This window comes from Pleurodeles waltl, chromosome 12, assembly GCF_031143425.1.
Source record: "Pleurodeles waltl isolate 20211129_DDA chromosome 12, aPleWal1.hap1.20221129, whole genome shotgun sequence".
NCBI classification, from domain to species: Eukaryota; Metazoa; Chordata; class Amphibia; order Caudata; family Salamandridae; genus Pleurodeles; species Pleurodeles waltl.
Genome location: NC_090451.1, coordinates 126050279 through 126171557, shown reverse-complemented (window position 1 = coordinate 126171557; position 121279 = coordinate 126050279). Strand labels below are relative to the sequence as shown.

General features: G+C 42.5%; 43 non-coding genes across 43 annotated transcripts; 14 read left to right on the top strand and 29 right to left on the bottom strand.

Moving 5' to 3' along the window:
* Positions 1 to 3119: 3119 nt before the first annotated feature.
* On the top strand, positions 3120 to 3201 carry TRNAS-UGA (transfer RNA serine (anticodon UGA)). The gene has a single exon. It is a non-coding gene; the product is annotated as a tRNA-Ser (tRNA).
* Positions 3202 to 3581: 380 nt separating this feature from the next.
* TRNAL-AAG (transfer RNA leucine (anticodon AAG)) lies at positions 3582 to 3663 on the bottom strand. The gene has a single exon. It is a non-coding gene; the product is annotated as a tRNA-Leu (tRNA).
* A 4121-nt stretch (positions 3664 to 7784) lies between these two features.
* TRNAL-AAG (transfer RNA leucine (anticodon AAG)) lies at positions 7785 to 7866 on the bottom strand. The gene has a single exon. It is a non-coding gene; the product is annotated as a tRNA-Leu (tRNA).
* Positions 7867 to 11960: 4094 nt separating this feature from the next.
* TRNAL-AAG (transfer RNA leucine (anticodon AAG)) lies at positions 11961 to 12042 on the bottom strand. The gene has a single exon. It is a non-coding gene; the product is annotated as a tRNA-Leu (tRNA).
* A 3659-nt stretch (positions 12043 to 15701) lies between these two features.
* Positions 15702 to 15783, top strand: TRNAS-UGA (transfer RNA serine (anticodon UGA)). The gene has a single exon. It is a non-coding gene; the product is annotated as a tRNA-Ser (tRNA).
* Positions 15784 to 16163: 380 nt separating this feature from the next.
* On the bottom strand, positions 16164 to 16245 carry TRNAL-AAG (transfer RNA leucine (anticodon AAG)). Its single transcript has one exon. It is a non-coding gene; the product is annotated as a tRNA-Leu (tRNA).
* Positions 16246 to 20366: 4121 nt separating this feature from the next.
* Positions 20367 to 20448, bottom strand: TRNAL-AAG (transfer RNA leucine (anticodon AAG)). The gene has a single exon. It is a non-coding gene; the product is annotated as a tRNA-Leu (tRNA).
* Positions 20449 to 24542: 4094 nt separating this feature from the next.
* On the bottom strand, positions 24543 to 24624 carry TRNAL-AAG (transfer RNA leucine (anticodon AAG)). Its single transcript has one exon. It is a non-coding gene; the product is annotated as a tRNA-Leu (tRNA).
* A 3661-nt stretch (positions 24625 to 28285) lies between these two features.
* TRNAS-UGA (transfer RNA serine (anticodon UGA)) lies at positions 28286 to 28367 on the top strand. The gene has a single exon. It is a non-coding gene; the product is annotated as a tRNA-Ser (tRNA).
* Positions 28368 to 28747: 380 nt separating this feature from the next.
* Positions 28748 to 28830, bottom strand: TRNAL-AAG (transfer RNA leucine (anticodon AAG)). The gene has a single exon. It is a non-coding gene; the product is annotated as a tRNA-Leu (tRNA).
* Positions 28831 to 32481: 3651 nt separating this feature from the next.
* Positions 32482 to 32563, top strand: TRNAS-UGA (transfer RNA serine (anticodon UGA)). The gene has a single exon. It is a non-coding gene; the product is annotated as a tRNA-Ser (tRNA).
* Positions 32564 to 32943: 380 nt separating this feature from the next.
* TRNAL-AAG (transfer RNA leucine (anticodon AAG)) lies at positions 32944 to 33025 on the bottom strand. The gene has a single exon. It is a non-coding gene; the product is annotated as a tRNA-Leu (tRNA).
* Positions 33026 to 37146: 4121 nt separating this feature from the next.
* On the bottom strand, positions 37147 to 37228 carry TRNAL-AAG (transfer RNA leucine (anticodon AAG)). Its single transcript has one exon. It is a non-coding gene; the product is annotated as a tRNA-Leu (tRNA).
* A 3658-nt stretch (positions 37229 to 40886) lies between these two features.
* TRNAS-UGA (transfer RNA serine (anticodon UGA)) lies at positions 40887 to 40968 on the top strand. The gene has a single exon. It is a non-coding gene; the product is annotated as a tRNA-Ser (tRNA).
* Positions 40969 to 41348: 380 nt separating this feature from the next.
* TRNAL-AAG (transfer RNA leucine (anticodon AAG)) lies at positions 41349 to 41430 on the bottom strand. Its single transcript has one exon. It is a non-coding gene; the product is annotated as a tRNA-Leu (tRNA).
* A 4121-nt stretch (positions 41431 to 45551) lies between these two features.
* Positions 45552 to 45633, bottom strand: TRNAL-AAG (transfer RNA leucine (anticodon AAG)). Its single transcript has one exon. It is a non-coding gene; the product is annotated as a tRNA-Leu (tRNA).
* Positions 45634 to 49292: 3659 nt separating this feature from the next.
* TRNAS-UGA (transfer RNA serine (anticodon UGA)) lies at positions 49293 to 49374 on the top strand. Its single transcript has one exon. It is a non-coding gene; the product is annotated as a tRNA-Ser (tRNA).
* Positions 49375 to 49754: 380 nt separating this feature from the next.
* Positions 49755 to 49837, bottom strand: TRNAL-AAG (transfer RNA leucine (anticodon AAG)). Its single transcript has one exon. It is a non-coding gene; the product is annotated as a tRNA-Leu (tRNA).
* Positions 49838 to 53473: 3636 nt separating this feature from the next.
* On the top strand, positions 53474 to 53555 carry TRNAS-UGA (transfer RNA serine (anticodon UGA)). Its single transcript has one exon. It is a non-coding gene; the product is annotated as a tRNA-Ser (tRNA).
* A 380-nt stretch (positions 53556 to 53935) lies between these two features.
* On the bottom strand, positions 53936 to 54017 carry TRNAL-AAG (transfer RNA leucine (anticodon AAG)). Its single transcript has one exon. It is a non-coding gene; the product is annotated as a tRNA-Leu (tRNA).
* Positions 54018 to 58138: 4121 nt separating this feature from the next.
* On the bottom strand, positions 58139 to 58220 carry TRNAL-AAG (transfer RNA leucine (anticodon AAG)). Its single transcript has one exon. It is a non-coding gene; the product is annotated as a tRNA-Leu (tRNA).
* A 3659-nt stretch (positions 58221 to 61879) lies between these two features.
* On the top strand, positions 61880 to 61961 carry TRNAS-UGA (transfer RNA serine (anticodon UGA)). The gene has a single exon. It is a non-coding gene; the product is annotated as a tRNA-Ser (tRNA).
* Positions 61962 to 62341: 380 nt separating this feature from the next.
* TRNAL-AAG (transfer RNA leucine (anticodon AAG)) lies at positions 62342 to 62424 on the bottom strand. Its single transcript has one exon. It is a non-coding gene; the product is annotated as a tRNA-Leu (tRNA).
* Positions 62425 to 66060: 3636 nt separating this feature from the next.
* On the top strand, positions 66061 to 66142 carry TRNAS-UGA (transfer RNA serine (anticodon UGA)). Its single transcript has one exon. It is a non-coding gene; the product is annotated as a tRNA-Ser (tRNA).
* A 380-nt stretch (positions 66143 to 66522) lies between these two features.
* TRNAL-AAG (transfer RNA leucine (anticodon AAG)) lies at positions 66523 to 66604 on the bottom strand. Its single transcript has one exon. It is a non-coding gene; the product is annotated as a tRNA-Leu (tRNA).
* Positions 66605 to 70262: 3658 nt separating this feature from the next.
* On the top strand, positions 70263 to 70344 carry TRNAS-UGA (transfer RNA serine (anticodon UGA)). Its single transcript has one exon. It is a non-coding gene; the product is annotated as a tRNA-Ser (tRNA).
* A 380-nt stretch (positions 70345 to 70724) lies between these two features.
* TRNAL-AAG (transfer RNA leucine (anticodon AAG)) lies at positions 70725 to 70806 on the bottom strand. Its single transcript has one exon. It is a non-coding gene; the product is annotated as a tRNA-Leu (tRNA).
* A 4121-nt stretch (positions 70807 to 74927) lies between these two features.
* Positions 74928 to 75009, bottom strand: TRNAL-AAG (transfer RNA leucine (anticodon AAG)). The gene has a single exon. It is a non-coding gene; the product is annotated as a tRNA-Leu (tRNA).
* Positions 75010 to 79130: 4121 nt separating this feature from the next.
* TRNAL-AAG (transfer RNA leucine (anticodon AAG)) lies at positions 79131 to 79212 on the bottom strand. Its single transcript has one exon. It is a non-coding gene; the product is annotated as a tRNA-Leu (tRNA).
* A 3642-nt stretch (positions 79213 to 82854) lies between these two features.
* On the top strand, positions 82855 to 82936 carry TRNAS-UGA (transfer RNA serine (anticodon UGA)). The gene has a single exon. It is a non-coding gene; the product is annotated as a tRNA-Ser (tRNA).
* A 380-nt stretch (positions 82937 to 83316) lies between these two features.
* Positions 83317 to 83398, bottom strand: TRNAL-AAG (transfer RNA leucine (anticodon AAG)). Its single transcript has one exon. It is a non-coding gene; the product is annotated as a tRNA-Leu (tRNA).
* Positions 83399 to 87056: 3658 nt separating this feature from the next.
* On the top strand, positions 87057 to 87138 carry TRNAS-UGA (transfer RNA serine (anticodon UGA)). The gene has a single exon. It is a non-coding gene; the product is annotated as a tRNA-Ser (tRNA).
* Positions 87139 to 87518: 380 nt separating this feature from the next.
* Positions 87519 to 87600, bottom strand: TRNAL-AAG (transfer RNA leucine (anticodon AAG)). The gene has a single exon. It is a non-coding gene; the product is annotated as a tRNA-Leu (tRNA).
* A 4121-nt stretch (positions 87601 to 91721) lies between these two features.
* On the bottom strand, positions 91722 to 91803 carry TRNAL-AAG (transfer RNA leucine (anticodon AAG)). The gene has a single exon. It is a non-coding gene; the product is annotated as a tRNA-Leu (tRNA).
* Positions 91804 to 95897: 4094 nt separating this feature from the next.
* Positions 95898 to 95979, bottom strand: TRNAL-AAG (transfer RNA leucine (anticodon AAG)). The gene has a single exon. It is a non-coding gene; the product is annotated as a tRNA-Leu (tRNA).
* Positions 95980 to 100074: 4095 nt separating this feature from the next.
* Positions 100075 to 100156, bottom strand: TRNAL-AAG (transfer RNA leucine (anticodon AAG)). Its single transcript has one exon. It is a non-coding gene; the product is annotated as a tRNA-Leu (tRNA).
* A 4123-nt stretch (positions 100157 to 104279) lies between these two features.
* Positions 104280 to 104361, bottom strand: TRNAL-AAG (transfer RNA leucine (anticodon AAG)). The gene has a single exon. It is a non-coding gene; the product is annotated as a tRNA-Leu (tRNA).
* A 3661-nt stretch (positions 104362 to 108022) lies between these two features.
* Positions 108023 to 108104, top strand: TRNAS-UGA (transfer RNA serine (anticodon UGA)). The gene has a single exon. It is a non-coding gene; the product is annotated as a tRNA-Ser (tRNA).
* Positions 108105 to 108484: 380 nt separating this feature from the next.
* Positions 108485 to 108567, bottom strand: TRNAL-AAG (transfer RNA leucine (anticodon AAG)). The gene has a single exon. It is a non-coding gene; the product is annotated as a tRNA-Leu (tRNA).
* A 4098-nt stretch (positions 108568 to 112665) lies between these two features.
* TRNAL-AAG (transfer RNA leucine (anticodon AAG)) lies at positions 112666 to 112747 on the bottom strand. The gene has a single exon. It is a non-coding gene; the product is annotated as a tRNA-Leu (tRNA).
* Positions 112748 to 116868: 4121 nt separating this feature from the next.
* Positions 116869 to 116950, bottom strand: TRNAL-AAG (transfer RNA leucine (anticodon AAG)). The gene has a single exon. It is a non-coding gene; the product is annotated as a tRNA-Leu (tRNA).
* Positions 116951 to 120594: 3644 nt separating this feature from the next.
* Positions 120595 to 120676, top strand: TRNAS-UGA (transfer RNA serine (anticodon UGA)). Its single transcript has one exon. It is a non-coding gene; the product is annotated as a tRNA-Ser (tRNA).
* A 380-nt stretch (positions 120677 to 121056) lies between these two features.
* On the bottom strand, positions 121057 to 121138 carry TRNAL-AAG (transfer RNA leucine (anticodon AAG)). The gene has a single exon. It is a non-coding gene; the product is annotated as a tRNA-Leu (tRNA).
* Positions 121139 to 121279: the final 141 nt, after the last annotated feature.

Below are 121279 nucleotides of genomic sequence, written 5' to 3'. Positions count from 1 at the left end.
ACAAGTCCCAAAATGCAACCGGGTGCTGTTTAAAACTCCAGCACTGGTGGGCGGTGCTCCAGGTGACATGGGGTCCACCTGGATGCCCTGACTGTCTTTCACGTGACAGTCACAGACACACACAGGACAGAGGTTCAAAAGCTATTCTGAAAGAAGTAAGGACAACAGGCCCACGTGAAACTAAACTTTTTAAATAGATGATTTTTGTTTCTATTGACCTGGTTCTCACTCGTTCTGCGCGCCAAGTCAAATGTAAATGAGCCTCGCAATAAAAATGCACAGAGGATGGTAAAATTCACTTCACTCTGCGCTCGTTGATGCTGAGAGCATGGTTGTCAGCCCGCACGCTTGTTATTTTGATGTGGAATTACTTGATTGCTTTGTGATAATTTTCATTACTCCGAATTGCAAGTTCCCCTACCCCAGTAATAATGTTTGAGGTATTGCTTCCCTACCACACCAACAAGGCCACCCTCTGACCAAGTCCTTTGCCTCTCTTCAGAACTACCATAAGCCCCTCCATGCACTAGGAACTTTTTGCTTGACGACCATCTAGGCGTCCTTGTAATATTGATTTTTAGAAGTAACAATGTTTGTTTATTTTAACTAACTGACCTTTTTAGGGTCTCGCTTGATAGACTCTGTAGTATTCAGTAAAGGGCTTGGAGCCCGCATGTCTCTCACCATTTTTTTATTTATGTGGCACTCTTCTTTACAGTTTCCTAATTCATCAAGGCATGTCTTGCATCATTTCCGTTCCTCTCTGTAGAGCAGCGACCAAGCGTTGATTGATTCAGCTTAATCAGTGCCTGACCGCTGCTCCCCACCTGATCAAGGTACTATTTTTTCCTTTTACCTTCTAGTGCCCTGCAAACAGAAGGCTTGTGACTGGCAAAAACATGCCCAGCAGGACAACCAAAACTGTTAAGTTTTAAATTTAAATCGAACTTTCTTTTATTTTGCCAAATCGTCTTTTCCCACGTTCCACGCATGTTTTCTTTTGCTTTTGTTCGTGGGCACTCTTCTCAAAAGATGACGATTAGCTCGTTTAAAATATTGCAAATCAACAGTGTTTCTTTATTATGTGTAAATTCTGAAATTAATCTTTAACACATAATCCTGCGGTACACTTCAATCCACCCCACTCCAATCTTCCCCACTACAATCCACCCCATCCAGACCACTTCACCCACACTAATCCACCTCACTCCAGTCCAAATCACTCACCCGAATCCAATCCACTCTAACTCATCCTACTCCAATCCTCTCCACCCACCCCAAGCAAATCTGTCTCACTCCAATGTGCCCCACTATAATAAAAAACAATCTGCACCACTCCAAAACAATCTGTCCCACTTCGATCCAAAACAATCTGCCCCACTCCAATCTGCCCGACTCCACTTCAAAACAATCTCCCCTACTCCAATTCAAAACAATCTACCCCACTGCAATCTGCTGCACTCCAATCAAAAACAAACTACCACACTGCAATCCAAAACAATCTGCCATACTGCAATCGAAAACAATCTGTCCCACCCAAGGCAGTGGTGGCTGGTGCACTTTGAAAGGAGTTGGTGGGAGGGAAAAATAGTTCATCTGAAGCTAAGTGAAGAAATTGGAATAAAATAGTGCATTTTAACCCCTTCGCTGCCAGCCTTTTCCCCCTCAGGTGCCAGGCATTTTTTTGGCTATTTGGGGCAGGGCGCGCTTAGGCCCTCATAGATTTTTGTCCACATAAGCTATCCACGCCAAATTTGCGTCCTTTTTTTCCAACATCCTAGGGATTCTAGAGGTACCCAGACTTTGTGGGTTCCCCTGAAGGAGACCAAGAAATTAGCCAAAATACGGAAACATTTTGTTTTAAAAAAGAAAAAAATGGAAAAAAGGGCTGGAGAAGAAGGCTTGTGGTTTTTGTCCCTGAAATTGGCATCAACAAAGGGTTTGCACTGCTAAAATCACCAGCTTCCCAGCTTTCAGGGACAGGCAGACTTGAATCAGAAAACCCAATTTTTCAACACAATTTTGGCATTTTACTGGGACATACCCCATTTTTACGATTTTGTGTGCTTTTAGCCTCCTTCCAGTCAGTGACAGAAATGGGTGTGAAACCAATGCTGGGTCCCAGTAACCTAAACATTTTTGAAAAGAAGACAACATTCTGAATTCAGCAATGGGTAACTTGTGTAGATCTTACAAGTGTTTCCTACAGAAAATAACAACTGAAATAAAAAAAAAATATTGAAATTGAGAAGAAAAAAACAGCCATTTTCCTCTACGTTTTACTCTGTAACTTTTTTCTGCAATGTCAGATTTTTGAAAGCAATATACCATTACGCCTGCTGGACTCTTCTGGTTGCGGGGATATATAGGGCTTGTAGGTTCATCAAGAACCCTAGGTATCCAGAGAAAATAAATGAGCTGCACCTTGCAGTGGGTTTTCATTCTATACCGGGTATACTGCAATTAATTTGCCGAAGTATATAGAGTGAAAAAAAGGTATCAAGAAAACCTTTCTATTTCCAAAATGGGCACAAGATAAGGAGTGAAGGAGCAGTGGTTATTTGCACATCTCTGAATTCTGGGGTGCCCACACTAGCATGCGAATTAAAGGGCATTTCTCAAATAGACGTCTTTTTTACACACTGTCTTATATTTGGAAGGAAAAAATGTAGATAAAGACAAGGGGCAGTAACTCTTGTTTTGCTATTCTATGTTTCCCCAAGTCTCCCGATAACATTTTTTACCTCACTTGTGTGGGTAGGCCTAGCGCCCGAGACAGGAAGTGCCCCAAAACACAACGTGGACACATCAAATTTTGCCAAAGAAAACCAAAACCTAGGTAAAAGACATTGTCATTTGCAACGCCAATAGCTCTAACTCTCACAAATGTGAGACCTTTCGCATTGCAAATGCTTGTTTTTTTGTGCAGGCAAGTGTGCGTGGAGCCTGCTTTGGTTCTTAAGACCTCAGACCTAAAGCAAAGCTTAGACAGAAACATAGCAATGTGCCCTTTGCACACAGTTAGAGATCCTACTAAATGGAGTCATATATAGGTCTGCACGGCCATTTTGCACAATTTTGTTGTGATATAAAGTTTCGGTAGAGCTCAATGAGAGCTGGTAGTTATGGCCGAGTGGTTAAGGTGATGGACTTGAAATCCTTTGGGGGTTCCCTGCACGGGTTTGAATCCTGCTGACTACCTCTGTTGTTTATTTTAAACCTGATTTTTAAAATAACTGTGAAGAACACATTTACCAACTTTATTTGGGAAGATAGATAATTTACTTTAAATCTTTATTTAACAGAGGTTCGATTTTATTTTGCAGAGAGAAGAGCGGGTGACCGCGTGGGGAGAACAAATGATTTGTTAAACCTTCCATTTGAAGATGATCTAAGCAGAATGAAGCAAAACAACAGCAGCGCCAATCAGCCGATTTCTTGGAGTCCACGGTTTAGGAGTTTACTTAGAAGGAGACTGTAAAAGAGTTTTACAATTAGGGACCTATTGGTAGAGTCACTGCTTATGCAAATTGAAGGGTCAGAAGGGAGATGCGTCATTAAGATCTGTAAAAATCCATCTCTGGCAGCGGTGGGATTTGAACCCACGCCTCCAAAGAGACTGGAGCCTTAATCCAGCGCCTTAGACCGCTCGGCCACGCTACCTGTTGCTCTCAGTGTGTCTGTGCACTTCATGAGCACCGTAACCCTGAGTCTCCTCACTTAGTGTGGAAAGTCGAGTTGATAAACCATTTCATGGACATGATTACAATGTCGGGAGGGTGATGTGGTAATTGAAGGTTATCTCTCTTACTCAGTCACTGCACAAGTCTTCTCCCACCTGCTCGGACCTAGTGCAATCACCTTAAAAGACAACACTCTCCGAGCAATGACTTCCAACCAAGGTATAAGCACCTGCTCTACATAGGCAATGTGACTCCATCATTTTCTAATGAAACAAGTGTTCATACCGGTGGGCTCATTTCTTTGGGTGGGATCTAATGAATGAGCAGTTCATTCAAAAATAACTGAGGAGTTGCACGTATTCATGACATCAGCCCTATTGCCGCACCCAGTCTCCCCAACATACTGTTTAGCTTTCCAGTGACGTCATGTCTTGTGTGGCCTATTCACATTCCGCTGTTAATATTTTTTAGCCAATAGAATTTCACAGGCTCCCGTCTTTGAGCTCACATTGAAAAGGCACAAGTCCCAAAATGCAACCGGGTGCTGTTTAAAACTCCAGCACTGGTGGGCGGTGCTCCAGGTGACATGGGGTCCACCTGGATGCCCTGACTGCCTTTCACGTGACAGTCACAGACACACACAGGACAGAGGTTCAAAAGCTATTCTGAAAGAAGTAAGGACAACAGGCCCACGTGAAACTAAACTTTTTAAATAGATGATTTTTGTTTCTATTGACCTGGTTCTCACTCGTTCTGCGCGCCAAGTCAAATGTAAATGAGCCTCGCAATAAAAATGCACAGAGGATGGTAAAATTCACTTCACTCTGCGCTCGTTGATGCTGAGAGCATGGTTGTCAGCCCGCACGCTTGTTATTTTGATGTGGAATTACTTGATTGCTTTGTGATAATTTTCATTACTCCGAATTGCAAGTTCCCCTACCCCAGTAATAATGTTTGAGGTATTGCTTCCCTACCACACCAAGAAGGCCACCCTCTGACCAAGTCCTTTGCCTCTCTTCAGAACTACCATAAGCCCCTCCATGCACTAGGAACTTTTTGCTTGACGACCATCTAGGCGTCCTTGGAATATTGATTTTTAGAAGTAACAATGTTTGTTTATTTTAACTAACTGACCTTTTTAGGGTCTCGCTTGATAGACTCTGTAGTATTCAGTAAAGGGCTTGGAGCCCGCATGTCTCTCACCATTTTTTTATTTATGTGGCACTCTTCTTTACAGTTTCCTAATTCATCAAGGCATGTCTTGCATCATTTCCGTTCCTCTCTGTAGAGCAGCGACCAAGCGTTGATTGATTCAGCTTAATCAGTGCCTGACCGCTGCTCCCCACCTGATCAAGGTACTATTTTTTCCTTTTACCTTCTAGTGCCCTGCAAACAGAAGGCTTGTGACTGGCAAAAACATGCCCAGCAGGACAACCAAAACTGTTAAGTTTTAAATTTAAATCGAACTTTCTTTTATTTTGCCAAATCGTCTTTTCCCACGTTCCACGCATGTTTTCTTTTGCTTTTGTTCGTGGGCACTCTTCTCAAAAGATGACGATTAGCTCGTTTAAAATATTGCAAATCAACAGTGTTTCTTTATTATGTGTAAATTCTGAAATTAATCTTTAACACATAATCCTGCGGTACACTTCAATCCACCCCACTCCAATCTTCCCCACTACAATCCACCCCATCCAGACCACTTCACCCACACTAATCCACCTCACTCCAGTCCAAATCACTCACCTGAATCCAATCCACTCTAACTCATCCTACTCCAATCCTCTCCACCCACCCCAAGCAAATCTGTCTCACTCCAATGTGCCCCACTATAATAAAAAACAATCTGCACCACTCCAAAACAATCTGTCCCACTTCGATCCAAAACAATCTGCCCCACTCCAATCTGCCCGACTCCACTTCAAAACAATCTCCCCTACTCCAATTCAAAACAATCTACCCCACTGCAATCTGCTGCACTCCAATCAAAAACAAACTACCACACTGCAATCCAAAACAATCTGCCATACTGCAATCGAAAACAATCTGTCCCACCCAAGGCAGTGGTGGCTGGTGCACTTTGAAAGGAGTTGGTGGGAGGGAAAAATAGTTCATCTGAAGCTAAGTGAAGAAATTGGAATAAAATAGTGCATTTTAACCCCTTCGCTGCCAGCCTTTTCCCCCTCAGGTGCCAGGCATTTTTTTGGCTATTTGGGGCAGGGCGCGCTTAGGCCCTCATAGATTTTTGTCCACATAAGCTATCCACGCCAAATTTGCGTCCTTTTTTTCCAACATCCTAGGGATTCTAGAGGTACCCAGACTTTGTGGGTTCCCCTGAAGGAGACCAAGAAATTAGCCAAAATACAGTAAAAATTTTGTTTTAAAAAAGAAAAAAATGGAAAAAAGGGCTGGAGAAGAAGGCTTGTGGTTTTTGTCCCTGAAATTGGCATCAACAAAGGGTTTGCACTGCTAAAATCACCAGCTTCCCAGCTTTCAGGGACAGGCAGACTTGAATCAGAAAACCCAATTTTTCAACACAATTTTGGCATTTTACTGGGACATACCCCATTTTTACGATTTTGTGTGCTTTTAGCCTCCTTCCAGTCAGTGACAGAAATGGGTGTGAAACCAATGCTGGGTCCCAGTAACCTAAACATTTTTGAAAAGAAGACAACATTCTGAATTCAGCAATGGGTAACTTGTGTAGATCTTACAAGTGTTTCCTACAGAAAATAACAACTGAAATAAAAAAAAAAATTTGAAATCGAGAAGAAAAAAACAGCCATTTTCCTCTACGTTTTACTCTGTAACTTTTTTCTGCAATGTCAGATTTTTGAAAGCAATATACCATTACGCCTGCTGGACTCTTCTGGTTGCGGGGATATATAGGGCTTGTAGGTTCATCAAGAACCCTAGGTATCCAGAGAAAATAAATGAGCTGCACCTTGCAGTGGGTTTTCATTCTATACCGGGTATACTGCAATTAATTTGCCGAAGTATATAGAGTGAAAAAAAGGTATCAAGAAAACCTTTCTATTTCCAAAATGGGCACAAGATAAGGAGTGAAGGAGCAGTGGTTATTTGCACATCTCTGAATTCTGGGGTGCCCACACTAGCATGCGAATTAAAGGGCATTTCTCAAATAGACGTCTTTTTTACACACTGTCTTATATTTGGAAGGAAAAAATGTAGATAAAGACAAGGGGCAGTAACTCTTGTTTTGCTATTCTATGTTTCCCCAAGTCTCCCGATAACATTTTTTACCTCACTTGTGTGGGTAGGCCTAGCGCCCGCGACAGGAAGTGCCCCAAAACACAACGTGGACACATCAAATGTTCCCAAAGAAAACCAAAACCTAGGTAAAAGACATTGTCATTTGCAACGCCAATAGCTCTAACTCTCACAAATGTGAGACCTTTCGCATTGCAAATGCTTGTTTTTTTGTGCAGGCAAGTGTGCGTGGAGCCTGCTTTGGTTCTTAAGACCTCAGACCTAAAGCAAAGCTTAGACAGAAACATAGCAATGTGCCCTTTGCACACAGTTAGAGATCCTACTAAATGGAGTCATATATAGGTCAGCACGGCCATTTTGCACAATTTTGTTGTGATATAAAGTTTCGGTAGAGCTCAATGAGAGCTGGTAGTTATGGCCGAGTGGTTAAGGTGATGGGCTTGAAATCCTTTGGGGGTTCCCTGCACGGGTTTGAATCCTGCTGACTACCTCTGTTGTTTATTTTAAACCTGATTTTTAAAATAACTGTGAAGAACACATTTACCAACTTTATTTGGGAAGATAGATAATTTACTTTAAATCTTTATTTAACAGAGGTTCGATTTTATTTTGCAGAGAGAAGAGCGGGTGACCGCGTGGGGAGAACAAATGATTTGTTAAACCTTCCATTTGAAGGTGATCTAAGCAGAATGAAGCAAAACAACAGCAGCGCCAATCAGCCGATTTCTTGGAGTCCACGGTTTAGGAGTTTACTTAGAAGGAGACTGTAAAAGAGTTTTAAAATTAGGGACCTATTGGTAGAGTCACTGCTTATGCAAATTGAAGGGTCAGAAGGGAGATGCGTCATTAAGATCTGTAAAAATCCATCTCTGGCAGCGGTGGGATTTGAACCCACGCCTCCAAAGAGACTGGAGCCTTAATCCAGCGCCTTAGACCGCTCGGCCACGCTACCTGTTGCTCTCAGTGTGTCTGTGCACTTCATGAGCACCGTAACCCTGAGTCTCCTCACTTAGTGTGGAAAGTCGAGTTGATAAACCATTTCATGGACATGATTACAATGTCGGGAGGGTGATGTGGTAATTGAAGGTTATCTCTCTTACTCAGTCACTGCACAAGTCTTCTCCCACCTGCTCGGACCTAGTGCAATCACCTTAAAAGACAACACTCTCCGAGCAATGACTTCCAACCAAGGTATAAGCACCTGCTCTACATAGGCAATGTGACTCCATCATTTTCTAATGAAACAAGTGTTCATACTGGTGGGCTCATTTCTTTGGGTGGGATCTAATGAATGAGCAGTTCATTCAAAAATAACCGAGGAGTTGCACGTATTCATGACATCAGCCCTATTGCCGCACCCAGTCTCCCCAACATACTGTTTAGCTTTCCAGTGACGTCATGTCTTGTGTGGCCTATTCACATTCCGCTGTTAATATTTTTTAGCCAATAGAATTTCACAGGCTCCCGTCTTTGAGCTCACATTGAAAAGGCACAAGTCCCAAAATGCAACCGGGTGCTGTTTAAAACTCCAGCACTGGTGGGCGGTGCCCCAGGTGACATGGGGCCCACCTGGATGCTCTGACTGCCTTTCACGTGACAGTCACAGACACACACAGGACAGAGGTTCAAAAGCTATTCTGAAAGAAGTAAGGACAACAGGCCCACGTGAAACTAAACTTTTTAAATAGATGATTTTTGTTTCTATTGACCGGGTTCTCACTCGTTCTGCGCGCCAAGTCAAATGTAAATGAGCCTCGCAATAAAAATGCACAGAGGATGGTAAAATTCACTTCACTCTGCGCTCGTTGATGCTGAGAGCATGGTTGTCAGCCCGCACGCTTGTTATTTTGATGTGGAATTACTTGATTGCTTTGTGATAATTTTCATTACTCCGAATTGCAAGTTCCCCTACCCCAGTAATAATGTTTGAGGTATTGCTTCCCTACCACACCAACAAGGCCACCCTCTGACCAAGTCCTTTGCCTCTCTTCAGAACTACCATAAGCCCCTCCATGCACTAGGAACTTTTTGCTTGACGACCATCTAGGCGTCCTTGGAATATTGATATTTAGAAGTAACAATGTTTGTTTATTTTAACTAACTGACCTTTTTAGGGTCTCGCTTGATAGACTCTGTAGTATTCAGTAAAGGGCTTGGAGCCCGCATGTCTCTCACCATTTTTTTATTTATGTGGCACTCTTCTTTACAGTTTCCTAATTCATCAAGGCATGTCTTGCATCATTTCCGTTCCTCTCTGTAGAGCAGCGACCAAGCGTTGATTGATTCAGCTTAATCAGTGCCTGACCGCTGCTCCCCACCTGATCAAGGTACTATTTTTTCCTTTTACCTTCTAGTGCCCTGCAAACAGAAGGCTTGTGACTGGCAAAAACATGCCCAGCAGGACAACCAAAACTGTTAAGTTTTAAATTTAAATCGAACTTTCTTTTATTTTGCCAAATCGTCTTTTCCCACGTTCCACGCATGTTTTCTTTTGCTTTTGTTCGTGGGCACTCTTCTCAAAAGATGACGATTAGCTCGTTTAAAATATTGCAAATCAACAGTGTTTCTTTATTATGTGTAAATTCTGAAATTAATCTTTAACACATAATCCTGCGGTACACTTCAATCCACCCCACTCCAATCTTCCCCACTACAATCCACCCCATCCAGACCACTTCACCCACACTAATCCACCTCACTCCAGTCCAAATCACTCACCCGAATCCAATCCACTCTAACTCATCCTACTCCAATCCTCTCCACCCACCCCAAGCAAATCTGTCTCACTCCAATGTGCCCCACTATAATAAAAAACAATCTGCACCACTCCAAAACAATCTGTCCCACTTCGATCCAAAACAATCTGCCCCACTCCAATCTGCCCGACTCCACTTCAAAACAATCTCCCCTACTCCAATTCAAAACAATCTACCCCACTGCAATCTGCTGCACTCCAATCAAAAACAAACTACCACACTGCAATCGAAAACAATCTGTCCCACCCAAGGCAGTGGTGGCTGGTGCACTTTGAAAGGAGTTGGTGGGAGGGAAAAATAGTTCATCTGAAGCTAAGTGAAGAAATTGGAATAAAATAGTGCATTTTAACCCCTTCGCTGCCAGCCTTTTCCCTCAGGTGCCAGGCATTTTTTTGGCTATTTGGGGCAGGGCGCGCTTAGGCCCTCATAGATTTTTGTCCACATAAGCTATCCACGCCAAATTTGCGTCCTTTTTTTCCAACATCCTAGGGATTCTAGAGGTACCCAGACTTTGTGGGTTCCCCTGAAGGAGACCAAGAAATTAGCCAAAATACAGTAAACATTTTGTTTTAAAAAAGAAAAAAATGGAAAAAAGGGCTGGAGAAGAAGGCTTGTGGTTTTTGTCCCTGAAATTGGCATCAACAAAGGGTTTGCACTGCTAAAATCACCAGCTTCCCAGCTTTCAGGGACAGGCAGACTTGAATCAGAAAACCCAATTTTTCAACACAATTTTGGCATTTTACTGGGACATACCCCATTTTTACGATTTTGTGTGCTTTTAGCCTCCTTCCAGTCAGTGACAGAAATGGGTGTGAAACCAATGCTGGGTCCCAGTAACCTAAACATTTTTGAAAAGAAGACAACATTCTGAATTCAGCAATGGGTAACTTGTGTAGATCTTACAAGTGTTTCCTACAGAAAATAACAACTGAAATAAAAAAAAAATATTGAAATTGAGAAGAAAAAAACAGCCATTTTCCTCTACGTTTTACTCTGTAACTTTTTTCTGCAATGTCAGATTTTTGAAAGCAATATACCATTACGCCTGCTGGACTCTTCTGGTTGCGGGGATATATAGGGCTTGTAGGTTCATCAAGAACCCTAGGTATCCAGAGAAAATAAATGAGCTGCACCTTTCAGTGGGTTTTCATTCTATACCGGGTATACTGCAATTAATTTGCCGAAGTATATAGAGTGAAAAATAGGTATCAAGAAAACCTTTCTATTTCCAAAATGGGCACAAGATAAGGAGTGAAGGAGCAGTGGTTATTTGCACATCTCTGAATTCTGGGGTGCCCACACTAGCATGCGAATTAAAGGGCATTTTTCAAATAGACGTCTTTTTTACACACTGTCTTATATTTGGAAGGAAAAAATGTAGATAAAGACAAGGGGCAGTAACTCTTGTTTTGCTATTCTATGTTTCCCCAAGTCTCCCGATAACATTTTTTACCTCACTTGTGTGGGTAGGCCTAGCGCCCGCGACAGGAAGTGCCCCAAAACACAACGTGGACACATCAAATTTTCCCAAAGAAAACCAAAACCTAGGTAAAAGACATTGTCATTTGCAACGCCAATAGCTCTAACTCTCACAAATGTGAGACCTTTCGCATTGCAAATGCTTGTTTTTTTGTGCAGGCAAGTGTGCGTGGAGCCTGCTTTGGTTCTTAAGACCTCAGACCTAAAGCAAAGCTTAGACAGAAACATAGCAATGTGCCCTTTGCACACAGTTAGAGATCCTACTAAATGGAGTCATATATAGGTCTGCTCGGCCATTTTGCACAATTTTGTTGTGATATAAAGTTTCGGTAGAGCTCAATGAGAGCTGGTAGTTATGGCCGAGTGGTTAAGGTGATGGGCTTGAAATCCTTTGGGGGTTCCCTGCACGGGTTTGAATCCTGCTGACTACCTCTGTTGTTTATTTTAAACCTGATTTTTAAAATAACTGTGAAGAACACATTTACCAACTTTATTTGGGAAGATAGATAATTTACTTTAAATCTTTATTTAACAGAGGTTCGATTTTATTTTGCAGAGAGAAGAGCGGGTGACCGCGTGGGGAGAACAAATGATTTGTTAAACCTTCCATTTGAAGGTGATCTAAGCAGAATGAAGCAAAACAACAGCAGCGCCAATCAGCCGATTTCTTGGAGTCCACGGTTTAGGAGTTTACTTAGAAGGAGACTGTAAAAGAGTTTTAAAATTAGGGACCTATTGGTAGAGTCACTGTTTATGCAAATTGAAGGGTCAGAAGGGAGATGCGTCATTAAGATCTGTAAAAATCCATCTCTGGCAGCGGTGGGATTTGAACCCACGCCTCCAAAGAGACTGGAGCCTTAATCCAGCGCCTTAGACCGCTCGGCCACGCTACCTGTTGCTCTCAGTGTGTCTGTGCACTTCATGAGCACCGTAACCCTGAGTCTCCTCACTTAGTGTGGAAAGTCGAGTTGATAAACCATTTCATGGACATGATTACAATGTCGGGAGGGTGATGTGGTAATTGAAGGTTATCTCTCTTACTCAGTCACTGCACAAGTCTTCTCCCACCTGCTCGGACCTAGTGCAATCACCTTAAAAGACAACACTCTCCCGAGCAATGACTTCCAACCAAGGTATAAGCACCTGCTCTACATAGGCAATGTGACTCCATCATTTTCTAATGAAACAAGTGTTCATACTGGTGGGCTCATTTCTTTGGGTGGGATCTAATGAATGAGCAGTTCATTCAAAAATAACTGAGGAGTTGCACGTATTCATGACATCAGCCCTATTGCCGCACCCAGTCTCCCCAACATACTGTTTAGCTTTCCAGTGACGTCATGTCTTGTGTGGCCTATTCACATTCCGCTGTTAATATTTTTTAGCCAATAGAATTTCACAGGCTCCCGTCTTTGAGCTCACATTGAAAAGGCACAAGTCCCAAAATGCAACCGGGTGCTGTTTAAAACTCCAGCACTGGTGGGCGGTGCTCCAGGTGACATGGGGTCCACCTGGATGCCCTGACTGTCTTTCACGTGACAGTCACAGACACACACAGGACAGAGGTTCAAAAGCTATTCTGAAAGAAGTAAGGACAACAGGCCCACGTGAAACTAAACTTTTTAAATAGATGATTTTTGTTTCTATTGACCTGGTTCTCACTCGTTCTGCGCGCCAAGTCAAATGTAAATGAGCCTCGCAATAAAAATGCACAGAGGATGGTAAAATTCACTTCACTCTGCGCTCGTTGATGCTGAGAGCATGGTTGTCAGCCCGCACGCTTGTTATTTTGATGTGGAATTACTTGATTGCTTTGTGATAATTTTCATTACTCCGAATTGCAAGTTCCCCTACCCCAGTAATAATGTTTGAGGTATTGCTTCCCTACCACACCAACAAGGCCACCCTCTGACCAAGTCCTTTGCCTCTCTTCAGAACTACCATAAGCCCCTCCATGCACTAGGAACTTTTTGCTTGACGACCATCTAGGCGTCCTTGGAATATTGATTTTTAGAAGTAACAATGTTTGTTTATTTTAACTAACTGACCTTTTTAGGGTCTCGCTTGATAGACTCTGTAGTATTCAGTAAAGGGCTTGGAGCCCGCATGTCTCTCACCATTTTTTTATTTATGTGGCACTCTTCTTTACAGTTTCCTAATTCATCAAGGCATGTCTTGCATCATTTCCGTTCCTCTCTGTAGAGCAGCGACCAAGCGTTGATTGATTCAGCTTAATCAGTGCCTGACCGCTGCTCCCCACCTGATCAAGGTACTATTTTTTCCTTTTACCTTCTAGTGCCCTGCAAACAGAAGGCTTGTGACTGGCAAAAACATGCCCAGCAGGACAACCAAAACTGTTAAGTTTTAAATTTAAATCGAACTTTCTTTTATTTTGCCAAATCGTCTTTTCCCACGTTCCACGCATGTTTTCTTTTGCTTTTGTTCGTGGGCACTCTTCTCAAAAGATGACGATTAGCTCGTTTAAAATATTGCAAATCAACAGTGTTTCTTTATTATGTGTAAATTCTGAAATTAATCTTTAACACATAATCCTGCGGTACACTTCAATCCACCCCACTCCAATCTTCCCCACTACAATCCACCCCATCCAGACCACTTCACCCACACTAATCCACCTCACTCCAGTCCAAATCACTCACCCGAATCCAATCCACTCTAACTCATCCTACTCCAATCCTCTCCACCCACCCCAAGCAAATCTGTCTCACTCCAATGTGCCCCACTATAATAAAAAACAATCTGCACCACTCCAAAACAATCTGTCCCACTTCGATCCAAAACAATCTGCCCCACTCCAATCTGCCCGACTCCACTTCAAAACAATCTCCCCTACTCCAATTCAAAACAATCTACCCCACTGCAATCTGCTGCACTCCAATCAAAAACAAACTACCACACTGCAATCCAAAACAATCTGCCATACTGCAATCGAAAACAATCTGTCCCACCCAAGGCAGTGGTGGCTGGTGCACTTTGAAAGGAGTTGGTGGGAGGGAAAAATAGTTCATCTGAAGCTAAGTGAAGAAATTGGAATAAAATAGTGCATTTTAACCCCTTCGCTGCCAGCCTTTTCCCCCTCAGGTGCCAGGCATTTTTTTGGCTATTTGGGGCAGGGCGCGCTTAGGCCCTCATAGATTTTTGTCCACATAAGCTATCCACGCCAAATTTGCGTCCTTTTTTTCCAACATCCTAGGGATTCTAGAGGTACCCAGACTTTGTGGGTTCCCCTGAAGGAGACCAAGAAATTAGCCAAAATACGGAAACATTTTGTTTTAAAAAAGAAAAAAATGGAAAAAAGGGCTGGAGAAGAAGGCTTGTGGTTTTTGTCCCTGAAATTGGCATCAACAAAGGGTTTGCACTGCTAAAATCACCAGCTTCCCAGCTTTCAGGGACAGGCAGACTTGAATCAGAAAACCCAATTTTTCAACACAATTTTGGCATTTTACTGGGACATACCCCATTTTTACGATTTTGTGTGCTTTTAGCCTCCTTCCAGTCAGTGACAGAAATGGGTGTGAAACCAATGCTGGGTCCCAGTAACCTAAACATTTTTGAAAAGAAGACAACATTCTGAATTCAGCAATGGGTAACTTGTGTAGATCTTACAAGTGTTTCCTACAGAAAATAACAACTGAAATAAAAAAAAAATATTGAAATTGAGAAGAAAAAAACAGCCATTTTCCTCTACGTTTTACTCTGTAACTTTTTTCTGCAATGTCAGATTTTTGAAAGCAATATACCATTACGCCTGCTGGACTCTTCTGGTTGCGGGGATATATAGGGCTTGTAGGTTCATCAAGAACCCTAGGTATCCAGAGAAAATAAATGAGCTGCACCTTGCAGTGGGTTTTCATTCTATACCGGGTATACTGCAATTAATTTGCCGAAGTATATAGAGTGAAAAAAAGGTATCAAGAAAACCTTTCTATTTCCAAAATGGGCACAAGATAAGGAGTGAAGGAGCAGTGGTTATTTGCACATCTCTGAATTCTGGGGTGCCCACACTAGCATGCGAATTAAAGGGCATTTCTCAAATAGACGTCTTTTTTACACACTGTCTTATATTTGGAAGGAAAAAATGTAGATAAAGACAAGGGGCAGTAACTCTTGTTTTGCTATTCTATGTTTCCCCAAGTCTCCCGATAACATTTTTTACCTCACTTGTGTGGGTAGGCCTAGCGCCCGAGACAGGAAGTGCCCCAAAACACAACGTGGACACATCAAATTTTGCCAAAGAAAACCAAAACCTAGGTAAAAGACATTGTCATTTGCAACGCCAATAGCTCTAACTCTCACAAATGTGAGACCTTTCGCATTGCAAATGCTTGTTTTTTTGTGCAGGCAAGTGTGCGTGGAGCCTGCTTTGGTTCTTAAGACCTCAGACCTAAAGCAAAGCTTAGACAGAAACATAGCAATGTGCCCTTTGCACACAGTTAGAGATCCTACTAAATGGAGTCATATATAGGTCTGCACGGCCATTTTGCACAATTTTGTTGTGATATAAAGTTTCGGTAGAGCTCAATGAGAGCTGGTAGTTATGGCCGAGTGGTTAAGGTGATGGACTTGAAATCCTTTGGGGGTTCCCTGCACGGGTTTGAATCCTGCTGACTACCTCTGTTGTTTATTTTAAACCTGATTTTTAAAATAACTGTGAAGAACACATTTACCAACTTTATTTGGGAAGATAGATAATTTACTTTAAATCTTTATTTAACAGAGGTTCGATTTTATTTTGCAGAGAGAAGAGCGGGTGACCGCGTGGGGAGAACAAATGATTTGTTAAACCTTCCATTTGAAGATGATCTAAGCAGAATGAAGCAAAACAACAGCAGCGCCAATCAGCCGATTTCTTGGAGTCCACGGTTTAGGAGTTTACTTAGAAGGAGACTGTAAAAGAGTTTTACAATTAGGGACCTATTGGTAGAGTCACTGCTTATGCAAATTGAAGGGTCAGAAGGGAGATGCGTCATTAAGATCTGTAAAAATCCATCTCTGGCAGCGGTGGGATTTGAACCCACGCCTCCAAAGAGACTGGAGCCTTAATCCAGCGCCTTAGACCGCTCGGCCACGCTACCTGTTGCTCTCAGTGTGTCTGTGCACTTCATGAGCACCGTAACCCTGAGTCTCCTCACTTAGTGTGGAAAGTCGAGTTGATAAACCATTTCATGGACATGATTACAATGTCGGGAGGGTGATGTGGTAATTGAAGGTTATCTCTCTTACTCAGTCACTGCACAAGTCTTCTCCCACCTGCTCGGACCTAGTGCAATCACCTTAAAAGACAACACTCTCCGAGCAATGACTTCCAACCAAGGTATAAGCACCTGCTCTACATAGGCAATGTGACTCCATCATTTTCTAATGAAACAAGTGTTCATACCGGTGGGCTCATTTCTTTGGGTGGGATCTAATGAATGAGCAGTTCATTCAAAAATAACTGAGGAGTTGCACGTATTCATGACATCAGCCCTATTGCCGCACCCAGTCTCCCCAACATACTGTTTAGCTTTCCAGTGACGTCATGTCTTGTGTGGCCTATTCACATTCCGCTGTTAATATTTTTTAGCCAATAGAATTTCACAGGCTCCCGTCTTTGAGCTCACATTGAAAAGGCACAAGTCCCAAAATGCAACCGGGTGCTGTTTAAAACTCCAGCACTGGTGGGCGGTGCTCCAGGTGACATGGGGTCCACCTGGATGCCCTGACTGCCTTTCACGTGACAGTCACAGACACACACAGGACAGAGGTTCAAAAGCTATTCTGAAAGAAGTAAGGACAACAGGCCCACGTGAAACTAAACTTTTTAAATAGATGATTTTTGTTTCTATTGACCTGGTTCTCACTCGTTCTGCGCGCCAAGTCAAATGTAAATGAGCCTCGCAATAAAAATGCACAGAGGATGGTAAAATTCACTTCACTCTGCGCTCGTTGATGCTGAGAGCATGGTTGTCAGCCCGCACGCTTGTTATTTTGATGTGGAATTACTTGATTGCTTTGTGATAATTTTCATTACTCCGAATTGCAAGTTCCCCTACCCCAGTAATAATGTTTGAGGTATTGCTTCCCTACCACACCAAGAAGGCCACCCTCTGACCAAGTCCTTTGCCTCTCTTCAGAACTACCATAAGCCCCTCCATGCACTAGGAACTTTTTGCTTGACGACCATCTAGGCGTCCTTGGAATATTGATTTTTAGAAGTAACAATGTTTGTTTATTTTAACTAACTGACCTTTTTAGGGTCTCGCTTGATAGACTCTGTAGTATTCAGTAAAGGGCTTGGAGCCCGCATGTCTCTCACCATTTTTTTATTTATGTGGCACTCTTCTTTACAGTTTCCTAATTCATCAAGGCATGTCTTGCATCATTTCCGTTCCTCTCTGTAGAGCAGCGACCAAGCGTTGATTGATTCAGCTTAATCAGTGCCTGACCGCTGCTCCCCACCTGATCAAGGTACTATTTTTTCCTTTTACCTTCTAGTGCCCTGCAAACAGAAGGCTTGTGACTGGCAAAAACATGCCCAGCAGGACAACCAAAACTGTTAAGTTTTAAATTTAAATCGAACTTTCTTTTATTTTGCCAAATCGTCTTTTCCCACGTTCCACGCATGTTTTCTTTTGCTTTTGTTCGTGGGCACTCTTCTCAAAAGATGACGATTAGCTCGTTTAAAATATTGCAAATCAACAGTGTTTCTTTATTATGTGTAAATTCTGAAATTAATCTTTAACACATAATCCTGCGGTACACTTCAATCCACCCCACTCCAATCTTCCCCACTACAATCCACCCCATCCAGACCACTTCACCCACACTAATCCACCTCACTCCAGTCCAAATCACTCACCTGAATCCAATCCACTCTAACTCATCCTACTCCAATCCTCTCCACCCACCCCAAGCAAATCTGTCTCACTCCAATGTGCCCCACTATAATAAAAAACAATCTGCACCACTCCAAAACAATCTGTCCCACTTCGATCCAAAACAATCTGCCCCACTCCAATCTGCCCGACTCCACTTCAAAACAATCTCCCCTACTCCAATTCAAAACAATCTACCCCACTGCAATCTGCTGCACTCCAATCAAAAACAAACTACCACACTGCAATCCAAAACAATCTGCCATACTGCAATCGAAAACAATCTGTCCCACCCAAGGCAGTGGTGGCTGGTGCACTTTGAAAGGAGTTGGTGGGAGGGAAAAATAGTTCATCTGAAGCTAAGTGAAGAAATTGGAATAAAATAGTGCATTTTAACCCCTTCGCTGCCAGCCTTTTCCCCCTCAGGTGCCAGGCATTTTTTTGGCTATTTGGGGCAGGGCGCGCTTAGGCCCTCATAGATTTTTGTCCACATAAGCTATCCACGCCAAATTTGCGTCCTTTTTTTCCAACATCCTAGGGATTCTAGAGGTACCCAGACTTTGTGGGTTCCCCTGAAGGAGACCAAGAAATTAGCCAAAATACAGTAAAAATTTTGTTTTAAAAAAGAAAAAAATGGAAAAAAGGGCTGGAGAAGAAGGCTTGTGGTTTTTGTCCCTGAAATTGGCATCAACAAAGGGTTTGCACTGCTAAAATCACCAGCTTCCCAGCTTTCAGGGACAGGCAGACTTGAATCAGAAAACCCAATTTTTCAACACAATTTTGGCATTTTACTGGGACATACCCCATTTTTACGATTTTGTGTGCTTTTAGCCTCCTTCCAGTCAGTGACAGAAATGGGTGTGAAACCAATGCTGGGTCCCAGTAACCTAAACATTTTTGAAAAGAAGACAACATTCTGAATTCAGCAATGGGTAACTTGTGTAGATCTTACAAGTGTTTCCTACAGAAAATAACAACTGAAATAAAAAAAAAAATTTGAAATCGAGAAGAAAAAAACAGCCATTTTCCTCTACGTTTTACTCTGTAACTTTTTTCTGCAATGTCAGATTTTTGAAAGCAATATACCATTACGCCTGCTGGACTCTTCTGGTTGCGGGGATATATAGGGCTTGTAGGTTCATCAAGAACCCTAGGTATCCAGAGAAAATAAATGAGCTGCACCTTGCAGTGGGTTTTCATTCTATACCGGGTATACTGCAATTAATTTGCCGAAGTATATAGAGTGAAAAAAAGGTATCAAGAAAACCTTTCTATTTCCAAAATGGGCACAAGATAAGGAGTGAAGGAGCAGTGGTTATTTGCACATCTCTGAATTCTGGGGTGCCCACACTAGCATGCGAATTAAAGGGCATTTCTCAAATAGACGTCTTTTTTACACACTGTCTTATATTTGGAAGGAAAAAATGTAGATAAAGACAAGGGGCAGTAACTCTTGTTTTGCTATTCTATGTTTCCCCAAGTCTCCCGATAACATTTTTTACCTCACTTGTGTGGGTAGGCCTAGCGCCCGCGACAGGAAGTGCCCCAAAACACAACGTGGACACATCAAATGTTCCCAAAGAAAACCAAAACCTAGGTAAAAGACATTGTCATTTGCAACGCCAATAGCTCTAACTCTCACAAATGTGAGACCTTTCGCATTGCAAATGCTTGTTTTTTTGTGCAGGCAAGTGTGCGTGGAGCCTGCTTTGGTTCTTAAGACCTCAGACCTAAAGCAAAGCTTAGACAGAAACATAGCAATGTGCCCTTTGCACACAGTTAGAGATCCTACTAAATGGAGTCATATATAGGTCAGCACGGCCATTTTGCACAATTTTGTTGTGATATAAAGTTTCGGTAGAGCTCAATGAGAGCTGGTAGTTATGGCCGAGTGGTTAAGGTGATGGGCTTGAAATCCTTTGGGGGTTCCCTGCACGGGTTTGAATCCTGCTGACTACCTCTGTTGTTTATTTTAAACCTGATTTTTAAAATAACTGTGAAGAACACATTTACCAACTTTATTTGGGAAGATAGATAATTTACTTTAAATCTTTATTTAACAGAGGTTCGATTTTATTTTGCAGAGAGAAGAGCGGGTGACCGCGTGGGGAGAACAAATGATTTGTTAAACCTTCCATTTGAAGGTGATCTAAGCAGAATGAAGCAAAACAACAGCAGCGCCAATCAGCCGATTTCTTGGAGTCCACGGTTTAGGAGTTTACTTAGAAGGAGACTGTAAAAGAGTTTTAAAATTAGGGACCTATTGGTAGAGTCACTGCTTATGCAAATTGAAGGGTCAGAAGGGAGATGCGTCATTAAGATCTGTAAAAATCCATCTCTGGCAGCGGTGGGATTTGAACCCACGCCTCCAAAGAGACTGGAGCCTTAATCCAGCGCCTTAGACCGCTCGGCCACGCTACCTGTTGCTCTCAGTGTGTCTGTGCACTTCATGAGCACCGTAACCCTGAGTCTCCTCACTTAGTGTGGAAAGTCGAGTTGATAAACCATTTCATGGACATGATTACAATGTCGGGAGGGTGATGTGGTAATTGAAGGTTATCTCTCTTACTCAGTCACTGCACAAGTCTTCTCCCACCTGCTCGGACCTAGTGCAATCACCTTAAAAGACAACACTCTCCGAGCAATGACTTCCAACCAAGGTATAAGCACCTGCTCTACATAGGCAATGTGACTCCATCATTTTCTAATGAAACAAGTGTTCATACTGGTGGGCTCATTTCTTTGGGTGGGATCTAATGAATGAGCAGTTCATTCAAAAATAACCGAGGAGTTGCACGTATTCATGACATCAGCCCTATTGCCGCACCCAGTCTCCCCAACATACTGTTTAGCTTTCCAGTGACGTCATGTCTTGTGTGGCCTATTCACATTCCGCTGTTAATATTTTTTAGCCAATAGAATTTCACAGGCTCCCGTCTTTGAGCTCACATTGAAAAGGCACAAGTCCCAAAATGCAACCGGGTGCTGTTTAAAACTCCAGCACTGGTGGGCGGTGCCCCAGGTGACATGGGGCCCACCTGGATGCTCTGACTGCCTTTCACGTGACAGTCACAGACACACACAGGACAGAGGTTCAAAAGCTATTCTGAAAGAAGTAAGGACAACAGGCCCACGTGAAACTAAACTTTTTAAATAGATGATTTTTGTTTCTATTGACCGGGTTCTCACTCGTTCTGCGCGCCAAGTCAAATGTAAATGAGCCTCGCAATAAAAATGCACAGAGGATGGTAAAATTCACTTCACTCTGCGCTCGTTGATGCTGAGAGCATGGTTGTCAGCCCGCACGCTTGTTATTTTGATGTGGAATTACTTGATTGCTTTGTGATAATTTTCATTACTCCGAATTGCAAGTTCCCCTACCCCAGTAATAATGTTTGAGGTATTGCTTCCCTACCACACCAACAAGGCCACCCTCTGACCAAGTCCTTTGCCTCTCTTCAGAACTACCATAAGCCCCTCCATGCACTAGGAACTTTTTGCTTGACGACCATCTAGGCGTCCTTGGAATATTGATATTTAGAAGTAACAATGTTTGTTTATTTTAACTAACTGACCTTTTTAGGGTCTCGCTTGATAGACTCTGTAGTATTCAGTAAAGGGCTTGGAGCCCGCATGTCTCTCACCATTTTTTTATTTATGTGGCACTCTTCTTTACAGTTTCCTAATTCATCAAGGCATGTCTTGCATCATTTCCGTTCCTCTCTGTAGAGCAGCGACCAAGCGTTGATTGATTCAGCTTAATCAGTGCCTGACCGCTGCTCCCCACCTGATCAAGGTACTATTTTTTCCTTTTACCTTCTAGTGCCCTGCAAACAGAAGGCTTGTGACTGGCAAAAACATGCCCAGCAGGACAACCAAAACTGTTAAGTTTTAAATTTAAATCGAACTTTCTTTTATTTTGCCAAATCGTCTTTTCCCACGTTCCACGCATGTTTTCTTTTGCTTTTGTTCGTGGGCACTCTTCTCAAAAGATGACGATTAGCTCGTTTAAAATATTGCAAATCAACAGTGTTTCTTTATTATGTGTAAATTCTGAAATTAATCTTTAACACATAATCCTGCGGTACACTTCAATCCACCCCACTCCAATCTTCCCCACTACAATCCACCCCATCCAGACCACTTCACCCACACTAATCCACCTCACTCCAGTCCAAATCACTCACCCGAATCCAATCCACTCTAACTCATCCTACTCCAATCCTCTCCACCCACCCCAAGCAAATCTGTCTCACTCCAATGTGCCCCACTATAATAAAAAACAATCTGCACCACTCCAAAACAATCTGTCCCACTTCGATCCAAAACAATCTGCCCCACTCCAATCTGCCCGACTCCACTTCAAAACAATCTCCCCTACTCCAATTCAAAACAATCTACCCCACTGCAATCTGCTGCACTCCAATCAAAAACAAACTACCACACTGCAATCGAAAACAATCTGTCCCACCCAAGGCAGTGGTGGCTGGTGCACTTTGAAAGGAGTTGGTGGGAGGGAAAAATAGTTCATCTGAAGCTAAGTGAAGAAATTGGAATAAAATAGTGCATTTTAACCCCTTCGCTGCCAGCCTTTTCCCTCAGGTGCCAGGCATTTTTTTGGCTATTTGGGGCAGGGCGCGCTTAGGCCCTCATAGATTTTTGTCCACATAAGCTATCCACGCCAAATTTGCGTCCTTTTTTTCCAACATCCTAGGGATTCTAGAGGTACCCAGACTTTGTGGGTTCCCCTGAAGGAGACCAAGAAATTAGCCAAAATACAGTAAACATTTTGTTTTAAAAAAGAAAAAAATGGAAAAAAGGGCTGGAGAAGAAGGCTTGTGGTTTTTGTCCCTGAAATTGGCATCAACAAAGGGTTTGCACTGCTAAAATCACCAGCTTCCCAGCTTTCAGGGACAGGCAGACTTGAATCAGAAAACCCAATTTTTCAACACAATTTTGGCATTTTACTGGGACATACCCCATTTTTACGATTTTGTGTGCTTTTAGCCTCCTTCCAGTCAGTGACAGAAATGGGTGTGAAACCAATGCTGGGTCCCAGTAACCTAAACATTTTTGAAAAGAAGACAACATTCTGAATTCAGCAATGGGTAACTTGTGTAGATCTTACAAGTGTTTCCTACAGAAAATAACAACTGAAATAAAAAAAAAATATTGAAATTGAGAAGAAAAAAACAGCCATTTTCCTCTACGTTTTACTCTGTAACTTTTTTCTGCAATGTCAGATTTTTGAAAGCAATATACCATTACGCCTGCTGGACTCTTCTGGTTGCGGGGATATATAGGGCTTGTAGGTTCATCAAGAACCCTAGGTATCCAGAGAAAATAAATGAGCTGCACCTTTCAGTGGGTTTTCATTCTATACCGGGTATACTGCAATTAATTTGCCGAAGTATATAGAGTGAAAAATAGGTATCAAGAAAACCTTTCTATTTCCAAAATGGGCACAAGATAAGGAGTGAAGGAGCAGTGGTTATTTGCACATCTCTGAATTCTGGGGTGCCCACACTAGCATGCGAATTAAAGGGCATTTTTCAAATAGACGTCTTTTTTACACACTGTCTTATATTTGGAAGGAAAAAATGTAGATAAAGACAAGGGGCAGTAACTCTTGTTTTGCTATTCTATGTTTCCCCAAGTCTCCCGATAACATTTTTTACCTCACTTGTGTGGGTAGGCCTAGCGCCCGCGACAGGAAGTGCCCCAAAACACAACGTGGACACATCAAATTTTCCCAAAGAAAACCAAAACCTAGGTAAAAGACATTGTCATTTGCAACGCCAATAGCTCTAACTCTCACAAATGTGAGACCTTTCGCATTGCAAATGCTTGTTTTTTTGTGCAGGCAAGTGTGCGTGGAGCCTGCTTTGGTTCTTAAGACCTCAGACCTAAAGCAAAGCTTAGACAGAAACATAGCAATGTGCCCTTTGCACACAGTTAGAGATCCTACTAAATGGAGTCATATATAGGTCTGCTCGGCCATTTTGCACAATTTTGTTGTGATATAAAGTTTCGGTAGAGCTCAATGAGAGCTGGTAGTTATGGCCGAGTGGTTAAGGTGATGGGCTTGAAATCCTTTGGGGGTTCCCTGCACGGGTTTGAATCCTGCTGACTACCTCTGTTGTTTATTTTAAACCTGATTTTTAAAATAACTGTGAAGAACACATTTACCAACTTTATTTGGGAAGATAGATAATTTACTTTAAATCTTTATTTAACAGAGGTTCGATTTTATTTTGCAGAGAGAAGAGCGGGTGACCGCGTGGGGAGAACAAATGATTTGTTAAACCTTCCATTTGAAGGTGATCTAAGCAGAATGAAGCAAAACAACAGCAGCGCCAATCAGCCGATTTCTTGGAGTCCACGGTTTAGGAGTTTACTTAGAAGGAGACTGTAAAAGAGTTTTAAAATTAGGGACCTATTGGTAGAGTCACTGTTTATGCAAATTGAAGGGTCAGAAGGGAGATGCGTCATTAAGATCTGTAAAAATCCATCTCTGGCAGCGGTGGGATTTGAACCCACGCCTCCAAAGAGACTGGAGCCTTAATCCAGCGCCTTAGACCGCTCGGCCACGCTACCTGTTGCTCTCAGTGTGTCTGTGCACTTCATGAGCACCGTAACCCTGAGTCTCCTCACTTAGTGTGGAAAGTCGAGTTGATAAACCATTTCATGGACATGATTACAATGTCGGGAGGGTGATGTGGTAATTGAAGGTTATCTCTCTTACTCAGTCACTGCACAAGTCTTCTCCCACCTGCTCGGACCTAGTGCAATCACCTTAAAAGACAACACTCTCCCGAGCAATGACTTCCAACCAAGGTATAAGCACCTGCTCTACATAGGCAATGTGACTCCATCATTTTCTAATGAAACAAGTGTTCATACTGGTGGGCTCATTTCTTTGGGTGGGATCTAATGAATGAGCAGTTCATTCAAAAATAACTGAGGAGTTGCACGTATTCATGACATCAGCCCTATTGCCGCACCCAGTCTCCCCAACATACTGTTTAGCTTTCCAGTGACGTCATGTCTTGTGTGGCCTATTCACATTCCGCTGTTAATATTTTTTAGCCAATAGAATTTCACAGGCTCCCGTCTTTGAGCTCACATTGAAAAGGCACAAGTCCCAAAATGCAACCGGGTGCTGTTTAAAACTCCAGCACTGGTGGGCGGTGCCCCAGGTGACATGGGGTCCACCTGGATGCCCTGACTGCCTTTTCACGTGACAGTCACAGACACACTCAGGACAGAGGTTCAAAAGCTATTCTGAAAGAAGTAAGGACAACAGGCCCACGTGAAACTAAACTTTTTAAATAGATGATTTTTGTTTCTATTGACCTGGTTCTCACTCGTTCTGCGCGCCAAGTCAAATGTAAATGAGCCCCGCAATAAAAATGCACAGAGGATGGTAAAATTCACTTCACTCTGCGCTCGTTGATGCTGAGAGCATGGTTGTCAGCCCGCACGCTTGTTATTTTGATGTGGAATTACTTGATTGCTTTGTGATAATTTTCATTACTCCGAATTGCAAGCTCCCCTACCCCAGTAATAATGTTTGAGGTATTGCTTCCCTACCACACCAACAAGGCCACCCTCTGACCAAGTCCTTTGCCTCTCTTCAGAACTGCCATAAGCCCCTCCATGCACTAGGAACTTTTTGCTTGACGACCATCTAGGCGTCCTTGGAATATTGATATTTAGAAGTAACAATGTTTGTTTATTTTAACTAACTGACCTTTTTAGGGTCTCGCTTGATAGACTCTGTAGTATTCAGTAAAGGGCTTGGAGCCCGCATGTCTCTCACCATTTTTTTATTTATGTGGCACTCTTCTTTACAGTTTCCTAATTCATCAAGGCATGTCTTGCATCATTTCCGTTCCTCTCTGTAGAGCAGCGACCAAGCGTTGATTGATTCAGCTTAATCAGTGCCTGACCGCTGCTCCCCACCTGATCAAGGTACTATTTTTTCCTTTTACCTTCTAGTGCCCTGCAAACAGAAGGCTTGTGACTGGCAAAAACATGCCCAGCAGGACAACCAAAACTGTTAAGTTTTAAATTTAAATCGAACTTTCTTTTATTTTGCCAAATCGTCTTTTCCCACGTTCCACGCATGTTTTCTTTTGCTTTTGTTCGTGGGCACTCTTCTCAAAAGATGACGATTAGCTCGTTTAAAATATTGCAAATCAACAGTGTTTCTTTATTATGTGTAAATTCTGAAATTAATCTTTAACACATAATCCTGCGGTACACTTCAATCCACCCCACTCCAATCTTCCCCACTACAATCCACCCCATCCAGACCACTTCACCCACACTAATCCACCTCACTCCAGTCCAAATCACTCACCCGAATCCAATCCACTCTAACTCATCCTACTCCAATCCTCTCCACCCACCCCAAGCAAATCTGTCTCACTCCAATGTGCCCCACTATAATAAAAAACAATCTGCACCACTCCAAAACAATCTGTCCCACTTCGATCCAAAACAATCTGCCCCACTCCAATCTGCCCGACTCCACTTCAAAACAATCTCCCCTACTCCAATTCAAAACAATCTACCCCACTGCAATCTGCTGCACTCCAATCAAAAACAAACTACCACACTGCAATCCAAAACAATCTGCCATACTGCAATCGAAAACAATCTGTCCCACCCAAGGCAGTGGTGGCTGGTGCACTTTGAAAGGAGTTGGTGGGAGGGAAAAATAGTTCATCTGAAGCTAAGTGAAGAAATTGGAATAAAATAGTGCATTTTAACCCCTTCGCTGCCAGCCTTTTCCCCCTCAGGTGGCAGGCATTTTTTTGGCTATTTGGGGCAGGGCGCGCTTAGGCCCTCATAGATTTTTGTCCACATAAGCTATCCACGCCAAATTTGCGTCCTTTTTTTCCAACATCCTAGGGATTCTAGAGGTACCCAGACTTTGTGGGTTCCCCTGAAGGAGACCAAGAAATTAGCCAAAATACGGTAAACATTTTGTTTTAAAAAAGAAAAAAATGGAAAAAAGGGCTGGAGAAGAAGGCTTGTGGTTTTTGTCCCTGAAATTGGCATCAACAAAGGGTTTGCACTGCTAAAATCACCAGCTTCCCAGCTTTCAGGGACAGGCAGACTTGAATCAGAAAACCCAATTTTTCAACACAATTTTGGCATTTTACTGGGACATACCCCATTTTTACGATTTTGTGTGCTTTTAGCCTCCTTCCAGTCAGTGACAGAAATGGGTGTGAAACCAATGCTGGGTCCCAGTAACCTAAACATTTTTGAAAAGAAGACAACATTCTGAATTCAGCAATGGGTAACTTGTGTAGATCTTACAAGTGTTTCCTACAGAAAATAACAACTGAAATAAAAAAAAAATATTGAAATTGAGAAGAAAAAAACAGCCATTTTCCTCTACGTTTTACTCTGTAACTTTTTTCTGCAATGTCAGATTTTTGAAAGCAATATACCATTACGCCTGCTGGACTCTTCTGGTTGCGGGGATATATAGGGCTTGTAGGTTCATCAAGAACCCTAGGTATCCAGAGAAAATAAATGAGCTGCACCTTGCAGTGGGTTTTCATTCTATACCGGGTATACTGCAATTAATTTGCCGAAGTATATAGAGTGAAAAAAAGGTATCAAGAAAACCTTTCTATTTCCAAAATGGGCACAAGATAAGGAGTGAAGGAGCAGTGGTTATTTGCACATCTCTGAATTCTGGGGTGCCCACACTAGCATGCGAATTAAAGGGCATTTCTCAAATAGACGTCTTTTTTACACACTGTCTTATATTCGGAAGGAAAAAATGTAGATAAAGACAAGGGGCAGTAACTCTTGTTTTGCTATTCTATGTTTCCCCAAGTCTCCCGATAACATTTTTTACCTCACTTGTGTGGGTAGGCCTAGCGCCCGCGACAGGAAGTGCCCCAAAACACAACGTGGACACATCAAATTTTCCCAAAGAAAACCAAAACCTAGGTAAAAGACATTGTCATTTGCAACGCCAATAGCTCTAACTCTCACAAATGTGAGACCTTTCGCATTGCAAATGCTTGTTTTTTTGTGCAGGCAAGTGTGCGTGGAGCCTGCTTTGGTTCTTAAGACCTCAGACCTAAAGCAAAGCTTAGACAGAAACATAGCAATGTGCCCTTTGCACACAGTTAGAGATCCTACTAAATGGAGTCATATATAGGTCTGCACGGCCATTTTGCACAATTTTGTTGTGATATAAAGTTTCGGTAGAGCTCAATGAGAGCTGGTAGTTATGGCCGAGTGGTTAAGGTGATGGACTTGAAATCCTTTGGGGGTTCCCTGCACGGGTTTGAATCCTGCTGACTACCTCTGTTGTTTATTTTAAACCTGATTTTTAAAATAACTGTGAAGAACACATTTACCAACTTTATTTGGGAAGATAGATAATTTACTTTAAATCTTTATTTAACAGAGGTTCGATTTTATTTTGCAGAGAGAAGAGCGGGTGACCGCGTGGGGAGAACAAATGATTTGTTAAACCTTCCATTTGAAGATGATCTAAGCAGAATGAAGCAAAACAACAGCAGCGCCAATCAGCCGATTTCTTGGAGTCCACGGTTTAGGAGTTTACTTAGAAGGAGACTGTAAAAGAGTTTTACAATTAGGGACCTATTGGTAGAGTCACTGCTTATGCAAATTGAAGGGTCAGAAGGGAGATGCGTCATTAAGATCTGTAAAAATCCATCTCTGGCAGCGGTGGGATTTGAACCCACGCCTCCAAAGAGACTGGAGCCTTAATCCAGCGCCTTAGACCGCTCGGCCACTGTTGCTCTCAGTGTGTCTGTGCACTTCATGAGCACCGTAACCCTGAGTCTCCTCACTTAGTGTGGAAAGTCGAGTTGATAAACCATTTCATGGACATGATTACAATGTCGGGAGGGTGATGTGGTAATTGAAGGTTATCTCTCTTACTCAGTCACTGCACAAGTCTTCTCCCACCTGCTCGGACCTAGTGCAATCACCTTAAAAGACAACACTCTCCGAGCAATGACTTCCAACCAAGGTATAAGCACCTGCTCTACATAGGCAATGTGACTCCATCATTTTCTAATGAAACAAGTGTTCATACCGGTGGGCTCATTTCTTTGGGTGGGATCTAATGAATGAGCAGTTCATTCAAAAATAACTGAGGAGTTGCACGTATTCATGACATCAGCCCTATTGCCGCACCCAGTCTCCCCAACATACTGTTTAGCTTTCCAGTGACGTCATGTCTTGTGTGGCCTATTCACATTCCGCTGTTAATATTTTTTAGCCAATAGAATTTCACAGGCTCCCGTCTTTGAGCTCACATTGAAAAGGCACAAGTCCCAAAATGCAACCGGGTGCTGTTTAAAACTCCAGCACTGGTGGGCGGTGCTCCAGGTGACATGGGGTCCACCTGGATGCCCTGACTGTCTTTCACGTGACAGTCACAGACACACACAGGACAGAGGTTCAAAAGCTATTCTGAAAGAAGTAAGGACAACAGGCCCACGTGAAACTAAACTTTTTAAATAGATGATTTTTGTTTCTATTGACCTGGTTCTCACTCGTTCTGCGCGCCAAGTCAAATGTAAATGAGCCTCGCAATAAAAATGCACAGAGGATGGTAAAATTCACTTCACTCTGCGCTCGTTGATGCTGAGAGCATGGTTGTCAGCCCGCACGCTTGTTATTTTGATGTGGAATTACTTGATTGCTTTGTGATAATTTTCATTACTCCGAATTGCAAGTTCCCCTACCCCAGTAATAATGTTTGAGGTATTGCTTCCCTACCACACCAACAAGGCCACCCTCTGACCAAGTCCTTTGCCTCTCTTCAGAACTACCATAAGCCCCTCCATGCACTAGGAACTTTTTGCTTGACGACCATCTAGGCGTCCTTGGAATATTGATTTTTAGAAGTAACAATGTTTGTTTATTTTAACTAACTGACCTTTTTAGGGTCTCGCTTGATAGACTCTGTAGTATTCAGTAAAGGGCTTGGAGCCCGCATGTCTCTCACCATTTTTTTATTTATGTGGCACTCTTCTTTACAGTTTCCTAATTCATCAAGGCATGTCTTGCATCATTTCCGTTCCTCTCTGTAGAGCAGCGACCAAGCGTTGATTGATTCAGCTTAATCAGTGCCTGACCGCTGCTCCCCACCTGATCAAGGTACTATTTTTTCCTTTTACCTTCTAGTGCCCTGCAAACAGAAGGCTTGTGACTGGCAAAAACATGCCCAGCAGGACAACCAAAACTGTTAAGTTTTAAATTTAAATCGAACTTTCTTTTATTTTGCCAAATCGTCTTTTCCCACGTTCCACGCATGTTTTCTTTTGCTTTTGTTCGTGGGCACTCTTCTCAAAAGATGACGATTAGCTCGTTTAAAATATTGCAAATCAACAGTGTTTCTTTATTATGTGTAAATTCTGAAATTAATCTTTAACACATAATCCTGCGGTACACTTCAATCCACCCCACTCCAATCTTCCCCACTACAATCCACCCCATCCAGACCACTTCACCCACACTAATCCACCTCACTCCAGTCCAAATCACTCACCCGAATCCAATCCACTCTAACTCATCCTACTCCAATCCTCTCCACCCACCCCAAGCAAATCTGTCTCACTCCAATGTGCCCCACTATAATAAAAAACAATCTGCACCACTCCAAAACAATCTGTCCCACTTCGATCCAAAACAATCTGCCCCACTCCAATCTGCCCGACTCCACTTCAAAACAATCTCCCCTACTCCAATTCAAAACAATCTACCCCACTGCAATCTGCTGCACTCCAATCAAAAACAAACTACCACACTGCAATCCAAAACAATCTGCCATACTGCAATCGAAAACAATCTGTCCCACCCAAGGCAGTGGTGGCTGGTGCACTTTGAAAGGAGTTGGTGGGAGGGAAAAATAGTTCATCTGAAGCTAAGTGAAGAAATTGGAATAAAATAGTGCATTTTAACCCCTTCGCTGCCAGCCTTTTCCCCCTCAGGTGCCAGGCATTTTTTTGGCTATTTGGGGCAGGGCGCGCTTAGGCCCTCATAGATTTTTGTCCACATAAGCTATCCACGCCAAATTTGCGTCCTTTTTTTCCAACATCCTAGGGATTCTAGAGGTACCCAGACTTTGTGGGTTCCCCTGAAGGAGACCAAGAAATTAGCCAAAATACGGAAACATTTTGTTTTAAAAAAGAAAAAAATGGAAAAAAGGGCTGGAGAAGAAGGCTTGTGGTTTTTGTCCCTGAAATTGGCATCAACAAAGGGTTTGCACTGCTAAAATCACCAGCTTCCCAGCTTTCAGGGACAGGCAGACTTGAATCAGAAAACCCAATTTTTCAACACAATTTTGGCATTTTACTGGGACATACCCCATTTTTACGATTTTGTGTGCTTTTAGCCTCCTTCCAGTCAGTGACAGAAATGGGTGTGAAACCAATGCTGGGTCCCAGTAACCTAAACATTTTTGAAAAGAAGACAACATTCTGAATTCAGCAATGGGTAACTTGTGTAGATCTTACAAGTGTTTCCTACAGAAAATAACAACTGAAATAAAAAAAAAATATTGAAATTGAGAAGAAAAAAACAGCCATTTTCCTCTACGTTTTACTCTGTAACTTTTTTCTGCAATGTCAGATTTTTGAAAGCAATATACCATTACGCCTGCTGGACTCTTCTGGTTGCGGGGATATATAGGGCTTGTAGGTTCATCAAGAACCCTAGGTATCCAGAGAAAATAAATGAGCTGCACCTTGCAGTGGGTTTTCATTCTATACCGGGTATACTGCAATTAATTTGCCGAAGTATATAGAGTGAAAAAAAGGTATCAAGAAAACCTTTCTATTTCCAAAATGGGCACAAGATAAGGAGTGAAGGAGCAGTGGTTATTTGCACATCTCTGAATTCTGGGGTGCCCACACTAGCATGCGAATTAAAGGGCATTTCTCAAATAGACGTCTTTTTTACACACTGTCTTATATTTGGAAGGAAAAAATGTAGATAAAGACAAGGGGCAGTAACTCTTGTTTTGCTATTCTATGTTTCCCCAAGTCTCCCGATAACATTTTTTACCTCACTTGTGTGGGTAGGCCTAGCGCCCGAGACAGGAAGTGCCCCAAAACACAACGTGGACACATCAAATTTTGCCAAAGAAAACCAAAACCTAGGTAAAAGACATTGTCATTTGCAACGCCAATAGCTCTAACTCTCACAAATGTGAGACCTTTCGCATTGCAAATGCTTGTTTTTTTGTGCAGGCAAGTGTGCGTGGAGCCTGCTTTGGTTCTTAAGACCTCAGACCTAAAGCAAAGCTTAGACAGAAACATAGCAATGTGCCCTTTGCACACAGTTAGAGATCCTACTAAATGGAGTCATATATAGGTCTGCACGGCCATTTTGCACAATTTTGTTGTGATATAAAGTTTCGGTAGAGCTCAATGAGAGCTGGTAGTTATGGCCGAGTGGTTAAGGTGATGGACTTGAAATCCTTTGGGGGTTCCCTGCACGGGTTTGAATCCTGCTGACTACCTCTGTTGTTTATTTTAAACCTGATTTTTAAAATAACTGTGAAGAACACATTTACCAACTTTATTTGGGAAGATAGATAATTTACTTTAAATCTTTATTTAACAGAGGTTCGATTTTATTTTGCAGAGAGAAGAGCGGGTGACCGCGTGGGGAGAACAAATGATTTGTTAAACCTTCCATTTGAAGATGATCTAAGCAGAATGAAGCAAAACAACAGCAGCGCCAATCAGCCGATTTCTTGGAGTCCACGGTTTAGGAGTTTACTTAGAAGGAGACTGTAAAAGAGTTTTACAATTAGGGACCTATTGGTAGAGTCACTGCTTATGCAAATTGAAGGGTCAGAAGGGAGATGCGTCATTAAGATCTGTAAAAATCCATCTCTGGCAGCGGTGGGATTTGAACCCACGCCTCCAAAGAGACTGGAGCCTTAATCCAGCGCCTTAGACCGCTCGGCCACGCTACCTGTTGCTCTCAGTGTGTCTGTGCACTTCATGAGCACCGTAACCCTGAGTCTCCTCACTTAGTGTGGAAAGTCGAGTTGATAAACCATTTCATGGACATGATTACAATGTCGGGAGGGTGATGTGGTAATTGAAGGTTATCTCTCTTACTCAGTCACTGCACAAGTCTTCTCCCACCTGCTCGGACCTAGTGCAATCACCTTAAAAGACAACACTCTCCGAGCAATGACTTCCAACCAAGGTATAAGCACCTGCTCTACATAGGCAATGTGACTCCATCATTTTCTAATGAAACAAGTGTTCATACCGGTGGGCTCATTTCTTTGGGTGGGATCTAATGAATGAGCAGTTCATTCAAAAATAACTGAGGAGTTGCACGTATTCATGACATCAGCCCTATTGCCGCACCCAGTCTCCCCAACATACTGTTTAGCTTTCCAGTGACGTCATGTCTTGTGTGGCCTATTCACATTCCGCTGTTAATATTTTTTAGCCAATAGAATTTCACAGGCTCCCGTCTTTGAGCTCACATTGAAAAGGCACAAGTCCCAAAATGCAACCGGGTGCTGTTTAAAACTCCAGCACTGGTGGGCGGTGCTCCAGGTGACATGGGGTCCACCTGGATGCCCTGACTGCCTTTCACGTGACAGTCACAGACACACACAGGACAGAGGTTCAAAAGCTATTCTGAAAGAAGTAAGGACAACAGGCCCACGTGAAACTAAACTTTTTAAATAGATGATTTTTGTTTCTATTGACCTGGTTCTCACTCGTTCTGCGCGCCAAGTCAAATGTAAATGAGCCTCGCAATAAAAATGCACAGAGGATGGTAAAATTCACTTCACTCTGCGCTCGTTGATGCTGAGAGCATGGTTGTCAGCCCGCACGCTTGTTATTTTGATGTGGAATTACTTGATTGCTTTGTGATAATTTTCATTACTCCGAATTGCAAGTTCCCCTACCCCAGTAATAATGTTTGAGGTATTGCTTCCCTACCACACCAAGAAGGCCACCCTCTGACCAAGTCCTTTGCCTCTCTTCAGAACTACCATAAGCCCCTCCATGCACTAGGAACTTTTTGCTTGACGACCATCTAGGCGTCCTTGGAATATTGATTTTTAGAAGTAACAATGTTTGTTTATTTTAACTAACTGACCTTTTTAGGGTCTCGCTTGATAGACTCTGTAGTATTCAGTAAAGGGCTTGGAGCCCGCATGTCTCTCACCATTTTTTTATTTATGTGGCACTCTTCTTTACAGTTTCCTAATTCATCAAGGCATGTCTTGCATCATTTCCGTTCCTCTCTGTAGAGCAGCGACCAAGCGTTGATTGATTCAGCTTAATCAGTGCCTGACCGCTGCTCCCCACCTGATCAAGGTACTATTTTTTCCTTTTACCTTCTAGTGCCCTGCAAACAGAAGGCTTGTGACTGGCAAAAACATGCCCAGCAGGACAACCAAAACTGTTAAGTTTTAAATTTAAATCGAACTTTCTTTTATTTTGCCAAATCGTCTTTTCCCACGTTCCACGCATGTTTTCTTTTGCTTTTGTTCGTGGGCACTCTTCTCAAAAGATGACGATTAGCTCGTTTAAAATATTGCAAATCAACAGTGTTTCTTTATTATGTGTAAATTCTGAAATTAATCTTTAACACATAATCCTGCGGTACACTTCAATCCACCCCACTCCAATCTTCCCCACTACAATCCACCCCATCCAGACCACTTCACCCACACTAATCCACCTCACTCCAGTCCAAATCACTCACCTGAATCCAATCCACTCTAACTCATCCTACTCCAATCCTCTCCACCCACCCCAAGCAAATCTGTCTCACTCCAATGTGCCCCACTATAATAAAAAACAATCTGCACCACTCCAAAACAATCTGTCCCACTTCGATCCAAAACAATCTGCCCCACTCCAATCTGCCCGACTCCACTTCAAAACAATCTCCCCTACTCCAATTCAAAACAATCTACCCCACTGCAATCTGCTGCACTCCAATCAAAAACAAACTACCACACTGCAATCCAAAACAATCTGCCATACTGCAATCGAAAACAATCTGTCCCACCCAAGGCAGTGGTGGCTGGTGCACTTTGAAAGGAGTTGGTGGGAGGGAAAAATAGTTCATCTGAAGCTAAGTGAAGAAATTGGAATAAAATAGTGCATTTTAACCCCTTCGCTGCCAGCCTTTTCCCCCTCAGGTGCCAGGCATTTTTTTGGCTATTTGGGGCAGGGCGCGCTTAGGCCCTCATAGATTTTTGTCCACATAAGCTATCCACGCCAAATTTGCGTCCTTTTTTTCCAACATCCTAGGGATTCTAGAGGTACCCAGACTTTGTGGGTTCCCCTGAAGGAGACCAAGAAATTAGCCAAAATACAGTAAAAATTTTGTTTTAAAAAAGAAAAAAATGGAAAAAAGGGCTGGAGAAGAAGGCTTGTGGTTTTTGTCCCTGAAATTGGCATCAACAAAGGGTTTGCACTGCTAAAATCACCAGCTTCCCAGCTTTCAGGGACAGGCAGACTTGAATCAGAAAACCCAATTTTTCAACACAATTTTGGCATTTTACTGGGACATACCCCATTTTTACGATTTTGTGTGCTTTTAGCCTCCTTCCAGTCAGTGACAGAAATGGGTGTGAAACCAATGCTGGGTCCCAGTAACCTAAACATTTTTGAAAAGAAGACAACATTCTGAATTCAGCAATGGGTAACTTGTGTAGATCTTACAAGTGTTTCCTACAGAAAATAACAACTGAAATAAAAAAAAAAATTTGAAATCGAGAAGAAAAAAACAGCCATTTTCCTCTACGTTTTACTCTGTAACTTTTTTCTGCAATGTCAGATTTTTGAAAGCAATATACCATTACGCCTGCTGGACTCTTCTGGTTGCGGGGATATATAGGGCTTGTAGGTTCATCAAGAACCCTAGGTATCCAGAGAAAATAAATGAGCTGCACCTTGCAGTGGGTTTTCATTCTATACCGGGTATACTGCAATTAATTTGCCGAAGTATATAGAGTGAAAAAAAGGTATCAAGAAAACCTTTCTATTTCCAAAATGGGCACAAGATAAGGAGTGAAGGAGCAGTGGTTATTTGCACATCTCTGAATTCTGGGGTGCCCACACTAGCATGCGAATTAAAGGGCATTTCTCAAATAGACGTCTTTTTTACACACTGTCTTATATTTGGAAGGAAAAAATGTAGATAAAGACAAGGGGCAGTAACTCTTGTTTTGCTATTCTATGTTTCCCCAAGTCTCCCGATAACATTTTTTACCTCACTTGTGTGGGTAGGCCTAGCGCCCGCGACAGGAAGTGCCCCAAAACACAACGTGGACACATCAAATGTTCCCAAAGAAAACCAAAACCTAGGTAAAAGACATTGTCATTTGCAACGCCAATAGCTCTAACTCTCACAAATGTGAGACCTTTCGCATTGCAAATGCTTGTTTTTTTGTGCAGGCAAGTGTGCGTGGAGCCTGCTTTGGTTCTTAAGACCTCAGACCTAAAGCAAAGCTTAGACAGAAACATAGCAATGTGCCCTTTGCACACAGTTAGAGATCCTACTAAATGGAGTCATATATAGGTCAGCACGGCCATTTTGCACAATTTTGTTGTGATATAAAGTTTCGGTAGAGCTCAATGAGAGCTGGTAGTTATGGCCGAGTGGTTAAGGTGATGGGCTTGAAATCCTTTGGGGGTTCCCTGCACGGGTTTGAATCCTGCTGACTACCTCTGTTGTTTATTTTAAACCTGATTTTTAAAATAACTGTGAAGAACACATTTACCAACTTTATTTGGGAAGATAGATAATTTACTTTAAATCTTTATTTAACAGAGGTTCGATTTTATTTTGCAGAGAGAAGAGCGGGTGACCGCGTGGGGAGAACAAATGATTTGTTAAACCTTCCATTTGAAGGTGATCTAAGCAGAATGAAGCAAAACAACAGCAGCGCCAATCAGCCGATTTCTTGGAGTCCACGGTTTAGGAGTTTACTTAGAAGGAGACTGTAAAAGAGTTTTAAAATTAGGGACCTATTGGTAGAGTCACTGCTTATGCAAATTGAAGGGTCAGAAGGGAGATGCGTCATTAAGATCTGTAAAAATCCATCTCTGGCAGCGGTGGGATTTGAACCCACGCCTCCAAAGAGACTGGAGCCTTAATCCAGGGCCTTAGACCGCTCGGCCACGCTACCTGTTGCTCTCAGTGTGTCTGTGCACTTCATGAGCACCGTAACCCTGAGTCTCCTCACTTAGTGTGGAAAGTCGAGTTGATAAACCATTTCATGGACATGATTACAATGTCGGGAGGGTGATGTGGTAATTGAAGGTTATCTCTCTTACTCAGTCACTGCACAAGTCTTCTCCCACCTGCTCGGACCTAGTGCAATCACCTTAAAAGACAACACTCTCCGAGCAATGACTTCCAACCAAGGTATAAGCACCTGCTCTACATAGGCAATGTGACTCCATCATTTTCTAATGAAACAAGTGTTCATACCGGTGGGCTCATTTCTTTGGGTGGGATCTAATGAATGAGCAGTTCATTCAAAAATAACTGAGGAGTTGCACGTATTCATGACATCAGCCCTATTGCCGCACCCAGTCTCCCCAACATACTGTTTAGCTTTCCAGTGACGTCATGTCTTGTGTGGCCTATTCACATTCCGCTGTTAATATTTTTTAGCCAATAGAATTTCACAGGCTCCCGTCTTTGAGCTCACATTGAAAAGGCACAAGTCCCAAAATGCAACCGGGTGCTGTTTAAAACTCCAGCACTGGTGGGCGGTGCTCCAGGTGACATGGGGTCCACCTGGATGCCCTGACTGCCTTTCACGTGACAGTCACAGACACACACAGGACAGAGGTTCAAAAGCTATTCTGAAAGAAGTAAGGACAACAGGCCCACGTGAAACTAAACTTTTTAAATAGATGATTTTTGTTTCTATTGACCTGGTTCTCACTCGTTCTGCGCGCCAAGTCAAATGTAAATGAGCCTCGCAATAAAAATGCACAGAGGATGGTAAAATTCACTTCACTCTGCGCTCGTTGATGCTGAGAGCATGGTTGTCAGCCCGCACGCTTGTTATTTTGATGTGGAATTACTTGATTGCTTTGTGATAATTTTCATTACTCCGAATTGCAAGTTCCCCTACCCCAGTAATAATGTTTGAGGTATTGCTTCCCTACCACACCAACAAGGCCACCCTCTGACCAAGTCCTTTGCCTCTCTTCAGAACTACCATAAGCCCCTCCATGCACTAGGAACTTTTTGCTTGACGACCATCTAGGCGTCCTTGGAATATTGATTTTTAGAAGTAACAATGTTTGTTTATTTTAACTAACTGACCTTTTTAGGGTCTCGCTTGATAGACTCTGTAGTATTCAGTAAAGGGCTTGGAGCCCGCATGTCTCTCACCATTTTTTTATTTATGTGGCACTCTTCTTTACAGTTTCCTAATTCATCAAGGCATGTCTTGCATCATTTCCGTTCCTCTCTGTAGAGCAGCGACCAAGCGTTGATTGATTCAGCTTAATCAGTGCCTGACCGCTGCTCCCCACCTGATCAAGGTACTATTTTTTCCTTTTACCTTCTAGTGCCCTGCAAACAGAAGGCTTGTGACTGGCAAAAACATGCCCAGCAGGACAACCAAAACTGTTAAGTTTTAAATTTAAATCGAACTTTCTTTTATTTTGCCAAATCGTCTTTTCCCACGTTCCACGCATGTTTTCTTTTGCTTTTGTTCGTGGGCACTCTTCTCAAAAGATGACGATTAGCTCGTTTAAAATATTGCAAATCAACAGTGTTTCTTTATTATGTGTAAATTCTGAAATTAATCTTTAACACATAATCCTGCGGTACACTTCAATCCACCCCACTCCAATCTTCCCCACTACAATCCACCCCATCCAGACCACTTCACCCACACTAATCCACCTCACTCCAGTCCAAATCACTCACCCGAATCCAATCCACTCTAACTCATCCTACTCCAATCCTCTCCACCCACCCCAAGCAAATCTGTCTCACTCCAATGTGCCCCACTATAATAAAAAACAATCTGCACCACTCCAAAACAATCTGTCCCACTTCGATCCAAAACAATCTGCCCCACTCCAATCTGCCCGACTCCACTTCAAAACAATCTCCCCTACTCCAATTCAAAACAATCTACCCCACTGCAATCTGCTGCACTCCAATCAAAAACAAACTACCACACTGCAATCCAAAACAATCTGCCATACTGCAATCGAAAACAATCTGTCCCACCCAAGGCAGTGGTGGCTGGTGCACTTTGAAAGGAGTTGGTGGGAGGGAAAAATAGTTCATCTGAAGCTAAGTGAAGAAATTGGAATAAAATAGTGCATTTTAACCCCTTCGCTGCCAGCCTTTTCCCCCTCAGGTGCCAGGCATTTTTTTGGCTATTTGGGGCAGGGCGCGCTTAGGCCCTCATAGATTTTTGTCCACATAAGCTATCCACGCCAAATTTGCGTCCTTTTTTTCCAACATCCTAGGGATTCTAGAGGTACCCAGACTTTGTGGGTTCCCCTGAAGGAGACCAAGAAATTAGCCAAAATACGGAAACATTTTGTTTTAAAAAAGAAAAAAATGGAAAAAAGGGCTGGAGAAGAAGGCTTGTGGTTTTTGTCCCTGAAATTGGCATCAACAAAGGGTTTGCACTGCTAAAATCACCAGCTTCCCAGCTTTCAGGGACAGGCAGACTTGAATCAGAAAACCCAATTTTTCAACACAATTTTGGCATTTTACTGGGACATACCCCATTTTTACGATTTTGTGTGCTTTTAGCCTCCTTCCAGTCAGTGACAGAAATGGGTGTGAAACCAATGCTGGGTCCCAGTAACCTAAACATTTTTGAAAAGAAGACAACATTCTGAATTCAGCAATGGGTAACTTGTGTAGATCTTACAAGTGTTTCCTACAGAAAATAACAACTGAAATAAAAAAAAAATATTGAAATTGAGAAGAAAAAAACAGCCATTTTCCTCTACGTTTTACTCTGTAACTTTTTTCTGCAATGTCAGATTTTTGAAAGCAATATACCATTACGCCTGCTGGACTCTTCTGGTTGCGGGGATATATAGGGCTTGTAGGTTCATCAAGAACCCTAGGTATCCAGAGAAAATAAATGAGCTGCACCTTGCAGTGGGTTTTCATTCTATACCGGGTATACTGCAATTAATTTGCCGAAGTATATAGAGTGAAAAAAAGGTATCAAGAAAACCTTTCTATTTCCAAAATGGGCACAAGATAAGGAGTGAAGGAGCAGTGGTTATTTGCACATCTCTGAATTCTGGGGTGCCCACACTAGCATGCGAATTAAAGGGCATTTCTCAAATAGACGTCTTTTTTACACACTGTCTTATATTTGGAAGGAAAAAATGTAGATAAAGACAAGGGGCAGTAACTCTTGTTTTGCTATTCTATGTTTCCCCAAGTCTCCCGATAACATTTTTTACCTCACTTGTGTGGGTAGGCCTAGCGCCCGAGACAGGAAGTGCCCCAAAACACAACGTGGACACATCAAATTTTGCCAAAGAAAACCAAAACCTAGGTAAAAGACATTGTCATTTGCAACGCCAATAGCTCTAACTCTCACAAATGTGAGACCTTTCGCATTGCAAATGCTTGTTTTTTTGTGCAGGCAAGTGTGCGTGGAGCCTGCTTTGGTTCTTAAGACCTCAGACCTAAAGCAAAGCTTAGACAGAAACATAGCAATGTGCCCTTTGCACACAGTTAGAGATCCTACTAAATGGAGTCATATATAGGTCTGCACGGCCATTTTGCACAATTTTGTTGTGATATAAAGTTTCGGTAGAGCTCAATGAGAGCTGGTAGTTATGGCCGAGTGGTTAAGGTGATGGACTTGAAATCCTTTGGGGGTTCCCTGCACGGGTTTGAATCCTGCTGACTACCTCTGTTGTTTATTTTAAACCTGATTTTTAAAATAACTGTGAAGAACACATTTACCAACTTTATTTGGGAAGATAGATAATTTACTTTAAATCTTTATTTAACAGAGGTTCGATTTTATTTTGCAGAGAGAAGAGCGGGTGACCGCGTGGGGAGAACAAATGATTTGTTAAACCTTCCATTTGAAGATGATCTAAGCAGAATGAAGCAAAACAACAGCAGCGCCAATCAGCCGATTTCTTGGAGTCCACGGTTTAGGAGTTTACTTAGAAGGAGACTGTAAAAGAGTTTTACAATTAGGGACCTATTGGTAGAGTCACTGCTTATGCAAATTGAAGGGTCAGAAGGGAGATGCGTCATTAAGATCTGTAAAAATCCATCTCTGGCAGCGGTGGGATTTGAACCCACGCCTCCAAAGAGACTGGAGCCTTAATCCAGCGCCTTAGACCGCTCGGCCACGCTACCTGTTGCTCTCAGTGTGTCTGTGCACTTCATGAGCACCGTAACCCTGAGTCTCCTCACTTAGTGTGGAAAGTCGAGTTGATAAACCATTTCATGGACATGATTACAATGTCGGGAGGGTGATGTGGTAATTGAAGGTTATCTCTCTTACTCAGTCACTGCACAAGTCTTCTCCCACCTGCTCGGACCTAGTGCAATCACCTTAAAAGACAACACTCTCCGAGCAATGACTTCCAACCAAGGTATAAGCACCTGCTCTACATAGGCAATGTGACTCCATCATTTTCTAATGAAACAAGTGTTCATACCGGTGGGCTCATTTCTTTGGGTGGGATCTAATGAATGAGCAGTTCATTCAAAAATAACTGAGGAGTTGCACGTATTCATGACATCAGCCCTATTGCCGCACCCAGTCTCCCCAACATACTGTTTAGCTTTCCAGTGACGTCATGTCTTGTGTGGCCTATTCACATTCCGCTGTTAATATTTTTTAGCCAATAGAATTTCACAGGCTCCCGTCTTTGAGCTCACATTGAAAAGGCACAAGTCCCAAAATGCAACCGGGTGCTGTTTAAAACTCCAGCACTGGTGGGCGGTGCTCCAGGTGACATGGGGTCCACCTGGATGCCCTGACTGCCTTTCACGTGACAGTCACAGACACACACAGGACAGAGGTTCAAAAGCTATTCTGAAAGAAGTAAGGACAACAGGCCCACGTGAAACTAAACTTTTTAAATAGATGATTTTTGTTTCTATTGACCTGGTTCTCACTCGTTCTGCGCGCCAAGTCAAATGTAAATGAGCCTCGCAATAAAAATGCACAGAGGATGGTAAAATTCACTTCACTCTGCGCTCGTTGATGCTGAGAGCATGGTTGTCAGCCCGCACGCTTGTTATTTTGATGTGGAATTACTTGATTGCTTTGTGATAATTTTCATTACTCCGAATTGCAAGTTCCCCTACCCCAGTAATAATGTTTGAGGTATTGCTTCCCTACCACACCAAGAAGGCCACCCTCTGACCAAGTCCTTTGCCTCTCTTCAGAACTACCATAAGCCCCTCCATGCACTAGGAACTTTTTGCTTGACGACCATCTAGGCGTCCTTGGAATATTGATTTTTAGAAGTAACAATGTTTGTTTATTTTAACTAACTGACCTTTTTAGGGTCTCGCTTGATAGACTCTGTAGTATTCAGTAAAGGGCTTGGAGCCCGCATGTCTCTCACCATTTTTTTATTTATGTGGCACTCTTCTTTACAGTTTCCTAATTCATCAAGGCATGTCTTGCATCATTTCCGTTCCTCTCTGTAGAGCAGCGACCAAGCGTTGATTGATTCAGCTTAATCAGTGCCTGACCGCTGCTCCCCACCTGATCAAGGTACTATTTTTTCCTTTTACCTTCTAGTGCCCTGCAAACAGAAGGCTTGTGACTGGCAAAAACATGCCCAGCAGGACAACCAAAACTGTTAAGTTTTAAATTTAAATCGAACTTTCTTTTATTTTGCCAAATCGTCTTTTCCCACGTTCCACGCATGTTTTCTTTTGCTTTTGTTCGTGGGCACTCTTCTCAAAAGATGACGATTAGCTCGTTTAAAATATTGCAAATCAACAGTGTTTCTTTATTATGTGTAAATTCTGAAATTAATCTTTAACACATAATCCTGCGGTACACTTCAATCCACCCCACTCCAATCTTCCCCACTACAATCCACCCCATCCAGACCACTTCACCCACACTAATCCACCTCACTCCAGTCCAAATCACTCACCCGAATCCAATCCACTCTAACTCATCCTACTCCAATCCTCTCCACCCACCCCAAGCAAATCTGTCTCACTCCAATGTGCCCCACTATAATAAAAAACAATCTGCACCACTCCAAAACAATCTGTCCCACTTCGATCCAAAACAATCTGCCCCACTCCAATCTGCCCGACTCCACTTCAAAACAATCTCCCCTACTCCAATTCAAAACAATCTACCCCACTGCAATCTGCTGCACTCCAATCAAAAACAAACTACCACACTGCAATCCAAAACAATCTGCCATACTGCAATCGAAAACAATCTGTCCCACCCAAGGCAGTGGTGGCTGGTGCACTTTGAAAGGAGTTGGTGGGAGGGAAAAATAGTTCATCTGAAGCTAAGTGAAGAAATTGGAATAAAATAGTGCATTTTAACCCCTTCGCTGCCAGCCTTTTCCCCCTCAGGTGCCAGGCATTTTTTTGGCTATTTGGGGCAGGGCGCGCTTAGGCCCTCATAGATTTTTGTCCACATAAGCTATCCACGCCAAATTTGCGTCCTTTTTTTCCAACATCCTAGGGATTCTAGAGGTACCCAGACTTTGTGGGTTCCCCTGAAGGAGACCAAGAAATTAGCCAAAATACGGTAAACATTTTGTTTTAAAAAAGAAAAAAATGGAAAAAAGGGCTGGAGAAGAAGGCTTGTGGTTTTTGTCCCTGAAATTGGCATCAACAAAGGGTTTGCACTGCTAAAATCACCAGCTTCCCAGCTTTCAGGGACAGGCAGACTTGAATCAGAAAACCCAATTTTTCAACACAATTTTGGCATTTTACTGGGACATACCCCATTTTTACGATTTTGTGTGCTTTTAGCCTCCTTCCAGTCAGTGACAGAAATGGGTGTGAAACCAATGCTGGGTCCCAGTAACCTAAACATTTTTGAAAAGAAGACAACATTCTGAATTCAGCAATGGGTAACTTGTGTAGATCTTACAAGTGTTTCCTACAGAAAATAACAACTGAAATAAAAAAAAAATATTGAAATTGAGAAGAAAAAAACAGCCATTTTCCTCTACGTTTTACTCTGTAACTTTTTTCTGCAATGTCAGATTTTTGAAAGCAATATACCATTACGCCTGCTGGACTCTTCTGGTTGCGGGGATATATAGGGCTTGTAGGTTCATCAAGAACCCTAGGTATCCAGAGAAAATAAATGAGCTGCACCTTGCAGTGGGTTTTCATTCTATACCGGGTATACTGCAATTAATTTGCCGAAGTATATAGAGTGAAAAAAAGGTATCAAGAAAACCTTTCAATTTCCAAAATGGGCACAAGATAAGGAGTGAAGGAGCAGTGGTTATTTGCACATCTCTGAATTCTGGGGTGCCCACACTAGCATGCAAATTAAAGGGCATTTCTCAAATAGACGTCTTTTTTACACACTGTCTTATATTTGGAAGGAAAAAATGTAGATAAAGACAAGGGGCAGTAACTCTTGTTTTGCTATTCTATGTTTCCCCAAGTCTCCCGATAACATTTTTTACCTCACTTGTGTGGGTAGGCCTAGCGCCCGCGACAGGAAGTGCCCCAAAACACAACGTGGACACATCAAATTTTCCCAAAGAAAACCAAAACCTAGGTAAAAGACATTGTCATTTGCAACGCCAATAGCTCTAACTCTCACAAATGTGAGACCTTTCGCATTGCAAATGCTTGTTTTTTTGTGCAGGCAAGTGTGCGTGGAGCCTGCTTTGGTTCTTAAGACCTCAGACCTAAAGCAAAGCTTAGACAGAAACATAGCAATGTGCCCTTTGCACACAGTTAGAGATCCTACTAAATGGAGTCATATATAGGTCTGCACGGCCATTTTGCACAATTTTGTTGTGATATAAAGTTTCGGTAGAGCTCAATGAGAGCTGGTAGTTATGGCCGAGTGGTTAAGGTGATGGGCTTGAAATCCTTTGGGGGTTCCCTGCACGGGTTTGAATCCTGCTGACTACCTCTGTTGTTTATTTTAAACCTGATTTTTAAAATAACTGTGAAGAACACATTTACCAACTTTATTTGGGAAGATAGATAATTTACTTTAAATCTTTATTTAACAGAGGTTCGATTTTATTTTGCAGAGAGAAGAGCGGGTGACCGCGTGGGGAGAACAAATGATTTGTTAAACCTTCCATTTGAAGGTGATCTAAGCAGAATGAAGCAAAACAACAGCAGCGCCAATCAGCCGATTTCTTGGAGTCCACGGTTTAGGAGTTTACTTAGAAGGAGACTGTAAAAGAGTTTTAAAATTAGGGACCTATTGGTAGAGTCACTGCTTATGCAAATTGAAGGGTCAGAAGGGAGATGCGTCATTAAGATCTGTAAAAATCCATCTCTGGCAGCGGTGGGATTTGAACCCACGCCTCCAAAGAGACTGGAGCCTTAATCCAGCGCCTTAGACCGCTCGGCCACGCTACCTGTTGCTCTCAGTGTGTCTGTGCACTTCATGAGCACCGTAACCCTGAGTCTCCTCACTTAGTGTGGAAAGTCGAGTTGATAAACCATTTCATGGACATGATTACAATGTCGGGAGGGTGATGTGGTAATTGAAGGTTATCTCTCTTACTCAGTCACTGCACAAGTCTTCTCCCACCTGCTCGGACCTAGTGCAATCACCTTAAAAGACAACACTCTCCGAGCAATGACTTCCAACCAAGGTATAAGCACCTGCTCTACATAGGCAATGTGACTCCATCATTTTCTAATGAAACAAGTGTTCATACTGGTGGGCTCATTTCTTTGGGTGGGATCTAATGAATGAGCAGTTCATTCAAAAATAACCGAGGAGTTGCACGTATTCATGACATCAGCCCTATTGCCGCACCCAGTCTCCCCAACATACTGTTTAGCTTTCCAGTGACGTCATGTCTTGTGTGGCCTATTCACATTCCGCTGTTAATATTTTTTAGCCAATAGAATTTCACAGGCTCCCGTCTTTGAGCTCACATTGAAAAGGCACAAGTCCCAAAATGCAACCGGGTGCTGTTTAAAACTCCAGCACTGGTGGGCGGTGCCCCAGGTGACATGGGGCCCACCTGGATGCTCTGACTGCCTTTCACGTGACAGTCACAGACACACACAGGACAGAGGTTCAAAAGCTATTCTGAAAGAAGTAAGGACAACAGGCCCACGTGAAACTAAACTTTTTAAATAGATGATTTTTGTTTCTATTGACCGGGTTCTCACTCGTTCTGCGCGCCAAGTCAAATGTAAATGAGCCTCGCAATAAAAATGCACAGAGGATGGTAAAATTCACTTCACTCTGCGCTCGTTGATGCTGAGAGCATGGTTGTCAGCCCGCACGCTTGTTATTTTGATGTGGAATTACTTGATTGCTTTGTGATTATTTTCATTACTCCGAATTGCAAGTTCCCCTACCCCAGTAATAATGTTTGAGGTATTGCTTCCCTACCACACCAACAAGGCCACCCTCTGACCAAGTCCTTTGCCTCTCTTCAGAACTACCATAAGCCCCTCCATGCACTAGGAACTTTTTGCTTGACGACCATCTAGGCGTCCTTGGAATATTGATATTTAGAAGTAACAATGTTTGTTTATTTTAACTAACTGACCTTTTTAGGGTCTCGCTTGATAGACTCTGTAGTATTCAGTAAAGGGCTTGGAGCCCGCATGTCTCTCACCATTTTTTTATTTATGTGGCACTCTTCTTTACAGTTTCCTAATTCATCAAGGCATGTCTTGCATCATTTCCGTTCCTCTCTGTAGAGCAGCGACCAAGCGTTGATTGATTCAGCTTAATCAGTGCCTGACCGCTGCTCCCCACCTGATCAAGGTACTATTTTTTCCTTTTACCTTCTAGTGCCCTGCAAACAGAAGGCTTGTGACTGGCAAAAACATGCCCAGCAGGACAACCAAAACTGTTAAGTTTTAAATTTAAATCGAACTTTCTTTTATTTTGCCAAATCGTCTTTTCCCACGTTCCACGCATGTTTTCTTTTGCTTTTGTTCGTGGGCACTCTTCTCAAAAGATGACGATTAGCTCGTTTAAAATATTGCAAATCAACAGTGTTTCTTTATTATGTGTAAATTCTGAAATTAATCTTTAACACATAATCCTGCGGTACACTTCAATCCACCCCACTCCAATCTTCCCCACTACAATCCACCCCATCCAGACCACTTCACCCACACTAATCCACCTCACTCCAGTCCAAATCACTCACCCGAATCCAATCCACTCTAACTCATCCTACTCCAATCCTCTCCACCCACCCCAAGCAAATCTGTCTCACTCCAATGTGCCCCACTATAATAAAAAACAATCTGCACCACTCCAAAACAATCTGTCCCACTTCGATCCAAAACAATCTGCCCCACTCCAATCTGCCCGACTCCACTTCAAAACAATCTCCCCTACTCCAATTCAAAACAATCTACCCCACTGCAATCTGCTGCACTCCAATCAAAAACAAACTACCACACTGCAATCCAAAACAATCTGCCATACTGCAATCGAAAACAATCTGTCCCACCCAAGGCAGTGGTGGCTGGTGCACTTTGAAAGGAGTTGGTGGGAGGGAAAAATAGTTCATCTGAAGCTAAGTGAAGAAATTGGAATAAAATAGTGCATTTTAACCCCTTCGCTGCCAGCCTTTTCCCCCTCAGGTGGCAGGCATTTTTTTGGCTATTTGGGGCAGGGCGCGCTTAGGCCCTCATAGATTTTTGTCCACATAAGCTATCCACGCCAAATTTGCGTCCTTTTTTTCCAACATCCTAGGGATTCTAGAGGTACCCAGACTTTGTGGGTTCCCCTGAAGGAGACCAAGAAATTAGCCAAAATACGGTAAACATTTTGTTTTAAAAAAGAAAAAAATGGAAAAAAGGGCTGGAGAAGAAGGCTTGTGGTTTTTGTCCCTGAAATTGGCATCAACAAAGGGTTTGCACTGCTAAAATCACCAGCTTCCCAGCTTTCAGGGACAGGCAGACTTGAATCAGAAAACCCAATTTTTCAACACAATTTTGGCATTTTACTGGGACATACCCCATTTTTACGATTTTGTGTGCTTTTAGCCTCCTTCCAGTCAGTGACAGAAATGGGTGTGAAACCAATGCTGGGTCCCAGTAACCTAAACATTTTTGAAAAGAAGACAACATTCTGAATTCAGCAATGGGTAACTTGTGTAGATCTTACAAGTGTTTCCTACAGAAAATAACAACTGAAATAAAAAAAAAATATTGAAATTGAGAAGAAAAAAACAGCCATTTTCCTCTACGTTTTACTCTGTAACTTTTTTCTGCAATGTCAGATTTTTGAAAGCAATATACCATTACGCCTGCTGGACTCTTCTGGTTGCGGGGATATATAGGGCTTGTAGGTTCATCAAGAACCCTAGGTATCCAGAGAAAATAAATGAGCTGCACCTTGCAGTGGGTTTTCATTCTATACCGGGTATACTGCAATTAATTTGCCGAAGTATATAGAGTGAAAAAAAGGTATCAAGAAAACCTTTCTATTTCCAAAATGGGCACAAGATAAGGAGTGAAGGAGCAGTGGTTATTTGCACATCTCTGAATTCTGGGGTGCCCACACTAGCATGCGAATTAAAGGGCATTTCTCAAATAGACGTCTTTTTTACACACTGTCTTATATTTGGAAGGAAAAAATGTAGATAAAGACAAGGGGCAGTAACTCTTGTTTTGCTATTCTATGTTTCCCCAAGTCTCCCGATAACATTTTTTACCTCACTTGTGTGGGTAGGCCTAGCGCCCGCGACAGGAAGTGCCCCAAAACACAACGTGGACACATCAAATTTTCCCAAAGAAAACCAAAACCTAGGTAAAAGACATTGTCATTTGCAACGCCAATAGCTCTAACTCTCACAAATGTGAGACCTTTCGCATTGCAAATGCTTGTTTTTTTGTGCAGGCAAGTGTGCGTGGAGCCTGCTTTGGTTCTTAAGACCTCAGACCTAAAGCAAAGCTTAGACAGAAACATAGCAATGTGCCCTTTGCACACAGTTAGAGATCCTACTAAATGGAGTCATATATAGGTCTGCACGGCCATTTTGCACAATTTTGTTGTGATATAAAGTTTCGGTAGAGCTCAATGAGAGCTGGTAGTTATGGCCGAGTGGTTAAGGTGATGGACTTGAAATCCTTTGGGGGTTCCCTGCACGGGTTTGAATCCTGCTGACTACCTCTGTTGTTTATTTTAAACCTGATTTTTAAAATAACTGTGAAGAACACATTTACCAACTTTATTTGGGAAGATAGATAATTTACTTTAAATCTTTATTTAACAGAGGTTCGATTTTATTTTGCAGAGAGAAGAGCGGGTGACCGCGTGGGGAGAACAAATGATTTGTTAAACCTTCCATTTGAAGATGATCTAAGCAGAATGAAGCAAAACAACAGCAGCGCCAATCAGCCGATTTCTTGGAGTCCACGGTTTAGGAGTTTACTTAGAAGGAGACTGTAAAAGAGTTTTACAATTAGGGACCTATTGGTAGAGTCACTGCTTATGCAAATTGAAGGGTCAGAAGGGAGATGCGTCATTAAGATCTGTAAAAATCCATCTCTGGCAGCGGTGGGATTTGAACCCACGCCTCCAAAGAGACTGGAGCCTTAATCCAGCGCCTTAGACCGCTCGGCCACTGTTGCTCTCAGTGTGTCTGTGCACTTCATGAGCACCGTAACCCTGAGTCTCCTCACTTAGTGTGGAAAGTCGAGTTGATAAACCATTTCATGGACATGATTACAATGTCGGGAGGGTGATGTGGTAATTGAAGGTTATCTCTCTTACTCAGTCACTGCACAAGTCTTCTCCCACCTGCTCGGACCTAGTGCAATCACCTTAAAAGACAACACTCTCCGAGCAATGACTTCCAACCAAGGTATTAGCACCTGCTCTACATAGGCAATGTGACTCCATCATTTTCTAATGAAACAAGTGTTCATACCGGTGGGCTCATTTCTTTGGGTGGGATCTAATGAATGAGCAGTTCATTCAAAAATAACTGAGGAGTTGCACGTATTCATGACATCAGCCCTATTGCCGCACCCAGTCTCCCCAACATACTGTTTAGCTTTCCAGTGACGTCATGTCTTGTGTGGCCTATTCACATTCCGCTGTTAATATTTTTTAGCCAATAGAATTTCACAGGCTCCCGTCTTTGAGCTCACATTGAAAAGGCACAAGTCCCAAAATGCAACCGGGTGCTGTTTAAAACTCCAGCACTGGTGGGCGGTGCTCCAGGTGACATGGGGTCCACCTGGATGCCCTGACTGCCTTTCACGTGACAGTCACAGACACACACAGGACAGAGGTTCAAAAGCTATTCTGAAAGAAGTAAGGACAACAGGCCCACGTGAAACTAAACTTTTTAAATAGATGATTTTTGTTTCTATTGACCTGGTTCTCACTCGTTCTGCGCGCCAAGTCAAATGTAAATGAGCCTCGCAATAAAAATGCACAGAGGATGGTAAAATTCACTTCACTCTGCGCTCGTTGATGCTGAGAGCATGGTTGTCAGCCCGCACGCTTGTTATTTTGATGTGGAATTACTTGATTGCTTTGTGATAATTTTCATTACTCCGAATTGCAAGTTCCCCTACCCCAGTAATAATGTTTGAGGTATTGCTTCCCTACCACACCAAGAAGGCCACCCTCTGACCAAGTCCTTTGCCTCTCTTCAGAACTACCATAAGCCCCTCCATGCACTAGGAACTTTTTGCTTGACGACCATCTAGGCGTCCTTGGAATATTGATTTTTAGAAGTAACAATGTTTGTTTATTTTAACTAACTGACCTTTTTAGGGTCTCGCTTGATAGACTCTGTAGTATTCAGTAAAGGGCTTGGAGCCCGCATGTCTCTCACCATTTTTTTATTTATGTGGCACTCTTCTTTACAGTTTCCTAATTCATCAAGGCATGTCTTGCATCATTTCCGTTCCTCTCTGTAGAGCAGCGACCAAGCGTTGATTGATTCAGCTTAATCAGTGCCTGACCGCTGCTCCCCACCTGATCAAGGTACTATTTTTTCCTTTTACCTTCTAGTGCCCTGCAAACAGAAGGCTTGTGACTGGCAAAAACATGCCCAGCAGGACAACCAAAACTGTTAAGTTTTAAATTTAAATCGAACTTTCTTTTATTTTGCCAAATCGTCTTTTCCCACGTTCCACGCATGTTTTCTTTTGCTTTTGTTCGTGGGCACTCTTCTCAAAAGATGACGATTAGCTCGTTTAAAATATTGCAAATCAACAGTGTTTCTTTATTATGTGTAAATTCTGAAATTAATCTTTAACACATAATCCTGCGGTACACTTCAATCCACCCCACTCCAATCTTCCCCACTACAATCCACCCCATCCAGACCACTTCACCCACACTAATCCACCTCACTCCAGTCCAAATCACTCACCCGAATCCAATCCACTCTAACTCATCCTACTCCAATCCTCTCCACCCACCCCAAGCAAATCTGTCTCACTCCAATGTGCCCCACTATAATAAAAAACAATCTGCACCACTCCAAAACAATCTGTCCCACTTCGATCCAAAACAATCTGCCCCACTCCACTTCAAAACAATCTCCCCTACTCCAATTCAAAACAATCTACCCCACTGCAATCTGCTGCACTCCAATCAAAAACAAACTACCACACTGCAATCCAAAACAATCTGCCTTACTGCAATCGAAAACAATCTGTCCCACCCAAGGCAGTGGTGGCTGGTGCACTTTGAAAGGAGTTGGTGGGAGGGAAAAATAGTTCATCTGAAGCTAAGTGAAGAAATTGGAATAAAATAGTGCATTTTAACCCCTTCGCTGCCAGCCTTTTCCCCCTCAGGTGGCAGGCATTTTTTTGGCTATTTGGGGCAGGGCGCGCTTAGGCCCTCATAGATTTTTGTCCACATAAGCTATCCACGCCAAATTTGCGTCCTTTTTTTCCAACATCCTAGGGATTCTAGAGGTACCCAGACTTTGTGGGTTCCCCTGAAGGAGACCAAGAAATTAGCCAAAATACAGTAAAAATTTTGTTTTAAAAAAGAAAAAATGGAAAAAAGGGCTGGAGAAGAAGGCTTGTGGTTTTTGTCCCTGAAATTGGCATCAACAAAGGGTTTGCACTGCTAAAATCACCAGCTTCCCAGCTTTCAGGGACAGGCAGACTTGAATCAGAAAACCCAATTTTTCAACACAATTTTGGCATTTTACTGGGACATACCCCATTTTTACGATTTTGTGTGCTTTTAGCCTCCTTCCAGTCAGTGACAGAAATGGGTGTGAAACCAATGCTGGGTCCCAGTAACCTAAACATTTTTGAAAAGAAGACAACATTCTGAATTCAGCAATGGGTAACTTGTGTAGATCTTACAAGTGTTTCCTACAGAAAATAACAACTGAAATAAAAAAAAAATATTGAAATTGAGAAGAAAAAAACAGCCATTTTCCTCTACGTTTTACTCTGTAACTTTTTTCTGCAATGTCAGATTTTTGAAAGCAATATACCATTACGCCTGCTGGACTCTTCTGGTTGCGGGGATATATAGGGCTTGTAGGTTCATCAAGAACCCTAGGTATCCAGAGAAAATAAATGAGCTGCACCTTGCAGTGGGTTTTCATTCTATACCGGGTATACTGCAATTAATTTGCCGAAGTATATAGAGTGAAAAATAGGTATCAAGAAAACCTTTCTATTTCCAAAATGGGCACAAGATAAGGAGTGAAGGAGCAGTGGTTATTTGCACATCTCTGAATTCTGGGGTGCCCACACTAGCATGCGAATTAAAGGGCATTTCTCAAATAGACGTCTTTTTTACACACTGTCTTATATTTGGAAGGAAAAAATGTAGATAAAGACAACGGGCAGTAACTCTTGTTTTGCTATTCTATGTTTCCCCAAGTCTCCCGATAACATTTTTTACCTCACTTGTGTGGGTAGGCCTAGCGCCCGCGACAGGAAGTGCCCCAAAACACAACGTGGACACATCAAATTTTCCCAAAGAAAACCAAAACCTAGGTAAAAGACATTGTCATTTGCAACGCCAATAGCTCTAACTCTCACAAATGTGAGACCTTTCGCATTGCAAATGCTTGTTTTTTTGTGCAGGCAAGTGTGCGTGGAGCCTGCTTTGGTTCTTAAGACCTCAGACCTAAAGCAAAGCTTAGACAGAAACATAGCAATGTGCCCTTTGCACACAGTTAGAGATCCTACTAAATGGAGTCATATATAGGTCTGCACGGCCATTTTGCACAATTTTGTTGTGATATAAAGTTTCGGTAGAGCTCAATGAGAGCTGGTAGTTATGGCCGAGTGGTTAAGGTGATGGACTTGAAATCCTTTGGGGGTTCCCTGCACGGGTTTGAATCCTGCTGACTACCTCTGTTGTTTATTTTAAACCTGATTTTTAAAATAACTGTGAAGAACACATTTACCAACTTTATTTGGGAAGATAGATAATTTACTTTAAATCTTTATTTAACAGAGGTTCGATTTTATTTTGCAGAGAGAAGAGCGGGTGACCGCGTGGGGAGAACAAATGATTTGTTAAACCTTCCATTTGAAGATGATCTAAGCAGAATGAAGCAAAACAACAGCAGCGCCAATCAGCCGATTTCTTGGAGTCCACGGTTTAGGAGTTTACTTAGAAGGAGACTGTAAAAGAGTTTTACAATTAGGGACCTATTGGTAGAGTCACTGCTTATGCAAATTGAAGGGTCAGAAGGGAGATGCGTCATTAAGATCTGTAAAAATCCATCTCTGGCAGCGGTGGGATTTGAACCCACGCCTCCAAAGAGACTGGAGCCTTAATCCAGGGCCTTAGACCGCTCGGCCACGCTACCTGTTGCTCTCAGTGTGTCTGTGCACTTCATGAGCACCGTAACCCTGAGTCTCCTCACTTAGTGTGGAAAGTCGAGTTGATAAACCATTTCATGGACATGATTACAATGTCGGGAGGGTGATGTGGTAATTGAAGGTTATCTCTCTTACTCAGTCACTGCACAAGTCTTCTCCCACCTGCTCGGACCTAGTGCAATCACCTTAAAAGACAACACTCTCCGAGCAATGACTTCCAACCAAGGTATAAGCACCTGCTCTACATAGGCAATGTGACTCCATCATTTTCTAATGAAACAAGTGTTCATACCGGTGGGCTCATTTCTTTGGGTGGGATCTAATGAATGAGCAGTTCATTCAAAAATAACTGAGGAGTTGCACGTATTCATGACATCAGCCCTATTGCCGCACCCAGTCTCCCCAACATACTGTTTAGCTTTCCAGTGACGTCATGTCTTGTGTGGCCTATTCACATTCCGCTGTTAATATTTTTTAGCCAATAGAATTTCACAGGCTCCCGTCTTTGAGCTCACATTGAAAAGGCACAAGTCCCAAAATGCAACCGGGTGCTGTTTAAAACTCCAGCACTGGTGGGCGGTGCTCCAGGTGACATGGGGTCCACCTGGATGCCCTGACTGCCTTTCACGTGACAGTCACAGACACACACAGGACAGAGGTTCAAAAGCTATTCTGAAAGAAGTAAGGACAACAGGCCCACGTGAAACTAAACTTTTTAAATAGATGATTTTTGTTTCTATTGACCTGGTTCTCACTCGTTCTGCGCGCCAAGTCAAATGTAAATGAGCCTCGCAATAAAAATGCACAGAGGATGGTAAAATTCACTTCACTCTGCGCTCGTTGATGCTGAGAGCATGGTTGTCAGCCCGCACGCTTGTTATTTTGATGTGGAATTACTTGATTGCTTTGTGATAATTTTCATTACTCCGAATTGCAAGTTCCCCTACCCCAGTAATAATGTTTGAGGTATTGCTTCCCTACCACACCAAGAAGGCCACCCTCTGACCAAGTCCTTTGCCTCTCTTCAGAACTACCATAAGCCCCTCCATGCACTAGGAACTTTTTGCTTGACGACCATCTAGGCGTCCTTGGAATATTGATTTTTAGAAGTAACAATGTTTGTTTATTTTAACTAACTGACCTTTTTAGGGTCTCGCTTGATAGACTCTGTAGTATTCAGTAAAGGGCTTGGAGCCCGCATGTCTCTCACCATTTTTTTATTTATGTGGCACTCTTCTTTACAGTTTCCTAATTCATCAAGGCATGTCTTGCATCATTTCCGTTCCTCTCTGTAGAGCAGCGACCAAGCGTTGATTGATTCAGCTTAATCAGTGCCTGACCGCTGCTCCCCACCTGATCAAGGTACTATTTTTTCCTTTTACCTTCTAGTGCCCTGCAAACAGAAGGCTTGTGACTGGCAAAAACATGCCCAGCAGGACAACCAAAACTGTTAAGTTTTAAATTTAAATCGAACTTTCTTTTATTTTGCCAAATCGTCTTTTCCCACGTTCCACGCATGTTTTCTTTTGCTTTTGTTCGTGGGCACTCTTCTCAAAAGATGACGATTAGCTCGTTTAAAATATTGCAAATCAACAGTGTTTCTTTATTATGTGTAAATTCTGAAATTAATCTTTAACACATAATCCTGCGGTACACTTCAATCCACCCCACTCCAATCTTCCCCACTACAATCCACCCCATCCAGACCACTTCACCCACACTAATCCACCTCACTCCAGTCCAAATCACTCACCCGAATCCAATCCACTCTAACTCATCCTACTCCAATCCTCTCCACCCACCCCAAGCAAATCTGTCTCACTCCAATGTGCCCCACTATAATAAAAAACAATCTGCACCACTCCAAAACAATCTGTCCCACTTCGATCCAAAACAATCTGCCCCACTCCAATCTGCCCGACTCCACTTCAAAACAATCTCCCCTACTCCAATTCAAAACAATCTACCCCACTGCAATCTGCTGCACTCCAATCAAAAACAAACTACCACACTGCAATCCAAAACAATCTGCCATACTGCAATCGAAAACAATCTGTCCCACCCAAGGCAGTGGTGGCTGGTGCACTTTGAAAGGAGTTGGTGGGAGGGAAAAATAGTTCATCTGAAGCTAAGTGAAGAAATTGGAATAAAATAGTGCATTTTAACCCCTTCGCTGCCAGCCTTTTCCCCCTCAGGTGCCAGGCATTTTTTTGGCTATTTGGGGCAGGGCGCGCTTAGGCCCTCATAGATTTTTGTCCACATAAGCTATCCACGCCAAATTTGCGTCCTTTTTTTCCAACATCCTAGGGATTCTAGAGGTACCCAGACTTTGTGGGTTCCCCTGAAGGAGACCAAGAAATTAGCCAAAATACGGTAAACATTTTGTTTTAAAAAAGAAAAAAATGGAAAAAAGGGCTGGAGAAGAAGGCTTGTGGTTTTTGTCCCTGAAATTGGCATCAACAAAGGGTTTGCACTGCTAAAATCACCAGCTTCCCAGCTTTCAGGGACAGGCAGACTTGAATCAGAAAACCCAATTTTTCAACACAATTTTGGCATTTTACTGGGACATACCCCATTTTTACGATTTTGTGTGCTTTTAGCCTCCTTCCAGTCAGTGACAGAAATGGGTGTGAAACCAATGCTGGGTCCCAGTAACCTAAACATTTTTGAAAAGAAGACAACATTCTGAATTCAGCAATGGGTAACTTGTGTAGATCTTACAAGTGTTTCCTACAGAAAATAACAACTGAAATAAAAAAAAAATATTGAAATTGAGAAGAAAAAAACAGCCATTTTCCTCTACGTTTTACTCTGTAACTTTTTTCTGCAATGTCAGATTTTTGAAAGCAATATACCATTACGCCTGCTGGACTCTTCTGGTTGCGGGGATATATAGGGCTTGTAGGTTCATCAAGAACCCTAGGTATCCAGAGAAAATAAATGAGCTGCACCTTGCAGTGGGTTTTCATTCTATACCGGGTATACTGCAATTAATTTGCCGAAGTATATAGAGTGAAAAAAAGGTATCAAGAAAACCTTTCTATTTCCAAAATGGGCACAAGATAAGGAGTGAAGGAGCAGTGGTTATTTGCACATCTCTGAATTCTGGGGTGCCCACACTAGCATGCAAATTAAAGGGCATTTCTCAAATAGACGTCTTTTTTACACACTGTCTTATATTTGGAAGGAAAAAATGTAGATAAAGACAAGGGGCAGTAACTCTTGTTTTGCTATTCTATGTTTCCCCAAGTCTCCCGATAACATTTTTTACCTCACTTGTGTGGGTAGGCCTAGCGCCCGCGACAGGAAGTGCCCCAAAACACAACGTGGACACATCAAATTTTCCCAAAGAAAACCAAAACCTAGGTAAAAGACATTGTCATTTGCAACGCCAATAGCTCTAACTCTCACAAATGTGAGACCTTTCGCATTGCAAATGCTTGTTTTTTTGTGCAGGCAAGTGTGCGTGGAGCCTGCTTTGGTTCTTAAGACCTCAGACCTAAAGCAAAGCTTAGACAGAAACATAGCAATGTGCCCTTTGCACACAGTTAGAGATCCTACTAAATGGAGTCATATATAGGTCTGCACGGCCATTTTGCACAATTTTGTTGTGATATAAAGTTTCGGTAGAGCTCAATGAGAGCTGGTAGTTATGGCCGAGTGGTTAAGGTGATGGGCTTGAAATCCTTTGGGGGTTCCCTGCACGGGTTTGAATCCTGCTGACTACCTCTGTTGTTTATTTTAAACCTGATTTTTAAAATAACTGTGAAGAACACATTTACCAACTTTATTTGGGAAGATAGATAATTTACTTTAAATCTTTATTTAACAGAGGTTCGATTTTATTTTGCAGAGAGAAGAGCGGGTGACCGCGTGGGGAGAACAAATGATTTGTTAAACCTTCCATTTGAAGATGATCTAAGCAGAATGAAGCAAAACAACAGCAGCGCCAATCAGCCGATTTCTTGGAGTCCACGGTTTAGGAGTTTACTTAGAAGGAGACTGTAAAAGAGTTTTACAATTAGGGACCTATTGGTAGAGTCACTGCTTATGCAAATTGAAGGGTCAGAAGGGAGATGCGTCATTAAGATCTGTAAAAATCCATCTCTGGCAGCGGTGGGATTTGAACCCACGCCTCCAAAGAGACTGGAGCCTTAATCCAGCGCCTTAGACCGCTCGGCCACGCTACCTGTTGCTCTCAGTGTGTCTGTGCACTTCATGAGCACCGTAACCCTGAGTCTTCTCACTTAGAGTGGAAAGTCGAGTTGATAAACCATTTCATGGACATGATTACAATGTCGGGAGGGTGATGTGGTAATTGAAGGTTATCTCTCTTACTCAGTCACTGCACAAGTCTTCTCCCACCTGCTCGGACCTAGTGCAATCACCTTAAAAGACAACACTCTCCGAGCAATGACTTCCAACCAAGGTATAAGCACCTGCTCTACATAGGCAATGTGACTCCATCATTTTCTAATGAAACAAGTGTTCATACTGGTGGGCTCATTTCTTTGGGTGGGATCTAATGAATGAGCAGTTCATTCAAAAATAACCGAGGAGTTGCACGTATTCATGACATCAGCCCTATTGCCGCACCCAGTCTCCCCAACATACTGTTTAGCTTTCCAGTGACGTCATGTCTTGTGTGGCCTATTCACATTCCGCTGTTAATATTTTTTAGCCAATAGAATTTCACAGGCTCCCGTCTTTGAGCTCACATTGAAAAGGCACAAGTCCCAAAATGCAACCGGGTGCTGTTTAAAACTCCAGCACTGGTGGGCGGTGCCCCAGGTGACATGGGGCCCACCTGGATGCTCTGACTGCCTTTCACGTGACAGTCACAGACACACACAGGACAGAGGTTCAAAAGCTATTCTGAAAGAAGTAAGGACAACAGGCCCACGTGAAACTAAACTTTTTAAATAGATGATTTTTGTTTCTATTGACCGGGTTCTCACTCGTTCTGCGCGCCAAGTCAAATGTAAATGAGCCTCGCAATAAAAATGCACAGAGGATGGTAAAATTCACTTCACTCTGCGCTCGTTGATGCTGAGAGCATGGTTGTCAGCCCGCACGCTTGTTATTTTGATGTGGAATTACTTGATTGCTTTGTGATTATTTTCATTACTCCGAATTGCAAGTTCCCCTACCCCAGTAATAATGTTTGAGGTATTGCTTCCCTACCACACCAACAAGGCCACCCTCTGACCAAGTCCTTTGCCTCTCTTCAGAACTACCATAAGCCCCTCCATGCACTAGGAACTTTTTGCTTGACGACCATCTAGGCGTCCTTGGAATATTGATATTTAGAAGTAACAATGTTTGTTTATTTTAACTAACTGACCTTTTTAGGGTCTCGCTTGATAGACTCTGTAGTATTCAGTAAAGGGCTTGGAGCCCGCATGTCTCTCACCATTTTTTTATTTATGTGGCACTCTTCTTTACAGTTTCCTAATTCATCAAGGCATGTCTTGCATCATTTCCGTTCCTCTCTGTAGAGCAGCGACCAAGCGTTGATTGATTCAGCTTAATCAGTGCCTGACCGCTGCTCCCCACCTGATCAAGGTACTATTTTTTCCTTTTACCTTCTAGTGCCCTGCAAACAGAAGGCTTGTGACTGGCAAAAACATGCCCAGCAGGACAACCAAAACTGTTAAGTTTTAAATTTAAATCGAACTTTCTTTTATTTTGCCAAATCGTCTTTTCCCACGTTCCACGCATGTTTTCTTTTGCTTTTGTTCGTGGGCACTCTTCTCAAAAGATGACGATTAGCTCGTTTAAAATATTGCAAATCAACAGTGTTTCTTTATTATGTGTAAATTCTGAAATTAATCTTTAACACATAATCCTGCGGTACACTTCAATCCACCCCACTCCAATCTTCCCCACTACAATCCACCCCATCCAGACCACTTCACCCACACTAATCCACCTCACTCCAGTCCAAATCACTCACCCGAATCCAATCCACTCTAACTCATCCTACTCCAATCCTCTCCACCCACCCCAAGCAAATCTGTCTCACTCCAATGTGCCCCACTATAATAAAAAACAATCTGCACCACTCCAAAACAATCTGTCCCACTTCGATCCAAAACAATCTGCCCCACTCCAATCTGCCCGACTCCACTTCAAAACAATCTCCCCTACTCCAATTCAAAACAATCTACCCCACTGCAATCTGCTGCACTCCAATCAAAAACAAACTACCACACTGCAATCCAAAACAATCTGCCATACTGCAATCGAAAACAATCTGTCCCACCCAAGGCAGTGGTGGCTGGTGCACTTTGAAAGGAGTTGGTGGGAGGGAAAAATAGTTCATCTGAAGCTAAGTGAAGAAATTGGAATAAAATAGTGCATTTTAACCCCTTCGCTGCCAGCCTTTTCCCCCTCAGGTGGCAGGCATTTTTTTGGCTATTTGGGGCAGGGCGCGCTTAGGCCCTCATAGATTTTTGTCCACATAAGCTATCCACGCCAAATTTGCGTCCTTTTTTTCCAACATCCTAGGGATTCTAGAGGTACCCAGACTTTGTGGGTTCCCCTGAAGGAGACCAAGAAATTAGCCAAAATACGGTAAACATTTTGTTTTAAAAAAGAAAAAAATGGAAAAAAGGGCTGGAGAAGAAGGCTTGTGGTTTTTGTCCCTGAAATTGGCATCAACAAAGGGTTTGCACTGCTAAAATCACCAGCTTCCCAGCTTTCAGGGACAGGCAGACTTGAATCAGAAAACCCAATTTTTCAACACAATTTTGGCATTTTACTGGGACATACCCCATTTTTACGATTTTGTGTGCTTTTAGCCTCCTTCCAGTCAGTGACAGAAATGGGTGTGAAACCAATGCTGGGTCCCAGTAACCTAAACATTTTTGAAAAGAAGACAACATTCTGAATTCAGCAATGGGTAACTTGTGTAGATCTTACAAGTGTTTCCTACAGAAAATAACAACTGAAATAAAAAAAAAATATTGAAATTGAGAAGAAAAAAACAGCCATTTTCCTCTACGTTTTACTCTGTAACTTTTTTCTGCAATGTCAGATTTTTGAAAGCAATATACCATTACGCCTGCTGGACTCTTCTGGTTGCGGGGATATATAGGGCTTGTAGGTTCATCAAGAACCCTAGGTATCCAGAGAAAATAAATGAGCTGCACCTTGCAGTGGGTTTTCATTCTATACCGGGTATACTGCAATTAATTTGCCGAAGTATATAGAGTGAAAAAAAGGTATCAAGAAAACCTTTCTATTTCCAAAATGGGCACAAGATAAGGAGTGAAGGAGCAGTGGTTATTTGCACATCTCTGAATTCTGGGGTGCCCACACTAGCATGCGAATTAAAGGGCATTTCTCAAATAGACGTCTTTTTTACACACTGTCTTATATTTGGAAGGAAAAAATGTAGATAAAGACAAGGGGCAGTAACTCTTGTTTTGCTATTCTATGTTTCCCCAAGTCTCCCGATAACATTTTTTACCTCACTTGTGTGGGTAGGCCTAGCGCCCGCGACAGGAAGTGCCCCAAAACACAACGTGGACACATCAAATTTTCCCAAAGAAAACCAAAACCTAGGTAAAAGACATTGTCATTTGCAACGCCAATAGCTCTAACTCTCACAAATGTGAGACCTTTCGCATTGCAAATGCTTGTTTTTTTGTGCAGGCAAGTGTGCGTGGAGCCTGCTTTGGTTCTTAAGACCTCAGACCTAAAGCAAAGCTTAGACAGAAACATAGCAATGTGCCCTTTGCACACAGTTAGAGATCCTACTAAATGGAGTCATATATAGGTCTGCACGGCCATTTTGCACAATTTTGTTGTGATATAAAGTTTCGGTAGAGCTCAATGAGAGCTGGTAGTTATGGCCGAGTGGTTAAGGTGATGGACTTGAAATCCTTTGGGGGTTCCCTGCACGGGTTTGAATCCTGCTGACTACCTCTGTTGTTTATTTTAAACCTGATTTTTAAAATAACTGTGAAGAACACATTTACCAACTTTATTTGGGAAGATAGATAATTTACTTTAAATCTTTATTTAACAGAGGTTCGATTTTATTTTGCAGAGAGAAGAGCGGGTGACCGCGTGGGGAGAACAAATGATTTGTTAAACCTTCCATTTGAAGATGATCTAAGCAGAATGAAGCAAAACAACAGCAGCGCCAATCAGCCGATTTCTTGGAGTCCACGGTTTAGGAGTTTACTTAGAAGGAGACTGTAAAAGAGTTTTACAATTAGGGACCTATTGGTAGAGTCACTGCTTATGCAAATTGAAGGGTCAGAAGGGAGATGCGTCATTAAGATCTGTAAAAATCCATCTCTGGCAGCGGTGGGATTTGAACCCACGCCTCCAAAGAGACTGGAGCCTTAATCCAGCGCCTTAGACCGCTCGGCCACTGTTGCTCTCAGTGTGTCTGTGCACTTCATGAGCACCGTAACCCTGAGTCTCCTCACTTAGTGTGGAAAGTCGAGTTGATAAACCATTTCATGGACATGATTACAATGTCGGGAGGGTGATGTGGTAATTGAAGGTTATCTCTCTTACTCAGTCACTGCACAAGTCTTCTCCCACCTGCTCGGACCTAGTGCAATCACCTTAAAAGACAACACTCTCCGAGCAATGACTTCCAACCAAGGTATTAGCACCTGCTCTACATAGGCAATGTGACTCCATCATTTTCTAATGAAACAAGTGTTCATACCGGTGGGCTCATTTCTTTGGGTGGGATCTAATGAATGAGCAGTTCATTCAAAAATAACTGAGGAGTTGCACGTATTCATGACATCAGCCCTATTGCCGCACCCAGTCTCCCCAACATACTGTTTAGCTTTCCAGTGACGTCATGTCTTGTGTGGCCTATTCACATTCCGCTGTTAATATTTTTTAGCCAATAGAATTTCACAGGCTCCCGTCTTTGAGCTCACATTGAAAAGGCACAAGTCCCAAAATGCAACCGGGTGCTGTTTAAAACTCCAGCACTGGTGGGCGGTGCTCCAGGTGACATGGGGTCCACCTGGATGCCCTGACTGCCTTTCACGTGACAGTCACAGACACACACAGGACAGAGGTTCAAAAGCTATTCTGAAAGAAGTAAGGACAACAGGCCCACGTGAAACTAAACTTTTTAAATAGATGATTTTTGTTTCTATTGACCTGGTTCTCACTCGTTCTGCGCGCCAAGTCAAATGTAAATGAGCCTCGCAATAAAAATGCACAGAGGATGGTAAAATTCACTTCACTCTGCGCTCGTTGATGCTGAGAGCATGGTTGTCAGCCCGCACGCTTGTTATTTTGATGTGGAATTACTTGATTGCTTTGTGATAATTTTCATTACTCCGAATTGCAAGTTCCCCTACCCCAGTAATAATGTTTGAGGTATTGCTTCCCTACCACACCAACAAGGCCACCCTCTGACCAAGTCCTTTGCCTCTCTTCAGAACTACCATAAGCCCCTCCATGCACTAGGAACTTTTTGCTTGACGACCATCTAGGCGTCCTTGGAATATTGATTTTTAGAAGTAACAATGTTTGTTTATTTTAACTAACTGACCTTTTTAGGGTCTCGCTTGATAGACTCTGTAGTATTCAGTAAAGGGCTTGGAGCCCGCATGTCTCTCACCATTTTTTTATTTATGTGGCACTCTTCTTTACAGTTTCCTAATTCATCAAGGCATGTCTTGCATCATTTCCGTTCCTCTCTGTAGAGCAGCGACCAAGCGTTGATTGATTCAGCTTAATCAGTGCCTGACCGCTGCTCCCCACCTGATCAAGGTACTATTTTTTCCTTTTACCTTCTAGTGCCCTGCAAACAGAAGGCTTGTGACTGGCAAAAACATGCCCAGCAGGACAACCAAAACTGTTAAGTTTTAAATTTAAATCGAACTTTCTTTTATTTTGCCAAATCGTCTTTTCCCACGTTCCACGCATGTTTTCTTTTGCTTTTGTTCGTGGGCACTCTTCTCAAAAGATGACGATTAGCTCGTTTAAAATATTGCAAATCAACAGTGTTTCTTTATTATGTGTAAATTCTGAAATTAATCTTTAACACATAATCCTGCGGTACACTTCAATCCACCCCAATCCAATCTTCCCCACTACAATCCACCCCATCCAGACCACTTCACCCACACTAATCCACCTCACTCCAGTCCAAATCACTCACCCGAATCCAATCCACTCTAACTCATCCTACTCCAATCCTCTCCACCCACCCCAAGCAAATCTGTCTCACTCCAATGTGCCCCACTATAATAAAAAACAATCTGCACCACTCCAAAACAATCTGTCCCACTTCGATCCAAAACAATCTGCCCCACTCCACTTCAAAACAATCTCCCCTACTCCAATTCAAAACAATCTACCCCACTGCAATCTGCTGCACTCCAATCAAAAACAAACTACCACACTGCAATCCAAAACAATCTGCCTTACTGCAATCGAAAACAATCTGTCCCACCCAAGGCAGTGGTGGCTGGTGCACTTTGAAAGGAGTTGGTGGGAGGGAAAAATAGTTCATCTGAAGCTAAGTGAAGAAATTGGAATAAAATAGTGCATTTTAACCCCTTCGCTGCCAGCCTTTTCCCCCTCAGGTGGCAGGCATTTTTTTGGCTATTTGGGGCAGGGCGCGCTTAGGCCCTCATAGATTTTTGTCCACATAAGCTATCCACGCCAAATTTGCGTCCTTTTTTTCCAACATCCTAGGGATTCTAGAGGTACCCAGACTTTGTGGGTTCCCCTGAAGGAGACCAAGAAATTAGCCAAAATACAGTAAAAATTTTGTTTTAAAAAAGAAAAAATGGAAAAAAGGGCTGGAGAAGAAGGCTTGTGGTTTTTGTCCCTGAAATTGGCATCAACAAAGGGTTTGCACTGCTAAAATCACCAGCTTCCCAGCTTTCAGGGACAGGCAGACTTGAATCAGAAAACCCAATTTTTCAACACAATTTTGGCATTTTACTGGGACATACCCCATTTTTACGATTTTGTGTGCTTTTAGCCTCCTTCCAGTCAGTGACAGAAATGGGTGTGAAACCAATGCTGGGTCCCAGTAACCTAAACATTTTTGAAAAGAAGACAACATTCTGAATTCAGCAATGGGTAACTTGTGTAGATCTTACAAGTGTTTCCTACAGAAAATAACAACTGAAATAAAAAAAAAATATTGAAATTGAGAAGAAAAAAACAGCCATTTTCCTCTACGTTTTACTCTGTAACTTTTTTCTGCAATGTCAGATTTTTGAAAGCAATATACCATTACGCCTGCTGGACTCTTCTGGTTGCGGGGATATATAGGGCTTGTAGGTTCATCAAGAACCCTAGGTATCCAGAGAAAATAAATGAGCTGCACCTTGCAGTGGGTTTTCATTCTATACCGGGTATACTGCAATTAATTTGCCGAAGTATATAGAGTGAAAAATAGGTATCAAGAAAACCTTTCTATTTCCAAAATGGGCACAAGATAAGGAGTGAAGGAGCAGTGGTTATTTGCACATCTCTGAATTCTGGGGTGCCCACACTAGCATGCGAATTAAAGGGCATTTCTCAAATAGACGTCTTTTTTACACACTGTCTTATATTTGGAAGGAAAAAATGTAGATAAAGACAACGGGCAGTAACTCTTGTTTTGCTATTCTATGTTTCCCCAAGTCTCCCGATAACATTTTTTACCTCACTTGTGTGGGTAGGCCTAGCGCCCGCGACAGGAAGTGCCCCAAAACACAACGTGGACACATCAAATTTTCCCAAAGAAAACCAAAACCTAGGTAAAAGACATTGTCATTTGCAACGCCAATAGCTCTAACTCTCACAAATGTGAGACCTTTCGCATTGCAAATGCTTGTTTTTTTGTGCAGGCAAGTGTGCGTGGAGCCTGCTTTGGTTCTTAAGACCTCAGACCTAAAGCAAAGCTTAGACAGAAACATAGCAATGTGCCCTTTGCACACAGTTAGAGATCCTACTAAATGGAGTCATATATAGGTCTGCACGGCCATTTTGCACAATTTTGTTGTGATATAAAGTTTCGGTAGAGCTCAATGAGAGCTGGTAGTTATGGCCGAGTGGTTAAGGTGATGGACTTGAAATCCTTTGGGGGTTCCCTGCACGGGTTTGAATCCTGCTGACTACCTCTGTTGTTTATTTTAAACCTGATTTTTAAAATAACTGTGAAGAACACATTTACCAACTTTATTTGGGAAGATAGATAATTTACTTTAAATCTTTATTTAACAGAGGTTCGATTTTATTTTGCAGAGAGAAGAGCGGGTGACCGCGTGGGGAGAACAAATGATTTGTTAAACCTTCCATTTGAAGATGATCTAAGCAGAATGAAGCAAAACAACAGCAGCGCCAATCAGCCGATTTCTTGGAGTCCACGGTTTAGGAGTTTACTTAGAAGGAGACTGTAAAAGAGTTTTACAATTAGGGACCTATTGGTAGAGTCACTGCTTATGCAAATTGAAGGGTCAGAAGGGAGATGCGTCATTAAGATCTGTAAAAATCCATCTCTGGCAGCGGTGGGATTTGAACCCACGCCTCCAAAGAGACTGGAGCCTTAATCCAGGGCCTTAGACCGCTCGGCCACGCTACCTGTTGCTCTCAGTGTGTCTGTGCACTTCATGAGCACCGTAACCCTGAGTCTCCTCACTTAGTGTGGAAAGTCGAGTTGATAAACCATTTCATGGACATGATTACAATGTCGGGAGGGTGATGTGGTAATTGAAGGTTATCTCTCTTACTCAGTCACTGCACAAGTCTTCTCCCACCTGCTCGGACCTAGTGCAATCACCTTAAAAGACAACACTCTCCGAGCAATGACTTCCAACCAAGGTATAAGCACCTGCTCTACATAGGCAATGTGACTCCATCATTTTCTAATGAAACAAGTGTTCATACCGGTGGGCTCATTTCTTTGGGTGGGATCTAATGAATGAGCAGTTCATTCAAAAATAACTGAGGAGTTGCACGTATTCATGACATCAGCCCTATTGCCGCACCCAGTCTCCCCAACATACTGTTTAGCTTTCCAGTGACGTCATGTCTTGTGTGGCCTATTCACATTCCGCTGTTAATATTTTTTAGCCAATAGAATTTCACAGGCTCCCGTCTTTGAGCTCACATTGAAAAGGCACAAGTCCCAAAATGCAACCGGGTGCTGTTTAAAACTCCAGCACTGGTGGGCGGTGCTCCAGGTGACATGGGGTCCACCTGGATGCCCTGACTGCCTTTCACGTGACAGTCACAGACACACACAGGACAGAGGTTCAAAAGCTATTCTGAAAGAAGTAAGGACAACAGGCCCACGTGAAACTAAACTTTTTAAATAGATGATTTTTGTTTCTATTGACCTGGTTCTCACTCGTTCTGCGCGCCAAGTCAAATGTAAATGAGCCTCGCAATAAAAATGCACAGAGGATGGTAAAATTCACTTCACTCTGCGCTCGTTGATGCTGAGAGCATGGTTGTCAGCCCGCACGCTTGTTATTTTGATGTGGAATTACTTGATTGCTTTGTGATAATTTTCATTACTCCGAATTGCAAGTTCCCCTACCCCAGTAATAATGTTTGAGGTATTGCTTCCCTACCACACCAACAAGGCCACCCTCTGACCAAGTCCTTTGCCTCTCTTCAGAACTACCATAAGCCCCTCCATGCACTAGGAACTTTTTGCTTGACGACCATCTAGGCGTCCTTGGAATATTGATTTTTAGAAGTAACAATGTTTGTTTATTTTAACTAACTGACCTTTTTAGGGTCTCGCTTGATAGACTCTGTAGTATTCAGTAAAGGGCTTGGAGCCCGCATGTCTCTCACCATTTTTTTATTTATGTGGCACTCTTCTTTACAGTTTCCTAATTCATCAAGGCATGTCTTGCATCATTTCCGTTCCTCTCTGTAGAGCAGCGACCAAGCGTTGATTGATTCAGCTTAATCAGTGCCTGACCGCTGCTCCCCACCTGATCAAGGTACTATTTTTTCCTTTTACCTTCTAGTGCCCTGCAAACAGAAGGCTTGTGACTGGCAAAAACATGCCCAGCAGGACAACCAAAACTGTTAAGTTTTAAATTTAAATCGAACTTTCTTTTATTTTGCCAAATCGTCTTTTCCCACGTTCCACGCATGTTTTCTTTTGCTTTTGTTCGTGGGCACTCTTCTCAAAAGATGACGATTAGCTCGTTTAAAATATTGCAAATCAACAGTGTTTCTTTATTATGTGTAAATTCTGAAATTAATCTTTAACACATAATCCTGCGGTACACTTCAATCCACCCCACTCCAATCTTCCCCACTACAATCCACCCCATCCAGACCACTTCACCCACACTAATCCACCTCACTCCAGTCCAAATCACTCACCCGAATCCAATCCACTCTAACTCATCCTACTCCAATCCTCTCCACCCACCCCAAGCAAATCTGTCTCACTCCAATGTGCCCCACTATAATAAAAAACAATCTGCACCACTCCAAAACAATCTGTCCCACTTCGATCCAAAACAATCTGCCCCACTCCAATCTGCCCGACTCCACTTCAAAACAATCTCCCCTACTCCAATTCAAAACAATCTACCCCACTGCAATCTGCTGCACTCCAATCAAAAACAAACTACCACACTGCAATCCAAAACAATCTGCCATACTGCAATCGAAAACAATCTGTCCCACCCAAGGCAGTGGTGGCTGGTGCACTTTGAAAGGAGTTGGTGGGAGGGAAAAATAGTTCATCTGAAGCTAAGTGAAGAAGTTGGAATAAAATAGTGCATTTTAACCCCTTCGCTGCCAGCCTTTTCCCCCTCAGGTGCCAGGCATTTTTTTGGCTATTTGGGGCAGGGCGCGCTTAGGCCCTCATAGATTTTTGTCCACATAAGCTATCCACGCCAAATTTGCGTCCTTTTTTTCCAACATCCTAGGGATTCTAGAGGTACCCAGACTTTGTGGGTTCCCCTGAAGGAGACCAAGAAATTAGCCAAAATACGGAAACATTTTGTTTTAAAAAAGAAAAAAATGGAAAAAAGGGCTGGAGAAGAAGGCTTGTGGTTTTTGTCCCTGAAATTGGCATCAACAAAGGGTTTGCACTGCTAAAATCACCAGCTTCCCAGCTTTCAGGGACAGGCAGACTTGAATCAGAAAACCCAATTTTTCAACACAATTTTGGCATTTTACTGGGACATACCCCATTTTTACGATTTTGTGTGCTTTTAGCCTCCTTCCAGTCAGTGACAGAAATGGGTGTGAAACCAATGCTGGGTCCCAGTAACCTAAACATTTTTGAAAAGAAGACAACATTCTGAATTCAGCAATGGGTAACTTGTGTAGATCTTACAAGTGTTTCCTACAGAAAATAACAACTGAAATAAAAAAAAAATATTGAAATTGAGAAGAAAAAAACAGCCATTTTCCTCTACGTTTTACTCTGTAACTTTTTTCTGCAATGTCAGATTTTTGAAAGCAATATACCATTACGCCTGCTGGACTCTTCTGGTTGCGGGGATATATAGGGCTTGTAGGTTCATCAAGAACCCTAGGTATCCAGAGAAAATAAATGAGCTGCACCTTGCAGTGGGTTTTCATTCTATACCGGGTATACTGCAATTAATTTGCCGAAGTATATAGAGTGAAAAAAAGGTATCAAGAAAACCTTTCTATTTCCAAAATGGGCACAAGATAAGGAGTGAAGGAGCAGTGGTTATTTGCACATCTCTGAATTCTGGGGTGCCCACACTAGCATGCGAATTAAAGGGCATTTCTCAAATAGACGTCTTTTTTACACACTGTCTTATATTTGGAAGGAAAAAATGTAGATAAAGACAAGGGGCAGTAACTCTTGTTTTGCTATTCTATGTTTCCCCAAGTCTCCCGATAACATTTTTTACCTCACTTGTGTGGGTAGGCCTAGCGCCCGAGACAGGAAGTGCCCCAAAACACAACGTGGACACATCAAATTTTGCCAAAGAAAACCAAAACCTAGGTAAAAGACATTGTCATTTGCAACGCCAATAGCTCTAACTCTCACAAATGTGAGACCTTTCGCATTGCAAATGCTTGTTTTTTTGTGCAGGCAAGTGTGCGTGGAGCCTGCTTTGGTTCTTAAGACCTCAGACCTAAAGCAAAGCTTAGACAGAAACATAGCAATGTGCCCTTTGCACACAGTTAGAGATCCTACTAAATGGAGTCATATATAGGTCTGCACGGCCATTTTGCACAATTTTGTTGTGATATAAAGTTTCGGTAGAGCTCAATGAGAGCTGGTAGTTATGGCCGAGTGGTTAAGGTGATGGACTTGAAATCCTTTGGGGGTTCCCTGCACGGGTTTGAATCCTGCTGACTACCTCTGTTGTTTATTTTAAACCTGATTTTTAAAATAACTGTGAAGAACACATTTACCAACTTTATTTGGGAAGATAGATAATTTACTTTAAATCTTTATTTAACAGAGGTTCGATTTTATTTTGCAGAGAGAAGAGCGGGTGACCGCGTGGGGAGAACAAATGATTTGTTAAACCTTCCATTTGAAGATGATCTAAGCAGAATGAAGCAAAACAACAGCAGCGCCAATCAGCCGATTTCTTGGAGTCCACGGTTTAGGAGTTTACTTAGAAGGAGACTGTAAAAGAGTTTTACAATTAGGGACCTATTGGTAGAGTCACTGCTTATGCAAATTGAAGGGTCAGAAGGGAGATGCGTCATTAAGATCTGTAAAAATCCATCTCTGGCAGCGGTGGGATTTGAACCCACGCCTCCAAAGAGACTGGAGCCTTAATCCAGCGCCTTAGACCGCTCGGCCACGCTACCTGTTGCTCTCAGTGTGTCTGTGCACTTCATGAGCACCGTAACCCTGAGTCTCCTCACTTAGTGTGGAAAGTCGAGTTGATAAACCATTTCATGGACATGATTACAATGTCGGGAGGGTGATGTGGTAATTGAAGGTTATCTCTCTTACTCAGTCACTGCACAAGTCTTCTCCCACCTGCTCGGACCTAGTGCAATCACCTTAAAAGACAACACTCTCCGAGCAATGACTTCCAACCAAGGTATAAGCACCTGCTCTACATAGGCAATGTGACTCCATCATTTTCTAATGAAACAAGTGTTCATACCGGTGGGCTCATTTCTTTGGGTGGGATCTAATGAATGAGCAGTTCATTCAAAAATAACTGAGGAGTTGCACGTATTCATGACATCAGCCCTATTGCCGCACCCAGTCTCCCCAACATACTGTTTAGCTTTCCAGTGACGTCATGTCTTGTGTGGCCTATTCACATTCCGCTGTTAATATTTTTTAGCCAATAGAATTTCACAGGCTCCCGTCTTTGAGCTCACATTGAAAAGGCACAAGTCCCAAAATGCAACCGGGTGCTGTTTAAAACTCCAGCACTGGTGGGCGGTGCTCCAGGTGACATGGGGTCCACCTGGATGCCCTGACTGCCTTTCACGTGACAGTCACAGACACACACAGGACAGAGGTTCAAAAGCTATTCTGAAAGAAGTAAGGACAACAGGCCCACGTGAAACTAAACTTTTTAAATAGATGATTTTTGTTTCTATTGACCTGGTTCTCACTCGTTCTGCGCGCCAAGTCAAATGTAAATGAGCCTCGCAATAAAAATGCACAGAGGATGGTAAAATTCACTTCACTCTGCGCTCGTTGATGCTGAGAGCATGGTTGTCAGCCCGCACGCTTGTTATTTTGATGTGGAATTACTTGATTGCTTTGTGATAATTTTCATTACTCCGAATTGCAAGTTCCCCTACCCCAGTAATAATGTTTGAGGTATTGCTTCCCTACCACACCAAGAAGGCCACCCTCTGACCAAGTCCTTTGCCTCTCTTCAGAACTACCATAAGCCCCTCCATGCACTAGGAACTTTTTGCTTGACGACCATCTAGGCGTCCTTGGAATATTGATTTTTAGAAGTAACAATGTTTGTTTATTTTAACTAACTGACCTTTTTAGGGTCTCGCTTGATAGACTCTGTAGTATTCAGTAAAGGGCTTGGAGCCCGCATGTCTCTCACCATTTTTTTATTTATGTGGCACTCTTCTTTACAGTTTCCTAATTCATCAAGGCATGTCTTGCATCATTTCCGTTCCTCTCTGTAGAGCAGCGACCAAGCGTTGATTGATTCAGCTTAATCAGTGCCTGACCGCTGCTCCCCACCTGATCAAGGTACTATTTTTTCCTTTTACCTTCTAGTGCCCTGCAAACAGAAGGCTTGTGACTGGCAAAAACATGCCCAGCAGGACAACCAAAACTGTTAAGTTTTAAATTTAAATCGAACTTTCTTTTATTTTGCCAAATCGTCTTTTCCCACGTTCCACGCATGTTTTCTTTTGCTTTTGTTCGTGGGCACTCTTCTCAAAAGATGACGATTAGCTCGTTTAAAATATTGCAAATCAACAGTGTTTCTTTATTATGTGTAAATTCTGAAATTAATCTTTAACACATAATCCTGCGGTACACTTCAATCCACCCCACTCCAATCTTCCCCACTACAATCCACCCCATCCAGACCACTTCACCCACACTAATCCACCTCACTCCAGTCCAAATCACTCACCCGAATCCAATCCACTCTAACTCATCCTACTCCAATCCTCTCCACCCACCCCAAGCAAATCTGTCTCACTCCAATGTGCCCCACTATAATAAAAAACAATCTGCACCACTCCAAAACAATCTGTCCCACTTCGATCCAAAACAATCTGCCCCACTCCAATCTGCCCGACTCCACTTCAAAACAATCTCCCCTACTCCAATTCAAAACAATCTACCCCACTGCAATCTGCTGCACTCCAATCAAAAACAAACTACCACACTGCAATCCAAAACAATCTGCCATACTGCAATCGAAAACAATCTGTCCCACCCAAGGCAGTGGTGGCTGGTGCACTTTGAAAGGAGTTGGTGGGAGGGAAAAATAGTTCATCTGAAGCTAAGTGAAGAAATTGGAATAAAATAGTGCATTTTAACCCCTTCGCTGCCAGCCTTTTCCCCCTCAGGTGCCAGGCATTTTTTTGGCTATTTGGGGCAGGGCGCGCTTAGGCCCTCATAGATTTTTGTCCACATAAGCTATCCACGCCAAATTTGCGTCCTTTTTTTCCAACATCCTAGGGATTCTAGAGGTACCCAGACTTTGTGGGTTCCCCTGAAGGAGACCAAGAAATTAGCCAAAATACGGTAAACATTTTGTTTTAAAAAAGAAAAAAATGGAAAAAAGGGCTGGAGAAGAAGGCTTGTGGTTTTTGTCCCTGAAATTGGCATCAACAAAGGGTTTGCACTGCTAAAATCACCAGCTTCCCAGCTTTCAGGGACAGGCAGACTTGAATCAGAAAACCCAATTTTTCAACACAATTTTGGCATTTTACTGGGACATACCCCATTTTTACGATTTTGTGTGCTTTTAGCCTCCTTCCAGTCAGTGACAGAAATGGGTGTGAAACCAATGCTGGGTCCCAGTAACCTAAACATTTTTGAAAAGAAGACAACATTCTGAATTCAGCAATGGGTAACTTGTGTAGATCTTACAAGTGTTTCCTACAGAAAATAACAACTGAAATAAAAAAAAAATATTGAAATTGAGAAGAAAAAAACAGCCATTTTCCTCTACGTTTTACTCTGTAACTTTTTTCTGCAATGTCAGATTTTTGAAAGCAATATACCATTACGCCTGCTGGACTCTTCTGGTTGCGGGGATATATAGGGCTTGTAGGTTCATCAAGAACCCTAGGTATCCAGAGAAAATAAATGAGCTGCACCTTGCAGTGGGTTTTCATTCTATACCGGGTATACTGCAATTAATTTGCCGAAGTATATAGAGTGAAAAAAAGGTATCAAGAAAACCTTTCTATTTCCAAAATGGGCACAAGATAAGGAGTGAAGGAGCAGTGGTTATTTGCACATCTCTGAATTCTGGGGTGCCCACACTAGCATGCAAATTAAAGGGCATTTCTCAAATAGACGTCTTTTTTACACACTGTCTTATATTTGGAAGGAAAAAATGTAGATAAAGACAAGGGGCAGTAACTCTTGTTTTGCTATTCTATGTTTCCCCAAGTCTCCCGATAACATTTTTTACCTCACTTGTGTGGGTAGGCCTAGCGCCCGCGACAGGAAGTGCCCCAAAACACAACGTGGACACATCAAATTTTCCCAAAGAAAACCAAAACCTAGGTAAAAGACATTGTCATTTGCAACGCCAATAGCTCTAACTCTCACAAATGTGAGACCTTTCGCATTGCAAATGCTTGTTTTTTTGTGCAGGCAAGTGTGCGTGGAGCCTGCTTTGGTTCTTAAGACCTCAGACCTAAAGCAAAGCTTAGACAGAAACATAGCAATGTGCCCTTTGCACACAGTTAGAGATCCTACTAAATGGAGTCATATATAGGTCTGCACGGCCATTTTGCACAATTTTGTTGTGATATAAAGTTTCGGTAGAGCTCAATGAGAGCTGGTAGTTATGGCCGAGTGGTTAAGGTGATGGGCTTGAAATCCTTTGGGGGTTCCCTGCACGGGTTTGAATCCTGCTGACTACCTCTGTTGTTTATTTTAAACCTGATTTTTAAAATAACTGTGAAGAACACATTTACCAACTTTATTTGGGAAGATAGATAATTTACTTTAAATCTTTATTTAACAGAGGTTCGATTTTATTTTGCAGAGAGAAGAGCGGGTGACCGCGTGGGGAGAACAAATGATTTGTTAAACCTTCCATTTGAAGATGATCTAAGCAGAATGAAGCAAAACAACAGCAGCGCCAATCAGCCGATTTCTTGGAGTCCACGGTTTAGGAGTTTACTTAGAAGGAGACTGTAAAAGAGTTTTACAATTAGGGACCTATTGGTAGAGTCACTGCTTATGCAAATTGAAGGGTCAGAAGGGAGATGCGTCATTAAGATCTGTAAAAATCCATCTCTGGCAGCGGTGGGATTTGAACCCACGCCTCCAAAGAGACTGGAGCCTTAATCCAGCGCCTTAGACCGCTCGGCCACGCTACCTGTTGCTCTCAGTGTGTCTGTGCACTTCATGAGCACCGTAACCCTGAGTCTTCTCACTTAGAGTGGAAAGTCGAGTTGATAAACCATTTCATGGACATGATTACAATGTCGGGAGGGTGATGTGGTAATTGAAGGTTATCTCTCTTACTCAGTCACTGCACAAGTCTTCTCCCACCTGCTCGGACCTAGTGCAATCACCTTAAAAGACAACACTCTCCGAGCAATGACTTCCAACCAAGGTATAAGCACCTGCTCTACATAGGCAATGTGACTCCATCATTTTCTAATGAAACAAGTGTTCATACCGGTGGGCTCATTTCTTTGGGTGGGATCTAATGAATGAGCAGTTCATTCAAAAATAACTGAGGAGTTGCACGTATTCATGACATCAGCCCTATTGCCGCACCCAGTCTCCCCAACATACTGTTTAGCTTTCCAGTGACGTCATGTCTTGTGTGGCCTATTCACATTCCGCTGTTAATATTTTTTAGCCAATAGAATTTCACAGGCTCCCGTCTTTGAGCTCACATTGAAAAGGCACAAGTCCCAAAATGCAACCGGGTGCTGTTTAAAACTCCAGCACTGGTGGGCGGTGCTCCAGGTGACATGGGGTCCACCTGGATGCCCTGACTGCCTTTCACGTGACAGTCACAGACACACACAGGACAGAGGTTCAAAAGCTATTCTGAAAGAAGTAAGGACAACAGGCCCACGTGAAACTAAACTTTTTAAATAGATGATTTTTGTTTCTATTGACCTGGTTCTCACTCGTTCTGCGCGCCAAGTCAAATGTAAATGAGCCTCGCAATAAAAATGCACAGAGGATGGTAAAATTCACTTCACTCTGCGCTCGTTGATGCTGAGAGCATGGTTGTCAGCCCGCACGCTTGTTATTTTGATGTGGAATTACTTGATTGCTTTGTGATAATTTTCATTACTCCGAATTGCAAGTTCCCCTACCCCAGTAATAATGTTTGAGGTATTGCTTCCCTACCACACCAAGAAGGCCACCCTCTGACCAAGTCCTTTGCCTCTCTTCAGAACTACCATAAGCCCCTCCATGCACTAGGAACTTTTTGCTTGACGACCATCTAGGCGTCCTTGGAATATTGATTTTTAGAAGTAACAATGTTTGTTTATTTTAACTAACTGACCTTTTTAGGGTCTCGCTTGATAGACTCTGTAGTATTCAGTAAAGGGCTTGGAGCCCGCATGTCTCTCACCATTTTTTTATTTATGTGGCACTCTTCTTTACAGTTTCCTAATTCATCAAGGCATGTCTTGCATCATTTCCGTTCCTCTCTGTAGAGCAGCGACCAAGCGTTGATTGATTCAGCTTAATCAGTGCCTGACCGCTGCTCCCCACCTGATCAAGGTACTATTTTTTCCTTTTACCTTCTAGTGCCCTGCAAACAGAAGGCTTGTGACTGGCAAAAACATGCCCAGCAGGACAACCAAAACTGTTAAGTTTTAAATTTAAATCGAACTTTCTTTTATTTTGCCAAATCGTCTTTTCCCACGTTCCACGCATGTTTTCTTTTGCTTTTGTTCGTGGGCACTCTTCTCAAAAGATGACGATTAGCTCGTTTAAAATATTGCAAATCAACAGTGTTTCTTTATTATGTGTAAATTCTGAAATTAATCTTTAACACATAATCCTGCGGTACACTTCAATCCACCCCACTCCAATCTTCCCCACTACAATCCACCCCATCCAGACCACTTCACCCACACTAATCCACCTCACTCCAGTCCAAATCACTCACCCGAATCCAATCCACTCTAACTCATCCTACTCCAATCCTCTCCACCCACCCCAAGCAAATCTGTCTCACTCCAATGTGCCCCACTATAATAAAAAACAATCTGCACCACTCCAAAACAATCTGTCCCACTTCGATCCAAAACAATCTGCCCCACTCCAATCTGCCCGACTCCACTTCAAAACAATCTCCCCTACTCCAATTCAAAACAATCTACCCCACTGCAATCTGCTGCACTCCAATCAAAAACAAACTACCACACTGCAATCCAAAACAATCTGCCATACTGCAATCGAAAACAATCTGTCCCACCCAAGGCAGTGGTGGCTGGTGCACTTTGAAAGGAGTTGGTGGGAGGGAAAAATAGTTCATCTGAAGCTAAGTGAAGAAATTGGAATAAAATAGTGCATTTTAACCCCTTCGCTGCCAGCCTTTTCCCCCTCAGGTGCCAGGCATTTTTTTGGCTATTTGGGGCAGGGCGCGCTTAGGCCCTCATAGATTTTTGTCCACATAAGCTATCCACGCCAAATTTGCGTCCTTTTTTTCCAACATCCTAGGGATTCTAGAGGTACCCAGACTTTGTGGGTTCCCCTGAAGGAGACCAAGAAATTAGCCAAAATACAGTAAAAATTTTGTTTTAAAAAAGAAAAAAATGGAAAAAAGGGCTGGAGAAGAAGGCTTGTGGTTTTTGTCCCTGAAATTGGCATCAACAAAGGGTTTGCACTGCTAAAATCACCAGCTTCCCAGCTTTCAGGGACAGGCAGACTTGAATCAGAAAACCCAATTTTTCAACACAATTTTGGCATTTTACTGGGACATACCCCATTTTTACGATTTTGTGTGCTTTTAGCCTCCTTCCAGTCAGTGACAGAAATGGGTGTGAAACCAATGCTGGGTCCCAGTAACCTAAACATTTTTGAAAAGAAGACAACATTCTGAATTCAGCAATGGGTAACTTGTGTAGATCTTACAAGTGTTTCCTACAGAAAATAACAACTGAAATAAAAAAAAAAAATTGAAATCGAGAAGAAAAAAACAGCCATTTTCCTCTACGTTTTACTCTGTAACTTTTTTCTGCAATGTCAGATTTTTGAAAGCAATATACCATTACGCCTGCTGGACTCTTCTGGTTGCGGGGATATATAGGGCTTGTAGGTTCATCAAGAACCCTAGGTATCCAGAGAAAATAAATGAGCTGCACCTTGCAGTGGGTTTTCATTCTATACCGGGTATACTGCAATTAATTTGCCGAAGTATATAGAGTGAAAAAAAGGTATCAAGAAAACCTTTCTATTTCCAAAATGGGCACAAGATAAGGAGTGAAGGAGCAGTGGTTATTTGCACATCTCTGAATTCTGGGGTGCCCACACTAGCATGCGAATTAAAGGGCATTTCTCAAATAGACGTCTTTTTTACACACTGTCTTATATTTGGAAGGAAAAAATGTAGATAAAGACAAGGGGCAGTAACTCTTGTTTTGCTATTCTATGTTTCCCCAAGTCTCCCGATAACATTTTTTACCTCACTTGTGTGGGTAGGCCTAGCGCCCGCGACAGGAAGTGCCCCAAAACACAACGTGGACACATCAAATTTTCCCAAAGAAAACCAAAACCTAGGTAAAAGACATTGTCATTTGCAACGCCAATAGCTCTAACTCTCACAAATGTGAGACCTTTCGCATTGCAAATGCTTGTTTTTTTGTGCAGGCAAGTGTGCGTGGAGCCTGCTTTGGTTCTTAAGACCTCAGACCTAAAGCAAAGCTTAGACAGAAACATAGCAATGTGCCCTTTGCACACAGTTAGAGATCCTACTAAATGGAGTCATATATAGGTCTGCACGGCCATTTTGCACAATTTTGTTGTGATATAAAGTTTCGGTAGAGCTCAATGAGAGCTGGTAGTTATGGCCGAGTGGTTAAGGTGATGGGCTTGAAATCCTTTGGGGGTTCCCTGCACGGGTTTGAATCCTGCTGACTACCTCTGTTGTTTATTTTAAACCTGATTTTTAAAATAACTGTGAAGAACACATTTACCAACTTTATTTGGGAAGATAGATAATTTACTTTAAATCTTTATTTAACAGAGGTTCGATTTTATTTTGCAGAGAGAAGAGCGGGTGACCGCGTGGGGAGAACAAATGATTTGTTAAACCTTCCATTTGAAGGTGATCTAAGCAGAATGAAGCAAAACAACAGCAGCGCCAATCAGCCGATTTCTTGGAGTCCACGGTTTAGGAGTTTACTTAGAAGGAGACTGTAAAAGAGTTTTAAAATTAGGGACCTATTGGTAGAGTCACTGCTTATGCAAATTGAAGGGTCAGAAGGGAGATGCGTCATTAAGATCTGTAAAAATCCATCTCTGGCAGCGGTGGGATTTGAACCCACGCCTCCAAAGAGACTGGAGCCTTAATCCAGCGCCTTAGACCGCTCGGCCACGCTACCTGTTGCTCTCAGTGTCTGTGCACTTCATGAGCACCGTAACCCTGAGTCTCCTCACTTAGTGTGGAAAGTCGAGTTGATAAACCATTTCATGGACATGATTACAATGTCGGGAGGGTGATGTGGTAATTGAAGGTTATCTCTCTTACTCAGTCACTGCACAAGTCTTCTCCCACCTGCTCGGACCTAGTGCAATCACCTTAAAAGACAACACTCTCCGAGCAATGACTTCCAACCAAGGTATAAGCACCTGCTCTACATAGGCAATGTGACTCCATCATTTTCTAATGAAACAAGTGTTCATACTGGTGGGCTCATTTCTTTGGGTGGGATCTAATGAATGAGCAGTTCATTCAAAAATAACCGAGGAGTTGCACGTATTCATGACATCAGCCCTATTGCCGCACCCAGTCTCCCCAACATACTGTTTAGCTTTCCAGTGACGTCATGTCTTGTGTGGCCTATTCACATTCCGCTGTTAATATTTTTTAGCCAATAGAATTTCACAGGCTCCCGTCTTTGAGCTCACATTGAAAAGGCACAAGTCCCAAAATGCAACCGGGTGCTGTTTAAAACTCCAGCACTGGTGGGCGGTGCCCCAGGTGACATGGGGCCCACCTGGATGCTCTGACTGCCTTTCACGTGACAGTCACAGACACACACAGGACAGAGGTTCAAAAGCTATTCTGAAAGAAGTAAGGACAACAGGCCCACGTGAAACTAAACTTTTTAAATAGATGATTTTTGTTTCTATTGACCGGGTTCTCACTCGTTCTGCGCGCCAAGTCAAATGTAAATGAGCCTCGCAATAAAAATGCACAGAGGATGGTAAAATTCACTTCACTCTGCGCTCGTTGATGCTGAGAGCATGGTTGTCAGCCCGCACGCTTGTTATTTTGATGTGGAATTACTTGATTGCTTTGTGATAATTTTCATTACTCCGAATTGCAAGTTCCCCTACCCCAGTAATAATGTTTGAGGTATTGCTTCCCTACCACACCAACAAGGCCACCCTCTGACCAAGTCCTTTGCCTCTCTTCAGAACTACCATAAGCCCCTCCATGCACTAGGAACTTTTTGCTTGACGACCATCTAGGCGTCCTTGGAATATTGATATTTAGAAGTAACAATGTTTGTTTATTTTAACTAACTGACCTTTTTAGGGTCTCGCTTGATAGACTCTGTAGTATTCAGTAAAGGGCTTGGAGCCCGCATGTCTCTCACCATTTTTTTATTTATGTGGCACTCTTCTTTACAGTTTCCTAATTCATCAAGGCATGTCTTGCATCATTTCCGTTCCTCTCTGTAGAGCAGCGACCAAGCGTTGATTGATTCAGCTTAATCAGTGCCTGACCGCTGCTCCCCACCTGATCAAGGTACTATTTTTTCCTTTTACCTTCTAGTGCCCTGCAAACAGAAGGCTTGTGACTGGCAAAAACATGCCCAGCAGGACAACCAAAACTGTTAAGTTTTAAATTTAAATCGAACTTTCTTTTATTTTGCCAAATCGTCTTTTCCCACGTTCCACGCATGTTTTCTTTTGCTTTTGTTCGTGGGCACTCTTCTCAAAAGATGACGATTAGCTCGTTTAAAATATTGCAAATCAACAGTGTTTCTTTATTATGTGTAAATTCTGAAATTAATCTTTAACACATAATCCTGCGGTACACTTCAATCCATCCCACTCCAATCTTCCCCACTACAATCCACCCCATCCAGACCACTTCACCCACACTAATCCACCTCACTCCAGTCCAAATCACTCACCCGAATCCAATCCATTCTAACTCATCCTATTCCAATCCTCTCCACCCACCCCAAGCAAATCTGTCTCACTCCAATGTGCCCCACTATAATAAAAAACAATCTGCACCACTCCAAAACAATCTGTCCCACTTCGATCCAAAACAATCTGCCCCACTCCACTTCAAAACAATCTCCCCTACTCCAATTCAAAACAATCTACCCCACTGCAATCTGCTGCACTCCAATCAAAAACAAACTACCACACTGCAATCCAAAACAATCTGCCATACTGCAATCGAAAACAATCTGTCCCACCCAAGGCAGTGGTGGCTGGTGCACTTTGAAAGGAGTTGGTGGGAGGGAAAAATAGTTCATCTGAAGCTAAGTGAAGAAATTGGAATAAAATAGTGCATTTTAACCCCTTCGCTGCCAGCCTTTTCCCCCTCAGGTGCCAGGCATTTTTTTGGCTATTTGGGGCAGGGCGCGCTTAGGCCCTCATAGATTTTTGTCCACATAAGCTATCCACGCCAAATTTGCGTCCTTTTTTTCCAACATCCTAGGGATTCTAGAGGTACCCAGACTTTGTGGGTTCCCCTGAAGGAGACCAAGAAATTAGCCAAAATACGGTAAACATTTTGTTTTAAAAAAGAAAAAAATGGAAAAAAGGGCTGGAGAAGAAGGCTTGTGGTTTTTGTCCCTGAAATTGGCATCAACAAAGGGTTTGCACTGCTAAAATCACCAGCTTCCCAGCTTTCAGGGACAGGCAGACTTGAATCAGAAAACCCAATTTTTCAACACAATTTTGGCATTTTACTGGGACATACCCCATTTTTACGATTTTGTGTGCTTTTAGCCTCCTTCCAGTCAGTGACAGAAATGGGTGTGAAACCAATGCTGGGTCCCAGTAACCTAAACATTTTTGAAAAGAAGACAACATTCTGAATTCAGCAATGGGTAACTTGTGTAGATCTTACAAGTGTTTCCTACAGAAAATAACAACTGAAATAAAAAAAAAATATTGAAATTGAGAAGAAAAAAACAGCCATTTTCCTCTACGTTTTACTCTGTAACTTTTTTCTGCAATGTCAGATTTTTGAAAGCAATATACCATTACGCCTGCTGGACTCTTCTGGTTGCGGGGATATATAGGGCTTGTAGGTTCATCAAGAACCCTAGGTATCCAGAGAAAATAAATGAGCTGCACCTTGCAGTGGGTTTTCATTCTATACCGGGTATACTGCAATTAATTTGCCGAAGTATATAGAGTGAAAAAAAGGTATCAAGAAAACCTTTCTATTTCCAAAATGGGCACAAGATAAGGAGTGAAGGAGCAGTGGTTATTTGCACATCTCTGAATTCTGGGGTGCCCACACTAGCATGCGAATTAAAGGGCATTTCTCAAATAGACGTCTTTTTTACACACTGTCTTATATTTGGAAGGAAAAAATGTAGATAAAGACAAGGGGCAGTAACTCTTGTTTTGCTATTCTATGTTTCCCCAAGTCTCCCGATAACATTTTTTACCTCACTTGTGTGGGTAGGCCTAGCGCCCGCGACAGGAAGTGCCCCAAAACACAACGTGGACACATCAAATTTTCCCAAAGAAAACCAAAACCTAGGTAAAAGACATTGTCATTTGCAACGCCAATAGCTCTAACTCTCACAAATGTGAGACCTTTCGCATTGCAAATGCTTGTTTTTTTGTGCAGGCAAGTGTGCGTGGAGCCTGCTTTGGTTCTTAAGACCTCAGACCTAAAGCAAAGCTTAGACAGAAACATAGCAATGTGCCCTTTGCACACAGTTAGAGATCCTACTAAATGGAGTCATATATAGGTCTGCACGGCCATTTTGCACAATTTTGTTGTGATATAAAGTTTCGGTAGAGCTCAATGAGAGCTGGTAGTTATGGCCGAGTGGTTAAGGTGATGGACTTGAAATCCTTTGGGGGTTCCCTGCACGGGTTTGAATCCTGCTGACTACCTCTGTTGTTTATTTTAAACCTGATTTTTAAAATAACTGTGAAGAACACATTTACCAACTTTATTTGGGAAGATAGATAATTTACTTTAAATCTTTATTTAACAGAGGTTCGATTTTATTTTGCAGAGAGAAGAGCGGGTGACCGCGTGGGGAGAACAAATGATTTGTTAAACCTTCCATTTGAAGATGATCTAAGCAGAATGAAGCAAAACAACAGCAGCGCCAATCAGCCGATTTCTTGGAGTCCACGGTTTAGGAGTTTACTTAGAAGGAGACTGTAAAAGAGTTTTACAATTAGGGACCTATTGGTAGAGTCACTGCTTATGCAAATTGAAGGGTCAGAAGGGAGATGCGTCATTAAGATCTGTAAAAATCCATCTCTGGCAGCGGTGGGATTTGAACCCACGCCTCCAAAGAGACTGGAGCCTTAATCCAGGGCCTTAGACCGCTCGGCCACGCTACCTGTTGCTCTCAGTGTGTCTGTGCACTTCATGAGCACCGTAACCCTGAGTCTCCTCACTTAGTGTGGAAAGTCGAGTTGATAAACCATTTCATGGACATGATTACAATGTCGGGAGGGTGATGTGGTAATTGAAGGTTATCTCTCTTACTCAGTCACTGCACAAGTCTTCTCCCACCTGCTCGGACCTAGTGCAATCACCTTAAAAGACAACACTCTCCGAGCAATGACTTCCAACCAAGGTATAAGCACCTGCTCTACATAGGCAATGTGACTCCATCATTTTCTAATGAAACAAGTGTTCATACCGGTGGGCTCATTTCTTTGGGTGGGATCTAATGAATGAGCAGTTCATTCAAAAATAACTGAGGAGTTGCACGTATTCATGACATCAGCCCTATTGCCGCACCCAGTCTCCCCAACATACTGTTTAGCTTTCCAGTGACGTCATGTCTTGTGTGGCCTATTCACATTCCGCTGTTAATATTTTTTAGCCAATAGAATTTCACAGGCTCCCGTCTTTGAGCTCACATTGAAAAGGCACAAGTCCCAAAATGCAACCGGGTGCTGTTTAAAACTCCAGCACTGGTGGGCGGTGCTCCAGGTGACATGGGGTCCACCTGGATGCCCTGACTGCCTTTCACGTGACAGTCACAGACACACACAGGACAGAGGTTCAAAAGCTATTCTGAAAGAAGTAAGGACAACAGGCCCACGTGAAACTAAACTTTTTAAATAGATGATTTTTGTTTCTATTGACCTGGTTCTCACTCGTTCTGCGCGCCAAGTCAAATGTAAATGAGCCTCGCAATAAAAATGCACAGAGGATGGTAAAATTCACTTCACTCTGCGCTCGTTGATGCTGAGAGCATGGTTGTCAGCCCGCACGCTTGTTATTTTGATGTGGAATTACTTGATTGCTTTGTGATAATTTTCATTACTCCGAATTGCAAGTTCCCCTACCCCAGTAATAATGTTTGAGGTATTGCTTCCCTACCACACCAACAAGGCCACCCTCTGACCAAGTCCTTTGCCTCTCTTCAGAACTACCATAAGCCCCTCCATGCACTAGGAACTTTTTGCTTGACGACCATCTAGGCGTCCTTGGAATATTGATTTTTAGAAGTAACAATGTTTGTTTATTTTAACTAACTGACCTTTTTAGGGTCTCGCTTGATAGACTCTGTAGTATTCAGTAAAGGGCTTGGAGCCCGCATGTCTCTCACCATTTTTTTATTTATGTGGCACTCTTCTTTACAGTTTCCTAATTCATCAAGGCATGTCTTGCATCATTTCCGTTCCTCTCTGTAGAGCAGCGACCAAGCGTTGATTGATTCAGCTTAATCAGTGCCTGACCGCTGCTCCCCACCTGATCAAGGTACTATTTTTTCCTTTTACCTTCTAGTGCCCTGCAAACAGAAGGCTTGTGACTGGCAAAAACATGCCCAGCAGGACAACCAAAACTGTTAAGTTTTAAATTTAAATCGAACTTTCTTTTATTTTGCCAAATCGTCTTTTCCCACGTTCCACGCATGTTTTCTTTTGCTTTTGTTCGTGGGCACTCTTCTCAAAAGATGACGATTAGCTCGTTTAAAATATTGCAAATCAACAGTGTTTCTTTATTATGTGTAAATTCTGAAATTAATCTTTAACACATAATCCTGCGGTACACTTCAATCCACCCCACTCCAATCTTCCCCACTACAATCCACCCCATCCAGACCACTTCACCCACACTAATCCACCTCACTCCAGTCCAAATCACTCACCCGAATCCAATCCACTCTAACTCATCCTACTCCAATCCTCTCCACCCACCCCAAGCAAATCTGTCTCACTCCAATGTGCCCCACTATAATAAAAAACAATCTGCACCACTCCAAAACAATCTGTCCCACTTCGATCCAAAACAATCTGCCCCACTCCAATCTGCCCGACTCCACTTCAAAACAATCTCCCCTACTCCAATTCAAAACAATCTACCCCACTGCAATCTGCTGCACTCCAATCAAAAACAAACTACCACACTGCAATCCAAAACAATCTGCCATACTGCAATCGAAAACAATCTGTCCCACCCAAGGCAGTGGTGGCTGGTGCACTTTGAAAGGAGTTGGTGGGAGGGAAAAATAGTTCATCTGAAGCTAAGTGAAGAAATTGGAATAAAATAGTGCATTTTAACCCCTTCGCTGCCAGCCTTTTCCCCCTCAGGTGCCAGGCATTTTTTTGGCTATTTGGGGCAGGGCGCGCTTAGGCCCTCATAGATTTTTGTCCACATAAGCTATCCACGCCAAATTTGCGTCCTTTTTTTCCAACATCCTAGGGATTCTAGAGGTACCCAGACTTTGTGGGTTCCCCTGAAGGAGACCAAGAAATTAGCCAAAATACGGAAACATTTTGTTTTAAAAAAGAAAAAAATGGAAAAAAGGGCTGGAGAAGAAGGCTTGTGGTTTTTGTCCCTGAAATTGGCATCAACAAAGGGTTTGCACTGCTAAAATCACCAGCTTCCCAGCTTTCAGGGACAGGCAGACTTGAATCAGAAAACCCAATTTTTCAACACAATTTTGGCATTTTACTGGGACATACCCCATTTTTACGATTTTGTGTGCTTTTAGCCTCCTTCCAGTCAGTGACAGAAATGGGTGTGAAACCAATGCTGGGTCCCAGTAACCTAAACATTTTTGAAAAGAAGACAACATTCTGAATTCAGCAATGGGTAACTTGTGTAGATCTTACAAGTGTTTCCTACAGAAAATAACAACTGAAATAAAAAAAAAATATTGAAATTGAGAAGAAAAAAACAGCCATTTTCCTCTACGTTTTACTCTGTAACTTTTTTCTGCAATGTCAGATTTTTGAAAGCAATATACCATTACGCCTGCTGGACTCTTCTGGTTGCGGGGATATATAGGGCTTGTAGGTTCATCAAGAACCCTAGGTATCCAGAGAAAATAAATGAGCTGCACCTTGCAGTGGGTTTTCATTCTATACCGGGTATACTGCAATTAATTTGCCGAAGTATATAGAGTGAAAAAAAGGTATCAAGAAAACCTTTCTATTTCCAAAATGGGCACAAGATAAGGAGTGAAGGAGCAGTGGTTATTTGCACATCTCTGAATTCTGGGGTGCCCACACTAGCATGCGAATTAAAGGGCATTTCTCAAATAGACGTCTTTTTTACACACTGTCTTATATTTGGAAGGAAAAAATGTAGATAAAGACAAGGGGCAGTAACTCTTGTTTTGCTATTCTATGTTTCCCCAAGTCTCCCGATAACATTTTTTACCTCACTTGTGTGGGTAGGCCTAGCGCCCGAGACAGGAAGTGCCCCAAAACACAACGTGGACACATCAAATTTTGCCAAAGAAAACCAAAACCTAGGTAAAAGACATTGTCATTTGCAACGCCAATAGCTCTAACTCTCACAAATGTGAGACCTTTCGCATTGCAAATGCTTGTTTTTTTGTGCAGGCAAGTGTGCGTGGAGCCTGCTTTGGTTCTTAAGACCTCAGACCTAAAGCAAAGCTTAGACAGAAACATAGCAATGTGCCCTTTGCACACAGTTAGAGATCCTACTAAATGGAGTCATATATAGGTCTGCACGGCCATTTTGCACAATTTTGTTGTGATATAAAGTTTCGGTAGAGCTCAATGAGAGCTGGTAGTTATGGCCGAGTGGTTAAGGTGATGGACTTGAAATCCTTTGGGGGTTCCCTGCACGGGTTTGAATCCTGCTGACTACCTCTGTTGTTTATTTTAAACCTGATTTTTAAAATAACTGTGAAGAACACATTTACCAACTTTATTTGGGAAGATAGATAATTTACTTTAAATCTTTATTTAACAGAGGTTCGATTTTATTTTGCAGAGAGAAGAGCGGGTGACCGCGTGGGGAGAACAAATGATTTGTTAAACCTTCCATTTGAAGATGATCTAAGCAGAATGAAGCAAAACAACAGCAGCGCCAATCAGCCGATTTCTTGGAGTCCACGGTTTAGGAGTTTACTTAGAAGGAGACTGTAAAAGAGTTTTACAATTAGGGACCTATTGGTAGAGTCACTGCTTATGCAAATTGAAGGGTCAGAAGGGAGATGCGTCATTAAGATCTGTAAAAATCCATCTCTGGCAGCGGTGGGATTTGAACCCACGCCTCCAAAGAGACTGGAGCCTTAATCCAGCGCCTTAGACCGCTCGGCCACGCTACCTGTTGCTCTCAGTGTGTCTGTGCACTTCATGAGCACCGTAACCCTGAGTCTCCTCACTTAGTGTGGAAAGTCGAGTTGATAAACCATTTCATGGACATGATTACAATGTCGGGAGGGTGATGTGGTAATTGAAGGTTATCTCTCTTACTCAGTCACTGCACAAGTCTTCTCCCACCTGCTCGGACCTAGTGCAATCACCTTAAAAGACAACACTCTCCGAGCAATGACTTCCAACCAAGGTATAAGCACCTGCTCTACATAGGCAATGTGACTCCATCATTTTCTAATGAAACAAGTGTTCATACCGGTGGGCTCATTTCTTTGGGTGGGATCTAATGAATGAGCAGTTCATTCAAAAATAACTGAGGAGTTGCACGTATTCATGACATCAGCCCTATTGCCGCACCCAGTCTCCCCAACATACTGTTTAGCTTTCCAGTGACGTCATGTCTTGTGTGGCCTATTCACATTCCGCTGTTAATATTTTTTAGCCAATAGAATTTCACAGGCTCCCGTCTTTGAGCTCACATTGAAAAGGCACAAGTCCCAAAATGCAACCGGGTGCTGTTTAAAACTCCAGCACTGGTGGGCGGTGCTCCAGGTGACATGGGGTCCACCTGGATGCCCTGACTGCCTTTCACGTGACAGTCACAGACACACACAGGACAGAGGTTCAAAAGCTATTCTGAAAGAAGTAAGGACAACAGGCCCACGTGAAACTAAACTTTTTAAATAGATGATTTTTGTTTCTATTGACCTGGTTCTCACTCGTTCTGCGCGCCAAGTCAAATGTAAATGAGCCTCGCAATAAAAATGCACAGAGGATGGTAAAATTCACTTCACTCTGCGCTCGTTGATGCTGAGAGCATGGTTGTCAGCCCGCACGCTTGTTATTTTGATGTGGAATTACTTGATTGCTTTGTGATAATTTTCATTACTCCGAATTGCAAGTTCCCCTACCCCAGTAATAATGTTTGAGGTATTGCTTCCCTACCACACCAAGAAGGCCACCCTCTGACCAAGTCCTTTGCCTCTCTTCAGAACTACCATAAGCCCCTCCATGCACTAGGAACTTTTTGCTTGACGACCATCTAGGCGTCCTTGGAATATTGATTTTTAGAAGTAACAATGTTTGTTTATTTTAACTAACTGACCTTTTTAGGGTCTCGCTTGATAGACTCTGTAGTATTCAGTAAAGGGCTTGGAGCCCGCATGTCTCTCACCATTTTTTTATTTATGTGGCACTCTTCTTTACAGTTTCCTAATTCATCAAGGCATGTCTTGCATCATTTCCGTTCCTCTCTGTAGAGCAGCGACCAAGCGTTGATTGATTCAGCTTAATCAGTGCCTGACCGCTGCTCCCCACCTGATCAAGGTACTATTTTTTCCTTTTACCTTCTAGTGCCCTGCAAACAGAAGGCTTGTGACTGGCAAAAACATGCCCAGCAGGACAACCAAAACTGTTAAGTTTTAAATTTAAATCGAACTTTCTTTTATTTTGCCAAATCGTCTTTTCCCACGTTCCACGCATGTTTTCTTTTGCTTTTGTTCGTGGGCACTCTTCTCAAAAGATGACGATTAGCTCGTTTAAAATATTGCAAATCAACAGTGTTTCTTTATTATGTGTAAATTCTGAAATTAATCTTTAACACATAATCCTGCGGTACACTTCAATCCACCCCACTCCAATCTTCCCCACTACAATCCACCCCATCCAGACCACTTCACCCACACTAATCCACCTCACTCCAGTCCAAATCACTCACCCGAATCCAATCCACTCTAACTCATCCTACTCCAATCCTCTCCACCCACCCCAAGCAAATCTGTCTCACTCCAATGTGCCCCACTATAATAAAAAACAATCTGCACCACTCCAAAACAATCTGTCCCACTTCGATCCAAAACAATCTGCCCCACTCCAATCTGCCCGACTCCACTTCAAAACAATCTCCCCTACTCCAATTCAAAACAATCTACCCCACTGCAATCTGCTGCACTCCAATCAAAAACAAACTACCACACTGCAATCCAAAACAATCTGCCATACTGCAATCGAAAACAATCTGTCCCACCCAAGGCAGTGGTGGCTGGTGCACTTTGAAAGGAGTTGGTGGGAGGGAAAAATAGTTCATCTGAAGCTAAGTGAAGAAATTGGAATAAAATAGTGCATTTTAACCCCTTCGCTGCCAGCCTTTTCCCCCTCAGGTGCCAGGCATTTTTTTGGCTATTTGGGGCAGGGCGCGCTTAGGCCCTCATAGATTTTTGTCCACATAAGCTATCCACGCCAAATTTGCGTCCTTTTTTTCCAACATCCTAGGGATTCTAGAGGTACCCAGACTTTGTGGGTTCCCCTGAAGGAGACCAAGAAATTAGCCAAAATACGGTAAACATTTTGTTTTAAAAAAGAAAAAAATGGAAAAAAGGGCTGGAGAAGAAGGCTTGTGGTTTTTGTCCCTGAAATTGGCATCAACAAAGGGTTTGCACTGCTAAAATCACCAGCTTCCCAGCTTTCAGGGACAGGCAGACTTGAATCAGAAAACCCAATTTTTCAACACAATTTTGGCATTTTACTGGGACATACCCCATTTTTACGATTTTGTGTGCTTTTAGCCTCCTTCCAGTCAGTGACAGAAATGGGTGTGAAACCAATGCTGGGTCCCAGTAACCTAAACATTTTTGAAAAGAAGACAACATTCTGAATTCAGCAATGGGTAACTTGTGTAGATCTTACAAGTGTTTCCTACAGAAAATAACAACTGAAATAAAAAAAAAATATTGAAATTGAGAAGAAAAAAACAGCCATTTTCCTCTACGTTTTACTCTGTAACTTTTTTCTGCAATGTCAGATTTTTGAAAGCAATATACCATTACGCCTGCTGGACTCTTCTGGTTGCGGGGATATATAGGGCTTGTAGGTTCATCAAGAACCCTAGGTATCCAGAGAAAATAAATGAGCTGCACCTTGCAGTGGGTTTTCATTCTATACCGGGTATACTGCAATTAATTTGCCGAAGTATATAGAGTGAAAAAAAGGTATCAAGAAAACCTTTCTATTTCCAAAATGGGCACAAGATAAGGAGTGAAGGAGCAGTGGTTATTTGCACATCTCTGAATTCTGGGGTGCCCACACTAGCATGCAAATTAAAGGGCATTTCTCAAATAGACGTCTTTTTTACACACTGTCTTATATTTGGAAGGAAAAAATGTAGATAAAGACAAGGGGCAGTAACTCTTGTTTTGCTATTCTATGTTTCCCCAAGTCTCCCGATAACATTTTTTACCTCACTTGTGTGGGTAGGCCTAGCGCCCGCGACAGGAAGTGCCCCAAAACACAACGTGGACACATCAAATTTTCCCAAAGAAAACCAAAACCTAGGTAAAAGACATTGTCATTTGCAACGCCAATAGCTCTAACTCTCACAAATGTGAGACCTTTCGCATTGCAAATGCTTGTTTTTTTGTGCAGGCAAGTGTGCGTGGAGCCTGCTTTGGTTCTTAAGACCTCAGACCTAAAGCAAAGCTTAGACAGAAACATAGCAATGTGCCCTTTGCACACAGTTAGAGATCCTACTAAATGGAGTCATATATAGGTCTGCACGGCCATTTTGCACAATTTTGTTGTGATATAAAGTTTCGGTAGAGCTCAATGAGAGCTGGTAGTTATGGCCGAGTGGTTAAGGTGATGGGCTTGAAATCCTTTGGGGGTTCCCTGCACGGGTTTGAATCCTGCTGACTACCTCTGTTGTTTATTTTAAACCTGATTTTTAAAATAACTGTGAAGAACACATTTACCAACTTTATTTGGGAAGATAGATAATTTACTTTAAATCTTTATTTAACAGAGGTTCGATTTTATTTTGCAGAGAGAAGAGCGGGTGACCGCGTGGGGAGAACAAATGATTTGTTAAACCTTCCATTTGAAGGTGATCTAAGCAGAATGAAGCAAAACAACAGCAGCGCCAATCAGCCGATTTCTTGGAGTCCACGGTTTAGGAGTTTACTTAGAAGGAGACTGTAAAAGAGTTTTAAAATTAGGGACCTATTGGTAGAGTCACTGCTTATGCAAATTGAAGGGTCAGAAGGGAGATGCGTCATTAAGATCTGTAAAAATCCATCTCTGGCAGCGGTGGGATTTGAACCCACGCCTCCAAAGAGACTGGAGCCTTAATCCAGCGCCTTAGACCGCTCGGCCACGCTACCTGTTGCTCTCAGTGTGTCTGTGCACTTCATGAGCACCGTAACCCTGAGTCTCCTCACTTAGTGTGGAAAGTCGAGTTGATAAACCATTTCATGGACATGATTACAATGTCGGGAGGGTGATGTGGTAATTGAAGGTTATCTCTCTTACTCAGTCACTGCACAAGTCTTCTCCCACCTGCTCGGACCTAGTGCAATCACCTTAAAAGACAACACTCTCCGAGCAATGACTTCCAACCAAGGTATAAGCACCTGCTCTACATAGGCAATGTGACTCCATCATTTTCTAATGAAACAAGTGTTCATACTGGTGGGCTCATTTCTTTGGGTGGGATCTAATGAATGAGCAGTTCATTCAAAAATAACCGAGGAGTTGCACGTATTCATGACATCAGCCCTATTGCCGCACCCAGTCTCCCCAACATACTGTTTAGCTTTCCAGTGACGTCATGTCTTGTGTGGCCTATTCACATTCCGCTGTTAATATTTTTTAGCCAATAGAATTTCACAGGCTCCCGTCTTTGAGCTCACATTGAAAAGGCACAAGTCCCAAAATGCAACCGGGTGCTGTTTAAAACTCCAGCACTGGTGGGCGGTGCCCCAGGTGACATGGGGCCCACCTGGATGCTCTGACTGCCTTTCACGTGACAGTCACAGACACACACAGGACAGAGGTTCAAAAGCTATTCTGAAAGAAGTAAGGACAACAGGCCCACGTGAAACTAAACTTTTTAAATAGATGATTTTTGTTTCTATTGACCGGGTTCTCACTCGTTCTGCGCGCCAAGTCAAATGTAAATGAGCCTCGCAATAAAAATGCACAGAGGATGGTAAAATTCACTTCACTCTGCGCTCGTTGATGCTGAGAGCATGGTTGTCAGCCCGCACGCTTGTTATTTTGATGTGGAATTACTTGATTGCTTTGTGATTATTTTCATTTCTCCGAATTGCAAGTTCCCCTACCCCAGTAATAATGTTTGAGGTATTGCTTCCCTACCACACCAACAAGGCCACCCTCTGACCAAGTCCTTTGCCTCTCTTCAGAACTACCATAAGCCCCTCCATGCACTAGGAACTTTTTGCTTGACGACCATCTAGGCGTCCTTGGAATATTGATATTTAGAAGTAACAATGTTTGTTTATTTTAACTAACTGACCTTTTTAGGGTCTCGCTTGATAGACTCTGTAGTATTCAGTAAAGGGCTTGGAGCCCGCATGTCTCTCACCATTTTTTTATTTATGTGGCACTCTTCTTTACAGTTTCCTAATTCATCAAGGCATGTCTTGCATCATTTCCGTTCCTCTCTGTAGAGCAGCGACCAAGCGTTGATTGATTCAGCTTAATCAGTGCCTGACCGCTGCTCCCCACCTGATCAAGGTACTATTTTTTCCTTTTACCTTCTAGTGCCCTGCAAACAGAAGGCTTGTGACTGGCAAAAACATGCCCAGCAGGACAACCAAAACTGTTAAGTTTTAAATTTAAATCGAACTTTCTTTTATTTTGCCAAATCGTCTTTTCCCACGTTCCACGCATGTTTTCTTTTGCTTTTGTTCGTGGGCACTCTTCTCAAAAGATGACGATTAGCTCGTTTAAAATATTGCAAATCAACAGTGTTTCTTTATTATGTGTAAATTCTGAAATTAATCTTTAACACATAATCCTGCGGTACACTTCAATCCACCCCACTCCAATCTTCCCCACTACAATCCACCCCATCCAGACCACTTCACCCACACTAATCCACCTCACTCCAGTCCAAATCACTCACCCGAATCCAATCCACTCTAACTCATCCTACTCCAATCTTCTCCACCCACCCCAAGCAAATCTGTCTCACTCCAATGTGCCCCACTATAATAAAAAACAATCTGCACCACTCCAAAACAATCTGTCCCACTTCGATCCAAAACAATCTGCCCCACTCCAATCTGCCCGACTCCACTTCAAAACAATCTCCCCTACTCCAATTCAAAACAATCTACCCCACTGCAATCTGCTGCACTCCAATCAAAAACAAACTACCACACTGCAATCGAAAACAATCTGTCCCACCCAAGGCAGTGGTGGCTGGTGCACTTTGAAAGGAGTTGGTGGGAGGGAAAAATAGTTCATCTGAAGCTAAGTGAAGAAATTGGAATAAAATAGTGCATTTTAACCCCTTCGCTGCCAGCCTTTTCCCTCAGGTGCCAGGCATTTTTTTGGCTATTTGGGGCAGGGCGCGCTTAGGCCCTCATAGATTTTTGTCCACATAAGCTATCCACGCCAAATTTGCGTCCTTTTTTTCCAACATCCTAGGGATTCTAGAGGTACCCAGACTTTGTGGGTTCCCCTGAAGGAGACCAAGAAATTAGCCAAAATACAGTAAACATTTTGTTTTAAAAAAGAAAAAAATGGAAAAAAGGGCTGGAGAAGAAGGCTTGTGGTTTTTGTCCCTGAAATTGGCATCAACAAAGGGTTTGCACTGCTAAAATCACCAGCTTCCCAGCTTTCAGGGACAGGCAGACTTGAATCAGAAAACCCAATTTTTCAACACAATTTTGGCATTTTACTGGGACATACCCCATTTTTACGATTTTGTGTGCTTTTAGCCTCCTTCCAGTCAGTGACAGAAATGGGTGTGAAACCAATGCTGGGTCCCAGTAACCTAAACATTTTTGAAAAGAAGACAACATTCTGAATTCAGCAATGGGTAACTTGTGTAGATCTTACAAGTGTTTCCTACAGAAAATAACAACTGAAATAAAAAAAAAATATTGAAATTGAGAAGAAAAAAACAGCCATTTTCCTCTACGTTTTACTCTGTAACTTTTTTCTGCAATGTCAGATTTTTGAAAGCAATATACCATTACGCCTGCTGGACTCTTCTGGTTGCGGGGATATATAGGGCTTGTAGGTTCATCAAGAACCCTAGGTATCCAGAGAAAATAAATGAGCTGCACCTTTCAGTGGGTTTTCATTCTATACCGGGTATACTGCAATTAATTTGCCGAAGTATATAGAGTGAAAAATAGGTATCAAGAAAACCTTTCTATTTCCAAAATGGGCACAAGATAAGGAGTGAAGGAGCAGTGGTTATTTGCACATCTCTGAATTCTGGGGTGCCCACACTAGCATGCGAATTAAAGGGCATTTTTCAAATAGACGTCTTTTTTACACACTGTCTTATATTTGGAAGGAAAAAATGTAGATAAAGACAAGGGGCAGTAACTCTTGTTTTGCTATTCTATGTTTCCCCAAGTCTCCCGATAACATTTTTTACCTCACTTGTGTGGGTAGGCCTAGCGCCCGCGACAGGAAGTGCCCCAAAACACAACGTGGACACATCAAATTTTCCCAAAGAAAACCAAAACCTAGGTAAAAGACATTGTCATTTGCAACGCCAATAGCTCTAACTCTCACAAATGTGAGACCTTTCGCATTGCAAATGCTTGTTTTTTTGTGCAGGCAAGTGTGCGTGGAGCCTGCTTTGGTTCTTAAGACCTCAGACCTAAAGCAAAGCTTAGACAGAAACATAGCAATGTGCCCTTTGCACACAGTTAGAGATCCTACTAAATGGAGTCATATATAGGTCTGCTCGGCCATTTTGCACAATTTTGTTGTGATATAAAGTTTCGGTAGAGCTCAATGAGAGCTGGTAGTTATGGCCGAGTGGTTAAGGTGATGGGCTTGAAATCCTTTGGGGGTTCCCTGCACGGGTTTGAATCCTGCTGACTACCTCTGTTGTTTATTTTAAACCTGATTTTTAAAATAACTGTGAAGAACACATTTACCAACTTTATTTGGGAAGATAGATAATTTACTTTAAATCTTTATTTAACAGAGGTTCGATTTTATTTTGCAGAGAGAAGAGCGGGTGACCGCGTGGGGAGAACAAATGATTTGTTAAACCTTCCATTTGAAGGTGATCTAAGCAGAATGAAGCAAAACAACAGCAGCGCCAATCAGCCGATTTCTTGGAGTCCACGGTTTAGGAGTTTACTTAGAAGGAGACTGTAAAAGAGTTTTAAAATTAGGGACCTATTGGTAGAGTCACTGTTTATGCAAATTGAAGGGTCAGAAGGGAGATGCGTCATTAAGATCTGTAAAAATCCATCTCTGGCAGCGGTGGGATTTGAACCCACGCCTCCAAAGAGACTGGAGCCTTAATCCAGCGCCTTAGACCGCTCGGCCACGCTACCTGTTGCTCTCAGTGTGTCTGTGCACTTCATGAGCACCGTAACCCTGAGTCTCCTCACTTAGTGTGGAAAGTCGAGTTGATAAACCATTTCATGGACATGATTACAATGTCGGGAGGGTGATGTGGTAATTGAAGGTTATCTCTCTTACTCAGTCACTGCACAAGTCTTCTCCCACCTGCTCGGACCTAGTGCAATCACCTTAAAAGACAACACTCTCCCGAGCAATGACTTCCAACCAAGGTATAAGCACCTGCTCTACATAGGCAATGTGACTCCATCATTTTCTAATGAAACAAGTGTTCATACTGGTGGGCTCATTTCTTTGGGTGGGATCTAATGAATGAGCAGTTCATTCAAAAATAACTGAGGAGTTGCACGTATTCATGACATCAGCCCTATTGCCGCACCCAGTCTCCCCAACATACTGTTTAGCTTTCCAGTGACGTCATGTCTTGTGTGGCCTATTCACATTCCGCTGTTAATATTTTTTAGCCAATAGAATTTCACAGGCTCCCGTCTTTGAGCTCACATTGAAAAGGCACAAGTCCCAAAATGCAACCGGGTGCTGTTTAAAACTCCAGCACTGGTGGGCGGTGCCCCAGGTGACATGGGGCCCACCTGGATGCTCTGACTGCCTTTCACGTGACAGTCACAGACACACACAGGACAGAGGTTCAAAAGCTATTCTGAAAGAAGTAAGGACAACAGGCCCACGTGAAACTAAACTTTTTAAATAGATGATTTTTGTTTCTATTGACCGGGTTCTCACTCGTTCTGCGCGCCAAGTCAAATGTAAATGAGCCTCGCAATAAAAATGCACAGAGGATGGTAAAATTCACTTCACTCTGCGCTCGTTGATGCTGAGAGCATGGTTGTCAGCCCGCACGCTTGTTATTTTGATGTGGAATTACTTGATTGCTTTGTGATTATTTTCATTTCTCCGAATTGCAAGTTCCCCTACCCCAGTAATAATGTTTGAGGTATTGCTTCCCTACCACACCAACAAGGCCACCCTCTGACCAAGTCCTTTGCCTCTCTTCAGAACTACCATAAGCCCCTCCATGCACTAGGAACTTTTTGCTTGACGACCATCTAGGCGTCCTTGGAATATTGATATTTAGAAGTAACAATGTTTGTTTATTTTAACTAACTGACCTTTTTAGGGTCTCGCTTGATAGACTCTGTAGTATTCAGTAAAGGGCTTGGAGCCCGCATGTCTCTCACCATTTTTTTATTTATGTGGCACTCTTCTTTACAGTTTCCTAATTCATCAAGGCATGTCTTGCATCATTTCCGTTCCTCTCTGTAGAGCAGCGACCAAGCGTTGATTGATTCAGCTTAATCAGTGCCTGACCGCTGCTCCCCACCTGATCAAGGTACTATTTTTTCCTTTTACCTTCTAGTGCCCTGCAAACAGAAGGCTTGTGACTGGCAAAAACATGCCCAGCAGGACAACCAAAACTGTTAAGTTTTAAATTTAAATCGAACTTTCTTTTATTTTGCCAAATCGTCTTTTCCCACGTTCCACGCATGTTTTCTTTTGCTTTTGTTCGTGGGCACTCTTCTCAAAAGATGACGATTAGCTCGTTTAAAATATTGCAAATCAACAGTGTTTCTTTATTATGTGTAAATTCTGAAATTAATCTTTAACACATAATCCTGCGGTACACTTCAATCCACCCCACTCCAATCTTCCCCACTACAATCCACCCCATCCAGACCACTTCACCCACACTAATCCACCTCACTCCAGTCCAAATCACTCACCCGAATCCAATCCACTCTAACTCATCCTACTCCAATCTTCTCCACCCACCCCAAGCAAATCTGTCTCACTCCAATGTGCCCCACTATAATAAAAAACAATCTGCACCACTCCAAAACAATCTGTCCCACTTCGATCCAAAACAATCTGCCCCACTCCAATCTGCCCGACTCCACTTCAAAACAATCTCCCCTACTCCAATTCAAAACAATCTACCCCACTGCAATCTGCTGCACTCCAATCAAAAACAAACTACCACACTGCAATCGAAAACAATCTGTCCCACCCAAGGCAGTGGTGGCTGGTGCACTTTGAAAGGAGTTGGTGGGAGGGAAAAATAGTTCATCTGAAGCTAAGTGAAGAAATTGGAATAAAATAGTGCATTTTAACCCCTTCGCTGCCAGCCTTTTCCCTCAGGTGCCAGGCATTTTTTTGGCTATTTGGGGCAGGGCGCGCTTAGGCCCTCATAGATTTTTGTCCACATAAGCTATCCACGCCAAATTTGCGTCCTTTTTTTCCAACATCCTAGGGATTCTAGAGGTACCCAGACTTTGTGGGTTCCCCTGAAGGAGACCAAGAAATTAGCCAAAATACAGTAAACATTTTGTTTTAAAAAAGAAAAAAATGGAAAAAAGGGCTGGAGAAGAAGGCTTGTGGTTTTTGTCCCTGAAATTGGCATCAACAAAGGGTTTGCACTGCTAAAATCACCAGCTTCCCAGCTTTCAGGGACAGGCAGACTTGAATCAGAAAACCCAATTTTTCAACACAATTTTGGCATTTTACTGGGACATACCCCATTTTTACGATTTTGTGTGCTTTTAGCCTCCTTCCAGTCAGTGACAGAAATGGGTGTGAAACCAATGCTGGGTCCCAGTAACCTAAACATTTTTGAAAAGAAGACAACATTCTGAATTCAGCAATGGGTAACTTGTGTAGATCTTACAAGTGTTTCCTACAGAAAATAACAACTGAAATAAAAAAAAAATATTGAAATTGAGAAGAAAAAAACAGCCATTTTCCTCTACGTTTTACTCTGTAACTTTTTTCTGCAATGTCAGATTTTTGAAAGCAATATACCATTACGCCTGCTGGACTCTTCTGGTTGCGGGGATATATAGGGCTTGTAGGTTCATCAAGAACCCTAGGTATCCAGAGAAAATAAATGAGCTGCACCTTTCAGTGGGTTTTCATTCTATACCGGGTATACTGCAATTAATTTGCCGAAGTATATAGAGTGAAAAATAGGTATCAAGAAAACCTTTCTATTTCCAAAATGGGCACAAGATAAGGAGTGAAGGAGCAGTGGTTATTTGCACATCTCTGAATTCTGGGGTGCCCACACTAGCATGCGAATTAAAGGGCATTTTTCAAATAGACGTCTTTTTTACACACTGTCTTATATTTGGAAGGAAAAAATGTAGATAAAGACAAGGGGCAGTAACTCTTGTTTTGCTATTCTATGTTTCCCCAAGTCTCCCGATAACATTTTTTACCTCACTTGTGTGGGTAGGCCTAGCGCCCGCGACAGGAAGTGCCCCAAAACACAACGTGGACACATCAAATTTTCCCAAAGAAAACCAAAACCTAGGTAAAAGACATTGTCATTTGCAACGCCAATAGCTCTAACTCTCACAAATGTGAGACCTTTCGCATTGCAAATGCTTGTTTTTTTGTGCAGGCAAGTGTGCGTGGAGCCTGCTTTGGTTCTTAAGACCTCAGACCTAAAGCAAAGCTTAGACAGAAACATAGCAATGTGCCCTTTGCACACAGTTAGAGATCCTACTAAATGGAGTCATATATAGGTCTGCTCGGCCATTTTGCACAATTTTGTTGTGATATAAAGTTTCGGTAGAGCTCAATGAGAGCTGGTAGTTATGGCCGAGTGGTTAAGGTGATGGGCTTGAAATCCTTTGGGGGTTCCCTGCACGGGTTTGAATCCTGCTGACTACCTCTGTTGTTTATTTTAAACCTGATTTTTAAAATAACTGTGAAGAACACATTTACCAACTTTATTTGGGAAGATAGATAATTTACTTTAAATCTTTATTTAACAGAGGTTCGATTTTATTTTGCAGAGAGAAGAGCGGGTGACCGCGTGGGGAGAACAAATGATTTGTTAAACCTTCCATTTGAAGGTGATCTAAGCAGAATGAAGCAAAACAACAGCAGCGCCAATCAGCCGATTTCTTGGAGTCCACGGTTTAGGAGTTTACTTAGAAGGAGACTGTAAAAGAGTTTTAAAATTAGGGACCTATTGGTAGAGTCACTGTTTATGCAAATTGAAGGGTCAGAAGGGAGATGCGTCATTAAGATCTGTAAAAATCCATCTCTGGCAGCGGTGGGATTTGAACCCACGCCTCCAAAGAGACTGGAGCCTTAATCCAGCGCCTTAGACCGCTCGGCCACGCTACCTGTTGCTCTCAGTGTGTCTGTGCACTTCATGAGCACCGTAACCCTGAGTCTCCTCACTTAGTGTGGAAAGTCGAGTTGATAAACCATTTCATGGACATGATTACAATGTCGGGAGGGTGATGTGGTAATTGAAGGTTATCTCTCTTACTCAGTCACTGCACAAGTCTTCTCCCACCTGCTCGGACCTAGTGCAATCACCTTAAAAGACAACACTCTCCCGAGCAATGACTTCCAACCAAGGTATAAGCACCTGCTCTACATAGGCAATGTGACTCCATCATTTTCTAATGAAACAAGTGTTCATACTGGTGGGCTCATTTCTTTGGGTGGGATCTAATGAATGAGCAGTTCATTCAAAAATAACTGAGGAGTTGCACGTATTCATGACATCAGCCCTATTGCCGCACCCAGTCTCCCCAACATACTGTTTAGCTTTCCAGTGACGTCATGTCTTGTGTGGCCTATTCACATTCCGCTGTTAATATTTTTTAGCCAATAGAATTTCACAGGCTCCCGTCTTTGAGCTCACATTGAAAAGGCACAAGTCCCAAAATGCAACCGGGTGCTGTTTAAAACTCCAGCACTGGTGGGCGGTGCCCCAGGTGACATGGGGTCCACCTGGATGCCCTGACTGCCTTTTCACGTGACAGTCACAGACACACTCAGGACAGAGGTTCAAAAGCTATTCTGAAAGAAGTAAGGACAACAGGCCCACGTGAAACTAAACTTTTTAAATAGATGATTTTTGTTTCTATTGACCTGGTTCTCACTCGTTCTGCGCGCCAAGTCAAATGTAAATGAGCCCCGCAATAAAAATGCACAGAGGATGGTAAAATTCACTTCACTCTGCGCTCGTTGATGCTGAGAGCATGGTTGTCAGCCCGCACGCTTGTTATTTTGATGTGGAATTACTTGATTGCTTTGTGATAATTTTCATTACTCCGAATTGCAAGCTCCCCTACCCCAGTAATAATGTTTGAGGTATTGCTTCCCTACCACACCAACAAGGCCACCCTCTGACCAAGTCCTTTGCCTCTCTTCAGAACTGCCATAAGCCCCTCCATGCACTAGGAACTTTTTGCTTGACGACCATCTAGGCGTCCTTGGAATATTGATATTTAGAAGTAACAATGTTTGTTTATTTTAACTAACTGACCTTTTTAGGGTCTCGCTTGATAGACTCTGTAGTATTCAGTAAAGGGCTTGGAGCCCGCATGTCTCTCACCATTTTTTTATTTATGTGGCACTCTTCTTTACAGTTTCCTAATTCATCAAGGCATGTCTTGCATCATTTCCGTTCCTCTCTGTAGAGCAGCGACCAAGCGTTGATTGATTCAGCTTAATCAGTGCCTGACCGCTGCTCCCCACCTGATCAAGGTACTATTTTTTCCTTTTACCTTCTAGTGCCCTGCAAACAGAAGGCTTGTGACTGGCAAAAACATGCCCAGCAGGACAACCAAAACTGTTAAGTTTTAAATTTAAATCGAACTTTCTTTTATTTTGCCAAATCGTCTTTTCCCACGTTCCACGCATGTTTTCTTTTGCTTTTGTTCGTGGGCACTCTTCTCAAAAGATGACGATTAGCTCGTTTAAAATATTGCAAATCAACAGTGTTTCTTTATTATGTGTAAATTCTGAAATTAATCTTTAACACATAATCCTGCGGTACACTTCAATCCACCCCACTCCAATCTTCCCCACTACAATCCACCCCATCCAGACCACTTCACCCACACTAATCCACCTCACTCCAGTCCAAATCACTCACCCGAATCCAATCCACTCTAACTCATCCTACTCCAATCCTCTCCACCCACCCCAAGCAAATCTGTCTCACTCCAATGTGCCCCACTATAATAAAAAACAATCTGCACCACTCCAAAACAATCTGTCCCACTTCGATCCAAAACAATCTGCCCCACTCCAATCTGCCCGACTCCACTTCAAAACAATCTCCCCTACTCCAATTCAAAACAATCTACCCCACTGCAATCTGCTGCACTCCAATCAAAAACAAACTACCACACTGCAATCCAAAACAATCTGCCATACTGCAATCGAAAACAATCTGTCCCACCCAAGGCAGTGGTGGCTGGTGCACTTTGAAAGGAGTTGGTGGGAGGGAAAAATAGTTCATCTGAAGCTAAGTGAAGAAATTGGAATAAAATAGTGCATTTTAACCCCTTCGCTGCCAGCCTTTTCCCCCTCAGGTGGCAGGCATTTTTTTGGCTATTTGGGGCAGGGCGCGCTTAGGCCCTCATAGATTTTTGTCCACATAAGCTATCCACGCCAAATTTGCGTCCTTTTTTTCCAACATCCTAGGGATTCTAGAGGTACCCAGACTTTGTGGGTTCCCCTGAAGGAGACCAAGAAATTAGCCAAAATACGGTAAACATTTTGTTTTAAAAAAGAAAAAAATGGAAAAAAGGGCTGGAGAAGAAGGCTTGTGGTTTTTGTCCCTGAAATTGGCATCAACAAAGGGTTTGCACTGCTAAAATCACCAGCTTCCCAGCTTTCAGGGACAGGCAGACTTGAATCAGAAAACCCAATTTTTCAACACAATTTTGGCATTTTACTGGGACATACCCCATTTTTACGATTTTGTGTGCTTTTAGCCTCCTTCCAGTCAGTGACAGAAATGGGTGTGAAACCAATGCTGGGTCCCAGTAACCTAAACATTTTTGAAAAGAAGACAACATTCTGAATTCAGCAATGGGTAACTTGTGTAGATCTTACAAGTGTTTCCTACAGAAAATAACAACTGAAATAAAAAAAAAATATTGAAATTGAGAAGAAAAAAACAGCCATTTTCCTCTACGTTTTACTCTGTAACTTTTTTCTGCAATGTCAGATTTTTGAAAGCAATATACCATTACGCCTGCTGGACTCTTCTGGTTGCGGGGATATATAGGGCTTGTAGGTTCATCAAGAACCCTAGGTATCCAGAGAAAATAAATGAGCTGCACCTTTCAGTGGGTTTTCATTCTATACCGGGTATACTGCAATTAATTTGCCGAAGTATATAGAGTGAAAAATAGGTATCAAGAAAACCTTTCTATTTCCAAAATGGGCACAAGATAAGGAGTGAAGGAGCAGTGGTTATTTGCACATCTCTGAATTCTGGGGTGCCCACACTAGCATGCGAATTAAAGGGCATTTTTCAAATAGACGTCTTTTTTACACACTGTCTTATATTTGGAAGGAAAAAATGTAGATAAAGACAAGGGGCAGTAACTCTTGTTTTGCTATTCTATGTTTCCCCAAGTCTCCCGATAACATTTTTTACCTCACTTGTGTGGGTAGGCCTAGCGCCCGCGACAGGAAGTGCCCCAAAACACAACGTGGACACATCAAATTTTCCCAAAGAAAACCAAAACCTAGGTAAAAGACATTGTCATTTGCAACGCCAATAGCTCTAACTCTCACAAATGTGAGACCTTTCGCATTGCAAATGCTTGTTTTTTTGTGCAGGCAAGTGTGCGTGGAGCCTGCTTTGGTTCTTAAGACCTCAGACCTAAAGCAAAGCTTAGACAGAAACATAGCAATGTGCCCTTTGCACACAGTTAGAGATCCTACTAAATGGAGTCATATATAGGTCTGCTCGGCCATTTTGCACAATTTTGTTGTGATATAAAGTTTCGGTAGAGCTCAATGAGAGCTGGTAGTTATGGCCGAGTGGTTAAGGTGATGGGCTTGAAATCCTTTGGGGGTTCCCTGCACGGGTTTGAATCCTGCTGACTACCTCTGTTGTTTATTTTAAACCTGATTTTTAAAATAACTGTGAAGAACACATTTACCAACTTTATTTGGGAAGATAGATAATTTACTTTAAATCTTTATTTAACAGAGGTTCGATTTTATTTTGCAGAGAGAAGAGCGGGTGACCGCGTGGGGAGAACAAATGATTTGTTAAACCTTCCATTTGAAGGTGATCTAAGCAGAATGAAGCAAAACAACAGCAGCGCCAATCAGCCGATTTCTTGGAGTCCACGGTTTAGGAGTTTACTTAGAAGGAGACTGTAAAAGAGTTTTAAAATTAGGGACCTATTGGTAGAGTCACTGTTTATGCAAATTGAAGGGTCAGAAGGGAGATGCGTCATTAAGATCTGTAAAAATCCATCTCTGGCAGCGGTGGGATTTGAACCCACGCCTCCAAAGAGACTGGAGCCTTAATCCAGCGCCTTAGACCGCTCGGCCACGCTACCTGTTGCTCTCAGTGTGTCTGTGCACTTCATGAGCACCGTAACCCTGAGTCTCCTCACTTAGTGTGGAAAGTCGAGTTGATAAACCATTTCATGGACATGATTACAATGTCGGGAGGGTGATGTGGTAATTGAAGGTTATCTCTCTTACTCAGTCACTGCACAAGTCTTCTCCCACCTGCTCGGACCTAGTGCAATCACCTTAAAAGACAACACTCTCCCGAGCAATGACTTCCAACCAAGGTATAAGCACCTGCTCTACATAGGCAATGTGACTCCATCATTTTCTAATGAAACAAGTGTTCATACTGGTGGGCTCATTTCTTTGGGTGGGATCTAATGAATGAGCAGTTCATTCAAAAATAACTGAGGAGTTGCACGTATTCATGACATCAGCCCTATTGCCGCACCCAGTCTCCCCAACATACTGTTTAGCTTTCCAGTGACGTCATGTCTTGTGTGGCCTATTCACATTCCGCTGTTAATATTTTTTAGCCAATAGAATTTCACAGGCTCCCGTCTTTGAGCTCACATTGAAAAGGCACAAGTCCCAAAATGCAACCGGGTGCTGTTTAAAACTCCAGCACTGGTGGGCGGTGCCCCAGGTGACATGGGGTCCACCTGGATGCCCTGACTGCCTTTTCACGTGACAGTCACAGACACACTCAGGACAGAGGTTCAAAAGCTATTCTGAAAGAAGTAAGGACAACAGGCCCACGTGAAACTAAACTTTTTAAATAGATGATTTTTGTTTCTATTGACCTGGTTCTCACTCGTTCTGCGCGCCAAGTCAAATGTAAATGAGCCCCGCAATAAAAATGCACAGAGGATGGTAAAATTCACTTCACTCTGCGCTCGTTGATGCTGAGAGCATGGTTGTCAGCCCGCACGCTTGTTATTTTGATGTGGAATTACTTGATTGCTTTGTGATAATTTTCATTACTCCGAATTGCAAGCTCCCCTACCCCAGTAATAATGTTTGAGGTATTGCTTCCCTACCACACCAACAAGGCCACCCTCTGACCAAGTCCTTTGCCTCTCTTCAGAACTGCCATAAGCCCCTCCATGCACTAGGAACTTTTTGCTTGACGACCATCTAGGCGTCCTTGGAATATTGATATTTAGAAGTAACAATGTTTGTTTATTTTAACTAACTGACCTTTTTAGGGTCTCGCTTGATAGACTCTGTAGTATTCAGTAAAGGGCTTGGAGCCCGCATGTCTCTCACCATTTTTTTATTTATGTGGCACTCTTCTTTACAGTTTCCTAATTCATCAAGGCATGTCTTGCATCATTTCCGTTCCTCTCTGTAGAGCAGCGACCAAGCGTTGATTGATTCAGCTTAATCAGTGCCTGACCGCTGCTCCCCACCTGATCAAGGTACTATTTTTTCCTTTTACCTTCTAGTGCCCTGCAAACAGAAGGCTTGTGACTGGCAAAAACATGCCCAGCAGGACAACCAAAACTGTTAAGTTTTAAATTTAAATCGAACTTTCTTTTATTTTGCCAAATCGTCTTTTCCCACGTTCCACGCATGTTTTCTTTTGCTTTTGTTCGTGGGCACTCTTCTCAAAAGATGACGATTAGCTCGTTTAAAATATTGCAAATCAACAGTGTTTCTTTATTATGTGTAAATTCTGAAATTAATCTTTAACACATAATCCTGCGGTACACTTCAATCCACCCCACTCCAATCTTCCCCACTACAATCCACCCCATCCAGACCACTTCACCCACACTAATCCACCTCACTCCAGTCCAAATCACTCACCCGAATCCAATCCACTCTAACTCATCCTACTCCAATCCTCTCCACCCACCCCAAGCAAATCTGTCTCACTCCAATGTGCCCCACTATAATAAAAAACAATCTGCACCACTCCAAAACAATCTGTCCCACTTCGATCCAAAACAATCTGCCCCACTCCAATCTGCCCGACTCCACTTCAAAACAATCTCCCCTACTCCAATTCAAAACAATCTACCCCACTGCAATCTGCTGCACTCCAATCAAAAACAAACTACCACACTGCAATCCAAAACAATCTGCCATACTGCAATCGAAAACAATCTGTCCCACCCAAGGCAGTGGTGGCTGGTGCACTTTGAAAGGAGTTGGTGGGAGGGAAAAATAGTTCATCTGAAGCTAAGTGAAGAAATTGGAATAAAATAGTGCATTTTAACCCCTTCGCTGCCAGCCTTTTCCCCCTCAGGTGGCAGGCATTTTTTTGGCTATTTGGGGCAGGGCGCGCTTAGGCCCTCATAGATTTTTGTCCACATAAGCTATCCACGCCAAATTTGCGTCCTTTTTTTCCAACATCCTAGGGATTCTAGAGGTACCCAGACTTTGTGGGTTCCCCTGAAGGAGACCAAGAAATTAGCCAAAATACGGTAAACATTTTGTTTTAAAAAAGAAAAAAATGGAAAAAAGGGCTGGAGAAGAAGGCTTGTGGTTTTTGTCCCTGAAATTGGCATCAACAAAGGGTTTGCACTGCTAAAATCACCAGCTTCCCAGCTTTCAGGGACAGGCAGACTTGAATCAGAAAACCCAATTTTTCAACACAATTTTGGCATTTTACTGGGACATACCCCATTTTTACGATTTTGTGTGCTTTTAGCCTCCTTCCAGTCAGTGACAGAAATGGGTGTGAAACCAATGCTGGGTCCCAGTAACCTAAACATTTTTGAAAAGAAGACAACATTCTGAATTCAGCAATGGGTAACTTGTGTAGATCTTACAAGTGTTTCCTACAGAAAATAACAACTGAAATAAAAAAAAAATATTGAAATTGAGAAGAAAAAAACAGCCATTTTCCTCTACGTTTTACTCTGTAACTTTTTTCTGCAATGTCAGATTTTTGAAAGCAATATACCATTACGCCTGCTGGACTCTTCTGGTTGCGGGGATATATAGGGCTTGTAGGTTCATCAAGAACCCTAGGTATCCAGAGAAAATAAATGAGCTGCACCTTGCAGTGGGTTTTCATTCTATACCGGGTATACTGCAATTAATTTGCCGAAGTATATAGAGTGAAAAAAAGGTATCAAGAAAACCTTTCTATTTCCAAAATGGGCACAAGATAAGGAGTGAAGGAGCAGTGGTTATTTGCACATCTCTGAATTCTGGGGTGCCCACACTAGCATGCGAATTAAAGGGCATTTCTCAAATAGACGTCTTTTTTACACACTGTCTTATATTTGGAAGGAAAAAATGTAGATAAAGACAAGGGGCAGTAACTCTTGTTTTGCTATTCTATGTTTCCCCAAGTCTCCCGATAACATTTTTTACCTCACTTGTGTGGGTAGGCCTAGCGCCCGCGACAGGAAGTGCCCCAAAACACAACGTGGACACATCAAATTTTCCCAAAGAAAACCAAAACCTAGGTAAAAGACATTGTCATTTGCAACGCCAATAGCTCTAACTCTCACAAATGTGAGACCTTTCGCATTGCAAATGCTTGTTTTTTTGTGCAGGCAAGTGTGCGTGGAGCCTGCTTTGGTTCTTAAGACCTCAGACCTAAAGCAAAGCTTAGACAGAAACATAGCAATGTGCCCTTTGCACACAGTTAGAGATCCTACTAAATGGAGTCATATATAGGTCTGCACGGCCATTTTGCACAATTTTGTTGTGATATAAAGTTTCGGTAGAGCTCAATGAGAGCTGGTAGTTATGGCCGAGTGGTTAAGGTGATGGACTTGAAATCCTTTGGGGGTTCCCTGCACGGGTTTGAATCCTGCTGACTACCTCTGTTGTTTATTTTAAACCTGATTTTTAAAATAACTGTGAAGAACACATTTACCAACTTTATTTGGGAAGATAGATAATTTACTTTAAATCTTTATTTAACAGAGGTTCGATTTTATTTTGCAGAGAGAAGAGCGGGTGACCGCGTGGGGAGAACAAATGATTTGTTAAACCTTCCATTTGAAGATGATCTAAGCAGAATGAAGCAAAACAACAGCAGCGGCAATCAGCCGATTTCTTGGAGTCCACGGTTTAGGAGTTTACTTAGAAGGAGACTGTAAAAGAGTTTTACAATTAGGGACCTATTGGTAGAGTCACTGCTTATGCAAATTGAAGGGTCAGAAGGGAGATGCGTCATTAAGATCTGTAAAAATCCATCTCTGGCAGCGGTGGGATTTGAACCCACGCCTCCAAAGAGACTGGAGCCTTAATCCAGCGCCTTAGACCGCTCGGCCACTGTTGCTCTCAGTGTGTCTGTGCACTTCATGAGCACCGTAACCCTGAGTCTCCTCACTTAGTGTGGAAAGTCGAGTTGATAAACCATTTCATGGACATGATTACAATGTCGGGAGGGTGATGTGGTAATTGAAGGTTATCTCTCTTACTCAGTCACTGCACAAGTCTTCTCCCACCTGCTCGGACCTAGTGCAATCACCTTAAAAGACAACACTCTCCGAGCAATGACTTCCAACCAAGGTATTAGCACCTGCTCTACATAGGCAATGTGACTCCATCATTTTCTAATGAAACAAGTGTTCATACCGGTGGGCTCATTTCTTTGGGTGGGATCTAATGAATGAGCAGTTCATTCAAAAATAACTGAGGAGTTGCACGTATTCATGACATCAGCCCTATTGCCGCACCCAGTCTCCCCAACATACTGTTTAGCTTTCCAGTGACGTCATGTCTTGTGTGGCCTATTCACATTCCGCTGTTAATATTTTTTAGCCAATAGAATTTCACAGGCTCCCGTCTTTGAGCTCACATTGAAAAGGCACAAGTCCCAAAATGCAACCGGGTGCTGTTTAAAACTCCAGCACTGGTGGGCGGTGCTCCAGGTGACATGGGGTCCACCTGGATGCCCTGACTGCCTTTCACGTGACAGTCACAGACACACACAGGACAGAGGTTCAAAAGCTATTCTGAAAGAAGTAAGGACAACAGGCCCACGTGAAACTAAACTTTTTAAATAGATGATTTTTGTTTCTATTGACCTGGTTCTCACTCGTTCTGCGCGCCAAGTCAAATGTAAATGAGCCTCGCAATAAAAATGCACAGAGGATGGTAAAATTCACTTCACTCTGCGCTCGTTGATGCTGAGAGCATGGTTGTCAGCCCGCACGCTTGTTATTTTGATGTGGAATTACTTGATTGCTTTCTGATAATTTTCATTACTCCGAATTGCAAGTTCCCCTACCCCAGTAATAATGTTTGAGGTATTGCTTCCCTACCACACCAACAAGGCCACCCTCTGACCAAGTCCTTTGCCTCTCTTCAGAACTACCATAAGCCCCTCCATGCACTAGGAACTTTTTGCTTGACGACCATCTAGGCGTCCTTGGAATATTGATTTTTAGAAGTAACAATGTTTGTTTATTTTAACTAACTGACCTTTTTAGGGTCTCGCTTGATAGACTCTGTAGTATTCAGTAAAGGGCTTGGAGCCCGCATGTCTCTCACCATTTTTTTATTTATGTGGCACTCTTCTTTACAGTTTCCTAATTCATCAAGGCATGTCTTGCATCATTTCCGTTCCTCTCTGTAGAGCAGCGACCAAGCGTTGATTGATTCAGCTTAATCAGTGCCTGACCGCTGCTCCCCACCTGATCAAGGTACTATTTTTTCCTTTTACCTTCTAGTGCCCTGCAAACAGAAGGCTTGTGACTGGCAAAAACATGCCCAGCAGGACAACCAAAACTGTTAAGTTTTAAATTTAAATCGAACTTTCTTTTATTTTGCCAAATCGTCTTTTCCCACGTTCCACGCATGTTTTCTTTTGCTTTTGTTCGTGGGCACTCTTCTCAAAAGATGACGATTAGCTCGTTTAAAATATTGCAAATCAACAGTGTTTCTTTATTATGTGTAAATTCTGAAATTAATCTTTAACACATAATCCTGCGGTACACTTCAATCCACCCCACTCCAATCTTCCCCACTACAATCCACCCCATCCAGACCACTTCACCCACACTAATCCACCTCACTCCAGTCCAAATCACTCACCCGAATCCAATCCACTCTAACTCATCCTACTCCAATCCTCTCCACCCACCCCAAGCAAATCTGTCTCACTCCAATGTGCCCCACTATAATAAAAAACAATCTGCACCACTCCAAAACAATCTGTCCCACTTCGATCCAAAACAATCTGCCCCACTCCACTTCAAAACAATCTCCCCTACTCCAATTCAAAACAATCTACCCCACTGCAATCTGCTGCACTCCAATCAAAAACAAACTACCACACTGCAATCCAAAACAATCTGCCTTACTGCAATCGAAAACAATCTGTCCCACCCAAGGCAGTGGTGGCTGGTGCACTTTGAAAGGAGTTGGTGGGAGGGAAAAATAGTTCATCTGAAGCTAAGTGAAGAAATTGGAATAAAATAGTGCATTTTAACCCCTTCGCTGCCAGCCTTTTCCCCCTCAGGTGGCAGGCATTTTTTTGGCTATTTGGGGCAGGGCGCGCTTAGGCCCTCATAGATTTTTGTCCACATAAGCTATCCACGCCAAATTTGCGTCCTTTTTTTCCAACATCCTAGGGATTCTAGAGGTACCCAGACTTTGTGGGTTCCCCTGAAGGAGACCAAGAAATTAGCCAAAATACAGTAAAAATTTTGTTTTAAAAAAGAAAAAATGGAAAAAAGGGCTGGAGAAGAAGGCTTGTGGTTTTTGTCCCTGAAATTGGCATCAACAAAGGGTTTGCACTGCTAAAATCACCAGCTTCCCAGCTTTCAGGGACAGGCAGACTTGAATCAGAAAACCCAATTTTTCAACACAATTTTGGCATTTTACTGGGACATACCCCATTTTTACGATTTTGTGTGCTTTTAGCCTCCTTCCAGTCAGTGACAGAAATGGGTGTGAAACCAATGCTGGGTCCCAGTAACCTAAACATTTTTGAAAAGAAGACAACATTCTGAATTCAGCAATGGGTAACTTGTGTAGATCTTACAAGTGTTTCCTACAGAAAATAACAACTGAAATAAAAAAAAAATATTGAAATTGAGAAGAAAAAAACAGCCATTTTCCTCTACGTTTTACTCTGTAACTTTTTTCTGCAATGTCAGATTTTTGAAAGCAATATACCATTACGCCTGCTGGACTCTTCTGGTTGCGGGGATATATAGGGCTTGTAGGTTCATCAAGAACCCTAGGTATCCAGAGAAAATAAATGAGCTGCACCTTGCAGTGGGTTTTCATTCTATACCGGGTATACTGCAATTAATTTGCCGAAGTATATAGAGTGAAAAATAGGTATCAAGAAAACCTTTCTATTTCCAAAATGGGCACAAGATAAGGAGTGAAGGAGCAGTGGTTATTTGCACATCTCTGAATTCTGGGGTGCCCACACTAGCATGCGAATTAAAGGGCATTTCTCAAATAGACGTCTTTTTTACACACTGTCTTATATTTGGAAGGAAAAAATGTAGATAAAGACAACGGGCAGTAACTCTTGTTTTGCTATTCTATGTTTCCCCAAGTCTCCCGATAACATTTTTTACCTCACTTGTGTGGGTAGGCCTAGCGCCCGCGACAGGAAGTGCCCCAAAACACAACGTGGACACATCAAATTTTCCCAAAGAAAACCAAAACCTAGGTAAAAGACATTGTCATTTGCAACGCCAATAGCTCTAACTCTCACAAATGTGAGACCTTTCGCATTGCAAATGCTTGTTTTTTTGTGCAGGCAAGTGTGCGTGGAGCCTGCTTTGGTTCTTAAGACCTCAGACCTAAAGCAAAGCTTAGACAGAAACATAGCAATGTGCCCTTTGCACACAGTTAGAGATCCTACTAAATGGAGTCATATATAGGTCTGCACGGCCATTTTGCACAATTTTGTTGTGATATAAAGTTTCGGTAGAGCTCAATGAGCGCTGGTAGTTATGGCCGAGTGGTTAAGGTGATGGGCTTGAAATCCTTTGGGGGTTCCCTGCACGGGTTTGAATCCTGCTGACTACCTCTGTTGTTTATTTTAAACCTGATTTTTAAAATAACTGTGAAGAACACATTTACCAACTTTATTTGGGAAGATAGATAATTTACTTTAAATCTTTATTTAACAGAGGTTCGATTTTATTTTGCAGAGAGAAGAGCGGGTGACCGCGTGGGGAGAACAAATGATTTGTTAAACCTTCCATTTGAAGGTGATCTAAGCAGAATGAAGCAAAACAACAGCAGCGCCAATCAGCCGATTTCTTGGAGTCCACGGTTTAGGAGTTTACTTAGAAGGAGACTGTAAAAGAGTTTTAAAATTAGGGACCTATTGGTAGAGTCACTGTTTATGCAAATTGAAGGGTCAGAAGGGAGATGCGTCATTAAGATCTGTAAAAATCCATCTCTGGCAGCGGTGGGATTTGAACCCACGCCTCCAAAGAGACTGGAGCCTTAATCCAGCGCCTTAGACCGCTCGGCCACGCTACCTGCTGCTCTCAGTGTGTCTGTGCACTTGATGAGCACCGCAACCCTGAGCCTCCTCACTGAGTGTGGAAAGTCGAGTTGATAAACCATTTCATGGACATGATTACAATGTCGGGAGGGTGATGTGGTAATTGAAGGTTATCTCTCTTACTCAGTCACTGCACAAGTCTTCTCCCACCTGCTCGGACCTAGTGCAATCACCTTAAAAGACAACACTCTCCGAGCAATGACTTCCAACCAAGGTATAAGCACCTGCTCTACATAGGCAATGTGACTCCATCATTTTCTAATGAAACAAGTGTTCATACTGGTGGGCTCATTTCTTTGGGTGGGATCTAATGAATGAGCAGTTCATTCAAAAATAACTGAGGAGTTGCACGTATTCATGACATCAGCCCTATTGCCTCACCCAGTCTCCCCAACATACTGTTTAGCTTTCCAGTGACGTCATGTCTTGTGTGGCCTATTCACATTCCGCTGTTAATATTTTTTAGCCAATAGAATTTCACAGGCTCCCGTCTTTGAGCTCACATTGAAAAGGCACAAGTCCCAAAATGCAACCGGGTGCTGTTTAAAACTCCAGCACGGGTGGGCGGTGCCCCAGGTGACATGGGGCCGACCTGGATGCTCTGACTGCCTTTCACGTGACAGTCACAGACACACACAGGACAGAGGTTCAAAAGCTATTCTGAAAGAAGTAAGGACAACAGGCCCACGTGAAACTAAACTTTTTAAATAGATGATTTTTGTTTCTATTGACCTGGTTCTCACTCGTTCTGCGCGCCAAGTCAAATGTAAATGAGCCCCGCAATAAAAATGCACAGAGGATGGTAAAATTCACTTCACTCTGCGCTCGTTGATGCTGAGAGCATGGTTGTCAGCCCGCACGCTTGTTATTTTGATGTGGAATTACTTGATTGCTTTGTGATAATTTTAATTACTCCGAATTGCAAGCTCCCCTACCCCAGTAATAATGTTTGAGGTATTGCTTCCCTACCACACCAACAAGGCCACCCTCTGACCAAGTCCTTTGCCTCTCTTCAGAACTACCATAAGCCCCTCCATGCACTAGGAACTTTTTGCTTGACGACCATCTAGGCGTCCTTGGAATATTGATATTTAGAAGTAACAATGTTTGTTTATTTTAACTAACTGACCTTTTTAGGGTCTCGCTTGATAGACTCTGTAGCATTCAGTAAAGGGCTTGGAGCCCGCATGTCTCTCACCATTTTTTTATTTATTTGGCACTCTTCTTTACAGTTTCAAAATTCATCAAGGCATGTCTTGCATCATTTCCGTTCCTCTCTGTAGAGCAGCGACCAAGCGTTGATTGATTCAGCTTAATCAGTGCCTGACCGCTGCTCCCCACCTGATCAAGGTACTATTTTTTCCTTTTACCTTCTAGTGCCCTGCAAACAGAAGGCTTGTGACTGGCAAAAACATGCCCAGCAGGACAACCAAAACTGTTAAGTTTTAAATTTAAATCGAACTTTCTTTTATTTTGCCAAATCGTCTTTTCCCACGTTCCACGCATGTTTTCTTTTGCTTTTGTTCGTGGGCACTCTTCTCAAAAGATGACGATTAGCTCGTTTAAAATATTGCAAATCAACAGTGTTTCTTTATTATGTGTAAATTCTGAAATTAATCTTTAACACATAATCCTGCGGTACACTTCAATCCACCCCACTCCAATCTTCCCCACTACAATCCACCCCATCCAGACCACTTCACCCACACTAATCCACCTCACTCCAGTCCAAATCACTCACCCGAATCCAATCCACTCTAACTCATCCTACTCCAATCCACTCCACCCACCCCAAGCAAATCTGTCTCACTCCAATGTGCCCCACTATAATAAAAAACAATCTGCACCACTCCAAAACAATCTGTCCCACTTCGATCCAAAACAATCTGCCCCACTCCAATCTGCCCGACTCCACTTCAAAACAATCTCCCCTACTCCAATTCAAAACAATCTACCCCACTGCAATCTGCTGCACTCCAATCAAAAACAAACTACCACACTGCAATCCAAAACAATCTGCCATACTGCAATCGAAAACAATCTGTCCCACCCAAGGCAGTGGTGGCTGGTGCACTTTGAAAGGAGTTGGTGGGAGGGAAAAATAGTTCATCTGAAGCTAAGTGAAGAAATTGGAATAAAATAGTGCATTTTAACCCCTTCGCTGCCAGCCTTTTCCCCCTCAGGTGGCAGGCATTTTTTTGGCTATTTGGGGCAGGGCGCGCTTAGGCCCTCATAGATTTTTGTCCACATAAGCTATCCACGCCAAATTTGCGTCCTTTTTTTCCAACATCCTAGGGATTCTAGAGGTACCCAGACTTTGTGGGTTCCCCTGAAGGAGACCAAGAAATTAGCCAAAATACAGTAAAAATGTTGTTTTAAAAAAGAAAAAAATGGAAAAAAGGGCTGGAGAAGAAGGCTTGTGGTTTTTGTCCCTGAAATTGGCATCAACAAAGGGTTTGCACTGCTAAAATCACCAGCTTCCCAGCTTTCAGGGACAGGCAGACTTGAATCAGAAAACCCAATTTTTCAACACAATTTTGGCATTTTACTGGGACATACCCCATTTTTACGATTTTGTGTGCTTTTAGCCTCCTTCCAGTCAGTGACAGAAATGGGTGTGAAACCAATGCTGGGTCCCAGTAACCTAAACATTTTTGAAAAGAAGACAACATTCTGAATTCAGCAATGGGTAACTTGTGTAGATCTTACAAGTGTTTCCTACAGAAAATAACAACTGAAATAAAAAAAAAATATTGAAATTGAGAAGAAAAAAACAGCCATTTTCCTCTACGTTTTACTCTGTAACTTTTTTCTGCAATGTCAGATTTTTGAAAGCAATATACCATTACGCCTGCTGGACTCTTCTGGTTGCGGGGATATATAGGGCTTGTAGGTTCATCAAGAACCCTAGGTATCCAGAGAAAATAAATGAGCTGCACCTTGCAGTGGGTTTTCATTCTATACCGGGTATACTGCAATTAATTTGCCGAAGTATATAGAGTGAAAAATAGGTATCAAGAAAACCTTTCTATTTCCAAAATGGGCACAAGATAAGGAGTGAAGGAGCAGTGGTTATTTGCACATCTCTGAATTCTGGGGTGCCCACACTAGCATGCGAATTAAAGGGCATTTCTCAAATAGACGTCTTTTTTACACACTGTCTTATATTTGGAAGGAAAAAATGTAGATAAAGACAAGGGGCAGTAACTCTTGTTTTGCTATTCTATGTTTCCCCAAGTCTCCCGATAACATTTTTTACCTCACTTGTGTGGGTAGGCCTAGCGCCCGCGACAGGAAGTGCCCCAAAACACAACGTGGACACATCAAATTTTCCCAAAGAAAACCAAAACCTAGGTAAAAGACATTGTCATTTGCAACGCCAATAGCTCTAACTCTCACAAATGTGAGACCTTTCGCATTGCAAATGCTTGTTTTTTTGTGCAGGCAAGTGTGCGTGGAGCCTGCTTTGGTTCTTAAGACCTCAGACCTAAAGCAAAGCTTAGACAGAAACATAGCAATGTGCCCTTTGCACACAGTTAGAGATCCTACTAAATGGAGTCATATATAGGTCTGCACGGCCATTTTGCACAATTTTGTTGTGATATAAAGTTTCGGTAGAGCTCAATGAGCGCTGGTAGTTATGGCCGAGTGGTTAAGGTGATGGGCTTGAAATCCTTTGGGTGTTCCCTGCACGGGTTTGAATCCTGCTGACTACCTCTGTTGTTTATTTTAAACCTGATTTTTAAAATAACTGTGAAGAACACATTTACCAACTTTATTTGGGAAGATAGATAATTTACTTTAAATCTTTATTTAATAGAGGTTCGATTTTATTTTGCAGAGAGAAGAGCGGGTGACCGCGTGGGGAGAACAAATTATTTGTTAAACCTTCCATTTGAAGGTGATCTAAGCAGAATGAAGCAAAACAACAGCAGCGGCAATCAGCCGATTTCTTGGAGTCCACGGTTTAGGAGTTTACTTAGAAGGAGACTGTAAAAGAGTTTTAAAATTAGGGACCTATTGGTAGAGTCACTGTTTATGCAAATTGAAGGGTCAGAAGGGAGATGCGTCATTAAGATCTGTAAAAATCCATCTCTGGCAGCGGTGGGATTTGAACCCACGCCTCCAAAGAGACTGGAGCCTTAATCCAGCGCCTTAGACCGCTCGGCCACGCTACCTGTTGCTCTCAGTGTGTCTGTGCACTTCATGAGCACCGTCACCCTGAGTCTCCTCACTTAGTGTGGAAAGTCGAGTTGATAAACCATTTCATGGACATGATTACAATGTCGGGAGGGTGATGTGGTAATTGAAGGTTATCTCTCTTACTCAGTCACTGCACAAGTCTTCTCCCACCTGCTCGGACCTAGTGCAATCACCTTAAAAGACAACACTCTCCCGAGCAATGACTTCCAACCAAGGTATAAGCACCTGCTCTACATAGGCAATGTGACTCCATCATTTTCTAATGAAACAAGTGTTCATACTGGTGGGGTCATTTCTTAGGGTGGGATCTAATGAATGAGCAGTTCATTCAAAAATAACCGAGGAGTTGCACGTATTCATGACATCAGCCCTATTTCCGCAGCCAGTCTCCCCAACATACTGTTTAGCTTTCCAGTGACGTCATGTCTTGTGTGGCCTATTCACATTCCGCTGTTAATATTTTTTAGCCAATAGAATTTCACAGGCTCCCGTCTTTGAGCTCACATTGAAAAGGCACAAGTCCCAAAATGCAACCGGGTGCTGTTTAAAACTCCAGCACTGGTGGGCGGTGCCCCAGGTGACATGGGGTCCACCTGGATGCCCTGACCGCCTTTTCACGTGACAGTCACAGACACACACAGGACAGAGGTTCAAAAGCTATTCTGAAAGAAGTAAGCACAACAGGCCCAAGTGAAACTAAACTTTTTAAATAGATGATTTTTGTTTCTATTGACCTGGTTCTCACTCGTTCTGCGCGCCAAGTCAAATGTAAATGAGCCCCGCAATAAAAATGCACAGAGGATGGTAAAATTCACTTCACTCTGCGCTCGTTGATGCTGAGAGCATGGTTGTCAGCCCGCACGCTTGTTATTTTGATGTGGAATTACTTGATTGCTTTGTGATAATTTTAATTACTCCGAATTGCAAGCTCCCCTACCCCAGTAATAATGTTTGAGGTATTGCTTCCCTACCACACCAACAAGGCCACCCTCTGACCAAGTCCTTTGCCTCTCTTCAGAACTACCATAAGCCCCTCCATGCACTAGGAACTTTTTGCTTGACGACCATCTAGGCGTCCTTGGAATATTGATATTTAGAAGTAACAATGTTTGTTTATTTTAACTAACTGACCTTTTTAGGGTCTCGCTTGATAGACTCTGTAGTATTCAGTAAAGGGCTTGGAGCCCGCATGTCTCTCACCATTTTTTTATTTATGTGGCACTCTTCTTTACAGTTTCCTAATTCATCAAGGCATGTCTTGCATCATTTCCGTTCCTCTCTGTAGAGCAGCGACCAAGCGTTGATTGATTCAGCTTAATCAGTGCCTGACCGCTGCTCCCCACCTGATCAAGGTACTATTTTTTCCTTTTACCTTCTAGTGCCCTGCAAACAGAAGGCTTGTGACTGGCAAAAACATGCCCAGCAGGACAACCAAAACTGTTAAGTTTTAAATTTAAATCGAACTTTCTTTTATTTTGCCAAATCGTCTTTTCCCACGTTCCACGCATGTTTTCTTTTGCTTTTGTTCGTGGGCACTCTTCTCAAAAGATGACGATTAGCTCGTTTAAAATATTGCAAATCAACAGTGTTTCTTTATTATGTGTAAATTCTGAAATTAATCTTTAACACATAATCCTGCGGTACACTTCAATCCACCCCACTCCAATCTTCCCCACTACAATCCACCCCATCCAGACCACTTCACACACACTAATCCACCTCACTCCAGTCCAAATCACTCACCCGAATCCAATCCACTCTAACTCATCCTACTCCAATCCTCTCCACCCACCCCAAGCAAATCTGTCTCACTCCAATGTGCCCCACTATAATAAAAAACAATCTGCACCACTCCAAAACAATCTGTCCCACTTCGATCCAAAACAATCTGCCCCACTCCACTTCAAAACAATCTCCCCTACTCCAATTCAAAACAATCTACCCCACTGCAATCTGCTGCACTCCAATCAAAAACAAACTACCACACTGCAATCCAAAACAATCTGCCATACTGCAATCGAAAACAATCTGTCCCACCCAAGGCAGTGGTGGCTGGTGCACTTTGAAAGGAGTTGGTGGGAGGGAAAAATAGTTCATCTGAAGCTAAGTGAAGAAATTGGAATAAAATAGTGCATTTTAACCCCTTCGCTGCCAGCCTTTTCCCCCTCAGGTGCCAGGCATTTTTTTGGCTATTTGGGGCAGGGCGCGCTTAGGCCCTCATAGATTTTTGTCCACATAAGCTATCCACGCCAAATTTGCGTCCTTTTTTTCCAACATCCTAGGGATTCTAGAGGTACCCAGACTTTGTGGGTTCCCCTGAAGGAGACCAAGAAATTAGCCAAAATACAGTAAAAATTTTGTTTTAAAAAAGAAAAAATGGAAAAAAGGGCTGGAGAAGAAGGCTTGTGGTTTTTGTCCCTGAAATTGGCATCAACAAAGGGTTTGCACTGCTAAAATCACCAGCTTCCCAGCTTTCAGGGACAGGCAGACTTGAATCAGAAAACCCAATTTTTCAACACAATTTTGGCATTTTACTGGGACATACCCCATTTTTACGATTTTGTGTGCTTTTAGCCTCCTTCCAGTCAGTGACAGAAATGGGTGTGAAACCAATGCTGGGTCCCAGTAACCTAAACATTTTTGAAAAGAAGACAACATTCTGAATTCAGCAATGGGTAACTTGTGTAGATCTTACAGTGTTTCCTACAGAAAATAACAACTGAAATAAAAAAAAAATATTGAAATTGAGAAGAAAAAAACAGCCATTTTCCTCTACGTTTTACTCTGTAACTTTTTTCTGCAATGTCAGATTTTTGAAAGCAATATACCATTACGCCTGCTGGACTCTTCTGGTTGCGGGGATATATAGGGCTTGTAGGTTCATCAAGAACCCTAGGTATCCAGAGAAAATAAATGAGCTGCACCTTGCAGTGGGTTTTCATTCTATACCGGGTATACTGCAATTAATTTGCCGAAGTATATAGAGTGAAAAATAGGTATCAAGAAAACCTTTCTATTTCCAAAATGGGCACAAGATAAGGAGTGAAGGAGCAGTGGTTATTTGCACATCTCTGAATTCTGGGGTGCCCACACTAGCATGCGAATTAAAGGGCATTTCTCAAATAGACGTCTTTTTTACACACTGTCTTATATTTGGAAGGAAAAAATGTAGATAAAGACAAGGGGCAGTAACTCTTGTTTTGCTATTCTATGTTTCCCCAAGTCTCCCGATAACATTTTTTACCTCACTTGTGTGGGTAGGCCTAGTGCCCGCGACAGGAAGTGCCCCAAAACACAACGTGGACACATCAAATTTTCCCAAAGAAAACCAAAACCTAGGTAAAAGACATTGTCATTTGCAACGCCAATAGCTCTAACTCTCACAAATGTGAGACCTTTCGCATTGCAAATGCTTGTTTTTTTGTGCAGGCAAGTGTGCGTGGAGCCTGCTTTGGTTCTTAAGACCTCAGACCTAAAGCAAAGCTTAGACAGAAACATAGCAATGTGCCCTTTGCACACAGTTAGAGATCCTACTAAATGGAGTCATATATAGGTCTGCACGGCCATTTTGCACAATTTTGTTGTGATATAAAGTTTCGGTAGAGCTCAATGAGAGCTGGTAGTTATGGCCGAGTGGTTAAGGTGATGGACTTGAAATCCTTTGGGGGTTCCCTGCACGGGTTTGAATCCTGCTGACTACCTCTGTTGTTTATTTTAAACCTGATTTTTAAAATAACTGTGAAGAACACATTTACCAACTTTATTTGGGAAGATAGATAATTTACTTTAAATCTTTATTTAACAGAGGTTCGATTTTATTTTGCAGAGAGAAGAGCGGGTGACCGCGTGGGGAGAACAAATGATTTGTTAAACCTTCCATTTGAAGGTGATCTAAGCAGAATGAAGCAAAACAACAGCAGCGCCAATCAGCCGATTTCTTGGAGTCCACGGTTTAGGAGTTTACTTAGAAGGAGACTGTAAAAGAGTTTTAAAATTAGGGACCTATTGGTAGAGTCACTGTTTATGCAAATTGAAGGGTCAGAAGGGAGATGCGTCATTAAGATCTGTAAAAATCCATCTCTGGCAGCGGTGGGATTTGAACCCACGCCTCCAAAGAGACTGGAGCCTTAATCCAGCGCCTTAGACCGCTCGGCCACGCTACCTGCTGCTCTCAGTGTGTCTGTGCACTTCATGAGCACCGCAACCCTGAGCCTCCTCACTGAGTGTGGAAAGTCGAGTTGATAAACCATTTCATGGACATGATTACAATGTCGGGAGGGTGATGTGGTAATTGAAGGTTATCT